This window comes from Amia ocellicauda, chromosome 6, assembly GCF_036373705.1.
Source record: "Amia ocellicauda isolate fAmiCal2 chromosome 6, fAmiCal2.hap1, whole genome shotgun sequence".
NCBI classification, from domain to species: Eukaryota; Metazoa; Chordata; class Actinopteri; order Amiiformes; family Amiidae; genus Amia; species Amia ocellicauda.
This window is the reverse complement of record NC_089855.1, coordinates 12,433,312-12,563,622: the sequence shown is the minus strand read 5'-3', so window position 1 is coordinate 12,563,622 and position 130,311 is coordinate 12,433,312. Positions and strand designations below refer to the sequence as shown.

Genomic DNA, 130,311 nt, shown 5'->3' with positions numbered 1-130,311 from the left:
ATGCTCTTCTGTTGAATAAAGGTGAGCCCCGCTTGAAGTACAATGTGTGTGAGAGCTGATTGAGACCACAAACACTGAGGGATAATGGGTTGAATGTTGCTTTATGGTATGAATAAAAATATCCCATTAGCAAGATTTGCATTGCCTTGGATCGCATCTCGTTCCCCAAGTGATATGTCAGCTGATTGGCTTCTTTAGCACATTTACCTTGACTGAATTGTGAGCTTTGAATATTGACCTTAAGTACAGGCCTATTTTTTTTTATAATTTTAGGAATTTCACTGGGAAAAAATGAAAGGTGCTGAACATTTAATGTCCATATGTAATGAAGTAAAAATAGAATACATGCTAACATATACCTGTAAAATTATGCATGTCATGCTCCATGTCTAAATTAATCTCATATAGTATTTGAAAGTATGATTATTATTATGATGTTCTTAATCGGTTATACAATACACATTATGGATGAGGTTTAGGGCTCCTTTTTTCTTGTTTCTATGAAGTGAAGTGACAGACGATGTGTTTGGGGCTTAGTGGGTCATGATGTAAAAATCCTATACCTTGGTGATTTCTGCTTCATAAAGTAGTGCAATTGACCGTGTACTACCAGCTGCAGCAAAGATAAGATAGCTGTGCACTTGGTTTGTTTGATGATGCTTGTGTAAAAAGAATAGTTTGAGTCAATGATTCAATGGAAAATCAAAAGACAATGTGTTAGGCTGGGATTAAATCAAAACTTTGACCCACCCGCTAATAGAAAACTAGAGAACTGTATTCATTTTTAGTAAGATGCCACTTTCTTGTAATCATAAATGTAACCGCTATAATGTACAGGTTTGTAGTTTGCTATTAGCGGGTTTTGATTGAATCTGGCCCTTAGTCTAGCTTTAAACAAAGGATATGTATTTATCTAGTTTACTTCTGTATAGTCTTTATGTTCCCATGAAAAGCAAATAAATAAAAACTAAATCATATTCTTGTCTTAACTGATAAATGTACAGCACATACAGTTTTGTTCTTTTTTCTGTTGCACATTGTCTTATACTTATACTTTAATACTTTCTCATGTATGTATTACCAGAATAACCTTGTTGAATTCCCCAACTAAAAATAATTAAATATTGTGAAAAAACAGGTCTGTATTCACCAAGAGAATTCAATTAAAATTAACTTAAGGCACTTAATCTTGTTACACTACCTTAGCCACAGGATTGGGTATTAATGATGCTGCTGTAGCCAATGACAGTTTTCAAAGAGACAGATTATTACTGGGGGGGAAAAAGGAAGTCATTGCACCCACTTTCTCTCTGATCTGTTGCTTTAGTAAATATAAATGAACAGTAATGAAAATGTTTCTGGCTACACAGTGTGAGGGACAGATACAGAATACAGCTTTTGACTTTGGGCCAAACAGCATTATTTACAATGGGATATTGTCAAATCCTCTTATTTTAAGTTGAATGAGACATCCTTGGCACATATCAGAAGTGCAATATTTCTGCAGGAACATGTATGGAAATGGAAGTCTCTGCAGCAGACATCAAGTTGCAATTGATTAGTTTAAAATATAAAATAAAACAATGTGACTACTGGTGCTGGAAGTGCCAGTGAAACAGAGCATTCATTATGCTGTTGAAGCACCAGTGTATATTACATTTGGGAGCCTTCCCTCCCTCAGGTGGTTTTGGGAAAGCACAGCAGTTGAAATCAGGCCTGGTTTGTGTAATGTGGTTTTATTTCCACTTGGTCATAACAGCCACACTATACTTTGTTTTCAAATGCATTGCATGAATCCCTTTCTCTGCTATTTTTAATTGTATGCATATTGAAAATACCTTTTGTCATGCATTAAAGCAAGACAAAGCAATGCTCTTTCCATTTTACAATTTCACTTTGCTTCAATTTACTTGTCACAGGCTGTTTTAATCAGCAAAACCTTGGTAAAAAATCTTAATTATTATCTTAATTAATTTATGAGTTATCAATTTTTTTCCCTGACATGCAGTTTGTCACTGACCTAATGTTAAATCCAAGTAAATACATAATTTATAAATATTGAACTCCTTGCCTATGATATAGAAATGAGTCAGACACAGGGAAGCATTTACGAAGTGTCACAAAAACTGCTAAATAGGGATCAGGTAATTATTATATGTATATTTATATATATTGATGAGGTGTATCAAATATTGACTTATTGTTATCAATATGTAATGTACCAATAGCATCTCTGTCAAAAATATTTACATACAGTTACCTTTTGCTTTCTATAGCTCTTTAATCTTAACATTGTTGGTCAAGCAAACCAGATTTGCTGCAAGAAAAGTCAATTTGGGAAGCATGGACATATTCTAGACACCAAACCTGTTGCCCTCTGTCAAGAAGCTCCAACATATATGAGATTTAATTGCTGTATATTCAAAAAAGTTACTAATGAATGTTAGGCAGTAAATTAATTTGACTTTAGATAAGCAGTGGGGAAGATAAATCAATGTGACTTATGTGAATATAACCTTTCTTATGCTTTATTTTCAGCACCATCTATGGTATTTTCTTTTCATGTTCTTTAAACATCTTTTGCATGTTGTTATACATCTGTACTAAGTTGCAGAACTGTAGGCTGTATGGTACTCCCACTATCTGTACTATATTTATTCTGAAGCTCAATTTGTGTCAGCAATCTATTAACAGATGACATTGAATCATGATATCTTTCAGATTGGATGCAAACATCCCTCCTGAAGCAGAATATGCACACTCTGCATATGCCGTTTTGTGAATTTTGACTTAAGGTTTACTTTAAAAAGATAACAAGGAAGCACATCCAGTGATTTGGGGAACGGAATACATTATTAGACCAATTGTGACAACACTGATATTTGTGTAGAATTACACTGAGAACTGCATTTCTCCAAATCATTGTAGATTGCACTTTTACCTTGTATTGACTTACCTGTCATAGTTATTTGTCATCAGCTGAGCTTCCTTGGCAGAAATGCTTCACGATAAACTGAATTAATTCCTGAGTTATCACATTTTCCTGACATGACCTTCAATAAAAGGCACTATAAGGCATTGTGATTTAACAGTTCCAATCATGTTCCTCGGTGGGTGCGGTAAACGGGTTTGTAAATGGCTTGCCAATGTCTTCATCCATTCCACAGCCAGCCAAATTTTCAAACTATGATCACCGATAACACTGTATGAATTTCGCCTGATGATGGAATAATGTATTCTGTGTGATCTGAATCTATGAATATTGTCACCACCTATGAGATAAATGGTTATGTTTATTAGGATGCATGTGACGTACTCGGGGTTTGGGCAGCGTCCACATGCATACACCATATTTGAACAAGCTGTACACATCTCATGCCTTATACTGCATGAGTCAGATGACCAGAAGTAGGAAATAATTGGAGAGGAACACATTTCTGCTTGTTTACAGCATGTTGTCTGTAATATTCTTTTCCCATGGAAGCAACGGATCACTAAGATAATGTATTATATAGTGCATGGAGTTCATCACCCCTCAAAACCCTTCAGAAACTATTCCACACATATTTTGCCATTCTGACCTCTCCCTTAACTATTCAAATATTGCAATTTGTTCAAGAGAATTAAAACAAAACTGCATAAGACATCCTAAATCTTCCAGAACCAATACCAGCCACAGCACAACATAATTTACCACAGTATCTGCTTTGCCTTTTTTTTTTTTTGTGGAAAGAAAAAAATAATTAAATTAATAAAACTCCTTGAAGATGGTGCTAATATTGACTACAAGAAAGGGAAATCATTTAAACTACTTGTCAATTCACAAGTTGGACACCAATCAATTGAGGATGTGAATACAGTCATCTTAATACATTAGTTTGACATTTAAATACTAGTATTCAAAATTACATTTTATCTGTAACTGAAGTTCTTAATTCTCCAAAAGCTATGTTTATTTCTCGTGGCTAACTAGCCTTATCTCTTCTTATGTATGTGTAGTTATGGAATTGATATTTGAACCTTATCAATAGGTGAGGCATTTAATGTTTTTAATTGAAGGTTTCATGTAATAGCAGTGATACAGGAGGCCTTTAGCTCTTTCCAGAATGTTGCATAAAGGAGTGACATGACTGGCAAGTATTCAGAAAGGATTAATGATGATGCTCATGCCCTCTCCCTAAATAACATAATCATGTAGTATTTTCAGAAACGAATCGGAGCTTTGATAGGTGTCCTTATTTAGTAGGATGATGTCAGCATTAATTATCAACCAAATGGATGAGAAATTCACCCCCCATAGGTCTCAAAGATTGCAAAGAGCTACCGTGTGGAAGGCTAATGCAGAAGTTCACACAGCAGGCTGCCAGAAATACAGAACTTTCAAATTTCAAACATAACAAAATAAACAATTGTTATATTCAACATCAGCAACATGTATGTGTTTTAAAAATTGTAAGTCTAATTTCTTCTACTTATTTAAACGGCATAAAGTAGTATAAGGTATGTAATTTGAACTATACCATACGATACTATACTACTTTCAGAAAGAAGGACAACAAACAGAAAACAAACAAACAAACAGATTTGATTATGCATCATTGGAAAGCAATGATTAAATTCTTCTAACATTATATATATATATATATATATATATATATATATATATATATATATACACTCACCTAAAGGATTATTAGGAACACCTGTTCAATTTCTCATTAATGCAATTATCTAACCAACCAATCACATGGCAGTTGCTTCAATGCATTTAGGGGTGTGGTCCTGGTCAAGACAATCTCCTGAACTCCAAACTGAATGTCTGAATGGGAAAGAAAGGTGATTTAAGCAATTTTGAGCGTGGCATGGTTGTTGGTGCCAGACGGGCCGGTCTGAGTATTTCACAATCTGCTCAGTTACTGGGATTTTCACGCACAACCATTTCTAGGGTTTACAAAGAATGGTGTGAAAAGGGAAAAACATCCAGTATGCGGCAGTCCTGTGGGCGAAAATGCCTTGTTGATGCTAGAGGTCAGAGGAGAATGGGCCGACTGATTCAAGCTGATAGAAGAGCAACTTTGACTGAAATAACCACTCGTTACAACCGAGGTATGCAGCAAAGCATTTGTGAAGCCACAACACGTACAACCTTGAGGCGGATGGGCTACAACAGCAGAAGACCCCACCGGGTACCACTCATCTCCACTACAAATAGGAAAAAGAGGCTACAATTTGCACAAGCTCACCAAAATTGGACAGTTGAAGACTGGAAAAATGTTGCCTGGTCTGATGAGTCTCGATTTCTGTTGAGACATACAGTATTTTAAAAGCAATTATACTAACATGAGATACATTAATATAGCTACACAAACCTTATCAACATGCTGTTTTACGTAGGATGGTCGGTATATGTAAAAAAATACAGAACATTTTAAACACGTGCATGATAAAACATAAACCACAGCAAAGCTAAATGTGATAATGCTTCTGGGGCAACTCTAATATATACAAGGCACAATGGGAAATAGGGAATTTCTTTCAAAATATGCAAAATTTTCATTTGAATGTTTTTTTTTGTTAGTTTTTTTGTACTGCAAAACAAAATCCAATGAGATCCAACTAAATAAAAAAAAATCTTCCAAAGCTTCTATTATCAAAATGCAACATAAAACCTTTATTACAAGTATATATAAGAACATAAGAAAGTTTACAAATGAGAGGGGGCCATTCGACCCATCGTGCTCGTTTGGTGTCCATTAATATCTAAGTGATCCAAGGATCCTATCCAGTCTATTTTTAAATGTTCCCAAACTTTCAGCTTCAACCACATCGCTGGGTAGTTTATTCCAGATTGTGACGCCTCTCTGTGTAAAGAAGTGTCTCCTGTTTTCCAATTTCCATTTGTGTCCCCGGGTGCGTGTGTCCCTGCTGGGAAATTGACTGAAGAAATCTAAACTTTTTTTAACGAACCTATGTCAAAATACTTTTTGATTTACAATCATTAATTGAAAACAACAACAACACCTTAATCAAAACTAGTATTGAAGAAGCTCATGTTAAGATCAGAAATGGAAAAAGTTTAGAATTTCTCAAGAATAGTACTATTATACACCAATGATGAGAATCTGCCTCTGTTGCCTTTCAAGCCTTGTCTATGCATCAGTGGCCGTGTCCTCTACTCTACTGCCATACATCTTTTTTAAGGATTCTGTCAATCGCATTTTGCCACAGCAATAATGTAACTGTATTCATAGTCCAGAGGGTCTAGGTTAGTGTCCCACCAATAGTGTGAGAAAGGCATGAACCATGTGGAGGACTGTATGATAATCATAATACTCTCCTTGCTAACACAAGACTGATGGAGTTACAGCAGGGTCAGAATCTGAAACTCAAGGCTGAGCCTGAGGGAGAGGTTGAAGAGATGCCATATCCACAGGCCTGCTCTCTAGGCTTGTTCTTGTACCAGTACCTAGTATTCACAACAATATCCCCATTACAGCTTAGGAAGACCAGCATTGTGTATTCCACTCCAAAGGTACCTGACAGCTGTATTTCATGTATTATTAATATTTATACTAGCATATTATTATTTAAATGAAATGTAAGAAATGTAATTAGACAGTTTCAATTAATAAATAAAGGTTGCTCCTACTACTAAAAGTGAACATGTTAAAGGGTATATCAATATGACATATTACAAAAGGATACGGAAATGTTTCTAGCTTGCTGCTCTTATTGTATAACAATGTATCTGAAACAAATTAAATGAATGCTTTCCATTAGAGCTTGATGCCTTCATTAACTTGAAATGACAAATATTTTTTCTTTCATAGCATTGACAAACCATGTTTTTCACACCAACGAGTGAGTGTTTATAGATGTTCCTTATATCCTTAGTGCTTATATGCGGTACATGTGATGGCTACATGCAACTCTCTTGGCTAAGCAGAGTGGACTTGAAAAGGTTAATTGGAGACACTGGTGGTGTGGTGTTATACAGATGTTTTGGAGCATGTGATTATTATAAAATGATTAAATACAAAGAAGCAAGGTGTACATTTTTAGTTTTTCTTTTGTATGTAGTCTTGATATACCCTTTAAACCTGACATTTTATCATGCAATTAGTTATTATCCTGGAATAACCTGATCAAAATGAAAACGTGCTTAACTGGATTTAATTTACTCAGATCCCCATGCAACTAGATTTGTATTAATTTGTATTAATTTCTATTTTATGAACTCACTGTAATTGGATCAGGGTAGTTTATTGTTTATTGTCAATGATATGAAATATAGAAAGTGGTCCCAGTTCTTCATTTGACAGTCTGACACATTTTGATTCTTGACAAATTAATTGGATTGTATTTAACAATGTGGCAAGATGTCTGTGAATTATGAATATTCATCATTTTATGATATTTACCATATTATTTCAACTCCATAATCTGAAATATCAAGGATGTTGTTTTGCATTGCTTTCTGCAATCTTTAATAATCAAATTCATTTGAGGTTATATGAAAACATAGCTTTCTGGCAATCAATTTACTGTTTAAAATTGAAACATATTGTGCAGTTAATTTCTTAAATTTGCATACAATCAATAATTAAATTAATATTTCAACATGTATTTATGTTTAAATGCATCATTCACTTTAACTGTTTCAAGATACTGTGTTTTTTAACACTGAAGGTCAATGCAGTTTTCTTCATTTTATCATTATTTCAAACAGTATTTTTTATATGTGAGCTGGTGAAGTTATTGGTAATATCTGCAGGCCTTTGTAATTTACATGTAATCTTTTTCATTTTTTTTTTTCAATTAACACATTTTGCATTTGTGCTACCCAGCCCTGCCCCCCCCAGGCCAAGAGACTGATCTTTTTCTTGCTTAAAACATACTTTGATGTGTTGGTTCAAAAGGCAAGCCATTTCCTGGAAGTCAAGAACACACGTGTAATCTGGGCAGAGATCCAAAATGCAGAGGGAAAATCTCACAGTGTTATGGCTTGATATGGGTGAGGAGCTCACAGCCTGCTGGTATTTACAATAAGGATGTGCTGTGTGACAACAAAGCTCGTCGGTCTGTGTTGGAATTAGACCATTAATGATTATCAAGGGGCTGACTTTAAGTTGGTTAAAAAAAAAAGCACAGTACCATTGAGGGCATACAAAAAAAGATTTCCAAGTAATATATAAAACATATTCTAGATACGTGAAATATATTTGAAAAATTAACAATTCTCCTGCACCTCCTTCATTTCCCCATGTTATTTATTCTCTTTGCATTGATCACCTTAATATGAATGGCAATTCAAAGTAAACTTTATACTAATTTTACAGAATATATCTGTTTTCATGTACCAGTATGATTGTATATCCAAGAGAAAGTAACAAATCCATAATGTACTCCACATGCTAACACAAAAAGTTGTACATTTCAGGAAAACTTCTCTCAGCATGTAGGTTTCAATTTTTACCTCTGAAAATGAACAGACAACTTTCTAGCATTGATCCTACTTTTGTAAGGTTATTTAAGGATTAACTGTATCTCATTTTACTTCCAAACACACTCTCGAGTACATGATGTTTTCTTAAATCACTTAATTTTAATTATTTTTGCATGCTGGTTTTTAAGATTAATGTTTTAAATGTGTTCATTACTGATTGCCACACAAACAAAATACTTTATTTATGTATGCATTTATTTATTTATTTTACAAAGGGGGAGTACAGCACCATTGATGCATGCTGAAAGAGGTGTTCCTTGGGTAATAAAATGTCTGTGAACCATTTTGGACAGTTCAAGCAAGTCAAGATATCCTCATGGTTTTTGTGTGGGTGTAGAAATCCAAGTCTGACCAATGTCAGTGAAAAGATCAAAGTGGATGAGCAGGAGTTTAAGGGACTGCTGACAGACTGCTTTTGTGAAATGTTCATATTATGGTTTCCCCAATGCATGTTACTGAGGACTGTGTGTTTGTTGTTTTAACTGAGAAATTGTATCAAACAATTTGTGTAGTTGTGTAGTCAGATAATAGCATACAGCACAGTACATTTATTTTGTCTTTTGTTGCTCTTTGTGTAAAAGAGTTGCAGAGTTGTGCATAATGATAGTGTAACAAGTAGATGCTTTACATGTGTGACCTTATGGCTTTCTGTCCATGTTACATCAATCCCAACTTGTTAAATTGAGTAACACCAGGTATGTGATAACATCTTTCAGACAATAAAGTACCATCACTGTGAATTTTCCGTTGTGTCAAAACAAGAGGGAAAAATGTACGTTTCTAACTGTGAAATTGTAGATTACAGACTAATGTTGTGACAGCCCGAGGCATTCATCACGGTCTAGAAAACTCCAGCGCTTCCCCGTGTTAGCCTGACAGCTTCCGTCAGCAGGGTTCCACCCCCTGCAGATAAAGTTTCAGAAATGAGATGGCAATATAATGTCAGGTGCACAGGTTGCTGTGTAGCATCTGTTCACGGTAACTAGAAGGGAAAAAAAACATCTAGCTGTTTGAAAGAGGATGGAAATGCTAAGCTGAATGGTGGTTATTTGCATAAGAACGACAAACAAGGAGTCTGAAGGTCATGGACAAAGGAATGATGTATAAGATACTAAATAAACAGCTTGACCAAAGACAATGAGCAGGTTGTCTGAGCTACAGTAACTGAGAACTGTTTCTGAAAATTATATTTGAAGCAAAATATATAAATACTTACATAGGAAATAACACAAATAAAACATGCCAGTGTATATGTATATATATGTTAGTTTTTGCCAGTCTTATTCTTCACAGGTGTGCTAATATCACTACTGCACTGCTGAGCTCAATAGCAGCAACTCAAGTAAAACAGTGTATTCACTTGTTTATAACTTCACTTGTATTTAGTATGATATTTCTAGAATTATGCACCTTTCATTTGCAGTAGGTTATGGTTTCAAATAAAGGAAATGAATGTGTAAAATACAAAAGTTATCTCCCTGGCTTTACATGATTGTCTGCATATGTAGACATTATCACCTCAAACTAATATCACAGCAACACTTTTGTTATTGTTTACAGGGTAAATTGTTTTGTGTTTTTTTAAGGGTACAGTCAACTAATATTGTTTTACTGACATAAAACTTTATTACTTCTTGAATCTGTAAATGTCACACCCAAGCAATATGGCTGTGAAATAATTGTATTGTATTATACATAATGCTTAAATGTTGACACTTCTGTGAAGAATTAGAGAGAGTGGAGTGTGGAGAGAGAGAGAGGGTGGTTCACATAGTTGTTAATTGAACTATGAATATTTATCAATCATATGTTTTCAAAGTTTGTTGAAGAATAGTGCAGCCTAAACAAAACTGTAAAGATTCCAGCTAACTATCACCATGTATACACATACTATCATTTGTCCTCTATTTCCCTTTCACTTAATCCCTATTCTTCCCCAATGCATAATTTCTTAATTGAATACGGTGTGACTGGCATATCTATTAAAGAGAAAATATTTATATGTCATTTCTTCATCGGTTTTAAACATTTTAAACTGTCTTTTCAAATTATTTGAATAAAATTATGAATCTAAACAGGAGTGATATGTGAATGTGAATGAATGTGATACTGCTCAAGATATAATGCATTTTATTGTAAATAAGGGTAGGTTTTATATATATATATATATATATATATATATATATATATGTGTGTGTGTGTGTGAATAGTACCATCTGCAAATATTAGCTTCTGCTTTCATGTTCTGTTTAATCAGTTTTATATCACAAAATCTTAAATGGCAACTCACATTTCTACTGCATGTGCCTCTGGGGTCGGCGGAGTTTAAAAAAAAATATTACAGCAAAGCTGTTATGATCTGGTTATCACTCATTTTATCTATTCTACGGCAAAAGCGTGCATAGACAAGATTATCAGAAACGAAATAGGTGACTGTATTCAGAATGTGCTGGCTTGAATGATTGCTACATTTGCCTAAATTAAATAATTTCTGCTAATATAAGACCACTCTACAGCTGATGACTGACAGAGCTACCTAAGAAAACACAAGCTTTTGTGTATGCAGACTTTTATTTTTATTTTGTTTTGTAATGTACAGGGCAAGGATAATATTTATGCACCTGCATAAAACAAATGTATAAGCCTTTTCAGACATCTAGCATAGAAATGTCACAATCATGTGGTTGGTAATTAATATTTCATGTTCAATAATATTTGCTTTTAACAGTTTTTGAGTCCAAGGTATGGAATCAAATGTTACTGTCATAGAATATTTCTAATGTATAGAAATAGTAACTACATACATAATTATATAAATAAATTCACACTGCAGTTAATTCATAAAAACAAACAAATAATCTGTTAGTAATTAGACTGAAGACAATTCCAGATTTTACACCCAACAAATTATGAATTAAGTACAAATATTTGATTAGCTCTTCCTCTATATTTATCATAAGATTATAAAACTATTTGTTAAGCAGACTGTAAAAAATATAATAAACAATATATGACTAAGGAAGTGTATCTAGAGTACAATGGAAGCTATATCAATTAGAGGATATATGACAACTGCAAATCAAGAACTAACAAGTATTGCTGAGCAGAGTGTGTGATCTCTCTTAGTGAGAATTTCACCTGTCCCTCGAGACTGTTGGCATTGAGTAAGCATTAGTCCAGGAAATACCTAAATACTGTCTATTGTGTAGCTGAAGACTATTGATATTGTTAACTGACTGGAACCCCTGTGGAGCTCTAGAGCATGACTTTACCTATTCCCAAAAGGTGGCCACTTAAAAGGGAGGCAGAATACACTTTCTACCCACAAGACTTGATAAGGATTTGCTAAATGGGGTAAGTATAAGGGTCTCTTAAGATAGTCCTCAGCGGTATGGACAACAGTTCTCAGACTTCACTAACAATCTAGGGAGAATCCACTGCCTTCTGCAACGCGGCTGCAACATTGTGGGTCAACACAACAGGGCTGCTGCCAGCCTTGAACACAACAAGGCTTTGAATGCAGCTTATTAACTGAATCCAGAATTTGACAAGAGTACAAACTGGGAAGCTATCAATAACCTTTTTGATTGGTCCCTGAGCTTAGAGTCAAGCTGCTTCCTGGGCTGGATAATGCCCTGTGAATTGTTGGTAAGCTGTACAGCATCTTTCCCACCTTCCACCCACTGGCGACTACAGACATAATTTTTCAAATTCAGTCCATAAGAAGCTACTCCAGCATCCTCATGGTTTTATAATGGCAGATGGAACACAATGTTACTTTGCAGTTGTGAGGGTTGCTGTAGAGTACCATGGAGACAGGTCTCATCTGTGCAGCAGCTTGCATGTATGTAAGGAAGTGTGCATATGTGTTAGTATCCAATTGCACTTGTATTGTATGACTCAACAAACAGAAATCATTCAACAACAACACAAACAGTTAATAGAACATATTGCACACTAAAACTGTAGGTTTATTTTGGTTTTTGTTACTTCACCTCACACCTCATGTGTTGTTCAGGACATGTAAAACAAACTGCAGTATTGCAGCTCACACAGCGCCAAACACCCCGAGGCTGTTAATTAAAAGGGCATATTGGCATAAGAAAACACATATGTTGTTGATTTACCACCTCTCAGGTGTCAACAGCCAGGGTTATACTGGCTGCTTCTGTGTACTGGAGTGCATGGTGGACACTCTGCTAGTTTCTATCTGCTGACCTCTTCCTTATGGTATTCCCAGGTAGTTGATTGAAAATATTAGACACGGACAACTTGGCCAACAGAGGGAAAAGATTGCAAAACAAGAGCATTGTGAAGTCTGTGGAGAACGACTGCAGCAGGTACCACCTGCTCCACAATTTACAAGCCAAAATGCAGCTCCTGTGCCATTTCTAACTGGCCTGTAACAACTTCTGTTACCATGGATAGTGACAACTGATACTTAAGCTTTTAAAACCCCTGTGAGTCAGAATGCCTGGATAAAGTTGAAGAATGAATCCAGGGTCTGGTTTGAATTCTAGAATAATTAATACATATCTAGAATATAAATAATAATAAGGGATGATATATATATATATATATATATATATATATATATATATATATATATATATATATATATATCCACCTAAATTTACAATCTTTCTTCATGACCTATAGCTATAACTATACCATATACTGTATATATATATATATATATATATATATATATATATATATATATATATATATATATATATATATATATATATATACACATACATTTACATAACCCTAAAAAAAATACAAAATGCTTTGACTCTTAGATTCACAGACAAAACAATATAAACTGAAATTCATAGTTTTCAAGTTTAATTAAATAAAAAGGGTAGAAATCACCAACAACTTTGCAATTATGACAAGACTTTAGTAACTCTGCAGTTTCTTTGAATTTCTCTTTATCACCTCCACTTTAGGCCTGTTGCAACAGCTGTGCTAATTTTCTCACATCTGATGCCAAAGACAATGTGTCATGTAGGAGGCTGTCTTGAACTGCCTGCAGTAACAAAAAGCTGCCTGCTATCAGTTTGCTTTGCACACTAATTAGAATTCATGGGGTTACATCCTCTGGGCGACTCCAACTGCAATGCGGAGGGATTTTCCTCCTGCCAGACCATTAAAACACAGGCGGAACCAGTTTCCAACCAGCAGGTTATGGCTTCGGAGCGTCTCTGTCTGTCTATCCCATCAAACAGCAGGGCTACATGCATTGCAGTTACCATAGCAATCAGAGGTGAAACAGAGGTGGCACTGGTTGGAAGAGGGGAAAGAAATATATATGAAAGGAATGTTAATAATAAAGGTTGATAACTTTCATCTGTTGTGCTGGTGATCTGATGTGAACATAATTCCTATTTGAAGGTAACGGCAGGCTGGATTTGCTTCTTTTTAGAATGCCACCTGTTAAGTGACTGTACTCTATTTTTATGTAAATGTGTCCTATGAGATTTCGGTGTGCATCATGAGTGTAAATAACTAATGTTTGTGTTCCTGTGCATGTATTTACGTATATTAATGCACAATACATTCAGAATGCAATGATAATAATAATGATAATAAGTTGCTCTGGATAAGGGCATCTGCCAATAAATAAATAATAGATAGATAGATAAATAGATAGATAAGAGCAATTGGATGAGCATAATGGTAACTTTTTAATATCTTGGTTTTATGTTTCCATTTGGTGGTAAATTAATGTAAAAATGTGCAACAGGCAGGCATGGCATTTACTAGAGCCAGTGCCATTTGAAATGACTTATTTTTCCTTCATCACACCAGCAAAGACCAGCTGTCTCTGTAGCATTTTTATGTTACACAACCTCTCAGCAGACGTCTAACAGGCAGCAGCTATCCTCAAGCAAGTGTCTCAACCAATCTTCCTGAGGCTCAGATCTGTTTGGACAGGGAGTTACAGAACTTATATCTCATTAACTTGTCCTACCCACAGGGCACAGCACTAGCACTTAAAGCACAGACCTGCTAGCTGAGGTACAATTGGAAAATAAAAACTCTGGCTGGATGAATATATCATCGAAACACCATCAAAAAGAATGAAAATAAAAGGATGACAGTTTGCCAAAAAGTGTGATTGAGGTGTACTTATGACTTGGGGCGTTGAATTGGAAAGGAGCACAGGGAAGCACAGGGGAAGAAAAACTCATACCTTTTCAGTTTCTGTTAACTTAATTGTAAATTATCCTAAGAAAAAGCATAACAGGAAAATAATTCCACTGCTTGTTAACTGTGTTTAACAAGAATAGCAAGAATAGATCAAAAACTCCCTGAAGGACAAAACAGTTTGGTGTGTAGATAAAAGATTGGCTCAAGCCACAGCCAACAGTAGTAGTACACATTTCAACAATAACATTGTCAAATGTGTGTAAAATCTAGTCTTCAGACAAATATAATTGTTTCAATATTTAATGTTTTTTAACTGTGGTTGGCTACAGCGACATTGTTAAAAATAGTTCCTGTGAAAGCCATATAATATACCTTACATATTTAGATGAAAGAACTAATCCCTTGAGAGATTAAAGAATGTTGAAAAGGGAAGCTGAATATTAATGAAAACCAAAATGCTGGATGGAGGGGTTGGATTAGATAGAAAGAAAAAAATCCTCCATGAAACAAGAAGTCTGCATAGAGCTAGCCAACGATTGTCATTTTAATTCATGATTTCTAGGTGGGTCAAGTTTTTAATTCGATCCTGGTCTACAAATTATAATAATACAGTACTAGGCCTGTACCAAATAATAGCATTAACATAACCAAACAAAACCACAAACAAAGTCCTGATCTGAGACCTGAAAATATACTGTTCTGATCAGTTTCAGTATATAGATTAATACTGGAAAATCACAAACCCTACCATGGCTTAAATGGTTGTGTGAACCCACTTTTTACACCTAAATAAAAAAAGCAATTGACCTCAAGATCAAGGCTTTGTTTGTTTGTGGTTTTGTTTGGTCTTGTTAATACTGTGATTTGGTACAGGCCTAGTACTCTATCATTATAATTTGTAGAACCGGATCGAATTAAAACTTCGACCCACCTAGAAATCATAAATTTAAGCTATAGTAGGATGTGTGATTTGCCAGTATTAATCTACATACTGAAACTGATCACAATAGTATATTTTTCTGTGACAGGTATCAAGCATGTCTGCAAGGGTAAACATCTACACAGCTCACAGTAAACCCAGCACGGGTGTTTTATTTCTATTATCCATTTTCTAAACATGAATTACTATAACAACTATTTGGCTACTGCAATTATGGCAGAATGGAAGCTTATTTACATTTAAATACATTATAGTTTACATGTATCGTTACAGAATGTGGCTGCATCTTGTCCTCGGAGAATAAAACTAAAGTCGTTTTATACGACTACATATTTGCGTCGGTAAATATATATATGAAAAATATAAACACATAAAATAATGCATGAACACGCATCACGTTTTTGTGCTTTCTATCAACGTGCTAAAGATAAGAAAGCACAGTGTAGCAGTCCAGATGCCTGTCTGAAATGTAAAAGCCTTGATTCACAGCTTTTCTCGTCACAGCCAGAGTGTGTCAGCTGCATACAAATAAATGAGCAAAAAATACAAAAATGCATCGGAGAGAGGCACTAGAGAACAGTAACAGTCTAAGCCATGTCTCCTGCTTTTTTCCTCTTGGTGCATTTCGTTATACTATTTTCCTATCTACCGTCAATTGCCAAACTATGAACAGAAAAAAATATGAAATAGTGTCGGCGATTAAGAATGCCAAATTTGTTTGTTTGATAGGCTATTAAGTGCAAAGAAATGTTACAGACGAACCGAGTTTTTAGTTTGAACTCGACCGGCTTTTCATTAAAATGTTAAAAAGACATTGCAGAATAACTGTCTTATTTTTCTACAACGTGTAAAGTTACCAAGTTACTTATTTATTTTTTTGCAAATATATATCTTACTAGCTTTTCGTTCTTTTATGATTTAATGACCGTGTATAAACATCATTTATTTTTCTGTTTTGTAAGTGCAATTGTTCTTCAAAACTAAAACAGTCACTGATCTGCATTTAATGCCGCTGCAATTGCGCGCAAATGTGAGCGCTGGACTACTTTTCAACATACCTGGTGACAGGTACCGTGTTGCCTAAGCCAGATGTGTCTCTTGTGGGATAGAAAGTCCAGGATATGCTAATGAAATTATTCATGTGTATCAATATGTATCAATCGGTGGTAAGCAGACCTGCAACTGCGCCAGGATGGAGAGATCTCAGAGCTGGAGATGACGCAAATGACCCAGCTCCCCCAAAAAGTGTTTCAAGACGAACATGGCGGCAACTTAACACAGGACCAAGATGATTGTGGCTCTCAAAAGACAAGACCCAAGGCATTCTGGCCAGATACGACGGAAAAAATCACCAGGCTGAAACAATAAGACACGGCTTGATACGCATCCTCATGATCGGCGGCTGAAGCCAAAGGTTTGCAGAAACTGGGGCTACGGAAAGGGAGAGAGCTCAGCACCGTCAGGAGGAAGGAGAGAGAGGCATGTTGTCACAGAGAACTGGGTTTTTCTCAAGAGAGCCATGGATAACTGTTATATGACAATGCCTGGCTTCATCTTTCTGCATGCACTAATTGGATGGGAATAGCAGATCATCGCTGAGTGAAGCCAGGACTGAGTCAAATCCAACGTTTGAGAGGAAATGAACACAAGGAAAGCCTCAAGTCAATGAATATTGTGGCAAAGGAACCCGCACGGTGGAGTCGGCCAGTGCTGCGCTTTCCCAAAATATGACCAGGGGTGCTTGGATGTGTCGGCAGCAAGATGACGGCTTAAAAATCTGGTTTGCACCCCGAGAGAACGAGAAACCTTTCACAGATTCAGAAAGGGCCCAGAAATGGCGACTGTCCTTAGCGTCTCTCTTGTTCTTCACCGTCCTGCTCTCTGATCACTTATGGTTCTGCGCCGAGGCGAAACTGACACGGACCAGAGACAAGCGGCTGGACAAGTTAGCCTTGACAGACATGGGCGACTACTTCCCCTCCGCAAACCATCTACTTTTCTCCAACCCCCATCCACCACACAGCAGCCTCAGCAAAGAGAAAAATGCTATTTTTATAGGGAATTCTACCAAACCTCTGTGGCGGCTCGAAACTTGTCACCCGCATAGTTTATCGAAAAACTGCTTTACTTTTGAGGACGCCGAGCCTGTGTGCAGGAGCCTCGGCGTCGAGCAGGGCACGGACGCGGCCGTTTTGAATTTAAGCGATTTATATCTTTCCTTTTGTAATTCCTATTCTCTTTTGGATTTGTTGAACGGATTCACAAGTCCGGACAGTTTGAATTGTAGCCTAGACGTGGTTAAGGATGGTAATATCGCAGGGTGCAGCCAATGCATCCAAGCATACCAACGGTATGACCAGCATGCTCAGGAGAAATATGAAGAGTTTGAGGTTATGATTCAGAAATACTTTGAATCGGATGGATATTCTGTGAAAACGTGCGTGGAGGACTGCAAGGTAGGATGGAACATGCCTATTCTCTCTCTCTCTCTCTCTCTCTCTCTCTCTCTCTCTCTCTCTCTCTCTCTCTCTCTCTCTTTCTCTCATTACTTTTGCCCCCCCCCCATCAGACGCTATACATGCCAGGAGTTGGGTATTCCAGTCGTCATGGCAACGGATGTCTATTAGTTGCAGATAATTGCGGTGCAGTAAACAAAAGTATTTGGGATACACAGTCTGTGCCCTGGTATGCCAGTGCTGAGATTCAGTGCATGTTGCTGGCAGGGTTTGGGGAAAGGAAATGGTGTCAGTTGCTTCACTGCTAAATGTGCATAACTTTTGGTATATAGGCTAGGCTGTGCCTTTAGAATCCTCTGGTGGCTACATGATGAGTGTAATGGTTACACTGGCCAGAATGTTATTGTTATTGTTATTAATGTGTCCCACTGTTAATGCCATCTAATTAATCATGGTTGGGTTTTTAGTTTACTAGGCTCAACATGGTTATTTTGGCAATGCAAGAATGAAAGGTACAATACATAACCCATCCATATAACACAACGTTATTGTAAACGTTATCTACAGTTATATTTGTTTGAGATTCAATCTATTGCAGCCTGTAACACAGTACAGTGAATGTAGAACTGCAATTGATGCAGTAGAGGATCGGTCACTGCTGTGTTTCACCTGTGTCCAGAAAGGTGGTGGTGGTAGGGGGGCTTTGTCTGTATATTAAAACCACTAGAAAATATTCGACAACAGCCAGTGCAGTTCATGGCTTTTCTATCAGCCCTTGATGTACTATAACAATAACTCCTCCAGGTGTTTTGTGATGCAAACACATTGGTACTGCAGTAACCTTTGGTGTAATGATGAACATAGAATATTATCGAGGATAATATTATTGAGTATATAATAGGTAGCAGCAAATCAACAAAACAACATACTTTATTGACAATTTGATTTTTAATCAACACATTATTATACTGCTGTTAGTGTACACACATAATGGACGTTAAAATGGTAACAACATTAAGATAAGATTATGTTCGTATATATATATATATATATATATATATATATATATATATATTACTATCAAAGGCATACAGAATATGGATGACTAAATGAACAGCTTTAACCTGCTTTTTTCAAACACACACATATACATATATATGCGTGTGTGTATGTGTGTGTATGTGTGTGTGTGTGTATCTATATTTTAATTTAATATAATTTGTGGTCCACTTTACTTTATTTTAATCCTTCTACTTCAAAAATGTTTTTTCTAGGTTATTCTATATTATGATTGAGACAATGTTTTCACTCCACACACACATGCGATGAAGATCATTACAATCTGAATTCGTAAATGCACCAAACGCTTATTCACGTATCATGATTATGCTTAATATGAAATAATAAATATATTTTAAATTCTCACGTATACAGGCACAATATACTTTTAAAAGTGCTCGCTCGATGAAGAAGATAACTGTTTTTTTTTGGTCTTAAAACGTTATGTTATACAGAAATAATCTGTGACCTCTGAGGAAAGGTTGTTTGAATGTAACTTGTTGCTCTTCCGGTTCCTGACAAATCATATAATCACGCTATTATATATCATACATTTACGGGCGACTTAAACATATAGGACTAGATTTATATTTAACCAGGTAAAACATCGACTTGAGTTTCATTTGACTCTATGTGTTCACAAGTGTGACATTCATGAAGCTAACTCTATAGCTGAAGCACAGCCCAAAAGAGAACACCTTCAGCTTGATGAAGTTCTCGCTTCAGTCAGAGGAGTAATGTTGCACTGATTGTAAAGTTGGTATTGACTAATATATCACGTTCAATTGTCATCGACAGAATATGGTTACCTAACTCTACGGTATGCGACTTGTGGGGAGGGCTGAGAACGTGGGCAAGACGTGATGGGACTTAAAGTACACTAACCTCAAAACCCACCTTTCTTCAATAGTGTCAAGGTGAAGAGAGATCAGGATGCTCATTACTCAATCTACTAGATTGGGAAGACATCTGTAGATTTTGAGATTTTTCATAACTCATCATTCTTCATCTTATTATTATTATTATTATTATTATTATTATTATTATTATTATTATTACTATTATTATTATTATTATTATACAAGTACATCATTGCAAAATGTAGGACTAAATAGCGCAATTTATTTTAGTCAAGTAGTTTGCTGTCCATGGTGCTGAAATGCATAACGGACGTGTTTATATACATTTAAAAGTCTTCTTCTTCTCCCCCTCCTCACCCCTTCTTCTTCTTCTTCTTCTTCTTCTTCTTCTTCTTCTTCTTCTTCTTCTTCTTCTTCTTCTTCTTCACTTTCTTTATCCCATGCAATTTCTTCCTTTGCTTTAGTTCTTGTAATAGCAATACATTATTGTGGGGACTCAGGGCCTGATGGAAATGGAGAAAGTGTCTCATCACATTATATGTGAAGCTGAAGCAGTATTTGTTGTGTTTCATAGATCGTGTCTCTGCTGAAGGTTTCTGAAGGTTTGTTCTTAAAACAATTCTGCCTTGGATCCTAACAAACAGAACAAACTCAACACCATTATACTAGAGAATATTCTTCTGCTTAAGAGACATGCCAAATGTGTGTGCATATGATACATATCATGGACCATCTTCTTGATGTACATTTAAGAAAGGAGCCAATAACAAAACATTAATTTGTATGAAAGTGTACTCAATTGCTGATATGCACACATCTCACAAACAAGGACACATTTCATACTATTTTACTACCAGCTTTTTTCTTCTACATATCTCCCTTTGTTAGCTTCTGAAATACAACTTTAGTAGTGTATTTTGGGGTTGTTATACAAGCATATAGTAAAATAATTATGTCATGATATAATGGTTTTGCATCACTTAATATAATGCAAAGCCTGACTTGTTGCTGAACAGTTAATTTATTCAGTACAGCAATTACTCTAAACACACTCTAAGACAGAATGCGTATAAAGAATTTCAATCAGAAAGAACAGTAGGTTCTGAAATTGGTGATTTGGTCTTACCAATCACTTGACATAAGCCCACTGAGATATAATGGGGAAATATGTCAATGAAAAGTAAAACAGAAGATTGCAAGCAACGTAAATATATTATGGGACATGTTTAGGTGAATGGACATCACTAGATATTGAGAGGTTACTAAAACTGTGTGTTTCAGACATCAAAAATAAGCTTTGCACAAAATTGTTTATCTTGATGTACATATTTGTCTTCCTGTAAATAGTATACCTCAGTAACTCAGTAAATTACACTTCATTCAAGGGCAATCTCAGAGGAACATTCTAAACAAAACATTCATCCAGGACAGTATTGCAAAACATGTAAGGATATCCCATTTCTAATTATAAAATGCAGCATGCTGATACACATGATATTCCTAAGTGAATGTAGCCAATAAGAAAAAACAAACAAAATAAAATTAATACTAATGTGTTGAAGCTGTCATCATCTAATATGAGCATTTTGCATTGAAACATTCTGTATTGTGGCACATATCCCAATACTAAAACTGAGCTATTGGTCTGAGCCAGATAAGATACATCCTCTGTTGAAGAAACCTGAGTTCAACTGTTCAACTTCGTAACAATTGCATTGTTTCTGTATATAAATGAAGGTAACACTTTCCTGTAATGGGCCCTAATTCTTAATGAATTAATATATGAATCCTGCAGGAATAACAAATGAAAGCCTCATGCATATCCACTGAGTTCTGATGTAAATAATATGTATAGGCCCTAAACCCAAACCTAAAATCTAGACCAAATACCTGATTGTGTTTTGATTTATAAAGAGAAGAAAGTGGCTTCTTACAAAATATATTAAGCAGTGATAGGATACAGAGTTGAATATTGCGATTCATGGGTTAAAGTGTTGATTTGGACTTGCCCCCTTTACTGGAACCATATCCCTAAACCCTGACCCTAACGTTGTATACTTGTGATTAACAGTCAAACTCAGATGAAGTAAGTATTTATGTGTTATTCCTCTGGTATTCATGTCAATTCAGTAAAGTGTGACCCAAATGAGAGACCTACTAGTTTTAAACTAGGACAGTGCTTAATAAGTATCATACTTATTATACTTATATAAGACTTATTGTCTTATGTCTTCCCACGATTTTTTATGCCTTGTTGTCCCACACCATGTATGTGTTGAATACTTCCTGACAGAATGTGCCTGTAGAATATCACTTACATTGACATAACTCTTTCAAGCAAAGACAAACAGATCACTTACAATATATCTAATGTTTTAGTTATCAGATGTAATATATTTGTTATAGTGTAATAACAGCATAGAGTATATATTCATTATATATGTATTAATGAAGTAAAGATAGCATTGATCCGGGTTGCGTAATGTAGAGTATTAGGAATAGCAAGCCTGTAATACAAAACTATATGATAGTTCACTTAAAGGGTGGTACATCCATTTTTCATTTCTTGATTAGCATCAGCAATGCATATGTCAGATTCCTTTTTAAACAGAAGTATTTCCTATAGTGTTTAGTAAAAAGAATCAATTTCTTGCCTTCCGTAATTAAATAAAAATGTGTATGACTGGAGTTGGCAGGCATTTAACACAATTTAAATTGCAAATATGTTCTTGTGTTAGTTTGACCTTTGCATAAGCACACCACTTTATGTTTGATTTGTTGAATGTCAGTTTAATAATTGTCCATTTTAAAGAAGTGAAATTATAATTCAGAAATTACTTATTTTTTCTGAATTCTTCCAGCGATACAGTGTTCTGCTGAAGTGGAATAATGATTACATTTCTAGAAACAGTAGTGCCTTGTTGACTGCAGAACTTTGTAAGGGCATTTTATGGACTGGCTGTGCATGGAAAATAAAAGTGATTTCTCTCCCACAGGTGGTTTAAATATTCATGGAGTGAGAGAGGCTTGTGCCCATAGGACTTCCTCTGCAATGAAATCTTAAGAGATTCAAAACTCTTGACTAATAACTGTTATTTAGTTAGTTACGTCTCACTCTAGAAATACCAAAATACATTTTCAGAGCTATTTCAAAGATGAAGTTGATAATGATTATTATTTGTATTATTAGATACAGACATTTTTTTACAGTGTATGCTACCTAGTGAAAGCTCACATTTTTCAAGCATGTACCTTATATCATCTTAGAGAACAGTGTGGAATAACACTTCACTCTTTCATAGCAACCAAAGATTGAGGTCCATTTTATGTATAAGAGTCACTTTAGGCAGAATGTATTTCAACTGATGATGATGCCAAGCTATGATATCCTAGAAGTCAATAGCTGTGGCAGAGCAATCACCCAATGGCCTGAGTGTAATCTAGCTGTACTGGGGTAGGCCTGCACTGAAGAAGTGAATATGGTGAAAAAACTGTGAGTACAATTTTAATCTTAGCTGACAGGAACTCTTGGAATGAAATGAAAATGTATTTTTTGGCTAAAGGGATAATCCTAGTCATCATAAATAGATTATTAGGTTTCTAATTTTTATGCAAGGTCAGTGGGTGAGCCACTAGTGCTACTTCACAATATGCTGAAAGTTGCAAAAAAAGTGTTTGATCTAGTACTCACAAAGATGAATGTACCTTAATATTGGGTTGTAGGCCATTGATGATGGCAATGCTAAGTATATAAGTAGAATGTCCACATTTTAAACACACAGGACTTGTAATTTATGTGTGCACTTATTTTATTATTAGCATAGGATTTGTTTTGTAGAGAATTTGATAATTCCAAGATTGCATTAAGTCTGAGCTCCCTGCTTTTGGCTGGAAAACAATGTTTCTTGTCGTTCCAGGAAATTCATTAAGGGTCGATCATTTAAGTATGCATTTTCAAGACAGGAGCTATATGATCTAATCTGTGCGATTTTTGGCAGGTCTCATGTTCTGGGTTTCCTGTTTTACCCCTTCATTCACTGTTTGTACAATTGTGTACACCACTTCTATCAGACATATAAGCTAACAATATGTTAAGCACCAAAACAAAAAAAGATAAAAGGTTAAAAGATAGATGTTAGAATGCAAGATTTAGGCTAATTGTTAAAAATGATCAAAGGTTAAACAATCTTAATGCCTGTCTTTGGTTATCAGTGTAATTGAATTTAGTTGTGTCTCACCCATTCAATAGAGCAACATTGTACAGGGATGACATTAATCTTTTTAAGGGGTTGGAAGCCAAATAGCCATCATTTTCGAAAACATAGCTCAGCCACCAGAGGAGATAACACTAACGGTGATTAACCTAAGTAAGCCTGTTATCACATTGAAATTGTCAGTGACAGACAGAAGAATCATTTTAAGGAATTATAGTAAATTAATTATAATGCTGTTTAGGTTTGATGCTGCCATATACCTCGTATTCATGTATAAATAATGCGATGTGATTTTGAGAAAGAAGGAAAAAAATGAATATAAAACATTTGTGTAAATTTACAGATGCAGTGAAGTACTTTTTTAATGTTGTGCATTTTTGTCTCTTTGTTAAGATAGTAACACATAATAATAATTAATAGTCTTTTTTTTTTTTAAGAAAACTATACCAAAAGGTGTCTTAACTATATAGAATTGACAGACGCACTTTGTTTAGTTTTTCCTCTCTGGGTTAACAGGTTTAAATCATACCTCACATTGACTGTTCTCATCAATTAGAAAGACTTGCATTAAGGCTGTCAGATGTTAATTTCAAGGTGAAGTCAATTTGCACCTATGACATCACACAGCCGGGATAGTTCATATTAAAAGCAATTATGTGCAATTGTAACATAAATGCCAGGCATTCAGCTTGTTTATTATTGCATGCATTGGTTAAAAAAATATATTGAACATTTGATTTACATTGAAAAGGCATGTGAAATCAACCTGCAATACAATGCATTTTACCTAGTTTCTTTGATGTTGTTCTATTGAAAATTGCTAGAATAGAATGTTTTTAGATTTGTATTGGAAAACTGCAAAGGGGAATTGAACCAAGTACATCCAGTCCCACAGTGAAAAAACTCTCGGTTTCTCAATCTAAAAGTGATAAAATATTCTAGACTGTGACACATTAAAACAGATTTAACTTAAATGAACCACTTGGGATATTATGAGGCACATGTATTTTTCATTGCATTTATAATCACCATGTTTATATTTAACAGTAAACTTGAAGAGATCTTTGTTTACTCCATTATTTTCTCTTCTCCAGTTGTCTCCGACCTAGTTAGTTGCTGTGTGTATTATAAGCATATACAGTACAGGATATTGGAGATTGAGAGCTGCTGGACATGTGACTTAATTCAGTTAACGAATCTGAGTCTTGTGCAGTTTATAGAAACAAAACGAGCAAGCCTAATTATGGTTTCTGTGAATCAAAAGCTTACTCTCTTATGCTTGTTCTGCAGTAGATCCACTGACATGTATAATGACACAAAATCATTTGGTACCCCTTCATTTGTCTCCTGAGCAAATAAGTACATCCTGCTGTGCAATTGTTGACCATCCATTTTATTCTGATAAAAAGATTAGTGTTGATATTAGAGTAGCGGCTGTATAAATAATGAAAGAAACGTTTCCTCACCCACACTTGAATGTGTTCTCCTTGCCTCGTGATCCTGGCTTTTCTTCCAGACATAATTAAGTTACTTTCTTATAATTCTGTTTTACAGAAAACATTAAATACCCTGTTAATGCTCAATGGAGATGTTTCCTTCTTTTGAGTATTTAATGTTAAACGGTGGTTTTCAGTTGTTGGTGTTTGAAATAACTGGTGTAGTTAAAGTGCCATGTATAAATATTTTGGATATTAACGTATGATAAATCTTAACAATTTAATTTAACCTTTTTTTACTGAGAGTCTGCAAAGGGGTATAATGCATTGCAAGTCCATTTAGACAAACATGGCAAATGAGGTACATAATTTCAAAGCTGTCTGTGAAATTATCATAACCACAGAGCATATATACATATATTACATTTTCACCAATCCCTAACTGGAGGCAGAATAGTCTACAGCAACAGAAATACAACCCACTGTGAATGTGACTGGTGCTTTTCCAGGTCTTGTCAAAACTGTGCTTATCCACAAAGGAAACTGAGATTCTTTATGAATGACATTCTATATAAATGTGTAAATTCAGGAATTTGATGGTTACTAAACAAAGCGATTTAAATAGTGTACCACATGTGTATTCAAAAGGACTTTTAATTTAATATCTTTGAAAGACATTGAAAGAGTGAAAATGTCAAAAAGGGAATTGGACTGGTCACATTACAAGGAGAACAGATCAAAGATGGACAAAGGAAGTTAATGAATGGATCCCAAGAGATGAAAATACCTAATAGACAACCACAGAAAAGATGGGAAGATGAAATCATAAAATTTGCAGGCGTGACATGAAAAAGAGAAGATCGAAGCAAGTGGAAACATCTTGGGGATCCAGCAGTGGATCGATATAGGCTGAGTAGTATGATGATGATGATGTATATATCCTCCTCAAGATGTTTCCATGCTATATTTAAATGAAAGTGTAATTTGGTAAAGCATTTCTTTGAGGGTTGCACTAAGCTTTGTCTAGAGAAAATGATTTTTTAAATGTATTATTGTTTATACAAAAATAAATATTTATAAAATGTGGATTATATTTGGCTATTTGAAGTGGAAATAGATTGCAATGATATGACCCATGGTACTTGGAATCCCGTCACCCGGTTGCTGGGAACAATAGAGCTACTTGAAGATTTTAATAACCCAGCTGTAATTTCAGCATTTTTCGAGTCTAAATTGTTTCAAGTGGGTGTTGCTTTCTAAGTCCTAGATTTTAAATATTGTGCATATTTTGATCTGAATATTCAGTGCGAAATTATGCATGCATTTGAATGCGTAGTGTCTCAAGGTGAGTTCAATAATGGGATCATCTGTGAGAAATGGTGTTTATGTTATAGCTATTTGAATGTCCCCATTTCCCACAAACTTTTCATACTGTCTGAAATACTGTGTAGTGTGCATTTAAACACTGAAGGCTATTATTCATGTTACTAGAATTTATTGTATATGTGCTTTATTGTTACGGTACTGTGGTTTTGCTAGGATGTAGCGATAGTAGTTCAGTAGAGACTTTGGAAAACACAATAAACTGTATTAACTAAACAAATAAGATGTCCCGTTGAGTAACACTCCAGGGCAAGGGTTGCAGACCCCTGGCATGAGATGTCTACAGGTCAGACGGTTAATCAGGACCAATGCTGAGGAGGAGTCAGTAACTCACCTTGCATTTTTGTTATTGTCCATCATGATGGTTGATGGCTGACTTCACTTTTTGGAGTATGTTGTGTGCAACTTTTAGCCTACAACTAATAAACACAATCTGCTGGTTACTAAAGACTTTTAAGGAATGTATTTAAAGAATTTCAGATCATCATGAATGGCACTGTCTAATGCAAAACATTTTTTGAGATCTGCACTAGATATTTGCCCCCAGTGTTACTGACCATCAATAAACTTCCACATTTAAAGATATATTTTAACATTCATTTAAGTGATTTCCTTGTGGTTAACAATGCCATAGTCTCATGTGTTATGCAGGAATATAAATATGAACAATGAGAATCTATTTTCTACTGTCCTGATGGTGCCATTGAAATGCTATATTTACAGTGTATGGGTAAATCAAAATTAATTATAAGAAAGCTAAACAATGAACATAATAGTGGCCTCATTAGATGACTCTTGGGACCAACAGAGAGAAGAAGAAGAAAAAATAAGAACATTTACATATAATCTGATGCCCAAAGGATTTTCTTGGACATACTGCATTGTCATTCTCAGAGAAGATATTTATAATGCAAATGCATATAGTGACTGGTATTACATAGGACAAGCATTATATTACTTACACTCCAGGCAGCATTTTCTCCTTCACTTACAAACAGAAGACAGATTGGATTAATTGTAATAAGGTTGACTATATGAAAAATATAAATATAGATATAGATAAGTAGTTGGAAGAATTCACATCCTTCATTTGAAACAACACCATTCATTGATTTATTTAATTGAATCAAAATTATTGATTAATAATAGTTTCAGAGTTTGTGTAACACTGATTCAGCCTAGCGAACACTTGCAAATTGCAAATGGATTCCAGATGATTGTTCAGGTATAGAGAACATGATGTTTATTATAAATCTGTAAACCACTGATGTTTTTTTTTTTTTTGACGTTTCCTTTCCTCCCATTCAACGGAAGCTAACAAATGTTATCTTATGATGACTGTTCCAACTGAGGAAACTATGCCAATTGTACATCTATTAAATGATACTGTACGTCTATAATACTATGTCATCAGGACAACCAAGGAAAATGTTCCTGTCGATACTATACAGTATCATAATTGTTCATAATTGTTGTCTGTGTCCTGCTAGAAAATGGATTACAATGTAAAATGGGATTAAGAAAACAGCATGCAGTTGCAGTGTTCAAATGATTAAACTGGTATAGCCTTATTTATGAATGAATGTGAGACAGAAGAGTGTGCTGTGGTAAAAAGCTGGCAATTTTTTAATGTGAACCACAATTTAGTTTTCTCCACCCATATGCACACTTTCATATTTATTTAAAGTGTTTTAATGGGTATTGTAACCTGGTCCAGATACACAATGTAGTATTACGTAAATGTTATTTAAGTCTGTGGCTGGTTAATAGTTGTACCTGAATTACCTGAAGATTTTTATTTGTATTTTTAATTTGATTTGTGTTTCGTTTTAAAAACAGAGACAGAGATCAACACTACAAGTGATACAGCCTGACGTGTAAAGGACTGTTGTGGCTATTTTATTCCTTCTGCTTTATATGATTGTAAACAGCATAATAAATATACGTTTCTGTTAAGAGATATTAGGAAGAGCTAAACGTGTAGACAACATTATATTCAGACAAGCATTACGTTACAAAATACACACAGTAACACAGTAACATGTCACAACAAATCATACAGTAACAGCAGCTACAATATAGCTGGTTATAGGTTATAACTAATGTGTGCACGATTCAGTCTTGGCTTTTATGTACTTTTGGATGCATTTATTAAACCAGTCCTTAATATTATAGAGGGAAACCCAGATCTTCTGTATTTATTTATTAATTCATTTAACTTGTTAACTAAATCGTGTTTGCCTTGTCTTTGCGGAGCTGTTGTACAAACAACCTGCACACCATTCACAAAACGACAGCCTGAAACACCATCCAGTTGTTCATAAAATATTAATAAAATTGGCTGCCACCGCTCCGATTAACGACACTGCACCGGGGCCCTGTGAAATCTGTGTTCGTCAAGTTTTTAATACACTCGGATATTAACTGTAAGCAGTTATTGTTTCTGTATGTGGATTGCTGCTAATAAAACTGTAATTTCTTCGTGATCCCACACGGCACTTCAGATTATATCTTCCAACATAATGTAGCTGATCTCTTCCCTGTATGTCTACAAGTCAAGCATACACCTCCACTTCTGAAAGCGAAGTATTTTCTTAGTGGGCGTGACGGACGCTTACGGACACGTCTGGCAGCAGATAGTTAACCGTCCACAAAACCTGGACGCGTCCGGACACTTAAGCCAGTGGAAACACCCGTTTAAGCATCCGGGGCCACCAGTGGAAACGGGGCATAATACTGATCTCCAGCATAAGGTGCCAGCGATGTCATAAACATAGCAGTCTCAGCAGTCTCAAGTATTTACACCCAAAGTCCTCTCCTGGCTCTTCAAAATAAATGCTTATTTAAATGGGCGTTCAATTCAAATGTAAACAAAAAGGGACATGTCCAAAAAAGGGTTTTGTATTATGTTTACGACTGATAGGGTACGAAGAGAACCAACAGAAACTACAAAGTAATTCTATTTCTAATTAGGTGTATATACTCGTTTCAGAAGAGCAGAGCTATATCTTGTTGGCAGTGTTATCAGCTCTTATGTTATCCTCCTAGCAGGACTTTTCCTTCCACCAGAAGGAAGAACAATATAACATTTTATCAGTAATTCAAACAGCTTTTATTTGCTTGGCCAGCACAAGATGAGTATCAGGTTCTTGAGTGCCAGGTAATATGAGCAAACATATTGGTAAAATGGGATAAAAACAATGACAATAAAAACATTGTCTTTAAGTTGCTTAAATTTCCCAACTGAATGCAGTGTTTCTGTTTGTCCTTTTTCATGGCTTCTTTTATTAAAAGCATCAGTTAAATGTAGTTACAAAATGGTCTCTAAGTTGTACATTATAAAATAACAACATTTATCACGATTAGTTATGAAAATGTAAACTGGGAGAGGATGTTAAAATGTGAATTAATATACTAGGTTTTATATTATGCCAAATCTGTTTCTTCAGGGGGGCTTTAAATTAAGTTCAAGGAGTATGTATATTCAATTATTTTAGTGCCGTATACTGAAGCTTTCCAAAAAGTTTTACTTTTAGGCCTGAGAGAATATGAAGCAAACCAACAGAAGGTATGAACACTGAACCTCACCAGTTTTTGCAGGTTTTTCCATAAACTATGTTAAGTTCATTGTTTTGGGGGATGGTGGTACTTTCTAGTGTTTGGGTGTGGATGGCAGACTTACAGAGTATGAACTCTCATGCGATCATTTTGACACAATGAAGGGCATTATCAGATATACAGTAATGTCAGATAGTGGTTAATTAACTGGCTCAGTGAATTAAACAATCAAATTATGTAGTGTAGCAAATTAGGAATATTCTACAAATGACGGTAAGCTATATCCAGGGAAACTGAGTCTGATTACTTCACGACCTTTAGGCCACATATTGCCTTCCTCTTAAGCATCATGGGAATGCTTCATTTTTATACAACAAAACACTTGGCATTTAAGGAATTCACAGAAATAATGGCCTTGACTTGAATTAATAATGAGGGCCAAAAGGTTGATTTAGACGTGGCATAAAATAGACTTCGCAGTGTTAATTTCTCTGAATAAGTAATGTCTGCTTTCCCAAGACGAATTGCTTAGTGCTGAACACATTTTACTTTATTCAGTGTTAATGAGAATTGTGCTATACTTTTGCAGTTCATGGTTTGTTTTAATGCAGTATAATGTTTTTGTAGAAATGTATATACCACAACTTGTATTATAATTTGGGGTGGAGGGGGCATATGCAAAAACCTTTTCCATTTACAGTAGTTTTTCCTAATGAGGAATCAAAACAGAAAGTAGAAAAGTGTCCCATCAATCTTTTAGGTGCTTATCTAAGAGTTTACCAGAACAAGTCAGATGTTACATTTGCGTTTTGGACCGTTGTGTGTTTGTTTGTCGTCTTTTAAAAAGTCAAAGTTTTATGAATATGTCCCTTTAGGTTTTTATTATTTATTGCATACTATTTAACAAAAAACTATTTAATATGTTGTTTATTTTCCCCATACATATTTGCTGAATCATGAATAATCAGGGTAACAGGAGGCAAATACCTCATCGTTTTGCCACTTCAGAAATCAGAACATGCTGAGAAACATTTGTCTACATCAACACAAATCCGGTGTTTTATCTGTGACTATTCCCTCCCACAATGCAGATGCTAGGTTATTTTTTGTTCCCACTGCCTTTTGAATCCGTGTTGTTTTTGGACTAAGAACCTTTTAATTATTGTATATTTCCCAGAAAAATGTAGGCCTATTCCTTGCTGTACTGACTTGAAATAAATATTTCAGGTCCCAATAGCATATAAGTCATTGTAGAATGATATTTGGTTCCAGGCCCCAGCTGGTAACACAACAATATAGTGGCTGTGCTGCAGTTACAAGTGCATTAGAACCAGGATAAACAGTAGAATAAACAGAATTGATAAGATAGTTATTCACCTCGATTTGTTCACATGGCATCAAGACCATTGCCAACCATTTGATACTTGGAGTTTGTGTTTGTAAGTCAGTCACTGATTTCATTCTCTTTGAGGCCAAGATTACATTTAAAGTTACATAGATTTCCCATTAGTTCAAAATGTAAATACTATAGACAATTTTAGTACTTTACCTTAAATTAAGCATACATCTTATATATTGCAGCCTATATGTGTAGTAAAATATCCCAACATGGCCATATTTATTTAAATAAAATGTTTACCTGAAGCAAAACATTCTTTAAATACTACTACTACTACTAATAATAACATCAACAATAACAATTTATGTTTACTTGGTCACAAATATTCACAAATGTTCAATGCATACATGAATAGAGTGAGTTCAGTCAGTGAAGAGGTCTAGGAATGTTCGCAAACAAATATTTAATTCAAACTGGAATCCTTTGTTCTGAGCTCCACGGGCCATTTTCACAACGCTTTTACTATGTCTAGTCTTCACTTTGGTTTTGTGCCCTACGGAGGATTGAGTAAAAACTCTCTTTCACTCAGATTTTCAGATCTCTGTGCTGAGGCAGTGATACGCAGTCGTCATACCGCAGAGGATGACCTTCTTTGAGCCCTCTCAGTCAGTGCCTCCGGGTTAGGTGCATCCTTTATTCATTACAGTGCTTCAGCTATTGTTAATCCACTTCCCAGGCCTAGTAGGCGCATTTCAACTTTACCTCAATTTCAAATAGGATTGAGGTTTCCCTATTCAAAAACATGTATTATTTCTTGACTTTGTGAGCACCCTGCAGAGTGGATTGCCTGCCACTTTATTCATGTAACTCCTAATCACAGCTACTCTGTTTCCTGGCATGGACTTGTTAAAATGTGATCTTTCTGGAAATATATCTTTATTATTAATTATTAGGCCTAGATCTTTTAAATGAAATTAAACTTTTTTTACAACAGAATACTATTATTATTATTATTATTATTATTATTATTATTATTATTATTATTATGCTGGCCTGTTGCCTATATGATGTCATCTCTATCTTCTAATTAATGCAGAGGTTTTCAAGTAACACTTTATGTCTGTCAGAAAAACTATATTTAAGAGCCATGATTTTAACAGACATTTCTTAGAAAAGGGGGGGGGAAATAAAAATGCTTTGAACCCTTCATCATTTCAGAAACTTGTTCGTTTTGTGTCTCCAATAGCTTAAATAATCATGTCTATGATACCTTAACTTATATTATCAATATCGCTCACACAAGAGAGTTCTAACTAAGTGCTGTTATTGTTTTCTGCTCATGTGATATATCTGCTCTTGTTGTTTCTTCATACTAACAAATCCTCCGGGGATCTTCTGACAGTTCTTTCTCACAATATGTTTTGTGGTTTTTGTTTTTTACATTTGTTTTGTCATCTCTGTGTGATATGTGGCAAACACTAAAGTATGTTGAATAAATAGGAAAATGTGCCATTTGGAATTTAGAAATATATGTTTGGTGAGGCTGATTGCACAATTAATAAATATAGTAATTGCCTGATAAGTTGTATTTATGGCTATATTTAGGCTATATATTGTATAAAGTGTGCAGAAATCTGGCAAAGTTAGAACAGGTAGGTTTTGGGTACATAGGGCTTACACAATTAAACACTTTTGTTGTTCATAATCCTATATAGATGTTCTTCTTTGTACTTATTTGACAGCTGTCAGATATGTTTGATTTTGGAGGACAGTCTAAGAAGTATACTCATAGTCTTGGACAGAGTTTGCCATTCCTGGTTGTGTGGTACATGAAGGGTGTAGTAAGTTCTGCAGGGGTAGTCAATAATTTTTTGTCAGGGTCCAAATTTCTTGGTCATGGTATAGTCAAGGTCCAGACTCCAGAGGGGAAAAACAAAATCACACCTCCAAATGTCCCTTTCCAACACACACACACACACACACACACACACACACACACACACACACACACACACACACACAAACACAATTCTGAAAATTAGTTTAAATAGATGTAAATATAAGTATTAAGGCACTTTCAGATCACTTTTAATTGCTGTAATTTGTTAAAGATTATTGTAGGCATATAGATAAACATAATATAAACTTTCAAGCATTTCATGTCTTATTAGATTCAAGTCTTTACCACTTCCCTTTATCACTGTCCACTGTTCAAAATTAATGTTGCAAATTGATGGCAAAGAGGATTGAGGAATTCAGGGTGGGGGGTCTGGGGGTACCCCCCCATAAGATTTTGACAATTGGAGACCTGAAATGCGTGATTCTGAGTAATTTCGAAGTTGACAAAATTGGCTCAAAATCTCCATGAAATCCATGACATCAGGCAGATTTGGACTCAAACATATCTTTTCTTCACAACCACATATCGTCAGTGAAAAATTACATGTCAACCAACATTATATATGCAAACTAGACGTGGTTTCTGGTGCTTGTCAGTCACAGATCCATTTCGGTGCAGCTCTGTAATTGTAACGGATGAGGATGCACAATTTTCTATTTGTGCGCCTGCTAGAAATATGCGTCTTCATTGGAAATCAGCTGTTCCCACCGCTGATGTAGGAGTTTCTAGGTGAATACAAGCTAAGGCACTGTGAGCCCCCACCCCGGTCGTGTGTCTGCACTTTTATGTTTTGGAGGTGAGGTTGAAATATGTCAAACGATCCCCAGTTTAGCTGTTTATTTATAAAAATCAGGAAAACAAATCGAATACCTGTGTTTTTGACAAGTACAAAGTGCCACTCTTGCCCCAGTCGGGAATCTGCGAGCAGCTAACTGAACTGAACTGAACACGGGCTCTATATTGGACATCCCACATTAATAAGTCACATCCTATCAGCTAATAACCAGGAAGGGCTGATACTAGGTTCCACGCAATAATAAGCACCAATGCAACAATCTCCAAAACATTAAATTTAAAAAACCATCAATCATGATAATAAGTTAATTTAAATTATTCTTGCAGTCCATTCCAAAGCGTCTGGCGGTCCAGATTTGGCCCGTGGTCCGCCTATTGACTACCCCTGAAGTTGTGTATGCTGCTCTGTCTTGAGATCTATGGTTATTATGCAGATTCCATGTGATGTCTGACAGCTGGATTATGTAAAAATGTACAACAGCTGTTCTACAAATAGGCCTTTTATTTTGCTGGAATTCAGGAATGTCATTTAAAAATCCCTCTTTGCTTTAGTAACTGTATGACTTGAGCACAGATAGTTGTTGCTAGTCTGTTTCATAATACACATGGTGGTGTTCCAATGGGAAAAATACTTAGATTAGGATTTGTTTTTTACAATATTTCACTGAAAATAAATAAGTAAATGCTTTCCATCAAGAGCTGAAATGCGTTCCATGTCAAATGATGTGAATGTTGTTACTGTACATGCAGGTAAACTTTTCCTTGAATCCTCTTCCTGGCAGGGTAGTCCCCTCTAGCCTTGAACTTGAAGGATTCTAGCGTCAGAGCCGGGCTGTTCGTCTTCTAATTATTTTTTTTCATAGCTGTCACCACACTTGTGGAGGTCAATAGCCTTTTGACTGAGCTCCTCAGACAATTTTCTGACTTCACCCATAATAATAAATTGTACTGACTGGATTGGTGGAGTGCTCACACTCCTTTTATACTCAGAGGCAAACCAGGCGACTTCAAAAAGGTCTAATTCATTTCTGGAGCTTTTATGAAACTAGCAGAAAGCAGAGCATGATTAATCTGCAGATATTATTATTATTATTATTATTATTATTATTATTATTATTATTATTATTATTATTATTATTATTATTATATATTAAATACAGTAGTTACATGGTGTCAAGGATTGTAAACATTATTTTGACAGCTCTGTTAATTTTCCATGCATTTTTGTATGCTGTGGGTATATGGGAAACAAACTACTTTTGGTTACCCTTGACCATGAGAATGAATACATTTGTATATACAGTGTATGGATTATTTTATTGCAGTGCCTTTTGTTATATATACTATATGGCTTCCCTTTCCTACAGCTATGTGTGTGTATTTAGTAATTCTGAAACATACACACTGAGACAGTCCAAGGCATTAAGTGGAATTAGATGTCTTGTTTAAATTAGTTTCAAGAAAATAGAAAAAGTAGATGGAAGGCCAAAATGCCTAATTTAATGCTCAGCCTAATCTGCTGTGCTCTTGTGTGTGTGAGTCTGTGTGTGTGTCTGCTAGTTTCACTTTACCAGTTCCCATAAAATTGAATTATCTGGCAGGCAGGAAATGCAACGAGTCATTTACACTGTGGGATAGCAAATCAATAGCCTACCACACGTAGGATCCTTTTCAATAAAAGATAGCTTGTGGAGGTGTAATGCAATACAAGCAACCTTTGATTTTTCGTAATGCAAACGGTAGTCATTTGAATTATTTATGGTTTTCATATGAGCGGGCTCAGATGATGTCATACATTGGGTGAATAATCCTTTTTTTAGGCACACCTGTGACGGTTCTGAGTTCCACTCCGGGACCGGAAAGAATGGGTCTCGTGGCTATAGGACATATTAGGTCAAAAGGAGACAACATTTTGATCAGAAACATATTTGCTGCAAGGTTACCTTCAAAGCGCGGCTTCCCCTCACCACAAAATAAGTGCTTACACAAGTGTAGCTTTAACTGGCGGCTTTGAAAGGTAAATCTGCAGTGTGTGAATTCCAGTAAAACGTGGATTGATTTCCAATTGCCTTTTGAAGGGGGTGGGGGGTTAGGCGCTTTCTACAGCATGACATTACTAACCCTTCTCACCTAGTGACTAAGGCATCTCTTTAAACCGTGATTGATACCACACGTCTGACTGAAATTAGCACTTGGTGCATAGAAGCTCATATCAGTAAATTGCCATGCAAACTGAAGGTGACTGATGGGCAATACAGAAGCCAGTACCGTGGAAGAATGCAGAGGACATAGATGTGTTTAATGAGATAGATTGGTTCCGTCTTAAAGAAGGTTTCCTGCTGTGCTTCTGAACACAGTGCACATGAAGGGAGAGTAGCTGGCAGAGAGCAAAGCACCCTGATGAATTTCAAACTACAGTCCTGTCCTTCAAAGGTAGTGAGCCGTCAACTCTTGCCTAGATTCATAATTTGACTCACCTGCCAATCGTAAACTATACATCTGGTATTATTTTGTTTACCAGGGGTTTCTCTCTAATGCAAACTCCCCAAGTACTGGGCCAATATCTTTTGCAACCGTCAGGTGGGTAAATGTTTTATATAGCCCTTGTGGCGAGGTCTTCTTATACATAGAACTTCACAGAAATGTCAGTTTTGTGGTCTAAATAACGTAGCCATTCAATCGAACATTCAAGGACCATTATGAAAAATGCCTAAAAGGAAGAGAGGTGTATGCATGAATTTGTAAGCATTGTGTAAACAATAATAATAATAATAATAATAATAATAATAATAATAATAATAATAAGGGTTTCTTTACACTGGCTTGCTTCATAAAATTAATTATAAACGCCCTTGCATTGACTACTTGAATCTTTTTGTCCGCAGCCTTCAGATAACGATGATTTAACATCTCACTTGAAAGGATTTGATGCAAAGTGTCCCTTATGACAGAGAAGCTTATTATTGACTGTGTGAAGTAAAAGCACTGATGCCTAATTGGGACACAAAGATGTGAGAGCTGATGTGAGTTGTCATGAGGGAAGCCCACATTTTCAGATGTATTTTAAGTTCTGTTTAAAGTCTGGGACAAATCGGTCTTGTTCAGATCTCTTCTCTTCCCAGAATAAACACAAACGTCAGACAGTTAACCTTTTGCAACCTATATTCATTTGTAGATGAATGGGAATATAATATGTTATGCATAGCTGTGATTGTTCAGACAGTTTCCTTATGTTTATGATGGGGTCAGTTATGTAAAAGAAGAAGGTAAACAGGTAAAACAATACATGGCAATTATGTGATACATAGAACAGAGAAATGATAAGAAAGCACTGCTGCCACTTAATGAGCAGTACTTGCAGATACATTTTTGTAGCCTCTGGAAGTTTTTAATTTATCACTTGGGTGAAAATTAGGTGACACAGATAGGTAAAATATGAAAACAATCTGTTCCAGCCTAATTTGAATACCTATAAAACTCATAGATAACACAACACACTGTTTGTGAATCACAGGAATAAATGAATCTTAAAATAAATGCACTGCATCGGAGCTACCCAACACAAAATATATAGCTTTTTGCAGAATTTACTTTTCATCATGTCAAGGGCATTTTTAACGAAAACATGACTTTGTTCTCTGGGGTCCCATCCTGAGTGTATTCCTGCCTTGCGCCCTCTGGCTCTGGCTTCCCCGCAACCCTCACCAGGACAAGCAGTTTCGAAAATGGATGGATGGATGGATGGAGGGATGGATGGATGACTTTGTTCTAACCACCATATTTCTTAGTAACTACATATAACAGTCTTCAACATTTAGTTACTAGTGACTCCATCCTACTATATTGCCTGAAGATACTTAAACTTGTCATTGTAGAACAAAGTTGAGTTATATCTAGCATCAAACATTTTATGACAGACCCACGCTTTATTTCATTTTCATATATAATGATATATAATAGGTTAAATGTAAAACACAATGGATTAACCAAGATCAAAGCAATCTACTGTAATGTGTCTTTACTGTTTCAGTAAGCTTAACATAGACCGTACCCAGTGACCACAGGAATTGCCTTCAGGGTATCCTTCTATGTAATGATGTGGTATGATGATTGTAATTTAAAGCACAATTAAAATTCATTACTTTTTTCTTCTACTTATTGTGGAAAATGCAAGCATATAGTAATCAACATGTAAATTCTGTGAGCATATAATCTTGTACAGAAATATCTGAACTAAACAATGTTACTTTTTAAGTATATAATATCTACATTATTTTCTCTGCAATTTTCTTATGCTCTTGGCCACTTGGGATACCAACACATAAGAATATGAGGAATCAAGGCTGAGGTTGAATACTTTTTAATTACTAGCATAACCACACTATATATATATATATATATATATATATATATGTGTATATGTATATACACTCACCTAAAGGATTATTAGGAACACCATACTAATACTGTGTTTGACCCCCTTTCGCCTTCAGAACTGCCTTAATTCTACGTGGCATTGATTCAACAAGGTGCTGAAAGCATTCTTTAGAAATGTTGGCCCATATTGATAGGATAGCATCTTGCAGTTGATGGAGATTTGTGGGATGAACATCCAGGGCACGAAGCTCCCGTTCCACCACATCCCAAAGATGCTCTATTGGGTTGAGATCTGGTGACTGTGGGGGCCAGTTTAGTACAGTGAACTCATTGTCATGTTCAAGAAACCAATTTGAAATGATTCGACCTTTGTGACATGGTGCATTATCCTGCTGGAAGTAGCCATCAGAGGATGGGTACATGGTGGTCATAAAGGGATGGACATGGTCAGAAACAATGCTCAGGTAGGCCGTGGCATTTAAACGATGCCCAATTGGCACTAAGGGGCCTAAAGTGTGCCAAGAAAACATCCCCCACACCATTACACCACCACCACCAGCCTGCACAGTGGTAACAAGGCATGATGGATCCATGTTCTCATTCTGTTTGCGCCAAATTCTGACTCTACCATCTGAATGTCTCAACAGAAATCGAGACTCATCAGACCAGGCAACATTTTTCCAGTCTTCAACTGTCCAATTTTGGTGAGCTTGTGCAAATTGTAGTCTCTTTTTCCTATTTGTAGTGGAGATGAGTGGTACCCGGTGGGGTCTTCTGCTGTTGTAGCCCATCCGCCTCAAGGTTATACGTGTTGTGGCTTCACAAATGCTTTGCTGCATACCTCGGTTGTAACGATTGGTTATTTCAGTCAAAGTTGCTCTTCTATCAGCTTGAATCAGTCGGCCCATTCTCCTCTGACCTCTAGCATCAACAAGGCATTTTCGCCCACAGGACTGCCGCATACTGGATGTTTTTCCCTTTTCACACCATTCTTTGTAAACCCTAGAAATGGCTGTTCGTGAAAATCCCAGTATCTGAGCAGATTGTGAAATACTCAGACCGGCCCGTCTGGCACCAACAACCATGCCACGCTCAAAATTGCTTAAATCACCTTTCTTTCCAATTCAGACATTCAGTTTGGAGTTCAGGAGATTATCTTGACCAGGACCACACCCCTAAATGCATTGAAGCAACTGCCATGTGATTGGTTGGATATATAATTGCATTAATGAGAAATTGAACAGGTGTTCCTAATAATCCTTTAGGTGAGTGTATATGTACGTACAGTGGAGGAAAAAAGTATTTGATCCCCTGCTGATTTTGTACGTTTGCCCACTGACAAAGAAATGATCAGTCTATAATTTTAATGGTAGGTGTATTTTAACAGTGAGAGACAGAATAACAACAACAAAATCCAGAAAAACGCATTTCAAAAAAGTTATAAATTGATTTGCATGTTAATGAGGGAAATAAGTATTTGACCCCTTCGACTTAGTACTTGGTGGCAAAACCCTTGTTGGCAATCACAGAGGTCAGACGTTTCTTGTAGTTGGCCACCAGGTTTGCACACATCTCAGGAGGGATTTTGTCCCACTCCTCTTTGCAGATCCTCTCCAAGTCATTAAGGTTTCGAGGCTGACGTTTTGCAACTCGAACCTTCAGCTCCCTCCACAGATTTTCTATGGGATTAAGGTCTGGAGACTGGCCAGGTCACTCCAGGACCTAAATGTGCTTCTTCTTGAGCCACTCCTTTGTTGCCTTGGCTGTGTGTTTTGGGTCATTGTCATGCTGGAATACCCATCCACGACCCATTTTCAATGCCCTGGCTGAGGGAAGGAGGTTCTCACCCAAGATATGGCCCCGTCCATCGTCCCTTTGATGCGGTGCAATTGTCCTGTCCCCTTAGCAGAATAACACCCCCAAAGCATAATGTTTCCACCTCCATGTTTGACGGTGGGGATGGTGTTCTTGGGGTCATTCCTCCTCCTCCAAACACAGCGAGGTGAGTTGATGCCAAAGAGCTCGATTTTGGTCTCATCTGATCACAACAATTTCACCCAGTTCTCCTCTGAATCATTCAGATGTTCATTGGCAAACTTCAGACGGGCCTGTACATGTGCTTTCTTGAGCAGGGGGACCTTGTGGGCGCTGCAGGATTTCAGTCCTTCACGGCGTAGTGTGTTACCAATTGTTTTCTTGGTGACTATGGTCCCAGCTGCCTTGAGATCATTAACAACATCCTCCCGTGTAGTTCTGGGCTGATTCCTCACCGTTCTCATGATCATTGAAACTCCACGAGGTGAGATCTTGCATGGAGCCCCAGACCGAGGGAGACTGACAGTTATTTTGTGTTTCTTCCATTTGCAAATAATCGCACCAACTGTTGTCACCTTCTCACCAAGCTGCTTGGCGATCGTCTTGTAGCCCATTTCAGCCTTGTGTAGGTCTACAATCTTATCCCTGACATCCTTGGACAGCTCTTTGGTCTTGGCCATGGTGGAGAGTTTGGAATCTGATTGATTGATTGCTTCTGTGGACAGGTGTCTTTTATACAGGTAACGAGCTGATATTAGAAGCTCCTAATCTGAGCTCGTTACCTGTATAAAAGACACCTGGGAGCCAGAAATCTTGCTGATTGATAGGGGATCAAATACTTATTTCCCTCATTAACATGCAAATCAATTTATAACTTTTTTGAAATGCGTTTTTCTGGATTTTGTTGTTGTTATTCTGTCTCTCACTGTTAAAATACACCTACCATTAAAATTATAGACTGGTCATTTCTTTGTCAGTGGGCAAACGTACAAAATCAGCAGGGGATCAAATACTTTTTTCCCCCACTGTATATGTATATATATATTTATATATATATAAAATCATGTGCATATAAAAGGGCATTTGCTAATATAGTGCTTTGTCCAGTTAGTCTTTCTCACAGGCAATTGGTGCAATACAAGTATGTGGGAAGGTCAAAACATTTTTAGAGATTGCTCTTGGCTAGACTCAAAATCTTTATCTGACTTCTGGGTTCTTTATCTTTATCTGGCCTTTTTATATGTAAAGCATGCACTTTTAAAGACAAAATGTACAGGATCCCTCTGGCACAAGACTAAGCTAGGTTCTGCAGTTCATACACAACTGGCACTACTTCTGCTACAGCTAAATATTCTTATTCTTTTTCTTCTTCTCATTATGAATATTATAATACATTTGCAAGCTTAAAAATAAATATTGGGTTTAAAATTGTAATCAATTGCATGTCATTTCCTTTTGCCTCATTGCCTGCTTAGAGCAATAGCGGCCTGTGTATGGTCAATTTGATTAAAATGCTAACTCTATTAGTTCATCCATAATATCCTGACATTCCATGAATTAGACTCCTTCCACAAAATTGAGTTGCTTCAAGGTCACTGTACTGCCATAGACATTAGTAGAAATTTGATTTCAGTTCCCCCCCATAATTACAGCTCAGCTCCCCAGCTTTCATAAACTGTTAAGTACAGTATTTGCAATGTGGTGTTTGAAGATTTAATACAATAACAATAATTATTATTTTATAAAGGCACACACACAAACCGCATGTACAGCGCTCCTTGAAAGTATTTGAACCCTGCATGGGGTGGTTTTTCATATATTTGGGACAGATAACATTACAACATAGTTTAATTATTTATTGAACAAAACATGATTATGTCACAGAAGCCCAATATAGTTCAATAGATTCAATGTCTTGTGGCACCTTCTTTAGCAGCGATGACTTCAATCGAACATTTTCTATAGTTACAAATCAGTCTCTCACATTTTCTAAGAGGATTTTTTGCCCATTCCTCCTTATAGAACTACTGTGACTGGTTCAGATTTGAGGGCTGATCCTAAACACAACTTGTTTTCCTCTTAATCCATTCTTTGGTAGATTTGCTACAATCTTGAGGGTTTTGCTACGAAACCTATTTTTGGCTTCACCTGATAGATGGATATCCTGACGTTCTCCTCTAAAATATTTTGGTATAATTCAGAATTCTTGTGCTCTCAATAATGGTGAGTCTTCCAGAACTAGAGGCAGGACACTCCCACCCCCATGCTTGACCGTTGTTTTGGGGGTTGGCAGTATTTCATCAAATGCAGTATTTGTGGTTTTGCTGAAAAATATCAATTTTCAACTCATCTGTCCAGAGAACATTCTTCCAGAATTCTACAGGATCATCCAGGTGGTCTTTTGCAAACTTTAGACGAGTAGCGATGTTGGAGAACAAAGGTTTATTTTTTAACAGCACAGCAGAAAATGTACTTTGTCTCCAAATTATAGCTGGGTGGTCCAGCCACAGTGGTTTGTGAACAGCCAGATTAGCCGCATTTCTGCTACTAGCAGATTGTTAGGAAGGTGAAATGTCATTCTCTGGCCTTGGCTCAGGTTCAGCCTGAGGCCGGGCGATTAAGCATGCTCCACTGTAAGAGACAGGCAGGTGGCTCGGCAACACATCAAAATGAAACAGAACTCATTAATGGCACTTCATTAGGACTATGGAAGTAACTCACATGTCTCAAGTGAAATCAGTATTCTGAGAATAAAACGGTCCTAATCTGTGAACCCTCTTGACATTAAAAAGCATTTAAATTATATATTGTCAGAAAATAATAAGTGGTAGAAAATAAGCACACACTCACACATGCACAAAAGCGTTACAAACCATTGATTATAGTTTTCCATTAAGCAAACCTTGCTCTTCAGATTCAATCCATTATAATCCATCATACATTTTTACATATTTTGATCACACTTTTAAATAAGGTGGTGTGATTCTTCATGAATTGATATATTAATACCACAGGATTAACACATAAATATGTCATGCACTTCATCTTATCACATGTATAACAGGGTAAGGGTTAGAGTTTGAGTTCATGTGCTCAACATCAAAACTCAAGTGATGTGCAATAGTGTTTTAATCCTGTGGTATTCATATATTAATTCATGAGGAATCACACCACTTTATTTGTGTGACCAATGCTTTCTATAATCGTATTTTAATTTAGTTTCAAATACACTACTATCCCTGTAATTAATACCATCTCTTGATTGAAATATAAAGTTCTAAAGAGGAGAGTAACTTTGGGTTTACCTATAATTTGTTTAGTATTGTTCGTGGGAAAGCAATTCCATATAAATGTATGGCATTAAAATAGGAATAACGTAAGCAATCGGTCAAACAAAAGCTCATTAAAAATGATAAATTTAGCATAAGGTAAAGTACTTATTTAAATTAAACAGCAAGGGGCCTTATTTAGAATATTGGAGAACACTACACTGTGTGGTGGATAATTAAAAATTTACATAATTTAATACAGACTGAAACATACTGAAGGCATTGAGACAGGATACAACCAGTCCACAACATTCCTAGAAAATCCTTTGACAGAATCTGATAGTTTAGCAGGTATGGTAGGGTTGTCACTGAAGAACCTCAGAAGTTTTGACTAATTTTCTTCTCATACAAGGTTTCCACTTTCACAGCAGTTGTTGCACTCTGAGGCAACTCAACCATAACCTGGTTCTTTCACCCTTTTTCTTAAAATTGCCAAGGCTAATTTTACGTGACGGTTTCAAGCTCTCCGCCAAGCCAGTTAATGTGGTTTCATGGTTGCGGTTTCAAACTGATCTTCAGCATGAAATATCAACCTGAAATATCAAAAAATAAGGCAGTTTATCAAGTCAGGCCCCTGCATTTCTCTTTTAAAATCAAACCCCACTAATGTATAATGCTAACAAACGAATCAAAATACAACATTTTCTTCAACAGATTCTCCTTGTTTGTACTTCTATATGTGGCCCTAAATTAAACACTCAAGCAAATCGGAGTCTTTTACATCTCTCAGGTTGAATATCAGGCTGATTTCTGTTACGCTGTGTTATAGGTCTGGGCAATGTGTGCGGGTTGCCAGGTTGTCAGAAATGCTAAGTTCTGTACCTACTGTCTGTCATACACCACTCCCATTCAATCCATTTTATTTTTCCTTCTGTTTCTTCAGTCGGGTCTTTATTATGCATGTACACAGTTGTGAGATAGACCTGGAATGACAATAGGCATTTACTACGATAGACACTGCTGAGCCATCCGGCTGACTGTCTTAGCCCCGGTGCATATCCTAGAGAGATAATGCATCACTATGGTTACCAAGTTGGAAACAAACGTAGGTAAGGCGATATTATGTATTCAGTGTCACAGAGATTTGCTGAGTTATACTGAATCACCAACTGAAATGATAGCTGGACCCTGTCGGCAGCCATTATCACTGGTGACAGACACAGATGCAATATGTTGTACAGCAAACAGGTGGGATATTGCAGTACTCTCTATTTTCCTAAAGAATGCCCACAGATTATTTTTTCTTTTCACACAAATTTGATTTCCTTTGTCTTTACATTATGTAGGCCATAAACCATTGTTCCTTAATTTGTTTCACATCTTGATTCAATTTTTGGAACGTTTTGTCTTTTATTGGGAAGATTATGTGTTTTATCCACAAAGTTACAACTATGCTTAGTGTAAGAAGTGCTGAAAAGTGGTTAGAATTATGAAGACAACACATTTAATTCAGTGTGTATGTATAAATATAAAGGTACACACTTGAATAGAGAGAGAGAGAGAGAGAGAGAGGCGTTAGCTTACAACCCTCTCATCCCAGAATATCAGTTATCGAGTTTCATGCCCACTTCACCACACATGGCAGGTGTAAGATCTCCTCTCCGCAGATTTCTATTTATTAGTGCCTACAGTTGAACACAAAGGATTGCAGTTGGTAGGGGAAGTCCCTTTGGGAATTTTATGATGGCATTCACATGTACATTTGCTTTTGGTGTGTGTGTGTGTGTTTGTGTGCGTTTGTGTGCGTGTGTGTGGGTGTATGTGTGTGGTGCTGTAACTTTGGACTAATTTGAGATGATGTCTGGTAAATGGATTCTACCATACATATCACTGCGCTCGTTGCTCTTCAAGTCTTCAACAATAAAGTCCAGGTTTAATAATATAACACGTTTTATTTTGTTAAAAGCAAGCAGTCCTCCGGTGTCATCCAACCTACTACAACCTGCAGTCACAGGTACGTTTCACTGCACTGTGTAATATGTTGGCTGAAGTTGGACGACTACTTGCTTTTAACCAAATCGATTTTGTTATGTAGGCATTATTGGCCTCTTGACTACTATGTAACTGTGCGTCCATTCCAGAGTTCAGGTAAATTGATTCATATGGCATTCTAAAGCTATTTTAAACATGGTGAAGCATTCGTACTCTGTCATGCAGACATCCTACTTGAGGGATGTGCTTTTGTGTGATATGTTCATGATACATCACTAACTCATGACCGTGGGGGCGATTTTCAAGAGTCTATAAATGTAGCCAATGTTACACAAAGGACATAACTTTTGCAAACTACTTCAAGCCCAAAAAGGGAAAAGCACAGCTCATGTGATATTTTGTAGTTTCATCTTCACCTTTTACATTAAATGTTAGAGTTCTATTAAAAATCTTTTTCATGTGTGGCCATAAAAATAAACTAAACTAAACTAAAAATAAACTGAATCAATTTAATGAAATGCAAAACAATGTGTTGGGAATTTTCAGTGTGGATGAACTTGAAACACAAGTTGATCTGACAGGAATATGTGCAGCTCAGTTTGAGGATGTGATGCATTTAGGATACAGGACCAGAGATTCACTACTTCCGAGTCATTTCCAGCAAAAGTTCAGTCTGCCAATACGAAATTTAGAAATACCATGAGACAGATTAATTGAGCTTGTCATGAATGTCCTTGGGGCTTCTGTTCTTTTGATAGGTGGTGTGCATGAAACGTCCCATTCTGCACTGTAAAAGACAACTTTAAAAGACAGCTCTCAGCATGGTTCATTAGAGTCTAGAGAATTCAATTTTGTTTGCTTTGAAAATGGTGCGTTGACATTTTTAGTTCATTGTGACTGAATCACCTCTGGCACAGGTAGAGGGTAATGAGAAATCATTGACATGTTAGCAGTTGATAGATGGAAGAGTTTTCACTTTCACTTATTTGAAGAGATTCTAAGGCAGCTCATTTGCTTTGGTGTTAGTTAATTACATATATGTATGTATATATATTTAATCACCTATACACTACCGGTGAAAAGCTTTAGAACACCAACATTTTTCCAGGTTTTATTAAATTTATGCAGTTTAATGTCTCAATGTACTCTGATTTTAAAGCATAGAACAACTAAACAATTGGAGATAAAAAGTAAATTATGGAATCGTTTTGTTTAACAAAATGTAACCCCTTAAGCTGACAAACCCCTCTGGTACCCGTAAGGGCACCAAATCTGTGTGCTTCTTTTTAATCCCATGTGTACTCTTCACTGTTGTGTTGTTTGCCAATTGGTATCCCATGAAAGCTGAGACTCTCAGCTCATATGTTGGATCTGGGTCAGAGCATCTCCAACCTGCAGCTCTTGTGGGGTGTTCCCGGTCTGCAGTGGTCAGTACCTATCAAAAGTGGTCCAAGGAAGGAAAAGCGGTGAACCGGCGACAGGGTCATGGGCGGCCAAGGCTCATTGATTACCATGGGGAGCGAAGGCTGGCCCATGTGTTCCGATCCAACATACGAGCTACTGTAGCTCAAATTGCTGAAAAAGTGAATGCTGGTTCTGATAGAAAGTTTGTTGCATATGGGGCTTCGTAGCCGCAGACCAGTCAGGGTGCCCATGCTGACCCCTGTCTACTGCCGAAAGCGCCTACAATGGGCACGTGAGCATCAGAACTTGACCACAGAGCAATGGAAGAAGGTGGCCTGGACTGATGAATCACGAGTTCAAGGTGTTGACTTGACCTCCAAATTCCCCAGATCTCAATCCAATCGAGCATCTGTGGGATGTGTTGGACAAACAAGTCCGATCCATGGAGGCCCCACCTCGCAACTTACAGGACTTGAAGGATCTGCTGCTAACGTCTTGGTGCCAGATACCACTGCACACCTTCAGAGGTCTAGTGGAGTCCATGCCTCGACGGGTCAGGGCTGTTTTGGTGGCAAAAGGGGGACCTACACAATATTAGGCAGGTGGTCATAATGTTATGGCTGATCGGTGTATATATATACACTCACCTAAAGGATTATTAGGAACACCTGTTCAATTTCTCATAAAGCAATTATCTAACCAACCAATCACATGGCAGTTGCTTCAATGCATTTAGGGGTGTGGTCCTGGTCAAGACAATCTCCTGAACTCCAAACTGAATGTCTGAATGGGAAAGAAAGGTGATTTAAGCAATTTTGAGCGTGGCATGGTTGTTGGTGCCAGACGGGCCGGTCTGAGTATTTCACAATCTGCTCAGTTACTGGGATTTTCACGCACAACCATTTCTAGGGTTTACAAAGAATGGTGTGAAAAGGGAAAAACATCCAGTATGCGGCAGTCCTGTGGGCGAAAATGCCTTGTTGATGCTAGAGGTCAGAGGAGAATGGGCCGACTGATTCAAGCTGATAGAAGAGCAACTTTGACTGAAATAACCACTTGTTACAACCGAGGTATGCAGCAAAGCATTTGTGAAGCCACAACACGTACAACCTTGAGGCGGATGGGCTACAACAGCAGAAGACCACACCGGGTACCACTCATCTCCACTACAAATAGGAAAAAGAGGCTACAATTTGCACAAGCTCACCAAAATTGGACAGTTGAAGACTGGAAAAATGTTGCCTGGTCTGATGAGTCTCGATTTCTGTTGAGACATTCAGATGGTAGAGTCAGAATTTGGCGTAAACAGAATGAGAACATGGATCCATCATGCCTTGTTACCACTGTGCAGGCTGGTGGTGGTGGTGTAATGGTGTGGGGGATGTTTTCTTGGCACACTTTAGGCCCCTTAGTGCCAATTGGGCATTGTTTAAATGCCACGGCCTACCTGAGCATTGTTTCTGACCATGTCCATCCCTTTATGACCACCATGTACCCATCCTCTGATGGCTACTTCCAGCAGGATAATGCACCATGTCACAAAGGTCGAATCATTTCAAATTGGTTTCTTGAACATGACAATGAGTTCACTGTACTAAACTGGCCCCCACAGTCACCAGATCTCAACCCAATAGAGCATCTTTGGGATGTGGTGGAACGGGAGCTTCGTGCCCTGGATGTGCATCCCACAAATCTCCATCAACTGCAAGATGCTATCCTATCAATATGGGCCAACATTTCTAAAGAATGCTTTCAGCACCTTGTTGAATCAATGCCACGTAGAATTAAGGCAGTTCTGAAGGCGAAAGGGGGTCAAACACAGTATTAGTATGGTGTTACTAATAATCCTTTAGGTGAGTGTATATATATATATATATATATATATATATATATAACAATAAAATATACTGGATTAATCGTTAGGTTGTTCTGAATAAAAAAAAAGCCTATTTGCAACGCAATACGATCGAAACTGAGTGATCTGTGACCGTCTGAATGAGACCCCTTCCCCCGGAGGAATACTGTGTAACTTCTATGCACAGGGGCTGTGCATAACACTGCCAATTAATGCTTAAGAGGGTGTAGTAACACAGTATATAACTCAGTTTTTGGTAACCTAAACTTTTTTTTTTTTACCTGTCAGTTTACCACTTACCTTTATACCTTTTCAGGTTATTCACTGGACTTGAACTGCTTAAATTTCAATAAAAACTGGAAAAATTGGGGTGTTCTAAAACTTTTGACCAGTAGGGTATATATTATTAAAAACAAAAAACATTTAGGGTATAATTTAACTTAAAACTATTTTTTATGCAATGTGGACTAAATGAAGTAATTTCAAATGTTCTCTCCCAGGGATACAAAGGTAATGATTAATATTGTTTATCCCCATAGATTTGTATATATTTGTAACATTTCTATGGAAATAAATACAGATATCTATAGTATAACATTTCCTAGAAATCATTGCTTGAGCTACTGGTCTTAACACTCATCAAACAAACCCCAAAACACAGTTTGACTGCATAGATTGTGTCTGTCTTCATGAAAGAGCTACACTGAGCTGGAGAGTTGGAGGGGCAGCTGTGCCATTTTTCAATTGTTAAATATACCTCTTCAGAGATCATTCATGTAATCTGTTAGGATATGGTCTTACAGCTGTCATTCAAACAGCATTGACTTTAGTTGATATCAAAGTGACAAATAATAGGCTACGAAGAAGAAGGAAAAAGAAGAAGAACACTAAACTATATATTTCCATTCAGTATGTGGCTTTTGAGAATGCTCACACATAGCTTAGGGGTCTGATTCTGTTCATGGCTATTTACTTTTCCTTATAAAAACACAATTGTGCACAACCTATACACACCTTTCTGTAGGGAAGGGGAATCCTGGCACATATTCCATATTGGTTTCAACACTGATCCATGTCTTAATGGATGAACTCAATCAATATTCACTATTTTCAAAGTGATTATTAGCTTGCAAATTATTAAATACCATTTTATCTAAAACCTTGTATATGTCACTGACACTAAAAATGTAATTGAAACACATAGTCCTTACCTAATGGAACTCAGAGAAGATTCACTCCGTCATTATTTTTATTTTCTCTAGAACTGACACAGCAGTGGTGGACCATTTGTGCATCCAGACGACAATGTCAACAATCACTTGTTTCTGTAGTGACATCATAGCTTGATGAACACTACATTATGTATTATGCGCTCACCAAGACATCTGACTTTAGGCAGTTCAAAGTGCCATATTTTTTAATATCAATATTATCGTGTTGGAGGGTCTTTGACATACACAAATTGCATGGTTTGTATTTTTAACATTTAAAGATCATTAAAGTTGTCAAGCTACTCTGTTGGAAAACATTTTCCTTTTTGTAAAACATGGCTGATAATATAAGTATAAGCATTACTGTTGTTGACTAATGCTCAGTGAAAAGTGAATAAATAAATAGATAATAGTTACCTGCAGTTATTTAATCTTGCCAACAGGGTGAAACTGACATTTAAATGATATGGAAAAGGTTTTTTCGGTCACTCAATGCATTTCTTTTCTCTGTGTGGTTGTGTGTTGCATTGTGAAGCTGTGGGTGTGAGTTAGGATAACCTATATTTCTAGTATGACCTTTCAGAGCAAACTTTTTTTTTTTCATCAGTATAGATGAGAATGTTCCATTAATCTTGAAGAATATAAATGAAATGAAACTGTGTATATTGGCAGTGTTAGCATGAATATAAATCTCTTTTCTCATTCATTTTCAAATGAATTTTCTGTTTTTCACCTAGTCATAACATATAAAAATAAATTATTTATGGAAGGATGGTACATTGGTAATTTTTAACAATAACCGGAAACTTAACTTATATAAAATATTCTCTCCCCAGTTTTGGTACTTGTTAAGATGGATGTTTTACCCACTGTGTAATATTTTAATACATCTGAAGCTCAAAAAAACAGCCACTCCTCATCTGTACCAATGATAACATCTACTTTGTTATTTTCATAGACTTTTCTGGGTAAAATATGAGGTATGACACAAGGTTATAATTAACCTCTGGGGACATGTTATGAGTCTGGTGGTTTGAACAAATTTTAAGTAAATATATCCTCATTCAGTGTGTGAACCAACATGATCTTTTGGAGTCACCAACATTACAGACTATCAATATTGCTGAACGATGTCTTCCTATATACATATATATATATATATATATATATATATATATATAATCAAATGACACATTCACAAATAGAATGCTTCACTGTAAGCCTCCAAACACAAAAGTTGGAGTGGAAGTGTTTAGGATCTTAATTCACTGTGTACATGGTGCACCTATCATACGATTATCAGAATATCTTGCATTTTCTTTCAAGCTTTTTCAGATTGATTGATTGATTCAGAGTAAGGGGTAAGGTACAGGTACACACTTTTTACAGCATTCCTTTGTTTGATTTTGTGTTGTTCCTTCCCTCAGACATTTTAAAGTACACAAGAGGTTATGTTGTCATCAAAAGGCGATGATAGCGGTCTTTGCTTTGATGTGAATAAAGCTCAGTCTCTGTTAGGATTTTGGTCTCAGATCTTCCAAAATATAATGTTAAACTCATCATAATTTCTTCAAGCTTTTGAACATCCTTCAAAGCTTAGATTCATCTGGCCCTTTGATTTCAAATGAGCATATAAGCATTGCTGCAAAAATATAACAAATAAAAATGTTTGTTCATCAGTAAAGAAATACCCTCACCAAAGATTCAGTTAAAGTGAACTGAATCAAAGTCGACTTCTGGGGAACGATCATTGAGTGATTGGTATACACCATGTCATATTTAATTTAAAAGCTATTCAGTTACATTGACTTGTACCTGGTATTTATCAGTGTTAAGAATCTTAAAAATAGTTTATGCCACATTATAGTCTTGTTATTGGTCTAAATAATGTTCCAGTTGACATAATCAAATAATAGCATTGTATTGCAGAGTCTCTTGTCACTATTCACTATTCTACTTTGTAATGTATACAGTCTTTTTCTCAGGTGTAATTTGTTGTAAGCTTGTTTAATCTCAGATCCTCGTTCTGTCTGCTGGTGTCAAGCACAAAGCTCATGCCATGCTTTTGAAGACTTAATGTTTCTTCAATGAAAGCACTACTGGTTCATATTTAAAGTGAAACTGAATAATAATTTGTGGCTTCGTTATTATTCATTCATCTGGCTGACAGATTTAGTGAACTTTGAGAGAAAACTAACATTAGAAACAGATCGATAAATGGAGAGAACATGGGGTTCAAGGGTGCAGGGAGAAGATATTTGATCTATAGAGAAAGATTAATAGTGTGAGTGATGTATTCTCTGTACTTTTGAGCCAAGGTAATAGTCTATAAGGCTATATATAACATTAATGATGGCTAAAGATTTTCTAGGGCTTCTTTTCACTGTATTCGACAGGTGCAACAGATCTAAGTTGATTGAAGAAGATGGTTTCTTATGTCAGTTTTGTTAAGGTTTTCTCTGGGTACTATGTAAATGTCAGTCATATTAATCACACTCCTGATGACTGTTTTCCGTTGAAACTGTAAACATCATTCTCTGATTTTTATATGGCTAGGAAGATGATGATTGAGACTCAGATTCTTGAAGGAATACATTCTAACAATTATTATTTGATTTTATTCTCAAATGAATGATGAAATGGTAGGTGGTAGTTATTTTTATTAAATACATAATTTGCATTTTTCAAATTGGATTTGTCTGTATTGGTTTTAAAGGGTATTCTCTATCTCTCTCTCTCTCTCCATGTGTCATCCACATATATATATATATATATATATATATATATATATATATATAATGTCATTAACTACTTCTCAAGTACAGGTCACTCCCACACCTTGATGCATGTAGTCTAAGGTCAAATTCTGAACATAAATAGTCAAACATATGTTGATTCTAGGGTGTTTTATTATTGATCTCATATGCAAGTGTCATTCATTTCTGAATGATGTTAAAACTATGTTCATATTTAATCCATATTCAAATGTAAGCATGGGCTTGGTTTCTATCTAAAAATAGCATCAGATAATGATGTAATAAAAGCAGTGTGTCATTTACATTCCCTGCTGTTGAATCAATCTTAAATCCTTTCTTGGCAGAATAGCAGATGGTAATTATTTAGGTATTGAGAGACATCTTGATATGTCTTTGGTATCAGAGAGCTTCAAGCAAACACTAAGTATGAAGGACTGAATGTATTCCACCTTCTTATATTCTAATATCATCATGTCCATGCAATAGACTCTTTCTTTAGCTGTGGTCTACCTGAGTTCTCCATCCAATTTCCTAAATAGGCTGTTTCTGTACCTTGTTATAGGAAATAAGGCCCCCTTTCTCCAGGATGTTAAGCTGAGCATTTTGCCATTCTGAAGAATGTTTAACAAAATACTCATCTGGCAATGTGAGAAAAGATTAGTAATGTGACAGGAGATTAGTAACTGTCACTTCTCTCTGGGGAGTGAAATCACATGTAGAAGGTTTGTCATAGAGAACAAGTTGTGTTCCATTTTGATGGCAGTACCAGTGTCTCGAGCACTCAAGCTGAATAGACAGTTTATTCAACCATTTCCTGCATTTACTGTATTCTGGGAAGTTGCAGGACATAGCCCAACAGTGAAAATACAGTTTTGGACAAAGTACACATCGAATGCTTCTTAAGATTTGATTTTCACATCCAATGCATCAAAGGACTATCTTATAAACACGCACACGCTACTTCATGTTACAAAATGATGCTGCCTGACTGGCATTTGTTTATACACATAGTCTAGCAAGTACTGACCTCACAGACTTTGCGACACAGCATATACAACTGAAAGTCATGCCTTGGTGTCCTTGTCACCTTAACCTACCTTTATCACCATTTAAATCAGTATTATAGAGAATCAATGTGGATGTATTATGAAATAGGCTGCACTCAACATGGAATGTCAATCTTTAAACTTTAAAGATATTTGAATGTATTGCAATTATTTGAATATGTTCAGCTGACCGCATTGATTCAATTGCATACTTCCACACTCAATTTGAGTTATTGAATTGAGTACTGAGAATGTAGCGCTTATGATCGGCAAACAGAGAGTAGACCGAATAGGAGGGTGAGTTGTCATGCGGTTAAGATAAAAGGCTTGATACAAAGAGATTTCTGATTTAGCCTAAGGCCTTCCCACTTGTCACATACACTGGGCATGGATGGTTTCTATAATAAATAATGAATTGAATGAGTTCCTATGACTGAGTTACCAGTTCCTTGGATGAAGATTTTTTACCGGCACTGAAAGTCCAAACGCACACAAAAACCTTGAGTCAGCTTTGTGATGACAGAGTTTCAACACGAGTCATTCTCATAATTGAATTCTGCATTAAACTGAATTAAACCACATTGAGGCATTCAAAGGTCAGTTGGAAGCACACTAGTTTGGCAAGGTTACTTTCTGTGCATAGTGCCAGTGATGTATAAGGTTCATTTATAATCTATTGTAATTCCTCATATTTCTGACCTTTAGTGATCTATAAAATATTGTTTTAGCCTCTTCAGAAATGGATGGACGTTTTGTGTCTCTCTGGGGAAAGTATAATTAAGTGTGAAAGTTTAATACAATTACCCTACCGTCAGTATGTCTCATATAATGCTTTTAAAGTGAAATTGTTTCATGTAAACAACCTAATGCCTTTTCCCCTTATGTTTCTATATATACGAAAACTAGATTGTGTTTTGTAGCATTGCATTGCATTATAAACATAAATTGTGTTTCAGCATGATAAATATTTGCCTATTTGTGTGCAGCAGATTTGAAGGATATACTTCATATTTATATCAGCTGTGAACTGGCTTGAATTCCCTCAAGTGTGTACATCTATTAACAGAACAGGACAGAGGTGGGAGATCAAAAATAGAACAACAAGAAGCCAGGGCTATGTTTCATTTGTCCTAAGGAAAGAACTGCATTTCATACAGCTGTGCAGTAGTGTGTATAAGTAAGTAACCTGAGTTCTTAGATATGTACATTTAGAGATGTATACTTTGCATGTTACATGTGCCCAGACCCCAATTTTGAACATATAGCACAAATATAATCAGCACAATTGATTGGTTTACTGCTATATTGCAAAACTAACCATGATTTATTATGATGTGTGTAGTATTTTGAAAATTGATAACTGCTCCACATTAACTTCCCCTTTTGAATTGTAATGTTTCCTATAGCAATGAAAGTCCTTCTCTTGGCTATTTGCTGCTGTAGGTGTTCAATCAGCATGTCAAAAAATATGTGCTGTTTCATCATATAGCCTGCTGAAACCCCTTCTGTTTTCAATAGACACCCAGTCAATCAGGGCTGTGGAAAATGGATTTGCCACTCAGGTCAATTACATTATGCAACCAAGGACAAAGACAAATGTTTTCTTTTCATAATCTTGAATTAAAATACAGTCCATGTGTTTTTCTTAATGATTTCATTTTAAATTTGAGGTAATATAATTCAAGGTTAAATCACACCATGTCATACCATCAAATCTAAGGGAAACTGAATGCCTTGTGATTTCTTTCTTTCTTTTTATCACAAGGCTACACCTTGGTCAGTCTAGCTTTGAAAGTTTCCCATATTCATCCTTGGATTTTAACAATGCATCTGTTATATTTGGAGCCGGGAGCAAAGGTGACAGCCAGCATACAGTTTAATTTTGAATGCAGTCAGCCAAGTAGAAGCCAGCATGCCTAACATAAGTGTCTTTATAATTGATATCCTAAAAAAGACATTTAAAATCCATTGTCCAGCCATGCTGAAGGTTACATATCCTTTACACACAAGCTTGCATAAGGTCATTTTGTTGATGTCTGCCACTGGGCCTATCATATTAGAACAAGAGATGGGAATCAGTCTTGTACTATTAGTGACTAAAATCCCCTTAATCGACTCTACAGGGTGGCCTCGTCTGCTGACTGATTGCTGGGAGTCCTTCCGCTGCTTGGTACCTCCCTGCTGGGCCAGACCTGTCGGAAATAAGGCTTAATTTAGAGCAGGATATTTTTCTGAAGCCACCAAGAAGGGGGTGATTTCTATTTTCCGGCACTTGGGTACTGCTATATTGACAGGTTTTGCAATGGCCTGTCAATATCCTCAAATATCTGGAGACCAGCAGCTGTTATTTAATTACCATCCTGGGGCCTTGAGCAGCAGTGGGTGCTATTTTCATATTCATCCTAAGTATGTAAGTTTAGATGCTGCTACTGCATTTGTGTTAGACTGAAGACAACAATTAATGTGCTTTGATTGTTTTACAGTTTCTTCTCACGGGTATAAGAACGTTTAAACATACGCACCATTACATTTGGTGCTGTATGGGAAAATGTGTTATTTTGATGCATACTGAACTTGTACGGGGAGCATGTCCTACAAATTATCAAAATAACTCACAACTGCTCTTAAATGTAGTGAATTATTATTTAATGGTTTATTTAATCAGTTTATATGCTGCTTTAAGTTCAAATATCTGATTTATTATACTTTTACCTTCCTGACCAGGTCATTGATAGATAGATAGATAGATAGATAGATAGATAGATAGATAGATAGATAGATAGATAGATAGATAGATAGATAGATAGATAGATAGATAGATAGATAGATAGATAAGCACTTTATTTACAAGTTGAAATAAACAAAAACACTGTACAGCAATCCACTAAACACAGCAACAACCCCAAACCCTCCCATCCCCCACCCCACCCCACCCACATTCCACCAACTACTACAAGCAAAAGTATAAAACCCTCTATCTTATACAGTATAGCACATAAAACAGAAACACAGGAAAAACCCCATACCCTCCCATCCCCCATCCCACCCACATTCCACCAACTACTACAAGCAAAAGTATAAAACCTGCAATCTTATACATAAAAGCACATATCACAGCAACCAACACAACATTTTCAAGAATAAAAATGCCCCCCCCCCCTCAGGTTGATAGAGATATAGGTTTTGGTTAAATTAGAACTTCATTCATAATTTCAGCATAACAATAACATTGTAGACCTATCCACTAAATCATTAACACTGCAACAACCCCAAACCCTCCCATCCCCTCCCATCCCACCCCACCCACATTCCACCAACTACTACAAGCAAACATATAAAAACAGCAGTCTTAAACATTAAAAGCACATAAAACAGCAAACCAACCATGAAATCATCATATAAACAACACTAAAACACCCCCCTCCACTTCACACAACACTTTGTTTACACACCACAGTAGCTCAAAGCTGTCCAAATCCTGCATAGCGCTGTAGAACTGAAAATCTACCCTGATTTTAGGCACCACTAGATGTTTGAAAATATGCACAGGATCCTGAGCGATAAAACCATTGACTTTGTTCTTCCTGCTTTTTAAAATGGCAAACCTGGCCTGTCCAAAAATAAAATTGCTCAGCTGAAAAATGCTTCGTCTACTCTTTCGGTATTTAAAACCAAAAATAAAACTTGCTTCAGTAAACGGCAAACCCAGACCCTCAATCAGTGTCTTCATTAGCATAAACAGTGGCCTCAGTCTGGCACAGAAAAAAAAGCAGTGAAAAACAGTCTCCCTCTGAGAACAGAAAGGACAATTGTCTGTAACCCCAGGCTTAATGATGGTCAGAAAAGAGTTAATGGCAATGATGGAATGCAGGATCCTCCACTGCAGATCCCTCGACCTTTTTTGCAGTGGAGGTTTGTACAAAGTACGCCAAGCCTGTTCAAACTCCTCCCCCACCCCTAACTGCTCTCGCCAGTGCGTATCAGGTAACTGCTGGAGCTGCTGCTGGTGACAAACCTTCACGCAGGCCTTGTACACCTGCTTCCCATCCACAGTAAATAGAGAAAGCTCAGTAACATTCTCAACCTTCAGTAAATGACCCGGCACCTCAGTGTGCTGACTGAATGCTGGGGACACTGTTAACACAGAGTCAGGCTGTGGGGCCCTCCTTTGCCTAAGCATTCTCTCCACCAAAACCAGCCCCTCTGTTGGCAGAGCATTACGGACCTGATTTAGAAACCGCTCCACTACATGCACAGAGTTAACGCCCAGCTCCCAACTCCCCCACCTGTCGCAGGAAACCCAGAGCAAGCTGTGCCCAGGGCAGGTCCTCTGAAGAGTACAGCAGCCTCTGAAGTGCCTTCAGACGAAAGGCCGCAGTCCTACTGGCAATGTCGATCAGACCCTGCCCCCCCTCTGCCAAAGGCAGATACAGCACACATTGTCTGATCCAGTGCAGCCTGTCCCAAAAAAAATCCAACAAAATGGACTGAAGCTGCTTAATCAAAACCTCAGGAGGTTCTAAAACAATAAACCTGTGCCATACACTTGAGGCAACCAGGTTATTAACTACAAGTGCCCTGCCCCTATAAGACAGTTGAGGAAGTAACCACCGCCATCGCTGCAACCTGGCTTTAAATTTCTCCACCAGCCCTTCTCAATTCTCTGAGTGGTGGCGTCATCACCCAAAAACACTCCCAAGTACTGGAAACCCCCCCTGTCCCACCACAGTCCTGCTGGCAGGTATGGCGTAGCACAGCCATTCCAGTCACCCACTAGCACTGCATTGCTTTTTGCCCAGTTGATTTTTGCACTGGAGAGCCTCTCATACTTTCTCTGGCATGCCTCAAGCTGCTCCACATCCCCGTCTCCAACCACAAGCATTGCTATGTCATCAGCATATGCAGTGACTTTGAAGGACATATCTGGACACTGAGGAAAAGTCACCCCTGTCAGTACTCTCCGTAACTCATTCACCAGGGGCTCTATAGCCAAGGAGTACAGCATGCCACAGAGAGGGCAGCCTTGCCGAATGCCCCGCCATACCGAAAATGGGGCACTTAAAATGCCATTTATCTTCAGTACACCAAAAATACCACCATAATGCAGCTGGATTTTCTCAATAAAGCCGACACTAAACCCAAAGGCATCCAGGACCTTCCACAAATACAAGTGATCTACTCTATCAAAAGCTTTCTCTTGATCCAACGACACGATACCAGCTTTAAAACCAAAAAGTTTAGAGGCTGCCATAATGTCCCGAATCAAAAAAACATTGTCAAAAATGGACCTGTTAGGTATACAGTACGTCTGATCTGGATGCACCACCTCGCTCATGACAGTCTTTAAGCGATTGGCTAGGGCTTTCGAGATGATCTTATAATCGGTACAGAGTAGCGACACAGGTCTCCAGTTCCTTATGCTGCAGAGGTCCCCTTTCTTGGGGAGCAGCGAGATCACAGCCCTTCGGCAACTCAGAGGCAGTTCTTTCCTTTGCAGACTCTCCTCCAACACCTCACACAGATCTGCCTTCAACAAGGACCAGAACAGTTTGTAGAACTCCACTGACAAGCCATCAATCCCAGGAGCCTTGCCAGTGTTCAGGCCCTGCAAAGCGTCAGTGAGCTCCTCCTCACTCAGATGCTGCTCAAGTCGCCTGGCTCCCTCCTCTGAAACCTGCGGGAGGTCCTCAAGGAAGCGCTGGGAATCCGACGTCTCCTCCATGGCCTCCGCCATGAACAAGTCCCTATAGAACTCCACAGCCAGCCTGCGAATGTCCCCAGGCTCACGCAGCTCCTGTCCTGCTGAGGTCGTCAAGCAGTGTATCAGCTTACTCTGTGCCCTCTTTTTCTCTAGCCCGAAAAAATAATGAGTGGGAGCATCCATCTCCACACAACTCTGAAAACGTGCCCTCACCAGGGCTCCCTGTACTTTCATTCCCAACAGATCCGACAATCCCCTCCTTTTCTTCTGCAGACTCTCAATCAGTCCAGCTGTTGGGCAGGAGTCTACGGCTCTCTGGAGCTCCAGAATCTCCACCTCTAAAACTTTCATGGCTTCAGTTAAGCCTCTGGTGACATTCATGGTGTACTGCTGACAGAAAGCCCGAATCTGTACTTTCCCCACATCCCACCATTGCCGTACAGAAGAGAAACCGGATTTCTGCACCCTCCACCTCTCCCAAAAGAAGGTAAATACTCTCCTAAAGTGCATGTCAGCACCCAGAACTGCACTGAAATGCCAATGGGAGCTACGTGGCTTTACTGATGGAAACATCACAGTTGCTGTTACCAAACTGTGATCTGAAAAACCACTAGGGGTGATAAAACCAGCTTTTAAAATATTTACATTGTGCTGAAAGGTATAAAAGCAATCCAATCTAGCCAGAGAGACATCCTTCTCTGTGATCTTCGTCCAAGTATACTGTCTGGTGTTGTTAAAAACTTTCCAAACATCAGCCAATTGAAAACGTTTAATAATCCTTAAAAGCTCTTTGCTGGACTGAGGATGAGGTTCTAAATGATTCCTATCCTTCAGAGGATCAACTGTACAATTAAAATCCCCCCCTATAACCACAGTCTCCTCAGGTGTGCACTCCAAAAGCAGTGTTTCCAACACTTGGAGGAAACACACTCTCTCTCTTCCCTCACTGGGTGCCTAAACGTTTATAAAATGAAAAGCGTGTTTTTCCACCACTGCCCGAACGCTCATCAAACGTCCTTTGACCACCTCGTTCAGAATGACAGTAGAGGGCAAAAACCCTCTACTAAACAAAACCGCCACCCCTGCACTGACATTAGTCCCATTACTAAAGATTACTGCCCACTCCTTCTCCCAATCTACTTGATTCACACTGTCTATGTGGGTCTCCTGTAAGAAAGTAACACCCAGGCCTTTCTGAATGATATAAGAGAGAACCGTGGCTCTCTTTACAGCATTCCTACCACCATTAATATTTAAGCTCCCAATATGTAAATTATTATACATTGATAAGAAAGAGGAAGAAGAAAACAAAAACAGAGACGCAAAAAAACAGGTGACCACAATAAGAAAGCAAACACCAGTGTTACTATACATTGCAGTCTTTTTTCGTTTTCAACTTTTTACGGAGTTTGCTGGAGATATTCTTTAAACGAACAAACTCTTGCGTACAGAACAGCTCTTGCCCAACAGCAGTGCTTTTCAGAGACCGCACCGAGCTCAGAAACAGACATACATCAGGGAAATAGCCTTCAACACTAATCCGTCTCCTACCCTTTGTTTCATCAAGAAATTCCTTAATAAGCTGCGCGCTGTAACCGCCTCGGACTCTCTGTACGTCAGAGGCTTCCGAGGCGATGGAGGAGTCGGTGAGACTGCCCTCCCCCTCACTGTCAGACTCCGAGCCGTCACCCACTGCCGCCACAGCCTGCACACTCCACGGCGTACGGGGATCTGAGCCCGGCTGGGAACACACTGCCTCATCCGGCTCAGGAGCTTGACTCCATTTTTTAGCAGAAGCACCGTCCACAGATTTGCGAGTGCGTTTCTTCCAGGGAATTTAAAAACCCTGCTGTCCTGACCAGGATCCGTCCCCACTTCCATTCCCATGTCCCACACACTGCTCAGTGTTGTCTTCACAGTCTCCATCTTTTCAGTCTGGTCACCAGCCCTCTCGCTGCTCACCCCCACTCCACTACCTGATGCCCCGTCCTGCTGCTGTATACTGCCATCCAGTCCAGTTAAACGGCTGTCATCCGTACTGTCTGATGCTCCACAAACATTAGCTGACACACCGCTAATACCTGGGACCTCCACTTGGTACCACCGCGGTCAGAAGTACTCTCACCGCCCACACTCTCCTGTACCTGGACCTCCAGACCCTCACTCTCTTCAACAGCCTGCCCCGCAGCCCCTCTTCTCGCCTCCTCTGCCTCCTCGGCTGTTCCGCTAGTAGGGCGGTCGGGCTGCTCACCACTCCCCGACCTGGCCTGCTTGGGCTGACCTCTGGGACTGGGACCAGCACCCTCATCCTGATCCTTCTCAGGGCAATGCCTAACAGTGTGGCCTTCATTACCGCAGTTGAAGCACTTCATAGAATCAGATGTGACAAAGACAACATAATCATTGCCATCAACCTTGAACTTAAGCACAATGTTCAGATCCCCATTTATGTCATTCAAAATCATAAATACCTGCCTTCTGAACGAAACAACATGTTTCAACTGCTGTGACTTACACCCAAGCGGTATACGTTTCAAGCCCGACGTTATCTGCCCATCTCTCGCCAGTTCCCTCTCTAATAGGTCGTTTGACAGAAAAGGAGGAACATTAGACAAAGTAACTCTCCTGGCCGGAGCTGCTAGGGGGGTAACATTGATCAAAACACCACCGATCACTATACCGGTCTCAACGATATGCGAGACTAACTCAATGCTGCTCAGAAACAGCACAACAGACCCGCTCATACGAGCTGCCGAGTTTATATTTTCACAACCGACAACTTGCCCGATCGCCAGAACACACTCCTCCAGCGGCAAAAACTCATCAGAGTCACTTTAACGCCATGCCTTCGTGTTAAAGTCTCGAATGAAAAACTCAGATCCCCCCTCCCCGACCCAGCCCCAGACATCCCGATCGCTTCGTTGACTGCAGGAGTCAGCTCAGCATGGGGAAACTCTTCAGAAAAACCTTTTACAAAACTGTCAAAAACACATTCAGAAAGAAAGAAAGAAAGGAAAAAGTAAAGGAGAAAAACCACAAACAAACCTGGCAGCAGCAAACATGCACACCTGCACCTCCACACTCACTCCCAACAATCACAGCGGCAGACAGCAACAGTCGATAGTCGATAGATAGATAGATAGATAGATAGATAGATAGATAGATAGAAATAACAGAATTTGAAAAAGTCACAGGTGAGATACAACTGTGGGAAACACTGAAATATATTGATGGCTAATAATTTAAACATTGCAATTATGCAATGCAAAGATAAAAAAAAAAAATGAATAAAATAATCTAAAGTAGGCCTATATGTTCTCTTCAATATTCATTAATAGATTAAAGGGGACATTATGGCATGCTGGTGTTTATTTTACTATCCGTGGCTAAATCTTTAGTGAATATTTTTATGTGGAATAAAAGTTTACATTGATTATTGAAGAGCACAACTTGCTTTTGCATTTATTTTCCCACTGTATCCTGTCCAATGACAGGCATGCACAACACATCCTCAGATGTGTTAATATGCTTTAGATCCTTTATAAGAGGTACCAATGCAGGTGGTGACACGTTTTCAGTCGGCTGTAACATGAGCTTCTGGTTCATTTTATCAGAAGCAAAAACAGAGCTATGAGGCTCCCGAAACCTTGTGAACTATTAATCTAGTCTATAAAAGCCAGCTGATACTTCTGAACCGAGAGATAATAGCATAGCAGAGAGCACTTCTTCCTGGAAAATCTTCCCTTACCTTTAAGCCTTGTGCTCCTTCTGGCAGCAGACTGTGTGGAAGACCTTATCCGTTGGATCACAGCAGCACGGAGAATAATGATTTAAGGATTTAAAAGGTCCATTGTGAACTGTTCTAGGCCATTTAAGTGTTGTAAAACTGATTCTGGCAGTGAAACAATTTGGGGTGACAGTCAGGTGTACGTGTCATGTAGAAACATAATTACATAGCTGTGAACACTAGTTTTAGACTGAAGTTGAACACATTTCAGCAACTTGATAAATAACATAATAATACTCAAAGGGGGTTTCCTAGCAGCAGTATAATGCTACACAACTTGAAGTAATTTCTCAGTTATTATTATTATAACTATCTTACATACCTGAGGTTTGCACTATAACATTTTGTACATTGTGTGGCTGTGGAAAAACTGAATAAATATTACACAATCTTAAACTGAATCTTTGCAGACTGTGCACTGTCTGTGCACTATTCATTCTTTTAACATATGTTACCGTTGCGAGTTTGTAAGCAACTGATTGCATGTAAAGAGTTTCATATATATTCACAGGAACAAGATTCAACACTCAGATGTCTGCTTAAATTATTATCAGTCATTATTGTTATGAAACATCTTCGTTTTTATTTTTTTTGGTGGGATTGTTTGTTTGCTTGTTTTTTGCTATCAGAATTACGTAAGCCAGAAAGGGAGAAAACATTAAACAGGTTCTTAAAATAGCATCGGTTCTGCTGCTGGATAATAGACTGTATAAACAATAATACAAAAATAACAGGACAGATATAATTATATCTGGAACATACATTAAATACATTATTAGACGTATCATATGTTTCTGGTGAGAATCTCTTTAAAATATGATGTTTATATACAATGTTGTTTACTGTTTAACAACTTACCACCTCTGTTTTCCCTGAGAGTAGGAAGGAAAGTCATTTATGTATAATAACAGGGAGAGTAAAATTAAAAGCAATTTGCCATGAAAACAACAAAGAAACACCAATGGCATTTCCTACCCATTTATCTCCACCCCATGCTTTGTTTTTTGTTTTTGTAAGTGAACAACAAATTGGAAGTTATACACCTGCTGTCCAGTACCAAGGAGTTTGAATTCCAAGAATGCTTTTAATATTTCATTAAGTAATTAACTTTTGCATGGTTTTCATTTGCACTAAAACATTGCTTCAGGGCTGTACAGTTGGTAGATTCATCAAAACTTTTTTTAAACATCAGCAAAACTGTATGCCAGCAGTAATGTATTAGGAACAAGTGTAAAGGAGAGTTGATTCTCTCCACTACTATTGTAAAAGCTGTAAGTTACCTTTATCAACCCACTTTCCTTCAGAACAAGCACAACTTTAAATTGCCCAGGCTTGTTCTACATCCTAGTTTTTCTTAAATCAGTATTGCTGCTGTCCTTCTGAAATTTCTGTTGTCTCCTGGGCAACAGCTCTTAAAAGGCATTTCTTCACAAAGGACAAGAGAGAGCTTTCATCCTGTTGAAGCTTGTTCACTTTCTGTTCCTAAAGTGTACCAGCTTACAACTGTAAATTACAGGGATGTACACATTAGTAATAATAATAAAAAAATCTTAATTAAGGTCTAATAATACATGGTCATACTGTCCCTACAGTGAAGTTAAGGGAGACAGGCATACTCCCTTAACTATAATTGCTCATTCCAAGCCGTTTACAGAAAGGAAATTATGACATTCAGTCATAGTTCAATTTCTTATCAGGATGTCTTCCTCTTGCAAAATTATACATGAGGCAAGGATTTTTAATATTGATGTGGCGCTGAAGAACTGCCTGTGATAAACCATGTGAATTTTAGATAAAACACAACTGGACTCTCTAGTTGATGGGATGATGCAGAAAACTCATATATCATATATTTAAATGTTTAAAGACTTCATCCAAAACAAACACAATAAGCTGATCACTGAGGTTGTTATCCATGCATTGTGCACAATTATTAAAGTGCAACAAAATGTGCATTCACATACTTTCCCAAGGTTTCTCATTTACTAAAATATACCATGTGGAAATCACCAAATTCGGCTGGTGGCCATGTGGAGTGTTTGCACATCTTATTAGAATGCTAAGATGTTCTTAATGTTTGATAGTTGCATACAAATGCTAAACAGTCACTGTTATTATATACGATTTGAAATTGAGGTCTCATCTGTTATTTATTTTTTCTATGCCTTCATGTTTGCATTTGATAAATGTACAATGTTCTATTACTCAGATTGTTAATGTCAGGTAGGGATCCAATGGACATACTTTCAGAAAACATGTCCTAAGCATAAGTGCAAGGGCATGTGCAGATTGGAGAATTGTCTTTTTTTTTTAACTTGCACAATAACTGTCCATCATAACCTTCGTATCATATTTCATAAATTTGAAAAAAGAAAGACAGTGTTGACACTTGTTTATTGCAAGACAGAGTCAAAGGAATTACTTATCATGACAAAGCCACCTACTGACCCTGTAATCACATTTGGTTTATCAGCAGAAGAGAACAATGCTGTAGTAGGTCATTCTCTCTTCCAAAAAATACTGCTGATGGTGTGCAATTCAGAACTTATCAATATTGTTATTTTTTTCCTAGAGAATGTCTAACTTAGTCCTTGGTTGTGACTTTGTTCTGAATTTTCAAAGGCTTATGCATAAAGGTCATTTTGTCTTGTTTTTCGGGCCAGAGGTGGACATTCTTGTTATGGATAGGGCTAAGTACAGGCATACAACTAAGTTGCTAAATGCCATGGTGACAGAGACCAGCAATTGCTCTAATTTCCTAAAGATAGGATTTATTTTCTGAGATAAAACCCATGGCAGAATGCAACTTCTGGCTGCCAAATTGGATTTTCTTTAATCTTTTAAGGGGACATTTGCATGCAGCTAATTGAGTTACTTTGTATGTCAGATTTAGTTTGAGGAGTCGTTTTCCTGCTGCTTATTAATGACTGACCTGGAGTACTTTCTACCTAATTTACTGCTCTTATGAAGCACTAGGCAGCTGTAGAAACCTTCCCATGGGTCTTGTATGACTTAATTTTGTGTATGTGGTAGTCTCCTGTGAGATTTCTTCATGTTTTAAAGATTTACAAAGTCAGAATTTGAAATTCCTTATGGAGTCGTTACTGTAAACAGCTTTTGAGACCACATCCCTATCAGATGCTACAATATACTTGTTTGAAATAGGCTATCATGTGCAGATCCTGATTTTATTAAAATAATACATGATAGATAAGTCTTTCTAATATTAATGGGGACACGGATTACAACAAAAATAGTGCTAGGCATAGAGGATATGTTCTTGCTTAAGATAAACAACTCCCCGCATAATATAAAAGCTCATGTATGACTAAACTATCCTTAAACTTTATGAATGTTTAGGGTGCTAGCAAATTGCCGATGGGGTGGGGGTATAGTTGTAGTGAACGGGAGCAGGGGGGTGGCTTTAGCTGTAGCAGGGGAGCAGTGAACGAGAACATTTTATTTTTTCCGCTGTTCATGCATTTGGTTGGACAAGCGGCACCGAATTTTAGCAAATTATTGGTATTTTTTATTTGTCTGTTTTATATTTGATCATACAACACATTAAGATGCATGCACACAGTGTTTGAAATTATAGTCTGGTGAGTTCAGTGTATTCAATGTGTACCTCTAAAAGTGATGGATTTAGTGGTTCATATTGACATCACACAGAAATATTAAAATAAATATTATTTACATTTCTCGAAATGTATATTTTTTACCTAAATATACGTATGTATTCTAACTGGAGGGGACTAAATGCCAGCTCACAAATTGAACTGCAATCTCCTGTGTCCCAGTCAAACACATTCCAGCTGCCCCAGAAGGCCAACTCTGCATGGCCGGTTACATCACAGTCTTACTCAAAAAGGACTAATTGCAAGGAATAGTAAAGGGAAATAAGGCATTGTTGTATGTGCTCTGAACTCTGTTGATAAAGCATTATGCATAAAAGCCTGTGGAACTCTGATAATCTTAATAAACTCATTCTCTCTAAACCTTTTCTAAAGCTTTTTTTTTTTTTTTTTTTTTTTTTTTACCGAAATAGTAACTTAATATGTAGCATGCAAATGAAAAAATCCCCGCAAAAAAGAAAAAGAGATTTACATAGAACACTGATGAATAATAACACAAAAACTCTGACAAGAAAATAGTGTAAAGAAATTCCTGATTCTGCATAAACAGACCTGTTACTGCTTCTGTTCGGCTCAGCTCTGACCCTTTGCAGTGTGATATTAAAGCTTTGCCATGTAATAAAACATAATCCAGACTGGTTGAGGGAAACCATGAAAGCAAGCACCCATTTTAAATATATTAGTATCTTCTGAATACTCGGGGCTTTGTGATGCAGAGCTAATTTCTGTGACAAATGGCCCCAAAATGGAAAAGTGACTCTAACACAGTTTCCAGGGATTATCAGCAGTGCTGGCACTGATGCTAATGTTGCTAATCTTTCAAAGGGTATAAGGCCAGCACTAGCAGAAAATACACTTGCATAGTTGTACAATACTGGTTCTAAGTGATTATTTCCCACAGGCAGCCTCTATGGATATACAACTAATTTTCAACAGGTTTTTTTTAGAAATCTGGATGCCTTAAGTAAACACTTAATCATAAAGTGATCTTTTTATACCCCTCCCATTTGAATATATTTTGTTTTTCAGTGTCTAAGCTAGACCGCTTGAGTGGATTCATGTTGGTAACATTTTTTAAACGGATCTCCATTCAAATGAATTATGACTTCTTACCTTGCTATGATATCAATGAATGAGAATATAATGCAGAAATATGAAGCCTTCAGGTAATTTTAACTAGCAACAGTGCACTGCACAGGTTGAACACAAAATATATCAATGTATTCACTTTTAATAACAAGTTTATTATACTTTATATTTATTTTCCTTTTATATGTTCTATGTTGTGCTGTGCATGGCTAGTTTTTTTTATTTTAATTGTGGTTTTATCAAAATAAGTCTTCTGAATTGTTTTTTTCCCCATATTATTTTGTTGGTTTGTTCATTTTTGGTGTGTGCACTTTTATTCTTCATTTTTGTTTTCACTTTATTCATGCCCTTTGAAACTAATGCAGGCACATGTCCAGACATTTGTTCAGTTTTTGGGTACATCTCTGTTTTAGTTTAATCCACTGTCCAAGTGTTTCCGTTACCTACAACCATTATTGGAAGCATTTCCTGCAGGTTGTTTTTCTCCGGCTTCACTGTGAAAGTAATGATTAGAGTAAAGAAAATCAAATTCTACATTTGGAATTTCCTTGCCTCATCAACTAGTGTTATTCTGTGATAATTAATATTTGTACATCCTGACAGAATACATCAATTATATTGTCACGTGATAAAGATGTTGACTTCCAGTTCATTGAGACCTCTGAGAATAATACAGTAGACCTCTGAGCCTCCCATACAAGCCCCGCTTTAGTGAGGTGATTTTTTGTTTTAATTAAAATGAGATGGGACCCTTCTGGGACAGGATAATTATGTGCATAATGACAATGTGTTTATGTCTTCAGAGTTTTTTTTCCTTTTGAGTTTATATTGCACTATGGAAGCTTTACATAAGGGATGATGGATTGATCCTTCCTACTTAAATCCTTGCAAAGTCTGTGGAAATATAGACCTATTGGAGCAAATGCCATAGCAATTATAGTATTGTATAAAGGGGCCACATTATTTTAAAGTCTCATTTACCCTTCTTATAGTGCACACACACACACACACACACACACACACACACACATATATATATATATATATATATATATATATATATATATATATATATATATTATATACAGTGAGGGAAAAAAGTATTTGATCACCTGCTGATTTTGTACGTTTGCCCACTGACAAAGAAATGATCAGTCTATAATTTTAATGGTAGGTGTATTTTAACAGTGAGAGACAGAATAACAACAAAAAAATCCAGAAAAACGCATTTCAAAAAAGTTATAAATTGATTTGCATGTATTTGATCCCCTATCAATCAGCAAGATTCTGGCTCCCAGGTGTCTTTTATACAGGTAACGAGCTGAGATAAGGAGCACTCTCTTAAATGTTTCAATGATCATGAGAACAGTGAGGAATCAGCCCAGAACTACATGGGAGGATCTTGTTAATGATCTCAAGGCAGGTGGGACCATAGTCACCAAGAAAACAATTGGTAACACACTACGCCGTGAAGGACTGAAATCCTGCAGCGCCCGCAAGGTGCCCCTGCTCAAGAAAGCACATGTACAGGCCCGTCTGAAGTTTGCCAATGAACATCTGAATGATTCAGAGGAGAACTGGGTGAAAGTATTGTGGTCAGATGAGACCAAAATCGAGCTCTTTGGCATCAACTCAACTCGCCGTGTTTGGAGGAGGAGAAATGACCCCAAGAACAACATCCCCACCGTCAAACATGCAGGTGGAAACATTATGCTTTGGGGTTGTTTTTCTGCTAAGGGGACAGGACAACTGCACCGCATCAAAGGGACGATGGACGGGGCCATGTACCGTCAAATCTTGGGTGAGAACCTCCTTCCCTCAGCCAAGGCATTGAAAATGGGTCGTGGATGGATATTCCAGCATGACAATGACCCAAAACACACAGCCAAGGCAACAAAGGAGTGGCTCAAGAAGAAGCACATTAAGGTCCTGGAGTGGCCTAGCCAGTCTCCAGACCTTAATCCCATAGAAAATCTGTGGAGGGAGCTGAAGGTTCGAGTTGCCAAACGTCAGCCTCGAACCTTAATGACTTGGAGAGGATCTGCAAAGAGGAGTGGGACAAAATCCCTCCTGAGATGTGTGCAAACCTGGTGGCCAACTACAAGAAACATCTGACCTCTGTGATTGCCAACAAGGGTTTTGCCACCAAGTACTAAGTCGAAGGGGTCAAATACTTATTTCCCTCATTAACATGCAAATCAATTTATAACTTTTTTGAAATGTGTTTTTCAGGATTTTTTTGTTGTTATTCTGTCTCTCACTGTTAAAATACAACTACCATTAAAATTATAGACTGATCATTTCTTTGTCAGTGGGCAAACGTCAAAATAAGTAGGGGATTAAATACTTTTTTCCCTCACTGTACATGTATTCAAACTATTTTTCTATATATGGACACTAAAATTAATCTTCAGAGGAATTGCTAATCATGTTGCAGCCTCTCGTTGATTTAATGCTAAACCCTGACTGAATGATGACTAAATTAAAGTGAATTGGGTTCTGTGTTTCGTGTGCAGTACTCGTTGCCACAGCTGGTGTTTCTGTAATTACTTGTTTCCATTTGCCACTGAGAGTGAAAGCAGACCAAGTGAAATTGGCCAAGTTAATTTCTTTGAGAGTCAGAACCAGTTGAAAACATTTTGAATCAGATGCTAAAATATTGATTATCATACAGTGGGAGACACACACAGCTCTTAATATTTGTTATGCACTTTAGGTGCTGTACATTGAACACGTCTTGTTTGTTCGTATGTGGTGTGTTATTTCCCAAACACATTATTTTATATATATATCAATCAATCAGGTAGCTGTGTAGTCGTCGTCATTGTCATTGTCGTCATTGTTCATTGTTGTTGTTCTCTATTATTCTAAGTTTGCTCTCCAGACCTCCCTCCCCTTGGGTACTTTGCATCAACTGAAGGGAGGGGCCTGTTTTATAGCGTCCCAGTGTGTGCCTTTGATTGTCAAGAGCCAAGCATGGGTGTGATTACGCTGAAGTGCGGGGAGGGGTTTGTCTGAGATTATGTGGTCTAGTCACCTCGCTTAGGCTGAATGGAGGAAGTCGGGGAGTCCTTATATAGCGACCATCATGTACCACGCCTTGTGTTACATTACAATATATAAACGGGTTTGACATTTGCTATCAGTGATGGTGTACTGTGATAGACTTCAATGCTGTATTTGCCCCTGCTTTAGATTTAGTGGAACATGGACTCTGAATCTTTCCATTTAATCAGATATTTGATTAAACCTTTCAAAATGCAAATAAAAAAACATAAAATAATTTCAATAGTGGTCTAATGTTTTTGAGTTTTTTTTAATTGCACAAAGAAGCTAATCTGAGTGTTCGACACTCACCACGTGTGTGGCAGCTCTGTTCATTTTCAAGTCGATTGATTGCACAGATCTTTGTTTAATGCTAAATGTTTATTACTGTATGAGAGTCTGTACTATATGATGAAATCTTTGATCTATTATTTAGTGCACAAACCATCTGACAGTAACCTGCTCTTAATACGCTACAATTGGGAGACACATTTTTCATAATCCCATTGATCTTGATTATTTACATAAATTAAAAATCAATATTTGCCAATAAAAAATTGAAGTTTGCATCCCATGTACTTGCCATTTATTTCATTACATTGTAATTTTAACAAGAGACCAATTCTGTTGACCTGTCACTCTGGGAATTAGAATGTGTTTTTGATCATGTATGTTTGTTTTTCAAAGCCCATCTTGTCACTGTGCAGGATTAAATGTCTGACATTTGAAAAAGTGTAAAAAACTTAAAATCATCTCTACTTATTTAGTCTTTAAACCCTTTTTATTTGGATAATGCATTCATTAAAGGCTCTGCAGGGACTCCTCCCATGTTGGAGGGATGTTTATGTCTAGGTGCACATAGACATCCTGTTGTGCTTTATTACATAATTGGCATGCTTCCTGTTATTCTTTACAAAACATTGGGTGGATAAAAGGACATAATGCTTGATCAATCATTGAAGTGAAAATCTACAAAATAAAACCGACAACATAATGCACATAACATAAAAAACTATAAACAGTTGTCTATTGGCAAGACCAAAGAAAAAAGGGACAGCTTATGTAAGTCACTTTGTTGATCGGTGATGCAACATCTCTATTTCCTGTACATTAAAGTCAGTTGATTGCACTTCTTCCAGAACAAGACAGTATCAATGGTTAATAATGAGCTTTAGATACTTGCATAATTAAACACTGTGCTTGTTAATATACAATTAGGGAAAAACGATCAAACAGCTCCAAGTTCATTGAGGAAAACTAATTTTCATACGTTAACTTACAAGAGCTTTTGAAATATGATATGTTATCAAATTATCTGATTCATTAGTATACTATGGTGAACTGACACACTAATGTGTGATTACAGCTTCTTTTCTGTCTGCCAAAGTCCTTTGAGCAGCGACATAGTTTATCATGTTGTGAATGATTATGAAAACATGAACTCCTCTACATCTAGGTTTTAGTATTGTGATACATCACATAGAATACATCACAGTATGAGCACTTCTTCAAGAGTTACTGTGAAAAGATGTGGAGATACTGTGTCTCTTTAGCCTACTCCTAGGTCCTGATCTTGTCAGTGTCTTGTTGGAGTCGGATTGTTGATGTTTAGATCAGTGGATACTCAAATAAGTCAAAAGTTATGTCTACCTTGGACAACAAACCAGCAGAGATGGAGATATTATGGAAAAAATCTAAAGAGTAAAAATGGGTTGGAGTACATTTGGAAGAAACGGCACACCCTTGAAAGGAAATCTACCCACTTGCTTGAAGAGAAAAGTATTTGATCAATGCATACTACCAGTGCACACTTATGGCTCTGAAACCTGGTCATGAAATGTATGAATATTTAGATATGATTCAATGGTGTTTGTTCTACAGTTACCACTGTCAGAAACTTTAATTTTAAAAAGTTTCCTTCCAAAAATAACCGGTGGCTGCAGGGTTAAGGGAAAAGCTGTGTCATGAAGAAAATTATATCTCAAAGAATACCCCGAGGCTACAGAATGTATTTTCAGTTTCTAGAGCTTCCATTGCTGATGACTTGGCAGCCAGCAATAGTTGGCAAGCATTACAATTTATTTAGAAAACCTTGGGAGCTGACTTCGTTTTGTGATTCAGGCAGTATAGAATATTTGTATTCTATCTCCCCAGGATTAGTCAGTAGTAGGCGACACTATTTTGTGTGTCTTCTCAAATGGAGAGTTACAATATGAGCACATCCTAATGATTTCATAAGGGCATTATATTCCTGAGGTTTGGTTAGTGTCTGCAACATTAGCTTTGAACCATAGGTGATTGTGAGACTTGGACACAGATGCTTTATCACTTGATTAAAAGACCAGTGACTCAGAAAATGGTGTTGGGGCAGGCTAGTCATTTGCATTTTTCATATTTCTTGTTCGTTTAATTAGTTTTCAGATTGTTGGCTATGTTGTCTCAAAAAATATAATCAGCACTGGAATTAAAGATCATTGGTTCAGAAAATGGTTTGAAGGCTTTTGAGTATTAATTTGTGCATCATTGTTGTGTTTTACTTGTTAGTTTAGTTGCATTTGATCCTGACTGCACTGTGTGGGTGCCATCTGCTGAGTAATGGTGTTTATAAGCATCGAAGTCAGAGATCATGAATTATTTATTTTAATATGAAATGGGACCTTCATTTTAATTACATAGCACTAAAGGGACAGGCATTTTTGTGGTTGGTAAGTGATTCTTCTATTACATGCAGTTGGACATCCACTTCCCTGATTACTGTGGGACTGGCAAGCTGCTAGTAAGTTATCAATTGTCACAACGACAGCATTTACATGCCACTTAGTTTTGTGCACATGCCAGTATGTGGGAATAATCATGTCTGACTAATTATTGCTTCTGAAACTACTGTTTGGTCATGGTTATGTTCTGTTTTTGTTTAGTTTTTGGCTGTTTTTCTCCCTATTTCGAGGGCAGAAGAAAATGCAACACTCAAATTTGAATACATTCGGATAACTGCTAATAGTTTTATGCTACCAGTTAGTTTTTAGGGTAGATAAATAATTTAAAACACTACCAAGCAAAAGCAAAGAGTTCTAATTTTCACTAACTTAATGAGTGCCTGTACCGATAGTGATGCTATACCAACAGGGGGTTTCAATTAACCAATCAGGAACCAGAGCTGGGTGCATTAAACAGCAAACTTTATTTGTATTTTAATTTTAGAGATTTTAGTGTATACTATGCAGCTAGAGACTCCAATGCAAGATGTCATTTAACCCTTTGAGCACATTTTATTGTCATAAGTTAAAAAATTCACCTTTTGGGTTGTCTATTTATAGTACTGATGGCATGCTTCAATTAGTTAATGTCATCCACATATAATTAACATTTCACATCAAATTATCAGCTGCTACAAGCAAAGTGACATATCTGATGAGCTTGTATCAACTGTCAGCGGGAATCCAATAACAATATCTCATTTAGCGAAGTCACCTAAATTACATTTTGCTAACAGAAGAACACCAGATTGAAACTGCATATGGGACTGGAAGCAAGCCAATACATTTAGCCAATTCCTCCTTACGTCACATTTGATGATTATTAATTACTAATTAATAACATATTAACATGGCTTTCTTTATATGTGATGGTGACCAGGATGCTGGTATTTAAATCAAAATTTGAATTGGTTCCTTCTTTCCTTTGGAAAACAGAAAATTATGCCTGTAAGCAATTACTTGTTTTTGACTAAGAAGACCGTGTATAAACATAATGGAACAAGCACAAAGGTAGGGTTCCTTTCTGAAACTGAACAAATGTCGTCATGTCAACACAAGTGTATACACATGTATTACACCTCAAAGATGACAATGAATCACATATTGCAATCAGTCTGTAATTTAATGGAATGGGGAAAATATTGTTTAGGCATCCTGGAATATAAAACATTTCCAAACAAACACATATGTGCAAGTATGAATTCTTGATGAAGACTCTTTATTCTTTCAGTAGAGAATAGCTAAATATCAGTTAAAAAAATAACAAATCAGAATTATTAGGGCCTATTACCGTAGAGACTTTACCATCATTTCAAATCTTAACACCAGCCCATATGATGCCATGATAGATGGGCAATGATACTGATAGCCACATCATATCAGTATCATGACAAACAAACTACACATACAATCCAAAATGTGATAGTATAGTATAGACCTAAATACAATGTATATATAGTGCCAAAGTGCATGACCAAGTGGTGGATGGGTGATATTATAAGGAACTACAAATCTCAAAATGGCTGTTACTAGAAAAATAAGTTTCCCAGAGAGCATCCGTGGCTTTTTTCCAGGAGGGCAGTAGGCTCACCTGTCAGGAATTGACAATTAATACCATGCCTATATAATGTGCTCTCTGCTTTTGGTAAAGGGTGTAGTAGTAAAGGAGTAGCCTCTGTGCCACCCAGCAGTGCCTCCCACGGATTGCCAGACTCATGTACGCTGGCATTGTTATCATTGTGAAATACAGTAGTCTCTCTCTGCTGCTTGCACTGTGGACTTGCAGAATGGACAGAACCAACTGGCTGGAAAGTATGCATCTCACAGGATATGTGCAGGTTGCCTTCATCTCTCCTGTGACAGTGCAAGAGCATCATAGTATTATTATTATTTATTTCTTAGAAGGCGCACTTGTTCAGGGCGACTTACAAAATATAAATGCAATACAAAATGCAATAATACAGTGGCATAGTAGTGTGCCAAGTGGCTTAACTTAAATTGGGTGAGTTGGTAATTATATTTTAAAATTCGATTTCTGTGAGGGAGATTTTTTTTTTACTTGGTTTGAGCTTTCAAGTTCCTAATTATTAAGCATTGTACTAATCTTTCTAAACAAGAAATTGTAATTATTTAAAAATACTAGACTGTGGAATACATTATTTCTAGAGGTGCCATAAATCTTAACTTAAAAAAAGGTATTTATATTAAATAAGGGGGAGAAATACTTCTCTCTATCTGTGATTTTCTTTCCACCAGTGGTTTTATATTTTACCAGATACACATGGCCTCTTTTTAACTACGAACAGCCTCCACAATCAGATAGCTGTGGTGGTAATGTAAAAATGACTCTCGAGACAGCTTCTGTCTCTGTGTTCATTGCTGCTTATTTAATTTTCTAGGTCAAGCAAAATGGCTTTGAATGAAATTTAAAAAAATCCTCTTCCTGCTTTGCTTTTGTTTTTTGTTCTCCTTTTTTGCAATTAAGAGTCAAAGGCTTAAAACTAAAACATGATTTTCATTCAGATTTTAAAAGCTCAAAACCAGATTGCAGCTGTGTGAATGAAGACATTTTTACAAATGCCTTTTCTGTCACTTACATTATATAAAACATTACCACATGGGATTTATCCTGCTTGCAGAACATGTATATAGGCTAGATTCTCAAAAATAAATACATAAAAAGTAAAAAGACTGATGAATTTACAATGTAGATTAAAGGGTGATATATTAACCAAAGTTAAAGATCTTTTACAAACCTGATATATTTAAGGGACTTAGAAATGTTCTAAGGAGACTATACTATAAACGATGGTTGTCTTAAGTCAGTAGCTTTAATCCAGGCTTTAGTGCATCAAGTATGTTTGTCAGGACTCTATGACAGTGAACAGGTGAGAGGGACCACCCAGGCCTAACAAAGTGTCTCTGATTATGAATCAGCTTTTCGGGTTGATAAGATGGCAGTTTGTTGTCCTTGGATTCTCATTATCCTTGACATGTTACACAAGAACAGATGGCAGTGTCCATCAGGTAGGTTAGTAGTCGCCTTCTAATGGTGATTACGTGTGCCTTCATTATTTTCGTTTAATGAATAGATGTTAGAGCTATTGCTACGCAGACACGGTATCCCAGAGACTATAAACTTTCAAGAAGACTAGTAGTCCTTTTGACATTTTTGTTTTTTGTGAGTGAACACATACAAATATTGTTAAGCAGTCTTCTACATCCTGGGTGTACAGCTCTAGTGAGTAAATCAACACTAATGTTAGTGCCGTCACACTATTTGACCTACAGTACATTGCTGCACACGTGATATCAAATTGCACAGGTCAGCAAATTCCATGAAAAACAGAAAGGTGATTTTGGATGCTCAGTTCTGATGCTTATAAATTGGTATGCTTGCCACTACTGACTTCATATTGACAATTCATAGTGCATGCAATGCCCTGTGATCTTACTTCTAAGGCTACATTGATTTTGTTTTTCATTAATGTGAATCACTATATTACAGCAGATTAATTTAGTAAATAGGTATTTTACTGAGATTGTAGAAGAAGGTATTGTTCCAGGCACAATGTACACTTTAATTTAAAAATTGAATAACATTGTGCAGTAAAGAACTTGCAGATTGTTCTCATTATGACAAAAATACAATACAATGCATGCAATTCATTTACTGTTAATAGAGGTCTATACTCCTATGAAAGGCAAGCCAGCATCCATTCTGAAGGTCTCTTACACTCATTGTTCCCTGCAAATACAATCCCACATTCCCACAAGTCAGCTTTGTCTAGAAAAATTCAAACCTAACCCAAATTCAATTAAAATCCTCAAGAAAAGCATGATACCATGAAGTCAATGAATGGCTCACCCAATATTTTCAACTTATGTCAAACCTGCAACTCATCCCAACTCTACAATCTACAGTATTAGCAGTTTGGAAATATGAAACCTTAACCCTAATTAATTAACATCCTTAAGGGAAACATTGTACCATTACTCAAATTAAAGTTCAAAAAACAGTTTATAGTAACCTTCAATCTGGTGGTCAGCCTATACTGTGTTTGGAAGACTTTCAGAATGGTTGTTATATGATTTAATGTTATTGCATTGGAGTAATGGTAGAGTAACGGTTGGAGTAAATTCCATTAGGTGTATTGTATATCATTTCATGCCATCAAGTAGAAAGTTTGTACATGTGTATATAGAAGCTCACAGAATGCTTATATTAGATCTGTAGGCATGGAGGTCTTTTAGGGACAAAATGTCAATACCACTATTTTGGGTAGAGCTGTTTTTTTATTGCCAGGACTTTACTATTTCTGCCTCTGCTTCTCCTTGGGCTATTGAGATGACCTCCACATGAGTACAGTCAATCTCTGTTAAAGCACTAACACAAGATGGCTAGCTTTCTCTGAGATTAGATGATAACAGCAATCTTTTGACACTCCGTTCACCGTAACACTTCCCCCTCCCCCACAATGTCTTTGAACTAGAATTCTGTCAGGCGACATATTAATACAGTGTCTTGCAAAAGTATTGAGACCTATGGCTTCCTTCCTTCCTATGGTCTCATTTTGTGAAATTACAAAATGATGATAACAGGGGTGTAGGTTTCATTTCAGAATTGGAGGGTTGAAGTTGGTAATATTGGGACGGGATGCTGTCGATATACACCTATGGAGCCGGGCATACATTGGGGGGTGGGGACAATAAACCTACGCCTATGGATGCATACAAAGTTAATAATGTATTCAAAACTTTAATGCTCAAACTGAAGATATTTAAGAGTAGGGTAAGTTACAGTTAATGTCAGTAAAACCTGATCATGATCTGAACAAGGAACCTCACAGAGACAGGTTTTTTTTTTTTTTATTCTGAAATCGGACACACATTGTGTGGGTTGTTAAAGGTCATTTTGTGCAGCTGAATTTTAATTTTTTGTTATTGTCAAAAATATATATGTTTTAAAGAAAAAAATAATATTGTTAATAAAAATCAGTTTTATTAATGTTTTTCTATATATAAAAATTATAATTTTCACTATTCCCCCAAGGTGGTTGGAAGTAGAAGATTTGCGAGCACCATTCAATTCAGGCCATGCCCCATGTTTGGTTCATGTTTCTAAGATGCAATCTCCTGAATAAATACCACTCAAAATAATTTCTTAAAAACCAATGAGTTACAGTAATCCAGGATATTACTTATTGCTGACGCAAGCTGACAAGATAGCTTCAGGCAGAAATGTAGAGAGGTTTAGGAAATATTGTTGTGTGCCTTCTGTTATTCACGACAGTGCTTTAAAATAAACACTGAAAATCTAAACCTTACTATTTTTAAAATTATTTTGAATTCCATCAATTCCATTGCAGCAAAACTATTAAAATGTGCTTTAAAGTACAGTGTTCAGAATAGTAAAATGTTTAATATATTGGTGGGCAATATTCATTTTCCCTTTCACTTTAAATACATTGACTATGTACATATTTTGAAATCCTCCACATTGCTTATGTAAATCCAAGACAAAATAAAACTATAGTTATTTCACGTTAAGCCCTCCAGTAGCATAACAGATTTAAACTGAAATTATTTAACAGCTATTATTGACACACACACACACAACAAATAATACATGGCCACTTCTTTCCTGTCTTGCATTTTGGAGTGATGTGACGTGAATGTTTAAAAACATAACAGCTTTAGCAGCAGGACTGATTTAAAAGTTGGCATAAATCACACACCAGAACTACTTCTAACAATTAAATGCAAGCCTGACAGAAACATAAAGCATTTACCATGATTCCTTTTGTGTTAAGTAATAATACTATTTTATTAATTGGGAGGATAACTATTTATATCTTAAATATGATTATCATAACATTTGTTTAATTACAGTAGTAGTAAATTATGGTATTATTGGTGTCAACATATTAATATGCATGTATCACAGGGGGCGTGGTGTTATCCTAATATGTTTCTGTAGTATTTAAATATTCTGCTATAGGTGCTGCCCTCCTCTTGTTAAATAACTTTTGTATTTAACAAGAAAACCCTTGTAGACAGGTAGGTGGGAACTACAACAGATTTCAAATACTACACAAACATAAGGATACAACCACCCCACTAACAAACCACACACCCCTACACGATGCCCTATATTACTACTCATGTTCAATGTTCTTACAAATGTACCTTTATTATATTTGTAAACACAAAACTTGAACATTTTAATTAAAAACATGGTTCAAATTTTATAGAATGTATTTAGGAGGGTGGTGACACCTCTGTGGGGTTTATTTTTGTTCTCCATGAATTAATACTAAAGTAAATTTGAACCTAAGAAAAACCTGAGATTGCTGATCCATAGCAAATATTTAGTGGATCATACATCACTGTCATTCTTATCATAAGATCATACATACAGTTTACTACAAACATAAAGGAATCTACATTCTGAATGAAAAAGTGTTTACCCTGGACTCTCACTGGAGTCAAATTGCATTATACTATCATGTCGATGATATAATAGTATGTAAATTACAATTAGTATAATTGCAGGTGATAAACAATAGTTATGCTAACATTTTTATCACTAGGGAAATGTGGATAGTTATAAACTATGAATGACAATTCTTCTGAATACTTTTAGTTTTCAATTGCATCACAAATAATATACTTTAATGACCACTTGCTAATACAAAATACATTTAAAAAAGAGAATGAAGTCTTGTAAATTAAAATATGTTTCATGTTTTAACTTCAGATTCAGATATTTAATATGATTAATGTTTAATCAGTAAAATTGATTTCTAATTAGGAATATATTTAATTTGGTCCCTGAATTAATACATAATATTTGTTCTTGCTAGCTAATTGTTACCCTTTAAGGTGGCTGTTAACAAAGCCTGGTCTGAAAATTGCTGTTCACAGACATTTGCATCACACTGTCTACATGTTTCAAGGTTGAGGCTTGGTACTCTTTCCTCCTTACTTACTTGCCTGTTTAAGTATTCTTGGCGACGCTCGTGAAGCACATTGAAATTCTGGCCTTGCCACCAGCTTGATTGTGTATTCTGCAAAAGAAAGGACCTTGCCTCCACTTCACAAATGGCCAAATTTTTTCATTATTCCCTTGCAGGGTATGTATTTGAAAACAGGAAAATCACATGAGCACCCTGTAAAACATTACACTTCAATTATGCATTTTAAGAAACCCCCAAACACAGAAGAAATACACAATCACTTTGAAATGTCAGCTATTACATTTGTGGGATTTAATGTTTACAGTAAACGGACGCAGCCAGAGGATTTCGCCAGTTGCTTGTTGTTTTCTGTACTGTGTACCCTTTTACCTGTAAATGTCTTTATTAATTGTAATTATTTTCTATGCCCCAGTTCTGCCTGCACATTACAGTTTCAAGGAAAAGTAAATAAAACAAGAGTCTGAAGAGACACATTATCTAACATTGCATTATGTATATATGTATGGAACCTGTTTCACATAATTATATTTAAAAAAAAATATCTACTACATGCGATACCTGAAAATAAAGTGTGCTTCAACTCTTCTGACTGACCCATTTTCAATCCAAATGACAATTATGTCAAAGAAAATAGCTAATACAGTGCCATCATAATACGTAAAAATACAAATGAAAACAGTACAAGATCTAGAGGCAAGCATTTCAGTCACTGCTGTACAGTCTTATGGTAAAACTGTAAAATGTTTTCTTGGTTCCCCCTTGGCTTTCTCTGGGAACTCCAGTTGTTTTAATCTAATTTTCTCCCCAATACAGTGACTACACTGCACTGTGCACATTAATGAAAGGTTATTTAGGAGGAAAATAGGCTCGAGACAAGCAGTTTCTCCACAGTTGGCTGCTGACCTAAAAAAATATTTTTGCAACTTCAGTTAGCTACAGTGACGTAAAACACTTGGATTGTTACTTTCTGCCAAAAAGCAAGCAAATTGCAAAACTGGATTCTAGGTATATTATGATAGGAAGGTAGGGCTTTTATCAATTTACATGGGTTGGGTTTAGGAATGTCAAAATATTTTAGAGAAAGTTGTTTCCCATTTTATAAAATCTAAACAATTAAAAATAAAGTACAGAGCAAGCTTCTCGTCCAATTGCTTACAGCCTCGATTTGTCATTTATAGTTCAAATGCACTTCTCCGTCTTCACTAATTGTAAAATGTGAGACTGCTTACACAAGACTCACTGGTAGTGTTGCAGAATCAACAGTTACTGTAGGGTTTAGTCCTACTATAAGCTCATGAAAAGTGGTAACCTTTCATCCTTTGAGCACCTCAGGAAGCTGAGTTCTGTTTTATTTGTATTAGTACACAGTATTTAATAAATCGCACATCATAAGGGAGTCTTAGAGTAATAATAAAATAAACATTCCCTGATTTAATGCTGTGTTGCACATTAATACCATTTTTTAAGGCTATTTGAGGTTCACATTTATTATGAGGATTTTATCAGAATTGCCTTTATCATTGGGAAATAACTAACTGTACTATTAAAAGGAAAACAATCAAATAATTAGCTGTCAATGATAATGGCACTTATCATAAAGGTCTTAATTAATAACTGTAATAGAGAAACTGAGTTATCACAGGCAATGAGACGTGCTTTCAGAAACATCAGATGATTTTATTTTAATTAAGGCTTGATGTAGTAATAAGTGCAATTACCCAGACATTTGTTTACTGATGTCTAGAATCGGTGGGGTGTTTGTGCATATTCCATTTACAATTCTTTGTATTGAGAAGTTAATTTCAGAATAGTCTAATTACAAATGTGTTAAAGCAGTTGGAATTGACAATTCTGATTGAGTGGTGTACCTGTTGGTGTAAAATCATATTTATCCCTCTCAGCTTTAAGGTAATTTGTGATTTCTAAAGTTGAAATTAGTACAATTATTTCCACAGCCATTTGGTTCCATTTATTTGGTTTGTGTTTTTCATTGCAATGCTGTGTTTAATGAAGACAGGTAGATTTTGTCACTATAAATGGATCATTTTAGTTATTTCATATAATTTATCTCATCTTTGTTACTTCAAAAGAACAATTCTACCTGACGATTTATTGTCCTTGACAACCTAGATGCTACACAATGGCACCTTCTACAGTCAGTAACAGAGCTATATAAGGATGCCTGGGTTGCCAGAGTAGCCACAGCGAACTGCTATGGAAGCTGCTGTCAATCCTGGCTTGAATTCTTCCTGGCATCGAATCTTTTCCTAGGCGTGACTGCCAGATTGTTACAGGGACTAATTGTACACTTTATTGTATTTGAATCACAGCCTCCAGTAATTAAAGGCAGTTGAATTGGCATGCTGTGACACCTACTCACCTAGAGTGCCCTCTCCATAAACAGTTTGAGTTTTGAGTGTGATCTTTTACACACAGAGCAGAAATGTAATAAAAGGCCAGTAAGTGAGTACATCTACAGATGTACACTGAAGACTCCTACTGCTGTCTTTCTATGTAAATAATCCTATCCCTTTTCTCTGGATCAGATTGTTCTGCTGGAGCATGATATGTGTAACTTTATAAAGGAAATGACAGAAGGCTTTTCTGTAGCCAAACCATTTGAAATGGGCCACTGCTCTTTACTGGAAAGCATTTATTTAAAAGCAGAATGTTAATATTTACATGGTTTTGTGATGCTCTGCATGTTTCTTGTCTTATAAAACTATATAGTATTTATTTTCATTCTGATTCGGAACATTAGTTGTTAAAAAAATAGCTATCCTGGCTAACCTACATGTACTCCCATGTATTTTTCTTATAATCATATGAGTATATTCATGTCTAAGTGTAATCCTAATTATCTCCCAGAACATAAAGGAAGCACATACAGTACACTAAAAGGCTCATACAATTAAAAACAAATTGGCATAGGGTCGGGGAAAACGTACAGTGCCTATTGAAAGTCTATACCCTCTTCCATAATTTTCAACTTTTGTTGTCTTATAACCTAAAATGAAAATGTATTAAAATATATATTTGTTGAAAGTTGTTGAAAGACACACATCAGGGGATGAGTTCTGCAGGACTTGAAGATTGCTGTCGATCAACACTTCCCAAGGAACCTGACAGAGCTTGAACAGTGTTGTATGTAAGAATGGTCCAATATTGCCAAATATAGGTGTGTAACATTGGTAGAGACCTATCCCAACAGACTCACAGCTGTAAGTGCTGCCAAAATTGCTTACAATAAGTGGAAAAATCCTAATTTTAATACATGAGATTCTGGGGCACTGACACAACAAAATGTAAAAAACAACAGGGGGGTGTAAACTTTCTTTTGGCACTGTACCATCTGTTTTTGCAATTTATGCAAAATAACCCAAAATCTTCATATTTTCCACTTTTGTCTTGCACTGTGGACAGTACACAGTGATGTAGGGTAAATGAGCTGCTATAGCCCCAAGGAAGGAGAATAAATATGATGATCATGGATCTATAATTGCACTTCACAAGGTATCTGAGATAATGAAGTGCAGATCAAGCCAATAGATACAGAAAAAATGACAGCTATGCCAAAAAGTGGCTCAGGCAGAAAGAGGAATATGTCCATACTAATTATTCAAAAGTCTAAGACTAATGTTTTCCTAACTTGCACGCCATTTGCTGCTGATTTAAATTGCACATCACATCTCACTGTGTCAGAGGAAACAGGAATGACAAAGAGTTTGAGCACAAAAAGCTGTGAGTAAAAGGAAAACATCCCAAAGGCCCAGAACTGGAAGCAAACCATAAAGAACGCCAAATGAGGGCATTCTGGTAGCTTGAATTAATGTGTATTTTGTCTCAGCTGCAGGACGGAACAGGATAAGTGAAGAAAGTAGAAGTCAAGAGATAGTTAAAATGAGGTATTCTACTTCATCTTAAACATGGAAATGGTAATGTGATGGTTAAGGGTTGTTTTGCTGGCACACAAATAGGGAATGTTTTCCTTTTTTATGGAGGAAATATAAATGGCTAAAATGTTAAAAATATTCTTAGAAAACACAACCTCATTAAATAAATAAATAAATAAATAGATTAATTAATTAATTAATACATTAAATAACTTCAGTTTACGGATGTCTTAATACTGCATGTTTATTTTGAAAGCCCTTTCTTTGTATCTCAGTGCTTCCTCGTCTGACTTTTGAAATCAGATTTGTGATAACCACAGCTGGCTGGTGATTATGTAAACAATGACGTGATGTTATAAATTTGACAGTGTGTGGCAAGTGAGGGAACAGACCCAAGGCAAATGAAGCTTTGTTTATTAAGTGCAAATTCCCTGTGAGCTCAGGGACAGTCAACACAGAGGCTATTTAATAACACAATTCCATGAAAACGAAAAAAGGCAGTGAATGCTGTGTCACACACCATTGTGGTAATTAATTGTAGGTTTTTGATCACATTGAAAATTAACTGCAGATTGATCCAATGGTTTTTCCTTCACAGCTTTTTAATACCATAGAGTTGTTCTTTTTAATTATTTGCCAAATGTTTGATACGATTCAGGATTAGTTTTAGAGTATACATTCACAATCCAATATTCAACGTCTGCTTTTTCACATTTTTAATTAATTCTAAAGGCAATAAAACATCCAGAACACTCCTGACCTAAAGAAGTAGTTGAACCTTACCTTGAAATTCATTGCACATATTCAGGTGTATTGCAGTTAACTTAAAAACACTTTTGGACTGATGAAGCCAGCAACAGTCAAGTCAATAATCAGAATTACATTACATGGAGTAAAAACAATCTATATGCATGTGCTGAAAAATCTCTTAATGTTGTAAAGTTGTGGGATAGATTCTTCTGCAGTGTCTTCTGTGGAGCCCACAGATCACATTAAACAATGTATTTTACCTTACTAAGATGTCAATACTAAAATGGCTCTACAAATCTTGCATGAGAAAGGGTGTTGATGCTCGAGGGTTCCCCTTAAAATGTCAACACTGCTGCAAAAAGCAGCTACAACGTGTTTTTGGTAAACACATTATGAAGAGAGGACTCTGGACATTATTTACAATTTGAAATTCAGTACTATCAATATATATTCAGTTTTGCACCACTGCATTTTAATATATATGCAGTTCCTGTTTTGAATTGTGAGGTTACATGGACAGACAGTGTGGAAACAATCCTAAAATAAAGTTTTGACTCAGTTGGATGGTGTAGCCGACTCCATGTACTATCTATGTCACAGTTATGCATGTTCTTCAGAAGGGTGTTATTTAAATGACTGCCATGGGCATGTGCGTACAATGTGAAGTTGGCAGTCCCCTGAGGCACAGTATCTACATTCTGGCAATGTATTTGACATGATCTCCATGTTTATATTAAAGACATACCTTTAACATAAATGTGTTGCTGTTTTGGAGGTTAGGATACTAATGAATTCCTCTGAAAACAATATATCTCTACTGCAGTTTGTATTATCAAAATCTAAAGCACCAAATCTCATTATAAACCTAATAAATAAAAGCAAATACAAATACACACATTTCAAAACATAGCCTTGTATTAAACAAAGCTTTGAGGAAAAGTAACATCCAGAAGGTGGCTTATTTGCATAAGAAAGACAGGAGATGATTTTGACATCCAGTTTTGCTGTAAAACATATATCTGCTTTCTCTTTATTTTATTAATGTGTAATTGTATTTTATTTTAGGGTGAAAAGCACAGACATAATGTAAGATTCTGATCTTATTACTGCAACATAGTTAAAATAAAAAACGAAACAAAAACAGAATCCACACAAAATACACAAAAAAGTAGAACATAGTATCATTTATCTTTTTCTCAGCAGCAGCCTACACACAGGTTTATCTAAAAAAATTAACCGTATTACGGAAATTAAAATTTCTTATATGATTACTGTATACAATGAGCCCATTATGCTGTTGTAATGATTAGCATCCACCATATACCAGCATAAAATCAGGTCCAGCACAGAGCTGAGAAATTGACTGCCAGGCAATATTCGAACATGGTTGTTAATTGCAGGAACCAAAAGAGAAATTCTTAATTACAGTTCAAAGTTGGGAGCAGGCGTTAAAAAAAAAGGGGATATATATAGCAGGATCTGGCGATATCTTCTTAATAAAAAGCAATTTCGTTGTACTTCAGAGCTGTGTTTAGCTGTCAACAGGATATTATCTCAAATCCCTATGAACCTTGTAATGTCTACATAGTAACAGTGTTCCCACCTTAAATCAATATACTTGTAATCCTTTCATGCATGAGTAACTAGGCTGACATCCCTACCAGGAGACCAAAGGGAAATACTTGACATTGTTTGGTATCTGTAATAGTAATGTCTAGGAAATGTGCAAGGGAACTGAATAAAATCTTCAAGCGCACAGATTTACTCTATAGACATTTGCAAGGCCAAGGATATTCTTGAATTCTATATATTGGTGATCAATTTCATTGGACCCTGGAGTATATTATTTATTTCTCTTCCCACTCCTGATACAATATTTCCCTGATAGCTGGTATAAACGCATGTGTCTTGGAAATGGTGTTTTACGGATGAGGATGAAGAACTTGTTTTTCATTTCAGTCTATTTCCTGGACAACAATATGAATTTAGACCTAGACCATTCTGTTTATATTATTGAAAGTGTGATTCTCCAGAACTGTAGTGAAATTAGGCTGTTGGGATTTCTGTTGGTCACAGGCTCAAGATGCAGCCAAGTCAGGTCACAACCTTGTTTTTCATGCGATATCTAGGTTATGCTTCTGCCTTATTTAAAGTCTATTGCTTCTGAGCGACTTCTTCAATCATGTTGCTTTATGTTATGCAATTTGCTGGCAGCATGCACACAGAACTGCATGGCCAGTTGGAGGCAATACTTGTTATTCTGTTCTTTATAGGACAGTCACCTCTTTGAAGTCATTATAGCATGTGAATAACATGCACATATCTCATAGAGCTGTGAAGGTAATTTGCTCTTTTTTTACAGTTTGGACTATATGTCATATGGTTTATACAATGTGTAGCTGTCATCTAGCTTGCTCATGTACAAGAAATTTACATTATATCTTTAGTATTATAGAAGGTTTATTTGGTTTCTGGTTTATCTTTAATATAAATAAATACAGAAAAGAAAACATACACTGTTGCACTGGCAATATCTGAAGAAAAATAAGCAAATTAATTCATACCAAGGATTTTTTATGTACCTCGACAGAAATGTATCAGATGTCTTTATAGGTTCAACTGTCAGTCAATTATTAACGGGGAAAACTGACTGAAGTGACCGATTTGGGTCATATAGTGGACTGTACTGTAATTGTGCCAGGTTCTGGGGGTAAATTAGTCTTGGTGATTCATGTTCTTATCTATTATTTGTAGACAAATAAAGTGAGAGAAGTTGAGTTAGACTTGTGTTTCACAGGGACTGCATAGTATGTATCAGGGCTCTATAGTACATCTTTAGTTTGATTTACATCTGGTGGAACTGAAGGGAAGAAGATGAATCAAAGAATATTAAAGATACAGAAGCAGCCTACTGAACAACAGTGCAGCCTCCTTTCCATACATGTGACAAAGAATGTTATCTTCTGAGAAAGCTGCTAATTTTATATAGACTAAGAAGGCAAGGGGTGTCATTACATTTTAACACTGCACATAGCACAGAAGCAGATTCTGAAAGAACTTTTGGTTAGACAGTAACATAATCTTCAGACTGATTTGTGCTGGTGCAGGTTGCAGAGCTGGCAGGCCATGGATCTTCCACAAGTGCGGGAAAGAAAATGAAATACCAACCGTTCACTGTTGGTCTTTGCCCCAGGTAATAAAAAGAGATGAAATGAATAGTTGCACTGAAATTGATGGGAGAGAGGAGAGCGAGAGGATGGGTGCTTTTATTTAATGCTTTGGAAATTAAATGTAATTATCAGCAGATCAATCTTGTTTAAGGTAATTTATGCCAATGCTCCAGGATTTATTCACCAGATAAATGTGTTTGTGACATTTAGACAAACAAGCTATTAGCACACACAATGTTTTCTGGCAGCTTTAAATCAGATGTGCACATCCACTTGAAATGAATAGAGACACTGATATGGATAGCCACAAGATCTGTATCATTTCTAATCACAGCAGTGAGTTCAAAAGCAGCTGGATTATCTGAGTAATGTTGTGCTGAACCTACAACTGATTACTCGTACTTCCTTAAAACAACTTGTAATGACTAGACTATATTCCCTGTAGAAGTTAGCTATTTGGTCATTTTGTACATCTCCAGCCCCCGAAGCAGTCAGTTCCCCGTCATAAAAAGTAATATAAGGATCCTCTTCTAGCATGCCAGCATGATGGGGTGATTTGGAGTTCTAATGTGTGACCCGACATCATCGAAATACTGCAAAATCTTAAAAACTAAAGATTAGAAATGTTGCATTTGGGATTGACTGAGGCTAGGGAAAGATTCAGTTAATTCTCGGATTAAATGAATTCTCACAGACTATTTATGGAGGTGGTTCTCTTGCTTTCTTTGCTAACACTCACATAATGAGATTGCTGGATATAGTGTCATGACCATATTCTTGACAGGTTAATAGGTATCTGCCCTGTCTGAATGTTCCTCTAACCTGGTTAATTTCTCTTCCTTGTTGTCCTTTGTGCAGTTCTCATTGTTGTTCTTCTGTGGAGTGTGGTTCCTCAACTATACACTAATTTTTACTTTGTTTACAGTAAATTTATATAGTTGTTTGCTCTATAAATTACATAACCTGAGATAAGTTTCATCATATGAACGGATGATTCCATGCAATTTACTTGTTCATGTATTTTTTTCATTTATAATTTGTTTTACTTTTTCAACTTTTGGAGCTTTATATTTGACAGTTTATCATTCATACTTTCTGAGCCTGGGCTACATAATCCGCTTTTCGTGACGGACATAGAGGCTTGAGAAATCTGTAAACCAAACCTGTGTTCCATGTCTCTGTAAATTAGATATGACCAAAAATTCATAGCTGGGGATTTCTTATCAAGGTGTTTACAATTTCTGACTATGTTTCAGCACATTTGGTTTAACACATTACATATTTAACATCTTAATAAATACATTGAAATGTGACAGATATGTGGCCAGTATATTTACAGATTCTGACTGAAAAACCGAAAAGCATCTAAATCTAGCTATGAATTTGCACTTCTCTCACTGTGGCCATATTGGAAGATTATTTGTCATGCATGTGAAAGTGACAGGTTTAATTATATAAATGCCACTTGTGTGTATCCCCCTGTTACTTGTGTGAATGTCAGTGGATCAGCGGAGATAGCCAGGGTTTCATGGTGAGAGTTGACCTAAGGAGCAGCTCTGCATGCCTTTCTTTTACTAATTGAAAAGCCTTTGCTTCAGATCCAGCTTTTGGCAGTCTCCTGGGAAGAGCATATTACTAAAGTACATGTACAAAACAAAAGCTGAATCAAGGTTACAATCCTTCCATAAATTCAAGGTTATTTGAGATCAGATTTGTGATCCAATGCCTTTCCTTTAAAGCTAGCCTTGAAAGTCACTTCATTAGGGAAGCAAAACCGCATCCTTATTGTTTGCTATTTTAATTATAGAGCTGAAAAAACAAACACATTTGCCATACAATTTGCATATCAAATGAAGAGAATGTGTTGAACATCATTATATGTATCATATTATAGTTTCTTACCATATGTGTAAAGTCTTTTTCATTTTAATCAAAAGCTTAAATCACATTAATGTTTTCTGTTTTTTGTTCTATGTATGAATTGGTCTGGACAGATATTACTAGCTTGCTAAACTGTTTTACAATATGACTAGGAAATTATACTGAAGACCTTTAGTGCTATGAGAAAAATAATTCAGAAAGGAAATACACTGCTCTTTTTGCTCATTTATGATAGTGGTGACATTATAACTCTAAACTTGAGTGAATTCTGTGATATTAAGTGACTTTTAATCTCCTGTCCTGACAGTGGCTGTAAAATATCCTGGAATCAATGACTGGCTGAGCAGACAAACAATCTAGATGTGCCAAATGGGCCTCTTCTTCCCTGTCACCTTTATGGTGCTCTGATTTCGCAAGAATGCCAAAAGCGACTAACTCAACACCAGTTTTACTGCACACTTGAGCTGAATACAGCCACATAACACAGTCAGAAGACTCAATGGTTCAGTGATTCAGAATAATTTGAGAGTCTGAATTTATTTAACGGGAATAAGAAAATGTGACTCCTACCAGGAGTTTGCTGGGTTTACTATAACCTTTGCCCATAACAAGCTACTTAACCTCCTTTTGCTGTATGCTTTGGATAAGGCATGAAGGTATAAGGGTGAGGTCCTATTCTAAGTGACCAAATTGCAGCAATTGTTGATGCTCAATTGTTCAATCTGTAGTCTTTGTAAATCACTTTGGATAAAAGCATCTGGTAACTGACTTATTATTAAGACATGCATTGCTCAAGCCTGTTTGTAGTTTAATTGGCCTTGTAATGGATTTTTATGCATTTGGATTCAAGTTGCACATCATCCACAAAAACATGTATGGATTTTTGGGGAGTTACTGTGAATGGTGACTGACAATGTAACACTAATTTTATCTGGGTACAAATGCATTGTATTTATTCAGAGATGTGTTCCTTTGCATACCAATTTCACCATCAAACGTCAAGGGGTGAGAAAAAAAAGTTTTGTAATTGAATTAAAACTGCTGGAGTGAATGCATTAGAAGTCTGGTCATTATTACTGTTACACATCACATGTCCATTATTGGAACAGATTGTGCTGCTCTTTATTCTTAAATCATAAAGAATTATATATTTGTGCAGAAAGCCCAGCAGCGCTGATTGTCAGTAGGCCCATTCACTTAATTATACTAACTCACAGTTTTCTCCAAAATATAGATTAGACAGGAAAAGTTTGAAACAAAACCCGACTCTTGTTTCCTGTCATCTTTTAAATTTAGTTCAGCTGATGTCTGTATTTCTACTTTCTCCTGTACTATCTAAATCACAGGAAATTATTTTTCATATGCAATTCATCTGTTCATATGTTTTTGTTTTTACTCACAATCTAACATTCATAATTTTCCAATATATTGTTATGTAGGTGCTTTAAAGGTCAAAAAATCTAAATTGATTTAATTAGGAGTTTTTGCCACTGATCAAGAAAAAAAAAAGTCTACTAGAAAGTTGTTCTTACTTTTGGATTTAGTTTCCTTTTTTATTGGATTCTGTAGTGCTGCTCAAATTTGCTCTTTTCGACATCCAATTAGATAATATTGCAGACGAAATTTACTCAGAAAACGTAATTTTGCAGGAGGAAGAAATTGTAGGTTTGACAAAGATCAAAGTGTTGTATTGCAATGATACACTTGCATTATTATAATACAATTTTGGTATTCTAAACCTGCACATGCTAAACTAATATTGAGGAAAGGCAGGCACAATTAATATGTTTGCTAGTTTGCCTACAATTTACAACCGTAGAATATTGCAGGTCAAAAACTACCATTGTAGTCCATTTACATTCATTACATTTAAGTTAGATGTTAGAATTCTCTCTCTCTCTGTATACATTTGTGATGAGTATATACAGTACTGTGAAAACTGTGCTGTTTTGAAGGCAAAGGGTGGTCACACCAAATATGGATTTGATTTAGATTTTTCTTATGTTCACTCACTTTGCAATTAGTTCATTGATAAATATAATCTATTAACATGTCTATTTTTGAAAGCATTCTTACTTTACTGCATTTTTTCACACCTGCCTAAAACTTTTGCACAGTACTGTATATATATAGTGTGTATATATATATACACTCACCTAAAGGATTATTAGGAACACCTCTTCAATTTCTCATTAATGCAATTATCTAACCAACCAATCACATGGCAGTTGCTTCAATGCATTTAGGGGTGTGGTCCTGGTCAAGACAATCTCCTGAACTCCAAACTGAATGTCTGAATGGGAAAGAAAGGTGATTTAAGCAATTTTGAGCGTGGCATGGTTGTTGGTGCCAGACGGGCCGGTCTGAGTATTTCACAATCTGCTCAGTTACTGGGATTTTCACGCACAACCATTTCTAGGGTTTACAAAGAATGGTGTGAAAAGGGAAAAACATCCATTATGCGGCAGTCCTGTGGGCGAAAATGCCTTGTTGATGCTAGAGGTCAGAGGAGAATGGGCCGACTGATTCAAGCTGATAGAAGAGCAACTTTGACTGAAATAACCACTCGTTACAACCGAGGTATGCAGCAAAGCATTTGTGAAGCCACAACATGTACAACCTTGAGGCGGATGGGCTACAACAGCAGAAGACCCCACCGGGTACCACTCATCTCCACTACAAATAGGAAAAAGAGGCTACAATTTGCACAAGCTCACCAAAATTGGACAGTTGAAGACTGGAAAAATGTTGCCTGGTCTGATGAGTCTCGATTTCTGTTGAGACATTCAGATGGTAGAGTCAGAATTTGGCGCAAACAGAATGAGAACATGGATCCATCATGCCTTGTTACCACTGTGCAGGCTGGTGGTGGTGGTGTAATGGTGTGGGGGATGTTTTCTTGGCACACTTTAGGCCCCTTAGTGCCAATTGGGCATCGTTTAAATGCCAGGGCCTACCTGAGCATTGTTTCTGACCATGTCCATCCCTTTATGACCACCATGTACCCATCCTCTGATGGCTACTTCCAGCAGGATAATGCACCATGTCACAAAGGTTGAATCATTTCAAATTGGTTACTTGAACATGACAATGAGTTCACTGTACTAAACTGGCCCCCACAGTCACCAGATCTCAACCCAATAGAGCATCTTTGGGATGTGGTGGAACGGGAGCTTCGTGCCCTGGATGTGCATCCCACAAATCTCCATCAACTGCAAGATGCAATCCTATCAATATGGGCCAACATTTCTAAAGAATGCTTTCAGCACCTTGTTGAATCAATGCCACGTAGAATTAAGGCAGTTCTGGGGGGGGGGGGGGTCAAACACAGTATTAGTATGGTGTTCCTAATAATCCTTTAGGTGAGTGTGTATATATATATATATATATATACACACACATACATACATACACACACACACACAGTGTATCCGGAAAGTATTCACAGCGCTTCACTTTTTCCACATTTTGTTATGTTGCAGCCTTATTCCGAAATGGATTAAATTCATTATTTTCCTCAAAATTCTACAAACAATACCCCATAATGACAACGTGAAAGAAGTTTGTTTGAAATCTTTGCAAATTTATTAAAAATAAAAAACAAAAAAAAAGCACATGTACATAAGTATTCACAGCCTTTGCTCAATACTTTGTTGAAGCACCTTTGGCACCAATTATAGCCTCAAGTCTTTTTGAGTATGATGCTACAAGCTTGGCACTATTTTTGGGCAGTTTCTCCCATTCTTCTTTGCAGGACCTCTCAAGCTCCATCAGGTTGGATGGGGAGCGTCGGTGCACAGCCGACAAGGACATTCACAGAGTTGTCCTGTAGCCACTCCTTTGTTATCTTGGCTGTGTGCTTAGGGTCATTGTCCTGTTGGACGATGAACCGTCACCCCAGTCTGAGGTCCAGAGCGCTCTGGAGCAGATTTTCATCAAGGATGTCTCTGTACATTCCTACATTCATCTTTCCCTCGATCCCGACTAGTCTCCCAGTTCCTGCCGCTGAAAAACATCCCCACAGCATGATGCTGCCACCACCATGCTTCACTGTAGGGATGGTATTGGCCAGGTAATGAGTGGTGCCTGGTTTCCTCCAGACATGACGCTTGCCATTCAGGCCAAAGAGTTCAATCTTTGTTTCATCAGACCAGAGAATTTTGTTTTTGTTGGTCCGAGAGTCCTTCAGGTGCCTTTTGGCAAACTCCAGGCGGGCTGTCATGTGCCTTTTACTGAGGAGTGGCTTCCGTCTGGCCACTCTACCATACAGGCCTGATTGGTGGAGTGCTGCAGAGATGGTTGTTCTTGTGGAAGGTTCTCCTCTCTCCACAGAGAAACGCTGGAGCTCTACGAGAGTGACCATCGGGTTCTTGGTCACCTCCCTGACTAAGGCCTTTCTCCCCCGATTGCTCAGTTTGGCCTCCCCCGATTGCTCAGTTTGGCCGGGCGGCCAGCTCTAGGTAGAGTCCTGGTGGTTCCATTTATGGATGATGGAGGCCACTTTGCTCATTGGGACCTTCAATGCTGCAGATTTTTTGTACCCTTCCCCAGATCTGTGCCTCGATACAATCCTGTCTTGGAGGTCTACAAACACTTCCTTGGACTTCTGGGCTTGGTTTGTGCTCTGACATGCACTGTTAACTGTGGGACCTTATATAAACAGGTGTGTGCCTTTCCAAATCATGTCAAATCAACTGAATTTACCACAGATGGACTCCAATCAAGTTGTAGAAACATCTCAAGGCTGATCAGTGGAAACAGGATGCATCTGAGCTCAATTTTGAGTGTCATGGCAAAGGCTGTGAATACTTAAGTACATGTGCTTTTTTTGTTTTTTATTTTTAATAAATTTGCAAAGATTTCAAACAAACTTCTTTCACGTTGTCATTATGGGGTGTTGTTTGTAGAATTTTTAGGAAAATAATGAATTTAATCCATTTTGGAATAAGGCTGTAACATAAAAAATGTGGAAAAAGTGAAGCACTGTGAATACTTTCCAGATGCACTGTATACTCATGACATGTTTTACTCCTCTGTTCTATGAAGCAACTTAAGTTCTGTAAGTGGAATCTAGCTACTACACAGTGTTTGTTTTTCTGTCACTTTCTTAAGCCCATTTCATTTTCTTCTGAGTTCTCCTCTGTGCTCCAGTTACACGTATGTGAGATCTGCTGCCGAACACTAGATGTGTGTGCGCCGAGTCCCTTCTGACCTGCCCTTTCAACCTTGTGTCCCACTTTCTTGTGCTGTGTGATTTCTCTGCTCTTTGCACTAACAACTTCTGTGACAGTCTTGCTGCACTATCTGTGCTATATATTGGCTTTATTCTGCATTGTGCTTTATAAGCCTTACTGTCCACTTAAGTTTCCTTTCCCAGCCGTGTTTACCTTATTCAGCTGTTTCCCAATGGGACTCCTTCCTATCCGTGTCCTCTCTCTTCTCACACTCAGTCTCCTTCTCTCTTACCAACTGTCTCCCAACTTCCCTAATCCTTTAACTCTCTTTAACTTAGCTTAGATCCGGTGCTCCCTCATCGCATCTTTGTTGATTTTCTTACTCTCACTGAAATCTGGATTTCACTATTCAGCACTCCCACTCCAGTTTGTCCTTGCTTTTTATGTTGCAGTACGAGGTGGAGAAATAGGATTTCGTCTCTCTCCATTCTGGCTCCCATCTGCCTGACCCCCCGCGCCCAGACACACGCAATCAAACACACACACAGCCTCTCCTACACCTTCCTCTGCACTTCTGAGGATCACACTGTAAGCTACCGCTGCCCCCTTCGGTCCTTTTACTCCTCTTCCTTTGTGAATTACTTTGGTAAGAATGTCTTTGCCACCTCACAAACGTCCTGAATGAACACTCTGTGCTCAGGCCTCTCCAGTCTGAGTACTGTGTGCCACACTCTGGGGAGACATACATTCCCTCTGTCATCCCATTACAGCTATCCACCAAGGAACGCTTTTCATTGTACCCAAGTTGCTTGTTTTTTTGTGTGTTTCTTTTACATCTCTGCCATTGATGCTCAAATATTCCCTTCTTTACCCCTTCTTTCACTCTGAAGTTTCTTCCCACATGTGTCACTACCTCATAGACATATGGATAACTAATGCTTCAACTGAAACTCAACCACTCTGACCCCTTAATTCCTTTCTCTTCCTCTTAATTGGCTCTCTCTCATTTCTCTTCAGTCTACCACTTTCTCCCCTCCCTTGTCCCATTGATTCCTCGCTCTGCTGATTGCAACACATCTCTTTCCAGGCATTTTCTTTCCCATTCAAAACGTAACACTGTAGGGCAGGCTTCTGGGAAAAGGTGGGAATTGTGCACAAAAAAACACCACAAAAGGAATAATGATCAAAGAGACTTGAGTCTCTCTTTATTGATTCAAAAGTCAATACAACTCAAGGGAATCTTCAGTCTCATAGGTAGTTCAGGCAGGGGTTATTTCCAGGTCATGTTTTCATCCAGAAGTGTAGTCCAGTTGCAGTTCGTTTTCCTCAAATCCAGTCCATGTTGGGTGTTTAATTATTTTGTCTCATTAAAAGCTCTTTTTCTCTTCTCCTGCCACAATCAAAGACAGCACAGGGCGTGGTTAAATAGAGGCTAGGCTGATTAGGGCCACCTGTCTGCAGGATTAGTTTGATTGCATCTGGAGACAGGTGGCTCCACTCGGCTGCAGTGTGGAATTTCCCCCTGAGCTGTCCATGGTCCTGTCAGTCAAAAAGACAGATATGTTTAGAAATTGCAGTGCAAACTATTGTGCATAAATGAGTTACAGAATTGCTGTACAAATTAAATACATGGTTATATACTTGTTAGCATCATCTTAACTATAGGTATTTATTTCATAAAAGATCAGTAATAAAGAATGTAAATTAAACTATGCTGTAACAATTAGGAAGACCTGACACATAAATAACAACAAAAAACAAATAGGGAGGTGAAATTCAGTGCACACCGAGAAAGGGATAAAAGAGAAGGGGTTTCTTTAGTATACAGTTTATACAGTTAACATTAATTATATATATATATATATATATATATATATATATATATATATATATATATATATATATATATATACAATTATCGGGTGCCCTCAAGGGCATGAACAAAGCCCTACTTGAGAAGTTGGATTTCTATCCTGGCAATTAGCCAGAGATCTGTCACAGGAAATTATTGGACATTTTGCCCTTACATGGATATTCTTTCTAAAACCAGTCAAATCTGACAGTTTCTGCTGCAAGTCTAAGTCCACATGTAGTATATTCTTCACTGCTGTTTGGGTCAGTAGATGTGTGTCCATCCTGCAGGCACGAGGGAAGAGAAGAAGGGAGAAAGTAGGATAGATTTTCAGGAAAACACTCAGTAGTGTGGATTGTAAAATTTGTGCATAGTTAGGAGAGAGAAACAATGGAATGTTTTACAATTCACAAACTATGAATGTAAATGTAAGAGTTAATGGCAAACACAGTGGAGTATTTGTTAAATAATAAGTGGGTAAACTAAATGGGATAAAGTGGCACATTTCTACAAAAAGACACTTGTGTCCTATATGACACCTTTGTCCTGTACAACACTTTTTTTCATATATGCTATTGTGGTTTATTAGCTTTGGAATTTTTAATGGTACTCTGTTACTGACAACCATTGCAGTTATTTTGGTACTTCATTGTGTGTTTGTATTCCAGAAGCTTGTACTCCAGGACACTCTCATGCCTTTTTTATAGATCAATCTGCCCCGAGCAGTGCAGGATCCATTTATGTGGCAATTTGAGACAGTCTGATTTGTGGTATGACACTGTGGGTGCAGAATATGGTCAAACCTTGACAATGATTTCAACCTGTTAAACAAAGCTCAATCATTAATTCTAATAATTAATTGCTCTGTGTGATGATTTTACATAATTCCATAAACTAGCACTTTGTCGACAGTGAAGTAAGTAGACTTAATTATAGCCACTTAAAATACCCTACAAAAAGCATAGATTCATAACCCAGTGAGTCAGTGCATGCTTTGGGGACTCAGATAAATAATTGCATACCCTACTTAAAGATGTATTTTACATTTAATGGGTTAATGATTAATAAGGTATTAATTATTTTCATAGCCACTATAAACAAAGGTATAGCTGGCCTTAAGAAGATATCGTTGAGTTTAAACATTTGTGCTGCTTACTGTTTATGATATGTAATTCTGTGACTTATTATAAGTGAGTGGACTTGTTTATTAGCTACTTTTGCATAAATGCATTGTATGCATTGTATACATGTTATGCAGCAATTTGTTTGAAAACATTTTCCTTAAAGTGAGATTAAAGGAATCAGATGCCATTAACAGTGATATACATTATTTGAGCTTCTATTTCATTGTGAGACACTTGTAATTTAAATAAAAATAGACATGGCTTCACAGATGTAGTTATGTATGTCAAGCAGAAAATAGCAAGTTTGAATAATTGGTCCAAATCAACACATCAGTTTCTATTTTTTGTCAGGGTGTCAAAAGTAATGCTATTTTGAAATGCAGCGCTTCAGAAGATATCATATTTGTTAGTCAAACAATGTATTGCCATTTCATAAAATGCCAATTTTTAAATATTCCAGATAGGAATATTTAAAGAGCATAATTACAGTAGGGCAGTGATTGTCAGATGGGAGGAAATTCTTATTCCATGAGAGAACACTTATTTTAGAATAACTGGCTTTGGTGGGTTGATTGAATGAGAAAAATATTGTAATGCATAATAGATTTAAATAATAATAATAATAATAATAATAATAATAATAATAATAATAATAATAATAATAATATATATTACCACAAGTTAGAATAAGCCTTTACCTTAAAACTGACGCCTCAACATGTTATAAAGTCATACCTTGTGTGAGACCTTTTGAAACAAATCTTGTATCTTAATCAGCTCTCTCCTTTCAGTAGTATTTGATTAGTTTCATGCTGTGTCATAGAACAGATTAATTCTTTAAGTATCTAACCCCAGGCTTTCCTGCAATACAGTCAGTAGATAAAATGGGTGATGTGAATTAACACAGGGTGAAATCAAATATAATATAAAAACATTGTCTAAGCACAGGTATTTAACTTATATGTATGCAGTACCTTAATTGCATTTGCTGACAGTAATATTGAGTATGTATGTAAATGAAAGAAATGCAAAGTACTCTGCAACCATAAAGCATTAATTAACTTAAAGACTTAACACAGGAGTTGTTTACAAAAATATTCAACATCAAATTAAGGTATTTTTCAAACTGTATGTTAGATAATTGAATGTTTTATTTATACTTAATTGCATATTAATTGATGACATCTACATAATTAAACAGCTATGTTACCCATAGCTGTTTGTTCAAGGTCAGATCTAAGTTCAAATATAGTCCTTTTAAAAGGCAGCTACTGCACAGCAAGGCACAGTGTTGTATAACTGCAGAAATGTCTTTGGCATTTGAGTATTGTGTTGGTGTATTTGACGCTTCTTTCAGGGAGTTTTGACTATTTTATGTATGTTGATCACATCTGCACCTTGGGATCAGATAATCCTGCTTCATTTCCTGCTCACTGGATTTGATACAAAGCAAGGGATATAGATGTATGGAACCCAGTGAAACTGATGTCTGAATTAGAGTGATTTCACTATCCTGCATTTCAATCCAAAACTTCAAGTTGTCAATCACATCTCTCCACTCAGTAAGGCTAAGTAACACATCAACTACTGGATAATTTTACAATATCCCCTAATAATTACATAGCACCATCAGATGTTGGCATGCATTTTTCCCAAATGTTAATAAGGCCACTACAAGTTACATAAAGAAGGTCTACAATAAACATTTGCATGTATCTCACTTGTAAGGGCAACATATTAACCCTTGCAAGCCCTTGGTATTTTTTAAATTATGTACTGTTGAAAAAGCTCATAATTTCCATGAACCATGAACGGTATGTGCATAGCAGTTATTATTTCAGTTGTGAGCAAGTGTTTATTATTTTAGCAATTACACTATATGAGATATTTGTAATGAAAGCTGATGGTGGTTTATTGTACTGATAGATAAGGTTTATATTGCATTGAATCTGTTGCATAATAGCTGACATAGGTTGCACTATTATGGTTATAAATAGACAGTAGGTGGTATTAAGTATTTAATTATTTTTAGTCCAGTTCAATTCAAGTAGCTGGATGGATATACAGGGTAGTTTTGTTATTGGCCTGTGGATTGTGGAAGGCTTATTTAACATTTAATTCGAGCTGTTCCTTACAAGCTTGTCATTGCTTCCAAATAACAACAGTGGTAAATTATACAAGCTGTTTTTTTAACCTAATCCTGCACAAAATGTCCAATATATAATATTACATTTTATAATAGCAGTTATAATAATTGTAATTCAAATTCAAAGTCAAACGCACCTGAGACCTGCTTTCATTCTGTCATTCATTAGCGATGGATTGTTAAAAAAGGTGGTGCCAAAGAAAAGGAGAGACAGACTCTGTTAAATGTGCCAAATTAACAGACTTATTACAAAAAGTTCTGGTTGTGCTGCTGTTGTGCAGTATAGTTATCGAGGATGAGGCACACACACTGGTGCATATCTAGCCTACTGCTGACAGTTAATACTTTGTATATAGCGTATGAAATAGGCTAGTACATTAACAGTAGTATAAATAGGCAATGGGGGATTCGGTCTTTAACACATGACAGGCAGTGGACGTGATCAGTATTTTCTGTCAGCAAAGTAATCTCCTGTAATGGGTAACACACTACTGTACACATACAGAACAGACAACTGCTAATGCAGACAGCAAAATAAAATCATATTTATTTAATCATATATATTTATCAAACATAGCGACAGTAGAGGAGAACAAAAAGGTGTGTGTGGTGGGACGAGGTTGTTGGGGGTGGGGGGGTTGTTTGTAGTTGGTGTGGCTAAAAGTCACGGTGCTGAATTTGAGTCCCAGTCCGTCCTTGAACCATACTGAAAATGTTATTAAATTAAATGAACGGCATGCATACAGTATTCATTTTACCAGCTGAACACACATAAATCACGTACACACAAAAATCCAGTTTCAGACCTCAGGAAGAGCGCAATAATAGGTTATCATTAAATATCTCAGTCCTGGAACACATTAGACAGAATCATTGCTGAGTGCTGTGTTTTGCAAATGACCTGTAAAATCTAGATTTGACTTGAATTCAGCTGAGAGAAGTGGCAGTGCAATCATTTTCTCCATGTGCATATTTCAGTCACTTCAGGGAGTGCAGTCACATTAGATCTTATTCATACCTTTTCATTGATTTTTTTTAACTGTATTATTATTTAGTTTTTTTTTACTTCACACCTATTTTTGTTGCCAGTAATACTTCAGAAATATAAAGCACTTAGCAAAGCATGATACAGGCTTAAGTGGGAATTAGAGACCATAGGAGCTGTTAGAACGCAGCAGATCTTTAACAGCAGTGGATGTACTGGCACATCATAGGGTCTGTTTATAGGAGGAGTTAAAATTGCTGGTTTGCATGGGTAGTGCATGGTAACCTTTCACCAGCAATGTTAACCCTCCTCAGTAGGTGTAAGATTCTCCTGGAGAGCCAAGTCTTTGAGGTTAAAATGTAAATACAGCAGATGCTTTTGTAGCAAGCAGTGTCTTCCCACGGAGTTAAATTACAGTTACAGTACAATGTAATAAATAAATCAAAAAAACAGAACAGATTTTAAATGTAGTTTTAAAATACTTTGTTTTGTTAGTCTTTTCTGAAAATGTGTGTTTAATTTTGTCATAATAGATGATGTATCAAAACAGAAGTCAGGAGATCTATGTATTTTAGAATTACTGTGAAGTTTATATGGTGAATGTTTTAACTTAAAAGTGATGCTGAATTGATATACAATATAAAATAGTATTCTATTATATCTTATAGTATTTTGTTGTATTTTTAAAGCTGAACACATTTGACATAGGGTTATCGGTTTCCTCAAATAGTGCAGGGAGAAATACAGCCTGACAGGGATTCTCCCAGCTAGCCAGAACTAACTGAGGCTGATTTGAATCCCCGATAGGAGCAAAGCAGGGTGATGGACAAAATCACAATGTTCTTTTATGCTGCAGAGTCACAACAGTGAGGTCAGACTAAACAGTTTACATTTTGACAGTTATTATTTTTGCCTCCTAGTTTATCTGCTGTTTTCATGGCTGATGGGGATCGTGAATGGTTAATCACATGAAAACCTCAACTTGAAGTGTAGGGTGACCTTCGACCTGGGTATGATGAGTTTGAATCCGAATGCAGTACAGCTCATGGAAATGATTGTGTTTTAATGACTGTAAATGGTATTATTATTATTATTATTATTATTATTATTATTATTATATTTCATTGCACCCTTATCCAGGGCGATGTGCAATTGTTACAATATATCACAATTTTATAGAAAGAGGGTAAAACATAATCATGAATTTATTTCATAATCTTAATTTTTTTTACTACTGAACAGTGTTTGCATGATTTTATCAAGATGTTAATGTGCTTAAGATTGATAAAGGAACAAATAATTTGAATGAACTAATCCAAAATATTTGGGGAAATGTATTTTTCCTTGTTAGAAAAGAAAAATGTTGCACTACTATTTTTGTTTCTGCCTGCAGTTGCCATGTTTCAGGGAGTCTTGCGTTAATTTATGCACGGTTTATTGTTCACTTATTCACTCACTTAAGAATTTTATGCTTGCATGATTTCAAACTTTATAATTGTGCATATGCATGGATCTAGACATGATCAATTATAATACAAACCCGTTGCACCAAGTAAGTAAGAGAAACAATTAATACTGTAGATATATCATACATTTAAAAAGTCAAAAGAGAAGGCAAAACACATTATTTATTATAGACTGTGAAGTTCATTGCCATTTCGCGGGATGATGTATGTCTTCTTAACATGCTGTGTCACACTTCATTATCTGCCAACACATGTTACATCATAAATCTGCTCAAACTAGACTGTATGTTCCCTTAACCATTGATCTTACAGTCGTACTAAACATATCAGGGTGAGGAAACATTTCACAACATAATATTACAAAAATACTTTTTAAAATACAAAAATGCTTCATTCTTTTCTCCTAAACAATCCCTCTATAAATAATGGTTGTCACATTTTGCTCACACTGTATCACAGCACAGCTGTAATGATGTAATGAAACTGTATTGTCAAAGTCAGACCCCTACCGAGTATTAAGGTAGTTTCACCATAACTGACCTTGAACTCATTGCTGGTCATTTGTAAGGTGAGTTGTTTTCTTTTTGAAGGTCAAAGACAGATAGGCATTTAGTAGATGGAACAGCCCTGGAGATAAACAGATAGCAGCAGGAACAAGAGGTCAGGGAGTAGCAGAAGCTGAACATATCTAAGAGCATGCTGAACAATTCTATATTTTGGGGAAAATAACCATTTTGTTATCAAATGGTAGCATGTCCTTTTTGTGTTTCCCTGCCATACTACATAATATTTTGCCAATTAGATTTATTTATTGGTCATAAAATTAATATATACAGTATATATATATATATATATATATATATATATATATATATATATATATATATATATATATACACTCACCTAAAGGATTATTAGGAACACCTGTTCAATTTCTCATTAATGCAATTATCTAACCAACCAATCACATGGCAGTTGCTTCAATGCATTTAAGGGTGTGGTCCTGGTCAAGACAATCTCCTGAACTCCAAACTGAATGTCTGAATGGGAAAGAAAGGTGATTTAAGCAATTTTGAGCGTGGCATGGTTTTGGTGCCAGACGGGCCGGTCTGAGTATTTCACAATCTGCTCAGTTACTGGGATTTTCACGCACAACCATTTCTAGGGTTTACAAAGAATGGTGTGAAAAGGGAAAAACATCCATTATGCGGCAGTCCTGTGGGAGAAAATGCCTTGTTGATGCTAGAGGTCAGAGGAGAATGGGCCGACTGATCGAAGCTGATCGAAGAGCAACTTTGACTGAAATAACCACTCGTTACAACCGAGGTATGCAGCAAAGCATTTGTGAAGCCACAACACGTACAACCTTGAGGCGGATGGGCTACAACAGCAGAAGACCCCACCGGGTACCACTCATCTCCACTACAAATAGGTAAAAGAGGCTACAATTTGCACAAGCTCACCAAAATTGGACAGTTGAAGACTGGAAAAATGTTGCCTGGTCTGATGAGTCTCGATTTCTGTTGAGACATTCAGATGGTAGAGTCAGAATTTGGCGTAAACAGAATGAGAACATGGATCCATCATGCCTTGTTACCACTGTGCAGGCTGGTGGTGGTGGTGTAATGGTGTGGGGGATGTTTTCTTGGCACACTTTAGGCCCCTTAATGCCAATTGGGCATCGTTTAAATGCCACGGCCTACCTGAGCATTGTTTCTGACCATGTCCATCCCTTTATGACCACCATGTACCCATCCTCTGATGGCTACTTCCAGCAGGATAATGCACCATGTCACAAAGGTCAAATCATTTCAAATTGGTTTCTTGAACATGACAATGAGTTCACTGTACTAAACTGGCCCCCACAGTCACCAGATCTCAACCCAATAGAGCATCTTTGGGATGTGGTGGAACGGGAGCTTCGTGCCCTGGATGTGCATCCCACAAATCTCCATCAACTGCAAGATGCTATCCTATCAATATGGGCCAACATTTCTAAAGAATGCTTTCAGCACCTTGTTGAATCAATGCCACGTAGAATTAAGGCAGTTCTGAAGGCAAAAGGGGGTCAAACACAGTATTAGTATGGTGTTCCTAATAATCCTTTAGGTGAGTGTATATATAAACAAACAACCTATTACTCAAAGGTGAAAATGTGGAACTTAATACAGATGTGAAATTGATGATATACAGTGTTTTTTAAGCCTGATTTATTTTACTGTTAATGGTGAAATAAGTCCTCAAAAAATTGCTATGTCCATTCCCATGGATTTTAAATTAATCCACACCCATACCATTTCTTTCAATCAACACGCAATGTGACGTTCTGCTGTTAACAGATCTGATGCAAGTCACTGTGATCTTTCTAGTTCCCTTTTAATTGCAGAAATGTTGTTGCCCATTTTTTATTCATTAGTACAATAGTTTGCCATGCTTTTTTGTCGTCATTGTTTGGCCTTGCAATTACTGGTGTTGATACAGACTTAATTGTCTTTTGCTTACAGACGCAAACCCTCTCTAAGTGCTCAAAAGTATGCACTACATAAATATATTTGTAACTGTCAATGTAAAATCAATTTTCTCCCCTGTGCCCACAGTGAAACTGATTACAGCTTATCTAAATGCAAGTCGTATCATGAAGGTACAGAACTGAGTCTGCATACTAATTTATTCATTAAGGTGTAAATGAGTAAATTATAATCTGTGGCTGCTGCGTGGTTTGTTCCTAACACTATTGCTTTATAACACACATGTGCATTCACATTCTAGTCTCTAAAGAAGTGAGCGCACTGCAAACCCTCGAGGACAGCATGGCCCGCCTTAATTATAATGGTGATTAGAGTGTCTCATGAGGGCTTGGCACGATTCGTGTTTGCTGAACCACAATTCTTTTGTAGTCTAGAACATGATTGGCTAGGACCAGGAAGGGCCTGTTGTGAATATGCAAATGTGACATGTCATAACTGGGAACGCTCTGACTGAGAGGAACCTTGCAGGGGAGGGATGAGCACAAGACTCAGAGAAACCTTGTAGTGCGGGGTGAGCTTGAAACGTTTCCTCAATAACTAATTCAGTATCATTAGTAATATTTGATGGACTGACATCCTGTCCAGGGTGTGCCCTGCCTTGTGTCCTGTGTCCACCGAAGTAAGCCCTGGCTCACCATTATCCTTGGCTGGTTATTGTAAATGGATAAACGGACCGTTAATATATACATTTATCCTACCTGATTTTAAATTTCAGATTCCGCAGGGCTATTCTATTCTTCCTAATGTTATTCCTTAAAGATTATTGGAAACTTTTTTTTAGTTTTTTTCTCTTTATGCTGTGATCGAGCTTTACTTATCTGCAATTCGCACTAAATTATCTCTCATACTTCCCCGATGGAAAGGCTACAGTATTTAGTTTTCATTTAGCTGTCAGAACAGCAGTCCTGTAGCAATGGAAATGAAGCCTCGACGGGTTCGACCGTTCAGAAAACAAATGAATCAAACAGCGTTTCAAAGCAAAGGTTGGATTTGGTTCACTTGAAAGATTAGATCATATGACCTCTAAGTTTGACCTCTGAGGATCAGTAGAAACTCCAAACATTGGAAGGAATATTTAGTCTCCCCACACTGTATGAAGTAGAAAGCGTCTGAGTCATCCCTTTTCAGTTTGTTATATATATATATATATATATATATATATATATATATATATATATATATGTGTGTGTGTGTGTGTGTGTGTGTGTGTGTGTGTGTATACAGATAAATATATAAAAAAGCCTGAAATTAATTCCATGGTGGTATTGATAAGCTTAATAATCCTGAGATATTGTCACGTTAAACATGTAAAAAAATGTCTGCTTTTGGTTGTCTCTGTCATGTTCCTTTTCTTATTCTGCAAGTGTTGCTCAAAACAAGAAGCTTTCTTATTGTACTTGTATTCCCCAGTTTACTTGTATTAGCATATATTAAAATACAGTGGCAAAGGAGCATACACATCTCAAAATAATTATTTGATCAGGTCTTCCATTGTTTTTTGTTTTCTTTGCTTTAAAGAAAACAGACAAACAAACCAAACAAAATGAAACTAGGCCCTTAAGCCATTTTGACATCTCAGACTCAGAGCATAACAAAATCAAGTATAAAATAAAATGGCAGGTTTCTGACAGGTTAATGTGGTATCCAGCTATAATTTAAAGGTGTTAAGTCTATCCAGAACATCCTCACTGAATTTGCAGCTACTTTTGTAAATTGATACCACTGTTTGATGTAGTTTAATGTTAGAATAACAGAACATAATATTTCAAGAGGCCGTCTTCCTAAACTCACTTATTAGATCTCATTTATTTCAAAATTGCATTCTCTGTCTTGTATTAGACAGGGTTTAGGTTTAGCAGAGTTGAAAATCTGTTTTATTTTTTATTGGGGAATTACAGGGTATCTTCCCTATAAGAAATGAAAGTTTCATTCAAAGTGTCAGAGAATGCAAACTTCACTCCTCTTCAATAATAAATTATGCCTGTCCTAAAGTTAACAGAATTGTGTGAAATGCATTAACAGTATTTGTCAGTTAAAGATACCATACTGTTTGTGAAGAATTATTTCAGAAAATAGATGTTTGTTCTATAGTTAGTTTATGAAAGTAACATCTTGCACTACCTTAATTTACAAGTTCCATTTTTGATATGGTAATATAGAATGTATCCTTAATTATTTTCCCCAAATCAACAATATAAACCCCATAAAGATAAAGGCATAATCTCATAATAATCCCTGCTTCACCCCAGAATAAGTAGCTGACTTATTTTTGACTTATTATTTAGCTGACATCTTTGAATATCTATCTCTGCTTTGGCACCTCTGAAGACTATTGTTGTCAGCTTATGTTTTAACTGTCAGCACTCAGTCACCTGTGCTTTGTCAATCCCTTATGACTTCATCAACTCAGACTATGCACCAGTACACCCAACCGTACATTTAACTATCATTGCATGCCAAACCTGTCTTGTCCGATGTAATTATGTGTCTGTGCAGGAATGAAGACTCCTTTTGGAGCTGTCTCAGTCTACTATCCTATCTACTGTGGCAATTATTTCACCTCATGATGATAATTCAGAATGCTTAGAAATTGATTAGTTAACAGTGAAGACTGTATAGTAGTATAAATATGTATTAATTGGAATGTTGTGTGTGTGAAATATATACAAATAGATTCAAATAAAAGTACATTAGCTGAATCACATGGAAATAACATGATCTGAATATTATGTTTTCACACACTGTACTTCAAAGTTCCTCCTGTTTTTTTTTTTTTTACAACAACATGCAAATGATGTGTATAGCTTTGGGTGAGATGAAATGGTTTCCGCATTTCCAGGCAAACAATTTTGATAACACTCACTATGGTTTCCTGGCAGCCATGGTTGGTTTCAGATTCAGCCATAATGTTACAGTTGGATTCAGGTCAAGTTTCTGCTCTTGCCAATCAAAAACTTTGATTCTTTTTCCACTTTATAAATATTGTTGTTGACTTACCGTTATGGTTCATATAATTGCCATGCTTCAATCCAGGCATTTCAAGCTCTTGTGTAATGAAGTATACTGAAAATCTTTTCTGTCGTTTGTCCTCTTCAGCTCATTCAAAATGAATTTTTGTCTTATATTCTCTCTCCAACTCTTCTCTCATGCTAGTCTTCTATTTCATGCTCTGGCCTCCTCCATTCCTCTTCTACAGGTTGATTAGTCGTACCTTCCCTCAAGTGTCCAACACCCCAGGCTCACTTTTGCTCCTCTGTTGCCCCACAGGAGTAGAATGAGCTGCTAGTTCATGCAGGTTATGTTTAAGTTATACATTTTGTCAGTAGTCGTCGATACTTTGTTTGGTTAAAATTTACTTCATGTTCTCTGATCCACAGTGGGCTTAAGCAGGCTCCTTAGGCATTACTGCAACCATGCTTGGCATGAACTGTTCATTGTAGCTTCCTACTTTTCACTTATTAAAAGACCTTTGGAAGCAATGCTTTAACTAAGTCAGACAGTGGAATGTGAAGCCTGGCCAGTATATATGATGTTCCTTATTCTACTAAAATAAGCTGATCCCTTAATCGATTAGTCATCCTTTTATTCCGGTTATTTTACTCACTATCTTTATCCACCAGCTATGCGTAAGTTCAGTGTAGCTAAGTTAAAGCATAAGTCCTTACTAACCTCAGTTTTACACATTATTAAATGTATGCGAGATGCACCAGATAAGACAGATGTAACCTTAGACTTAAACTTAACATTTACACATGCCTTTGGGCAGGTATAAACTTTTCATAGGAGAATTATGTAAGGAAATAGGCAAATCAGACATCCTCAGAAAAAATGTGATTGCCCTTTTTTTTAAATTACAGGAAAGAGTAAAACTGGTAAATTGTTGCAGCTTGAAAATATAAAGCAATTAATTGTTATTTTCTGGAATAAATCTATCTGTCTGTTGTTTAAATTAGGAAATCCATTTTTTTATTTGTGAAAGCTAATAAACAAAATTATGAAGCCCACACAAAACCATCACTGCTGTTAATCTTGTACAGATATAGAGTATTTATTTGTATTTTTATTATGTTATCCATAGTTTTGCACACTAATGCAATGATTTATCTCCTGCTTTATATGGTGCTCATCTAAAGCATTGTCAATGTAATATTAAAATAAAATAAAGAAATAGCTAAACTCATTAGATATTTAATGACTGTGTTTTTTGGGGTTAGGGGTCAGCTCAGTGATAATGAAATGTAAAATATGTATTATCTCCTTCTTGGAGAAGTATTTCAAGCACAATTCAGTAGTGCCGTTGCATTAAAGGAACACATCTGATGACCCTGTAATCAAGTAAACAGGATGTTTAAACTGGAATTCAATTTGCTTAGAAAAATATTCATCCAATTTTGGATTCAGTAACCATTATGAAAATGTGGTGTTCATAATTTGATTAAACGAATCCCATCAGATGACTTATGTCACAGACAGACATTCAATTAAAGGCAATCAATTAGGAACATAAAAACAAAAAGGCAGGTCGTAATGGGTCTCATGGGTAGGTCCTTTGATAATTTCTTGAGGACAATAGTAAACATATAGCACCATCTGATCAGGCATTTATTTGTATAGTATCATACATTTAGATAGTTTTGTGGAATCTGTTGAAGCAAGTTGTATTTTCATAATTTCAATACATTTTCGGTTTTGAGAGTGTTCAAGATGTAGATATTTTTTTTATGTGCATTAACATAGTCATTCATTGTAAACAGAGTAAACACTTTTGATGATCGCATCAAACATAGCTTCGTACATATTTCAGTTTCTATATGAAATTATACTAGAGTGTTCAGAATAACTGGGATAACTGACTGTATAATTAGTGCATATGGTTATGTGATTACTTTGTTACAATGTTCTCACAATGCTATTTGTTTAGCTGAGTTTTTGGAAACCACACCTTATCCAACTCGAATATGTTGGCCATTGTCCAGGTACTGAGATGATTTTGTTCATGCTGAGGGTTGCTGTCCTCAACCTTCCTGAACCTCCAGTGAGCCTTTGACACTGTTGGTCATGAGACCCTACTCAACCAGCTACAAACCATTTTGAAATTAATTTGCCCCCTTTCTTACCAACTAGAGTGGCAGGTGATAGTCTCCTTTTTTGGGGGGTGGGGTGGGGCGGGGTTGTCAAATAACTGAAACATGCTTACATATTCACTACACATTCTGAACTTGTCTACATATTGTGTGTCTTTTAGATACACAATGTTTCTGTTAGCCTATTTGTAATGTGCAATCAAATTCTTTATGATAGTTACTGATTAAAGGTTTAAAATTCTAACTCTATATATCTTTATTGTATGTGGTATTTTTCTGGGTTTTTCCCATCTCCTGGGATCCACTTTATAGCTTACTGTGTGCATCTTTGGTCTGTTCTCATTGCAGTGTCATTGCCATTTTATCATGATGTCACATATGTCTGTTAGTTCTCAGATCCAATCATACATCTTTACATGCTGCTTTGTTTCATATCTAATTTCTGTAACATGTATAGTGTTTAGTGACCAGGTTTCAGAGCCATAAGTGAGCACTGGTAGTATGCATTGATCAGATACTTTTCTCCACAGACAAATGGGTAGATCTCCGTTCAGTACTGTGCCAGTTCTTCCAAATGTACCCCATCTATATATCTATATATGAAACATCAATGACATTGAATGCCTTGAACATTGTTATATACCCCTCATTTATGTTACCAAAATAGCTAGTGATTTAAAGCTTAGGTCTAGCTTTACTTTAGATGTTAAATAGTACTTTACCATGCTATGTTGGGCTATAACGATGAAGACATCTCAAACATCGTCTTCTGAACCTCTCAGAAGTATATCAAGTCAACATTTTCACAGTGTCTGATGTACCAATCCATAAAAAAACTGTTTTAAAAGGTTTGTCTTCTGAGAAAATGTAATGAAAACTTGTTTCTATTATCTTGATATTGATTTTTCTAACTGCAAGTAAACCCCATATCATTTTCCACTGGTAAAAGTGTTTAAATGTCACTCCTGTTTAATACTCATGATGTATTGCACTGGATGACTTACCATTATCATAAGAATATCAGAACCAAATTGAGCTATGGACAATTAAAAAAAATACTCCATGAATGCATACTCAGCAAATCATTCTGAATTTGGAGAATTCAGGTTTACAAAAATAAATAAATGCATATGTAAAAGTTAAACAATTTCCTAAGCAATGTACTGGGAAAAAACATCAGCATAAAACAAAAGACACCCCAAAATCAAACTTCCAGACTGATACTGCCGTGTTCTGTGAAGTGTGGCACTTCTTCTCAAATGTTTATTGAAATGCACTGGTTTCCTACAGTTAAAAAATGAAAAATACTTTAGTTGGCATTTACAAATACAGATGATATCATTAGTAGTATATATTTGTTTATGCAGATGTAAATTGCACTTTTGCTTTGATAACAAGGAAGCTTATCTTTGTACAGATTGAGCATAAAGTATGTATTAATACAAAGCAGTTTGCTATCGGTGTGATGTTTGGCAGTGCAGTCCCTGTCACACAAGAAACACTGTTCTTTTTATTGATGTACTAGGATTCTAGGATGTTCTCCTACATCAAAACATTTGAGACAAATCCCCTATTTCTTTTGAGTGAAAGGAAATATATATATATATATATATACATTTAATGTAGGTCTGTCAAAAATGTATCTAAATAATTTACAGTGTACTGAAACTTTTTCTTTTCAAGATAATCCTTTATTGCCTATCATCACACTTACGTTAAGACAATTTCAATTCAGGAAAGGCACACTTGAGTGTTCTTCAGTATTTACAGGTTTGTAAATGTCAGATTTGGAGTTGAGTGACTTTGAATAAGAATAGGCCCCCAGAGGGGACATTTGTAAGAGCTACTGTATTTGCTAACAGAGCATCCGCTTAATTACCGGTATATATTCATTAAACTATCAAAAAAACACAGAGCATCAGTGTTAAGGAAGATATTTTAATGCCAAGATGAATTACAGATTTTAAAGTTGGAAAGTTGAGATTTTGACATGCAGACCATGCCAATGAAGACCCAAATTGAAATCTCAACCATTTCATTTAGCCCATTTTTAAATACAAATACTTTTCCTATAGGTCTCATGCTTCTTCCACTACAAATCCACTTATTCCTGTTTCTTTTCATTAATCTTCTTGGCAATACTTGAGAAGTTGAGCAATTTAACAAGCCAGGCAGGGAATACATGTCATTTACAATGGGAATTGTGCTACAAGTAGACTTCTTTCTGACACTGAAAGGAGGTGCTCTCAGCTGTAATGGAAAAACCCTTCCTGCAACATAACCATTATGCAAAAAGCAAGATTTCTTTTTCTATCTGCTTATCTCAAAATAAAAATGAGGTTTAATGACTGCATGCCAGGATTCTGAGTTGGCACAGATACAAAAAATTACTCAAGCCTATTTAATACTCCAGACTGCAGAATAATATTGGGCCAATGATAGTCATTATGATTACCTTAACATTATGTTGGTGCTTTACTGTCATGATATTACTTTTCCTTTCCCTCCATTTAAAATGTTGAAGTTAATTAAATCGAAATTGTTAGGTATTTATCTGTTCATTTGCACTGTACTACGATACAGACATCTTGGTCTACGTCTATGTAAAAGAACATTTGCTTTACGTTTGTTGGGATTGAATCTTGAGCAGTTTCTCTTATCTTGTCATTCTTAGCTATTGATCCACATTGTAAGGAAAGTCAAGGGTTTTACTGTAATCTTGAAGTATTATTTTGTATTGAGCTGGTTTCACACAGACTTGTGTCAGAGGAAGCCGATGTGGACTGGACATTTTAGTTCACCATTAGGAAAATACAATATGATGATACATTTAAACATTTAGTTTGTCTTACCTGGAAATAGGATTTGTGGTTTGTTAAGGAGACGTGTTTTGTATATAGACCGTCTGTATTATCTCTTTTAGTGGGCTTGCCATTCGCTTCTCTGCAAGAATAGACATATTTAGGTCTACAGTATATCCTCCCAGGGAGTTGAGGCTTAGATTACAATTGACATCCAGAAGCATTATAAATCACGTTGGAAAATTAGATCTTGTTTATTTGTGAATTTATGTAGGTTTGCTTACTTTCAAGGTTAATTTTTGTTGTCCCTACCTGACTTTAAACCAATATTTTTGCTTTGTTAATTCATGCCCATCAGGGGAAACAGAGCAATCTACCAGTCAGAGTAATTCATCATGGTGCCACTGTGAAGGAAAATAAATAGATCATTTGAAATAGATAATTTTAATACTGTAACTATTTTTAAATCAATTCACGTGATTGCAGTTTAAGGAGTGGGCTTTTAATGTATGATTCTACATAGTTTAACAAGTGAAAATATAATGATAATAGGAAGGGACTTAAACTAAGACAAATGGGTTCTCAGTAGTCTAGGAGGAGGGATTAATCAAGGAAATAAACATGAACCCCTACCTTGCAGGCTAGCAAACTGCCTCTGTTCCTAATAAAACCATTTCATTATCTTCCAGGGGTATAATTAAGTGTTGTGCAGCTAATACAATTTGTGTCACATTAAAAGAGCTTCCAGGTGTCGTAATAAAAAGACAAATATTGGGAGCTGGCAGCAGACACTGTTGTCCAATCGCACAAATGTGCTGCGAGTCACAGTGGGTTACCAGTAAACAAATTAAGTTTCCTTCCTAACTTGCAGTAAACCACCTGTCGTGAACCTTCAAAGCATAGGCTTACCAATTGCAATCAATAATAATAATAATAATAATAATAATATACAAAATCAATTTTTTAATTGCTGGTGGGTATTACTTGATTAGCAGACAAACTTGTGTTGAGAAAATACAGATAAGGTATTAGGCTTTGTTTAAATAAAGCTTTTCTGCTTTTCTGCCACTGCTCGCATATTTATTTTTTGAGAAGGGTATTTACTATATTTGTGTGACTCGACTGACCTTTTGTCTCTTTCCCTAAGACCTGTTTATATACCTCCATTTTAAATTGATCCAATTGATTGAGTGCATGACTATGCATGCATCTAAAAACTGCTATGTCACCTTTCACCTTGGTGTCACTGTAATAATGTACCCTGTCAGAATATGAAAGGGCATACCAGTGCACTTTCCTGAACATGCTGCTTACAATTAAGACATTATTGAACTAGTAAAAATTCTCCTTCCTCAGCTTTTAAACTCATGTGGCCACTTTAGCATTTGATAAGAAGAAAATTATACTAAAAAGATGTCAATTCCACCTGAGTACCCATGTTTTATTTTCGTAATTATGGACAATGATTTTGTTGCAGTGTTTGTAAATGATAAAGTTCTCAGCTCTCTGTTGGCCCTTTCAGAATTGCTTCAGGATAGTGGATTACTATAAGTCCTGAGGCACAAATGCCGTCTGGCTACTCAGCACCGCCATTTCATTGGGTCACATATTCCTGATAGCAGGTGATGGTAATATTGTTTAATATAAAATATGCATTATATAGTGCTATATCTTGTGTAAAATGGAGCATCTGTTTTGGGAGATCCCTAAATGCTTTGCTGAAGAGGGGAAGACAAAAAATATACAGACAACATCATTCAAAGAAAAAAAACAGCATTTGCAACCAGGAGAGGAGTTCTGTATTCAAAGTACTGTTTTTAAAGCTGACTCAGCAACCATGAGGGAATAGCAGAGATAAAACATCAAAGACAAATCTTCACCAAAACACTTGAGGCTTTTTATACTAATACAGAGATTCTGAAAGCAGAAATCCAGTCAATTATTACAATGCTGTTAACGACAAAAATTAATTCTGAGAGGAGATGGTAGACTAATTGGAGAACTGCGATAAGGAGAATATTGATGTCCATGTGTGACCAAGATGTCACCATATTTTATATTTTGCAGTACTTACCAGATATCATACACAGAGTATTTACACACAGGGTGTATAGAAATTTTACATTAGGATGTGTTAGTAAGTTATTTTATAGCCCGTTTTTAAGCAATGCTAGGCCTTTCAATTCATTGCTTGATATTGTATTAAACTATGAACCTGTCAGATGAATTAAAAGGCAAGGCATATAAATAAGTTATCTATTTACTGTTCCTATAGAATCATTAATTACCTGTTTGCTTATTGTGGATATTATCTATGAATACTTTTGCCCACGTAATGAATAGCAGCTCAGACACCTAAACTTGGGACTACTGAAAGAAAAACAAGTTAGTTTTTAACTCTCTATGTACAGTGAGGGAAAAAAGTATTTGATCCCCTGCTGATTTTGTACGTTTGCCCACAGACAAATAAATGATCAGTCTATAATTTTAATGGTAGGTGTATTTTAACAGTGAGAGTAAGAATAACAACAACAAAATCCAGAAAAACGCATTTCAAAAAAGTTATAAATTGATTTGCATGTTAATGAGGGAAATAAGTATTTGATCCCCTATCAATCAGCAAGATTTCTTTTATACAGGTAACGAGCTGAGATTAGGAGCACTCTCTTAAAGGGAGTGCTCCTAATCTCAGCTCGTTAACTGTATAAAAGACACATGTCCACAGAAGCAATCAATCAATCAGATTCCAAACTCTGCACCATGGCCAAGACCAAAGAGCTGTCCAAGGATGTCAGGGACAAGATTGTAGACCTACACAAGGCTGGAATTGGCTACAAGACCATCGCCAAGCAGCTTGGTGAGAAGGTGACAACAGTTGGTGCGATTATTCGCAAATGGAAGAAACACAAAATAACTGTCAGTCTCCCTCGGTCTGGGGCTCCATGCAAGATCTCACCTCGTGGAGTTTCAATGATCATGAGAACAGTGAGGAATCAGCCCAGAACTACACAGGAGGATCTTGTTAATGATCTCAAGGCAGCTGGGACCATAGTCACCAAGAAAACAATTGGTAACACACTACGCCGTGAAGGACTGAAATCCTTCAGCGCCCGCAAGGTCCCCCTGCTCAAGAAAGCACATGTACAGGCCCGTCTGAAGTTTGCCAATGAACATCTGAATGATTCAGAGGAGAACTGGGTGAAAGTGTTGTGGTCAGATGGGACCAAAATCGAGCTCTTTGGCATCAACTCAACTCGCTGTGTTTGGAGGAGGAGGAATGACCCCAAGAACACCATCCCCACCGTCAAACATGCAGGTGGAAACATTATGCTTTGGGGGTGTTTTTCTGCTAAGGGGACTGGACAACTGCACCGCATCAAAGGGACGATGGACGGGGCCATGTACCGTCAAATCTTGGGTGAGAACCTCCTTCCCTCAGCCAGGGCATTGAAAATGGGTCGTGGATGGGTATTCCAGCATGACAATGACCCAAAACACACAGCCAAGGCAACAAAGGAGTGGCTCAAGAAGAAGCACATTAAGGTCCTGGAGTGGCCTAGCCAGTCTCCAGACCTTAATCCCATAGAAAATCTGTGGAGGGAGCTGAAGGTTCGAGTTGCCAAACATCAGCCTCGAAACCTTAATGACTTGAGAGGATCTGCAAAGAGGAGTGGGACAAAATCCCTCCTGAGATGTGTGCAAACCTGGTGGCCAACTACAAGAAACGTCTGACCTCTGTGATTGCCAACGAGGGTTTTGCCACCAAGTACTAAGTTGAAGAGGTAAGTGGGCAAACGTACAAAATCAGCAGGGGATCAAATACTTTTACATTACATTTTACATTACAAATGCCCAAGTTTATTGACACATACTTACCAGTATGGGTTTATATAACTCATTCATCAGTCATGCAGACCATTACAATCACAGATGGGTTCATTGCTGCACAGACAACTACAGTGAGGGAAAAAAGTATTTGATCCCCTGCTGATTTTGTAAGTTTGCCCACTGACAAAGAAATGATCAGTCTATAATTGTAATGGTAGGTGTATTTTAACAGTGAGAGACAGAATAACAACAAAAAAATCCAGAAAAACGCATTTCAAAAAAGTTATAAATTGATTTGCATGTTAATGAGTTAAATAAGTATTTGACCTCTTCAACTTAGTACTTGGTGGCAAAACCCTTGTTGGCAATCACAGAGGTCAGACGTTTCTTGTAGTTGGCCACCAGGTTTGCACACATCTCAGGAGGGATTTTGTCCCACTTCTCTTTGCAGATCCTCTGCATGTCATTAAGGTTTCAAGGCTGACGTTTGGCAACTTGAACCTTGAGCTCCCTCCACAGATTTTCTATGGGATTAAGGTCTGGAGACTGGCTAGACCACTCCAGGACCTTAATGTGCTTCCTCTTGAGCCACTCCTTTGTTGCCTTGGCTGTGTGTTTTGGGTCATTGTCATGCTGGAATACCCATCCACGACCCATTTTCAATGCCCTGGCTGAGGGAAGGAGGTTCTCACCCAAGATTTGACGGTACATGGCCCCGTCCATCGTCCCTTTGATGCGGTGCAGTTGTCCTGTCCCCTTAGCAGAAAAACACCCCCAAAGCATAATGTTTCCACCTCCATGTTTGACGGTGGGGATGGTGTTCTTGGGGTCATTTCTCCTCCTCCAAACACGGCGAGTTGAGTTGATGCCAAAGAGCTCGATTTTGGTCTCTTCTGACCACAATACTTTCACCCAGTTCTCCTCTGAATCATTCAGATGTTGGCAAACTTCAGACGGGCCTGTACATGTGCTTTCTTGAGCAGGGGGACCTTGCGGGCGCTGAAGGATTTCAGTCCTTCACGGCGTAGTGTGTTACCAATTGTTTTCTTGGTGACTATGGTCCCAGCTGCCTTGAGATCATTAACAACATCCTCCCGTGTAGTTCTGGGCTGATTCCTCACCGTTCTCATGATCATTGAAACTCCACGAGGTGAGATCTTGCATGGAGCCCCAGACCGAGGGAGACTGACAGTTATTTTGTGTTTCTTCCATTTGCGAATAATCGCACCAACTGTTGTCACCTTCTCACCAAGCTGCTTTGCGATGGTCTTGTAGCCCATTCCAGCCTTGAGTAGGTCTACAATCTTGTCCCTGACATCCTTGGACAGCTCTTTGGTCTGGCCATGGTGCAGAGTTTGGAATCTGATTGATTGATTGCTTCTGTGGACATGTGTCTTTTATACAGTTAACGAGCTGAGATTAGGAGCACTCCCTTTAAGAGAGTGCTCTTAATCTCAGCTCGTTACCTGTATAAAAGAAATCTTGCTGATTGATAGGGGATCAAATACTTATTTCCCTCATTAACATGCAAATCAATTTATAACTTTTTTGAAATGCGTTTTTCTGGATTTTGTTGTTGTTATTCTGTCTCTCACTGTTAAAATATACCTACCATTAAAATTATAGACTGATCATTTATTTGTCAGTGGGCAAACGTAAAAAATCAGCAGGGGATCAAATACTTTTTTCCCTCACTGTACCTAGCCCAGACACCACACACACAGTACCATTCACAAAAAGGTCTTGTTTCTAAAGTCACTATTCAATGCCCGCAAAGCTGACAATTCTCTTAAACAAATCCACGACTCAATTTACTTTCAGGAGTAATTTATAAGGATATTTGATCAATCTTTCTTGCCATTTCTGTACATTTACAGGGATAATTCACATTTTTTGACCCACTCTTAACCCGAAATATTTTTCCAGCCCAAAATGTCTCAGTTGTGTGGAGCTAATGGAGATTTTCATTGCAGCGCTATTAAGTTGACATGTGTCCAGTGTCTCAAAATCAGGATATCCTTCTACATCTTAGTTCAAGGTAATGACTCTCAGAGCATCAGTATCTGCTGGAAGTTCATTACATCCACTGAGAATGTGCAATACAAACTGCTTTTGTTGCTTATGGATACTATACTGAAACTGTGTTCCTGGAAGTAGTTATTTCCTCACTATTTTATATTTGTCCTGGTACTGTCAATCAAAGCCTGATTCATTTGGGTGATGAGATGTTTCGAATGAAATCATTCCTCGAACCCTTCCCACAGGGAACATGCATGCCGGAAGATAGACAGCTGGGTGCTGGCAACACAGGTCACACCTTTGATCTTCGAAAGAAGATCTGAGGACGTAGAACAGAAAGTAAGGTGAAGGGTTCTCTCTCTCAATTAAGCAATTAACATTAAACATTAGTGACATTAAACGGTAGGCTCTATCTCAGTAGCTTTCAGATGGCATGCATTTCTCTTTTACTTGGTCTGTACGGTGTATAAAAAGATGAACACTGTATATTTACAAACACGCATTAAACATCATTTGACAACCCACGTATTTTGTATGCTGGATACTAATTTTGGATACCGATCACAGCAACCTGTGTTTGGGATGCTTTAACTGGAAACAAAGGCAGGGTTTCATATCCATTTACCTTACAGTTATACACATTTGCATTACTTTACAAACTACTTTTACACTGATTACATCTGATTACACATGTATTCCTTCATCTGAAAATGAGGGTGTCATTATCAGCCAAGTTGTTTAGCCAAGTTTAGCCAAAGCTAATTCCTCACTGATGTCATATCAACAAGTACGTGTCATGGGCTATCCAAAGGGAATGGCATAATGAATGTAAGACAAAAGTACTCTGTCTCTGTAGTTCTGGGGTTCAGCCAATCAGATAGTGTTCTATCTAGACAATTTTGTTTGTATTATTTGTGTCTGTGCTTATGCATGATTACTGCAGCTCTTCTTAATATTACTCATTTCCATTGTATATTTCATCCCTGAACCTCCATTTTGAACCCAGAGAGAGTGTAGTCAACTTATAATTAATTGATTTCTATTTAAATAATTCATACATTTAACACCCACAGAAAATCTTTCACATTGATCAATGATATAGAAATGCCCATAAAATAAATGTCTTAACCAATATAGAGCGTACAGAGTTCCCAAAAACAAAACAGATGTATGAAAGACCCTGAAGTACTAGACTGTGTAAGTTTAATTGTTTGTTTGTTTGTTTCCAAAACAGTATTTTTGCTTAAAGACATAGAGCATGTTTTTTCAATTTTAATCATTGCTATTAACTAGTGCAAAAATCTGTTTAGGAATACCTGCATTAAACTTCACTGCCATCTACTGGTCAAATTGTCAGTAGAGCACTGCAGCAAAATAAAATTAAAAAATCTAATATTATTGAAGATGGCTTGCAGAAGTCAACATTTATTTTACTGTATAAATGACACCAGTATAAAGGATACCAAGTATATTGTATATATATTCAGGTGGACTAGATTTCAATAGTAACTATTGTATGTGCATGCTATTGAGGAATATTTTGACCAAAAATTGTAGTCAGGCACAACTTTACTTTTACTTCCTTGAATAATTTTAATAATGTAACCTGATTATAAGATTAATCTGATTAATTATTGAATTGTGTTGTACGAGAGATTTTGACTGATAAATTTTATATTTATACAGATTAAAATAATGTATTTTAATTTGAAGGGAGAAGGCAAGGTTTAGGGTTAGTGTTACAAGGCTTTTCTACACCACACCAGGCACTGGCGATTGCTCGTTGCACGTTTTCCTGTACTGGGCTGTTTAATTCATGTTCTGCAATCATTACTCTCCCTGAATACTGTAGGGCTTTGAAGTTACCAAATAAATCTTTACTAAATCATTATGTAAATATGCAAAATTTCATTGGGGGGAATAAAAACGTGCAGTGTGTCTTCTATCTGTTATTGACAAATAAGAGGAATAGATGACTGCATGTCATTCTACAGCTTTCAACGGTGATAGATGCTGTGTTTTATTTTAAGAATTCAATGATGGCATCACAATTAAATCTCACATTGAATGAAACACTGAAAGATGTCAGTGTCAAGTGCTGTTAATGTTGATGAACATTAGTAAAGAAATCATTGTTGAGATTATAGAATTGTAATACAGTTTTTATTTTCTTACTTATGAGTATGACATTCACATATAGATAGTTCATGTTTTTTGTTTCTAGTTAATGTTAATGGCAGTTTTTTCTGTTCACACAGATATTCTACTACTGTGTGATTGGGCAATTTAATTCTAGATTAAAGTCAATACATGCCAAAATGAATGTCACCATTATGATGCTGTAATCAGCCTACAAGATTCTGTATCTTAGTTTTAAATACTGAAATCTATGCAATATGATATGCAGTGACACTAAATGCACCACATATCCTAATTAGGATTATTCAAACAGCTTGAGGTGAAGGATTCTGTCGTTATTTCACTCTTAAAGGAGAAGTAAACTTATTCATTGCTGTAAAATCTCTCTCTCTCTCTCTCTCTCTCTCTCTCTCTCTCTCTATTCTGTTCTGTATTTAAAAATTCACAAGTATGAATCACAATTACCCCCAATGACCTGATGCATTTCTGTAGGCTTTTCTGATTTCCATTTCTTATTGATGTGTTACTTTCCTTCATGAGGGATTCATTATCTATGTCTTTTTAATTGGATACGTATTATAAGAATGTGCCAGGAATCTTCCTGTTGAAAATAAATTAATTTAAAAAATATAAATCCAATGTCTTAGGCTCAGACTTAAACTAAATCTGAATGTGGTTTGAGAAGTTCTGTTTGCCTAATGTTACATAAATATTTCAGTGCAAGTGGAATACGACATGATCTATGATTACATACTTTATAGTCAGGCAAGATGCTGGCTCCAGGCAAACATCTCTGACTGACAAATTATTCAAAATAGTTATAATTATCTTGGTCCTTTAGGACAAAATTATATCGGGAAATGGTTTTATGTTAAATTTTTTAATTTTTGTATGCTTTTTACATTGCTCTCTGAATTATTCCTGCTGTTCTGCTACTTTATGATACAGACCTGAAAAGCCAAGAACAAAGGAAATCCAGTTCCATTTGAAGTAGTTACAATCTATGAGAATTTAAAAATAGATTTTTATAAACCCATGTTCTTTAAATATTAACACCTATTTATTGTTTCTAAATGTTTTACTTCCCTGTTATGTTTCTGAAAAGTAGACATTTTTAAAAGATGCTGTGACTAATTAATCTGTTATGGATAGGTAACAGATTCACAATTCATTCAAAAATGTGGGTGTAAAGCGCAATCAGCAAATTAAATCACTGTTTAGAGATTAGAGCAGAGAACAGGCTAATGACATACATTTTCATGTTGGATAACAAAGGATAAACAACAGAAATAAATACCATGTATGTATCATATACTACTAAATATGAGCTAATACCAAGAACTAACACGATTATATATTTTTCCCCAGATTCAGTTGATTTTCAAATGTAATACCACTTCAACAGCAAATACTGGAGTTCTGAGGCCTATAGTGTTAAACATCACTTCAACATGTTACTTCAAGTGTATTTTTTCCTCCTAGTGTTACCATCTTCGTAACTTTAAAAAGTCTGATATTATCAGCTTGGAATACTGTAATATCTATGCCCACCAGGCTGCTAACAATATAACATTTATTTTCTTGCATTTTCTACGTAAGTATTTTTTTTCAAACTATGTAGCAATGGAAGCATGATGTAATAAGCACAGATGGCCCAGGGAGTCCAAGCAAAGTGATGTTACACAATAATGTCCCATTTCCCATTTATTTGTGTTATACTTTATTTGTTCCATCTTCCATCCTGTGTTTATAAGCACTGCAATAAGTGATTTTAATAAATATTGTACACCCATTTTACTGTACAGTATTACTGAAAAAGGTAATAAATGTCTCCACCTACTGGACATAAAATACAATTGTTTTTCAGGTTGTTTAATATGATGTAACAATGCATTTATCTGGTGCTTTGTCTTCTTGTATTATTATTATTAGTATTATTATTAGTATTATTATTATTATTATTATTATTATTATTGAGAATTAGCCAGTTGCATGCTTCTGAGCAGTGATACATTTCTAATATCTGTTGATTCTTTCTGAACTGGTATAGAAAACCCCACAATATATAAAGCAGAAATCAGAAATGTCTGCATAGACCTCCTCGATCTCTTTGGCATGTGCTTTTTGCTGTTGTGTGGATATATACACAGGAAAGGTTTTGACAATCATCATTTAATTAGAGTTGAAAGTGATTAACTAGTTGTAAAGATTAACCCTGCCAGCTAGACAGGTTTATTAGTATTATGGGGACTAGACCCCTAAACAAAGTATAGCAAAGTGTATATATCAAGGGTGGGTATATAAATCAAGTCTAACTCATATTTTCTTTCTCTCGGTTTTACCGTTTTGACCAGTCTCCCTGTGAATGGGGGTGCAGATAAAAGTGCCCCGTACAATGATCTGCAATTAGTGTGCGTGAACCTAATTTACACCCCCTCACTCTTGTCTTTTGCAGATGGCCTACAAACCCTGGCTGTGTTCCCAGTACTTTGAGACCACGCAGATCCACTGCAGTAACAGAATCCCTTGCAAGCACTACTGTTTGGAAGTCCAGACGAGGTGTCCATTTATATTGCCAGACAATGATGATCTTATCTATGGAGGAATGCCAAGTTTTATATGTACAGGTAAACAAACACAGCATGGATTCATATTATATTCACATATATTGTTTTGGGTTTTCTTAAACAGTCTTGGAATATCCCCTAATGATGGAGAGTGGGAGTGGGAAGATTATTGCCAGACTAATTTATATTTCTGGAATGGCTTCACAGGGTGCAGACGATTATACTGACAGCAGCAGTTGAAATCCTACACCTTTACTTTACTGTAGTTATTTATGTACTGAATATCCTGAATCATGTCCATTCTGTTAGTTTTGGTGTCGCTTAGTAGAAGTATGGTGGTGAAGCCATTTTGGATAAAGTCTAGGCTTTATAATAATTGATTTGTGTCAAAGACATGATCAATTCTGAAGGCTACACCTAGATCCCCAAAAAGTTTGTTTCAGGATCATGTGGGGAGTGTCAGTGATTCTAATATGAAATTTGTGTTGCATTACAAATTCAGGAAGAATGCTTATAGTCAGACTTGTTTGTTTTGTGTCGTATACAGATGTTTAGTGTGTGTGTGTGTTTCCCATTGTTTATAACAGTGGTTCATAACCCTGGTCCAGGAGCAACCCCTACCCCTAGTTTTTGTTCCAACTTAGCTCTCAATTACTTAATTGAACCCTTAATTGAATTAATAATTTCCTAAATCCGAGGCTTTTAATTATTTTAAACAGTAGGGGTTTTAAGATAAGTATGTAATTGTATAAATAACTTATTGAAGAACCAACTATTTTATTACACAATTTAATTCAATTAAGGTTCAATTAAGTATTTGAGAGCTCAATTTGAACAAAAACCAGCAGGGTAGGGGGTTCTCCAAGACCAGGGTTGGGAACCCATGATGTATAAATTAGCTTGATTATAACAAATATTCTCCTCGTCTGTTTTGTTTGCATCACAGGGCTTTTAGAAAATCATCCGACAAATTCAGAACCAGAGTGCTGTGATGTCAGATGGGACTTTATATCAGATAACCAATCCAAAGGGACAATAAAAAGAACTGACCCCATGTCGTGTCATCATAGGACATCACTTGCAACCTCTGCAGCTTCGAGACTGTGTAACAGCAGGCTTAAACTCTGCATCCTAGTCCTAATTCTTTTACATACCGTTGTAAGTTTGACTGCAGCACAGAACTCCACAGGCTTTGGTTTTGGGGGAATTGCTACACTAGAGGAGAACCCAAACAACGAGGAATGAAGGAAATGTTCCCACCGTCAGTGGATGGGCCCTTGTGAGGCTCACTGCTACGAGCCACAATGGCTACAATGGAGACTAGTTCTTTGGATGACATCTTCAAAGCCTTTTGGGATCCAGGATGGAAAAGGGGGTGGGCCAAACTCTCCCACAGAAATCAGAGACTCAGACAAAAAATAACTAGAACAAGAAAACACCACAGCCTTTATTGAGTAAAAGGCTACCTTAGAACTGAATTTTCTCACACCATTTTATACACTGTGTTTTAATGTTCGGATTTATTTTGCACTAGGTTACTACTGGATTTTGTTTATTTATTAATTGATTTAATTATTGGGGGAGGGAAGGGGGCTAAGAAATTGTTGCTCAAAGCAAAACGGAGTCTGTACTTCTTGTCACCATATGTGTGTGTGTGTGTGTGTGTGTGTGTGTGTGTGTGTGTGTGTGTGTGTCCATCCAGGAGTTTTTATATTTTGTAGTCCTTCTGATTTCTAAAATTGCAGAAATACAAAAACGCAACTATGACTTTACAGCATGGCATATTGGAGAGCTTGCTAACCTTTACACTAACACACACACACGCACACGGAGTCAAACATACCTATTTACATCTGAAGTAAAAATAATATATTTAAGGGGAAAATGATGTGGCAATGAGCCACATGATTACAAAGGGAGCATGCAAAATCTCTGTGTGCCTCCACCAATATTGCACAAATCAGCCAGTTGAGCAAGCCAAATAGATAGGCATCGAGGTTTCTTAAATCTGAAATATCAAATTGTAAGGCAAAAATGCTCTTCTGAGCCTCACATGGTGGATTTGGTCATACAAACTCATTGGTATGTGTATAACAAACTGTATCACCCTGGTTCATTTAAAATAATTCCAGTCTTTTCACTTTGGTCAGTTGAACAGTTCAAGGTGCTCAAAATAGATTTAAAGCATGCAGTATCAAGATGTTACAACCACAAATTAATTAACACAAATTCATGTTTTGTAGTGAAATGCAACTGGTTTGACCATTTACAGCAAATAAAAACAAAAAGCCATCTTTTGTGAAGAATCAATTTGCTGTTTCTTACATTAGTGGATAACTGTCTAGAAATATAATTTACAGATGATCATCCCTCAAATTCTTAGAAAGAGACCTCTAGAGTTCAATTATAAGCATTTGCTTGTCGTTTGTAGGTTTTGAAATAAACTTAATGCACCAGTCGGTATTGCTTTCAGAAATAAAATAATCATAAACAGAATTGTTTGATCCTTCCATTAAGACATCTACTTATCCATTCTGAAAAGAGGAACCCACACAAAAACATATCAATAATATATGTAAAACATTCAAACATCTACCAAAATATTTAAAATATATGTTAAACTATGTTTATTTGTATGTGTTGATGGGACGTATTGAAAGCAAAGTTCCTAGTTTCCCCAACTGTTATTAGCAGAGCCTTATTTTCACAGTGATTAGCAGGTCTCTTTCATCTGTAACAGGCAGTGTTGAAAGGTTGTATTATCTGCTCACATTTCAACTGAACAATAAAGACTTCAAGTAAGGTTACACTAATATGCGTTAATAAGATCTCTGTTAGAAACATGTTATGTATTGTTGTATTACGTTTGTTTAGATCAATCTATATTCTTCACAATCACAAATTTATGGCACCAGTGCAATATCATATCTCTCCACTTGTGGAGTCCAAGTATTGAGCAATTGGAATGAGAAAGATAAATAATTAAATCACACTGGTGGAGAATCATATTAATTTAAAAAAAAAGAAAGAAATCCAACACTAATTTATAAATGTTGCCTTAAACTGTGTGTAATTAATTAAAGCATGGATGTATGCAAAAACGGAACATCTATAATATCTGGATTATGTCCCTCCTGTATGACTTTGTTCAGGATCAATGGTACATATCTTGTATGCAGCAAAGAGTTTACTATATGTTTACACTAAAGGTTTGTATATCCCTGAAGCAAAAACATGCAGATTGCTCGAACTCTGAAAAAGGGAACCTAGAATTTATAAATTCAGTTGGTAAGTTATATATAAGGGGCAGTGTTACTCTATTAATGTAATTTTGTCATAATGAAAATGAAACTGCATGCTTTAAATGCCATTTAGAATATACACAAACACACACACTTAGACACCTGGAAAGGAGAGACAGTAGATCGAACCTTCATCCAGCTGTGGATCAACAGATGATGATTCATATATATGTATTTTGCTGTATATTCTGCTATCGAATTCCTATACAAATAACCTTTCAGTGCTGAAGATGTTGAAGAGATTAAATTATCTGTGCCATTTCTCTGTGAAATGGTCTCAATCATGGTTATACTGTTAGATGAAAAATGTCTTGGAACATAATTCAACCTGTTTACGGTGTGCTCGAGTTTCTGAAATTGAAGGAAAGGAAGACTTATAAGGGCTGATTTTAAAACACATATTCCTTTCCTTTTTTATCAGTATGCTGTTATAAACAGATAGATACAGTGCAGTGTGACTGAGAGACCAAGCATGTTGTATGTTCGCAGCGTGCACAATAGTTTGTTTCTAACATGCAGAAATGTCATTTACTTTGTGACTGCTATACAGCAAATAAACAAATCAGCAAAAATGTTACACTCTTTCAAAGAAGCAAAAATCTATATTGATCCTATATTTATTTTAATAATATTTTGGAATGTTTAATTTAATTATAAACTAATCTTAATATGATCATATATATAATACAATGAAATGGCAATAGCTAAATTATAATTGATTCAACATTCTGTGGTATAAACTTGCTGTTAAAATATCTCATGCCCTTTCTGTTTTAAAAAAGGGAATTACAACAATAATAATAATAATAATAATAATAATAATAATAATAATAATAATAATAATAATAATAATAATAACTTTAAATATTATTATTATAAAAGGATTTAAAAAAACAGTCATTAAACCTTCTAAATATTATTAGTAAGCCATTTCATAAGACGAACAACCCTGGCATTATTTACTAAATATATATTGTAGGTAAGAGACATATTTGGTTACAAAAAATATATATATAATAATTTGTGCTTAATGATGTAGAAACAATAAGCATGATTAAACAAAGAAAACCTTTTGGAATGTAATCTTTGACCTAAGGAAAATTAAAGAATTCAAACAAACACACAGCATGCTCTGGGAGTGTTAGCATTGTATGTGTGGTGCTTTTCATATTATACTTTGGATGAGTAATAAATGGATATGTAAAAAGGCCTTAAAAATATATGAATGTAGGATTATACAACAAGAATGAAAGGATGGAGCAATATGTCTAAAACTATATATATATATATATATATATATATAAATCTCCCATAGATTACCCCGTTAAAACTCTGTAGCAACTTTGAGGCAAGTTCTTGTTCAACTGACCAACATGTTCAACCAATCCTCATTACAAAACAGTTTGTTATAGCTTTTTATCTACCTCTGCTGGGCAAAGGCCATTTTGAATATATGCGTGTGTGTCTTTTTATTTGTAATAACACCTTTGGATATTTGTAACTGAATCCACTGTTGATAAAAGGGTCAGATTAACTGTGTAACTTCACACAGACACCAACCATGTTTCCCGCCTGGTTATTACTAGTAACATTGTAATAAAAGACAAACTCTAATTGTACAGCATGCAATTACTATGTAACTGCTATACAAAAATATATAACAGGGTACGGGCGAATATCCCTGTTCTGACACAGAAAGTAGATGTCTAAAAATGTAGTCAGTCAGCAATTATTCAGATTCATTCATGCAGTTACATGCTTACTCCTGCCCTTTAATCTACAGTGGTAACTTGTAATTCATCAGTGTATTCAAAGATGAAAAAGGGGAAAAAGATAAAAGGGCCTAAAGAATCATAGATCTGTCAGGTCTCTCTAAAAGGTATTGAATGGCTGCCTGCAGTTAAGTGTACAAAATATATATATCAAAAAAATATATATTGCGACAAATTAAACTAATTGTGGCGTGCCATTCACTCCACTGAACTGCTAAAATCCCACAGCCTGCTTAATATTTAAGTACAGAAAACATCCACAGGTGAGAATCTATAAGTACAATAGAATAAGATACTATTTTGTATAAAATGAGAAAATTAAAATGATTATAATAATGTAGTACAAGGTAAAAAACTATTTTTGAAAAATACTGTATTTTAATAGTGCTCCATTATTTCACAGAATCTTTTTCTTTTCTTTTTCTTTTCATTTTTATTTAATTGATGGTATCTGTTCTGTAAACAATTTATGAGAAACATAAACAGGAAAACAACAAACAAACATCA

The 130,311-nt window shown here is 36.6% G+C and overlaps 1 protein-coding gene across 1 annotated transcript; it reads left to right on the top strand.

Moving 5' to 3' along the window:
• Positions 1–16,659: 16,659 nt before the first annotated feature.
• LOC136750968 (NALCN channel auxiliary factor 1-like) lies at positions 16,660–127,543 on the top strand. The gene is made up of 3 exons (XM_066706158.1): positions 16,660–18,061; positions 124,619–124,790; positions 125,677–127,543. Exons 1-3 carry the CDS (start codon positions 17,333–17,335, stop codon positions 125,973–125,975), a joined length of 1,200 nt encoding a protein of 399 aa, XP_066562255.1. The 5' UTR covers positions 16,660–17,332; the 3' UTR covers positions 125,976–127,543.
• Positions 127,544–130,311: the final 2,768 nt, after the last annotated feature.

Coding starts and splice junctions, on each gene's coding strand:
- LOC136750968 (XM_066706158.1), top strand. CDS start 17,333: ATGACCAGGGGTGCTTGGATGTGTCGGCAGCAAGATGACGGCTTAAAA. Junction 18,062..124,618: donor CGTGCGTGGAGGACTGCAAG/GTAGGATGGAAC, acceptor TGTCTTTTGCAG/ATGGCCTACAAACCCTGGCT. Junction 124,791..125,676: donor GCCAAGTTTTATATGTACAG/GTAAACAAACAC, acceptor TTTGCATCACAG/GGCTTTTAGAAAATCATCCG.